At 39.2% G+C, this 113,749-nt stretch overlaps 1 protein-coding gene across 3 annotated transcripts; it reads left to right on the top strand.

The window, feature by feature from the left end:
• Positions 1 to 2,732: 2,732 nt before the first annotated feature.
• On the top strand, positions 2,733 to 92,852 carry MBOAT2 (membrane bound O-acyltransferase domain containing 2). Of its 3 annotated transcripts, none has more exons than XM_039331863.1 (13): positions 2,733 to 3,040; positions 38,449 to 38,594; positions 38,908 to 38,985; positions 68,433 to 68,528; positions 70,686 to 70,741; positions 73,347 to 73,401; positions 74,437 to 74,620; positions 83,758 to 83,950; positions 85,515 to 85,618; positions 87,222 to 87,286; positions 89,315 to 89,447; positions 90,810 to 90,961; positions 91,566 to 92,852. In XM_039331863.1, the coding sequence occupies exons 1-13, from the start codon at positions 2,969 to 2,971 to the stop codon at positions 91,789 to 91,791; spliced, it is 1,560 nt and encodes a 519-aa protein (XP_039187797.1). In that variant the 5' UTR covers positions 2,733 to 2,968; the 3' UTR covers positions 91,792 to 92,852. The 3 variants fall into 3 exon arrangements, with proteins under 3 accessions (XP_039187797.1, XP_039187798.1, XP_039187799.1); XM_039331864.1 differs by lacking the exon at positions 2,733 to 3,040 and adding an exon at positions 6,380 to 6,394; XM_039331865.1 differs by lacking the exon at positions 2,733 to 3,040 and adding an exon at positions 36,312 to 36,326.
• Positions 92,853 to 113,749: the final 20,897 nt, after the last annotated feature.

Below are 113,749 nucleotides of genomic sequence, written 5' to 3'. Positions count from 1 at the left end.
AAGATGCACTAAAGCTGTGCCATGAAGGCTTACTGAGTTCTGGAGGATCCAAACTGGCCTATAAAAAAGACCAAATGAAGAATAGAAAAGAAACATGATAAGGCAAAGCATTACATGGCCAGTACATTAAAAAATAGCAGACAAAGCAGATAGCAAGGCAATGGCTAAGAGCAGGAAAATTGAAGAAAGAGACTGAGGGGCTAATTCTGGCTGCACAAGACCAAGCCTTAAGAAGAAATGTATACAAAGTCAGAATTGAGAAGACAACAAATGCTGTTTCTGCAAAGAAGCTCAAGAAACAGTAGACTATCTGGTTAGCTACCACAATAAGAACATACCACAAGAAGAACATATAAACTGACTACAAGCAACAGCAGTACAAAGTAGCAACAATGGTGCATTGAAAGATCTGCAAGAAATACCATTTGCCTGCAAGCAAGAACTGGTGGGACTACAAAATAGACACAGTAATAGAAAATGAAGAAGCTAAAAATGCTCTAGGACAGGGCTTTTCAACCAGTGGTACAGGTACCACCTGTGGTATATTGGCATCTGGCAGGTAGTACGCGACCATCCTAGAAAAGTGGTAGCATGGGAGAGGAATCAGCTGAACCTGTGGCAGCACCGCACAAACCTGAGTGAGAGATGGCTGGAGCTGCAGGGCTGTCAGGGCTCAGCGGAAGCGCCAGGATCAGTGCCACTTTCCAGCTAATTGGTGCTTCTTCGGGGCTGTCAGGGCTCAGTGGAAGCACCAGGATCAGTGCCAGGGTCCAGCTGGAGCTCGGTGCTGATCCTGGTGCTTCTGCTGAGCCCTGAAGAATCAGCTGGAATGTCGCAGCATTCAGATGCTTGGCAACTGATTCATATTTATGATGGTCACAGTGTCCCATGTGAAGTGACCAAAACCTGCTGCAGCCACTCAGCAAATGGGGGGAATAAAAACCAAACACCCCCCACCCCCACTGCCAATCCTCAACAGAAATGCTCACAACAATGAAAACCTTGGACAAAAGGAAGAGCACCGCCAGGCGGGCAGGCAGGCAGGCAGGTGTCTTGCTCGGCTGTGGCTTGGGGGGGCACTTTTGTCAGTGCCATTGTAACTTCGAACAGTCACTAAGCGAATTGTTGTAAGTCGAGGACTACCTGTACTTTATCACTTTTTTCCTGTTTTTTGGGGTCAAGTTTTTGACACCTTGCTGGTGGTACTCGGATGTTGCCATATCCTAAAAGTGGTACAATGGGTGAAAAGATTGAAAAGCCCTGCTCTAGGACTTTAGAATTCAAACAGAAAAGCACCTGTCACCTAACATCCCAGACTTAACAATTGTCAAGAAAGACCAAAAAAATCTGGATAGTGGCATTGCAGTACCCGGAGATAACAGAAGAGAAAGAACTGGAGAAAATTACAAAATATGAAGACTTGCAAATAGAAGTCCAATGATTATTGCAAAAGAAAGCAAAGATGCTACCAATGATAATAGGTGTCTTGAGTGCAATCCCAAAACATTACACAATCACCATCAGTCATGTGCAAAAGACAGCTTTACTTGCAACAGCTTGTTGTTGCTCAGTCGCTAAGCTGTCTGACTCTTCACAGCCCCATGGACCATAGCATGCCAAACACGTGTCTTCCACTGTCTTCATTTCATACACAAGGGTGGCTGAGCTTTGAGAGTTGAACTATCACCCAGTTTGCTCTAATTCATTTCATTGAGTTGATGACACCATCTAACCATCTCACCCTCTGCCATCTCCTTCTTTTTACCTTCAGTCTTTCCCAACATCAGGGTCTTTTCCAGTGAGTCCTCTCTTCCTCATTTAGGTGGCTACAGTATTTGACCTTTACCTCCAGTTTCTGCCCTTCCAAAGAACAATCAGGGTTGATTTCCTTTAGGCTTGACTGATTTGATTTCCTTGCAGTCCAAGGGACTCTCAAGAGTCTTCTCCAACACCACAAGTCAAAATTTGGCACTCAGCCTTTCTTCTGGTCCAGCTCTAATAGCCATCCCTTACTAATGGGAAAACTATAGCTTTGATTATAGATGATACCTTTAACACTGTCAAATAAGAACATCTGTCTATCTGAGGTCCTTGGGAAGGACTTGATAGGCGGATATAAATGACAACTTTAGGCTTAGCATCTGGCTGACTGTGCGATGATAGTATTATTATTAGTAGTAGTAATAGTAATAATAACAACAACAATAATAATCCCAGCCATCCTTGTATATGAATTAGCCACTGCTCCACCTCCCATAATTGTTTCCTTCTATATCCACATATTATCAGCGGGGACATTCCCGTTTAAATAGTATATTCCCCCCCCCCCCGTTCCTTAAACAGGCGCTGCTTCCCTCCCAGCTGGGGAGCCTCCCATTCAATCTGTGCTATTCCAAAGTGGGCGAGGGTGGGACGCCTCAGCCAAGCGCGCCTGAGCCGCCTCCGCAAGCAGCGGCAGTGGCCGCGTCTTGCGGAGGAAGGCGCCGAGCCCAAGGCTGCCTTATTCTACCTCGGCTATCCGGCCATTGGGCGCCTTCCCCCCCCCCGCTTCCCCCATCACGCAACACCAGAGTAGCGCCAGTATTGAGCCCAGGGACTGTCACTTAGCAGCCGCCGGGCTCCGCCTCGGTCAGGGGAGGGGCGATCGATCGGTCCCGCCTCTTCTCGATCGCTTGGGGCCGGAGCTGCCTCGGGATTGGTCAAGGAAGCCGTCACTTGCCTGGGCGAGTTTTGCTGCCCTCTTCTTGTCACGCCGCCGCCGCCGCCGCCGCTGCCACTCGGGGTTGGGGCGTTTTTTCACGTTGCCGCTGCCCTTCTCCGGCTGCTGCTGCTGCCGCTGCTCTTGATGTTCTGAGGCAGAAGGGAGGGGAGCGGTGGCGGCCGCTGGACCTTCTCCTTTTTCCTCTCTCGCTCTTCTATCATCTTGGCTTGGCCCCAGGCTTGGGGAGGGGGGAGCGCCTTCTCCGCCATGGCCACCAGCACCACAGGCTCCACGCTGCTGCAGCCGCTCAGCAACGCCATTCGGCTACCCATAGACCAGGTGAGGAGCCCCGGCGCGCGCAGGGAAGCAGCCCCTCTTAAAAAAAGGGGGGGGGGCGAGCCGGCCCGAAGGATGGAGCTCCCTCCCTCGGCCCCACCGCCTCGACCCATCCCCCTCGCGATCTCCAAGCCTTTCCTGCCTTCCGCTCCCCCGCTGTCTCACAGTTGCACCCCACGTTGCATCCATCCCGAAGTAGCAGCCTTGCTAAATTCATCGACGGGTATAGGTGTTGGTTGCAAAGCTCTTCCTTTTCTGGGCCGAACTGCACGGAGGTCTGGTGTGGTGTATGGATGAGGAGGTCGTGATTTATGGGCGCATTCGTCCTTTTGTATGTGGAGTCATGTTCCCTTGCTTGCTTGCCTGCCATTCAACCCTTTCCCCCGTGATTAAATAGATGTCATGGGTAACCTGACTTGTTTGCTCAGATACGTAGAAAGTGTGGAAGTTAAAATGCCGACTTCAGTCTTTGAAGACAGGTAATTAAAACAGATTTTAAAACTGGATGCTTGGAACCCAAAGTCTTCACTTTGTATTTTTAGTAGTGAGACATTCAGGCTCCTTTAAAACCTGTCCTGTTGATCCTCTTGAGGGTTAGGATTTCATAGGTATCAGTTTGGCCTTAAGTAATTGTAGCACTTTTCATTGCCTGGCTGTGTGAGAAAGATTGGGATGCTAGATACTTGCAGAGCTTTCAACAATTTGCGGTTAATAAATGGACAATGTTGTATGAATAGTACATACTTATTGTGTATCTTTAAATAACTGCAATGTATTCTGATGTTCACAGAGAATAGGAAAAGATGCAAATGCTAGGTGGCTGTAAAGTTCATAAATGTTACAAGTTAGCTATCTCCCAGAAACAGGCACACAAATCAAATTTCTACCTCCTCCGGATAGTTAAAATTCACAGCAAAATTCGTATGCATTTTAATTACATTTATGTCCTACTGAAAGTGGTACATTTTGTCACACAGTGAGAAACGATAGCTGTGAAAATCTTACAGTTTTAAACTTCTTTAGGTTTTCCATTGTATTAAAAAATGTTTACAGGGAGCTAATATGGATGTGATCTTACTAAGGAAAAGTAAATAGAAAATTATCTTTCTTTTCACCCCAAACTGTTTCTGATAACAAGTATTTATCAATATAAAGAACATTTTAAAGAAAGCCACTGACATTAAAGAACAAGAAAAGGAACATGTAGTGAAATAACTCAATTTGTGGCAATATTTTCTGAGTAGTATTTATATGATTAAAACAAAATTCCTATAATGTGATTTGAATAAAGTGGGACTGAATCACTTTTACATTCAGCTGCCATTTTATTTACAGGTAAATAGCTAGATCACTGGCTTCTTACAAAAAAAAATATTTTTGAAAGAATGAAATCTCCAGTATATGACTTGGAAAAAAATCACATTGTGTATACATAAGGGAATGTTTCTGATAGTAGCAAATATCTCTAGCTGGGGTGTAGGAAAAGGGTGGAGATTCATTCTCTGAACTTGTGGGTTGGTTTCCCACAAGGGAATGTTGCTGAGGGATGCTATGAAATATTAGGATGTTTAAATTCCATTATTTCATTGGAAAGTAGTTTTACAGAGATCAGGGGAGCCACAAACTCCTTAGCTTGGATGAATGTAATGCATTGTATGTTTTTTTTATATTGAAAAAGTTTGAGCAACTTTTTTCCTGCACGCTTAACTTGAGTTTGGTTGCTTCTGCATAGTTTAGATTTTCTCCACACTACTAATGGAGCTGGTATTCAGACAGTTGGCTATGTCTTGTGAAAAACATTTCATACTTTACAGGAACATTCAGTGTAATTGTATTAGCATTTTATCCCTGATATCAGTATGGATGTTACTAATATTTGTCTGCTGAGCGTTCAGGAGTATATATTATTCATATACCTATGTTATTGCTATTTCTTATAACAAAACAGTTGTGGAAAATAAAATTCTCTGTAGTAAGGACTGAGCTTGTAATTTGTTGCAGAAATACCACCGTTCGTTTACAGTAGGACCAACAGATCTGGTTTGCAAACATTTGGATGACCACTAGATGGCAGGTGGGAGTTAGAATTTTTATATCTCTTTGCTACCATCTAGGGCTCCTCATCTAGATTTTTGCTGCCTAGATCAGGGGTCCCCAACCTATGGTCTGCGGCCTGGTACTGGACTGTGGCCTCTTGGCCACCAGGCTGTGGGAATAGCTGGCGAGCTTCCCCATTTGTAGTGCCACTGTGGGGGCGCTAGCAGCCCCATTTGTGCATGCATGGCGCTAGCACCACCACCAGCATCACGTGGGCATTAGCGGCCTGCTTGTGCGTGCATGCAGGCGCCAGCATGCTGCTACAGGTGCGCGCAACTTATTTGGGCAGGCTCACACTAGCGCCGCTGCCGTTTGTGCACCCATTTGTGCATGCATTTGCGGGCCGTGTGCATGCACATTTCCCTGCTCCTCCCTTTCCTTCCGGGCTGCCAAGCTGGAAAGGTTGGAGAGCTCTGGCCTAGATCAAGTAACCCTACTTATGCAGTATTTTCTGTCAACATCGACAGAATTACATTTTGTGATAAATATATTAAAATACTTTCTAAAATTTTCTTATGGTGGACCAATGTATGATAATTCTTCATCTCCAGTGACTGTTGAAATATAAATAACAGTTATGATACTGAGTACAATATTTAAACTGTCCAAAATAGACAACTTTATTTACTGTCCAAGAATTTGTTTAAAACTTTCATTAGAGAAGTCTCAGCAAGTCTTGAGTTGAACCTACATTTGTGACGCTTCTCTGCACATAACATACCTGATGTGCACTTCCACATGTCACTATAAATCAGTGGTTCTCAACCTTTCTAGTGCCGCGACCCCATAATACAGTTCCCCATGTTGTGGTGACCCCCAACCACTTATACATCACTGGGTGCCAGGGGCATGGCCAAAGAAAAGGGGGAAAAAATGGCGGACAGCCTTGTTTGGCGACCCCCGTGAAATGGTCGTTCGACCCCAAATGGGGTCCCGACCCACAGGTTGAGAACCACTGCTATAAATAGAATTTTCTTAGGGCTATTTTTCAAATGTTATTTATTTATTTATATCATCTATGTACCCCATTTGGACATTTTCATGTACTGAATCCTTTAATTCCGATACATTATTTTATCGGCATCCTTGGCTATCTTTGGGGCCAATTTTAATAGGCAATTGGGCAATAGCATCCCTTCTTCCTGATTTTGCATACATATGATTTGTTATTTCTTCATGTCCTAAACTTGTTACCTTGAATTCCTGCTTCCTTTATATCTTTATTTCTCCATTGTTTTAAGCAGCAGCAGCAACAACAAGGTAAAGATTTAAAGGACAAATAATTTTATTTTAACTTAAGCTGTCTCTTCCATTAACTGATTTTGGGGAATAGTTAATCATGCTCAAACCAATTATGAACAGCTAATAAAGATTTATATTGCCATGATTAAGATGGCAGTGAGTCTATAGTTAGTAATAACTGAGGGGATATGGCATGGACTGAATTTTGTTCATTTTGAAGCTGCAAAGAGTGAATCAAAATCAAAGAGTAGATGGAATGACTTGCAGTGCTATATAGAGGGCAGTCCAGAAAGAACTTAATAATTTTTGGAGTGGCATGGAGAAGAATGAGTAGTGATGTCTTACTTTTACAGTATCTTTGATATAAAGCCCAGTGATTTCTTTCTCATTTGCTAAAAAAAGTCCTCCAGTTCACTTGAAGTATACTTCTCCTTTTTGCAATTTGTTTGATATCTAAAATTGCAATGAAGGGCTTGTCTCTGACTTTAAAATAGAAGCTGAACATCTGATTTGATTCTTTTTTTTCTGGTTTGAAGGATATATGCTAAGCATACTTTGTCATTTTGGGCTACAAAATAAGCTATGCTCTGCTTAGCATTAATATGCTAACTTAATATTATATAGTACTGTCTCAGTATTATAATTCAAGTTCTTTGTTAGGCTAACAATTATCTTACAAGTTAAATCAAATTTTGCTCAGGGTATATAGAATTGTCACTACTTTGATCACCACTGTAGATGGTCTACATTGGAAACCTGAAGAAGGTGCAGTTTTATTACCTTTGGATTTACTGGCAGATTTTAATCTTGATGGCCACAGCTTCTTTCTGGTCAACCTGCAGAATTAAGTTTTGGAACATTATATTTTGAGTGCACAAGCTTTTTCTACTGGACTGTGGTTAGAAAGAGAGATTGTCTGTTTGGCATCGTGGTTTGTTTGCCTTATGGGCTATTTTATCTTCTGTATTTTGTATCCCCAAACCTTTTGACATATTTAATATTTTGAGAGTATGTTGTGGGTACACTAAGAAAAAGTTGCTGTAGTATGTTTGCCCATTTGCAAAATCGTTATAAACCTGTGCAGGTTTTTAAGATTTACAGGAGAAGCAGGCATGTGGGAAAAAAGGATGTTAACTTAAATTGCTTACACATAATGGGACTGTTTGGAGTTCTGGTTAATTGCTTACTCTTATTACTTTCTGAAAAAGTGCCAAGTTGCATCTTTTTAATGTATCCTCTAAATGGTAATTGGTTTAATGTTTTTAATATATTTCATTGCTGTACTATGTGGCTATTTGAATTGATTACATTATTTTAACAGTACTCAGAAAAGTGATATAGAATTATTTTCATTGTATAAAATAAATCTGCAAGAAAGGTGGGAAACTAAGAAAGTATCTTATCTTAACTGAGCAAGAAATTCTGAAACTGCAGTTACCACATGAGAAAGATAAGCACAGAATCATGTGAGTGATTAACTTTTTTAAAGATAAAGTATACTTTGGAGTACTATCTTAATTAAGTTCTATTTCTATTGTAATCTGGCTATAGCCATGGAGAAAGCTTAACTCTTCATTAAGAATATGCTTATTAGTGATTTTCCTTATGAAACTGTAGACAACAGAAATAGGCAGCAATAATACAGTGTTTTCTCCATTCTTGCTGAAGTGTGTTCAAAAGGCAGAGAGTTCATGGATAGACTATGATACATGCTTATCAGTGATATAGTTTTTCAACATTGTAAAAGATACTTGTTAACTGGTTTCTAGATCTATTCCATTACTGTTTTTTTTCCTGTGTGCTTTCAAATCAGTCTTGACCCTGGGCAAGTTCCTGCATTTTTTAATGACACTTTTAAAAGTGGTTTGCCATTGCCATCTTCCTAGAGCTGAGACAGTAACCAGCTCAAAGTCGCCAGCTGTTTTTGTTTGTTTTTTGGCCTAAGGCACAATTCTTATACACAATCGCTTGGTTTGTAGCCTGGTGCCTTAACACTACACTAAACTGTCTCTCTCTTTATCATGTACTGTAATATTTCTTGTTCAGTGTGTAGACTAATATTATAGATGCAACTCAGTAGGATTTTTCCCCTGAAGAATGAAAAAAGACATTAAGAATCTAACCTAGTGACCTATGTGTCAGATAAGTTGTTTGTTATTAATCGTGAAACATCCCAACTATCTTCAGGGACAATTCGAGAAATTCCAATTTTTATTATCACCTGTCATGTCTTTGTTGTATGAAGAACTTCTTTGTTCCAAGGGTCAGTAGGTCCATGTTTTTGACTTTGTTTGGTCTGACCCCCATGACTGCAGCAAGCAAAAGTATCTTCTGGCATTGCTGTTTTTTTGTTGCCACAGAAATGGGTTGTTCTGATGGACAAGAGGTTTCCTACAGCTGCTGATCTCGTGATGGCAGACAAAAATCATTATTACAGATTCTAGATATCAGGACAAGGACAATTTAAATCTTCCATCTCGAACTGGGAATAAGTTTTGAATTTAGTTTGTGAAGACAAGAAGAGTTCTAAGTCAAAACTGCCTACAGCTATAAAAGTGAGCTGCGAGGAATAATCAGGTGTAATAGAATCACTTACTGTGTTTTTGGCTGTAGGGAATAAATATATTCAGTCTAAGAAAAGGATTACGTTATTTACACTAAAATGAGCAGGTGTAAAAAGAATTATTAGCTTCACTGTAAAGGAATGCTTAATAATAATAAGCATTCCTTTTATAATGTATACATAACATAGGTTACCACATAAATTTGATATTGTTTTATTTTGCATTGAAACAAATTACGTGAAACATATACTTTCATTTCCTATGAAGGTGCATATTCTCCTATTCGGTGCTCATATAGCAGCTTTACCCTTCACCTGCTATAGCACTAATGGTACACCAGAAGAAAATGTGTGAGAAATGAGCAAATTTTAGCAATAGAATTTTAGTATAATAAGACTAATTTGCATTGTTTGTTAGCAGGAGCAATTTAACATGACTCCTGGTTAACTTGTGAATGTCAGCCTTTTGAATCAGCATGGCTGATATTGCAGAAATAATCTACTTAGATGTTTCTGTTACAAACTGGGTTCTTTCTGATTTAAATAATAGTAATACAGGATTGCTCTAAGGTCTAATACTAATAGAATATATGAGAACACTGCTTTGTCCTTTGACTGAGATTATTGCTCAAACGTATACCAAGAATCTGGTCAACTAACAATCAGCACTAAATTGGTAAAAGATAGGGTTTAACGGAATGCAAAGGGGACTGGACTTGGACTGTTTGTGGGAACCTAATGACTCTAGGCTGAGTCCTCTCTTGGCTCTGCCTTCTCTTCTCCTACATGCTAATTGCCAAGTACCCTAATTTTGATAACCTGATCATGAGGACGCTGCAACAGTTGTACAAAATGAGGACCAGTTATAAATCCTTTTCTCAGTGCTGTTGTAACTTTGAATGGTCACTAAACAAATGGTTGTAAGTCAAGAACTACTTGTGTTTCCCCGAAAATAAGACTGGGTCTTATTATTTATTTATTTATTGCCTCCAAAAGAGGCACCAGGTCTTATTTTTGGGGGATGTTTTACTCACCTCTGGCACCAACAACCCAGCCCAGCCAGTCTACTTCTTCTGGGGCCGAAGGAGCAGCTTCTTTCTGCAGCTGCATTCCGGCCTGCATTTTGCAGTCAGGCCTTTCTGGAAGGCCTACGCAGCCGAGAACCGAGCTATGAATTCAATCCATAGCTTGTTCCTCGGCTGCATAGGTCTTGCAAAACCGAGCTATGGATTGAATCCATCGCTCGGTTCTTGGCTGCACAGGCCTTCCGGCAAGTCCTGTGACTGAGAAATGCAGGCCTGGTTGCAGAAGACCCTGCAGAAGAAGTGGGCTGGCGAGGAGAGGCCTGGCTGCAAGGTAAGTGGGTGCAGGGTGCGTGGGACAGCTCTACCCCCCACCCCAAACCTAGCTTGATTTATAAGTGTGTGCCTTGCTTATTTTTGGGGTAGGCCTTGTTTTCAGGGAAACACGGTACCTGTTGTTACATTCTGTTTACTTCAAATAACTTCTAACGCTGTGGAAAAATATATAAATATTTTGGTTTTAGAAGTAGATGTTTGGGGAACAAAGTGATGAGAATTTATACACTATCTGGATGAATGGAGAGCTAGTGGCTGAATTTAGACTGGGATCAAGGAAACCTTTGGGTGATGGGCAATCTTAGAATGTTGAGAGTGCATTGTAGATGCTGACACAAAATGGCTGTGGTGAAGGAGCTTATACACAAGACGTATACATAAGCTTATACATAAGATACTTGTGTCATAATGGGCAGCCACAAGATCAGCTTATGAAGGAAGAAAAAAACTATTGATAAAGAATTAATATGCAATTATTCAGTGAGGAAAAAAATTATTTGATCCCCTGCTGATTTTGTACGTTTGTACAATGGCAAAGAAATGATCGGTTTATAATTTTAATGGTAGGTTTATTTTAATAGTGCGAGACAGAAAAACAACAAAAAAATGCATTTCAAAAAAGTTATAAATTGAATTTGCATTTTAATGAGTGAAATAAGTATTTGATCCCCTATCAATCAGCAAGATTTCTGGTTCCTAGCTGTCTTTTATACAGGTAACAAGCTGAGATTAGGAGCACTCTCTTAAAGAGAGTGCTCCTAATCAGCTTGTTACCTGTATAAAAGACACCTTCCACAGAAGCAATCAATTAATCGTATTCCAAACTCTCCATCATGGCCAAGACCAAAGAGCTGTCCAAGGATGCCAGGGACAAGATTGTAGACCTACACAAGGCTGGAATGGGCTACAAGACTATCGTCAAGCAGCTTGGTGAGAAGATGACAACAGTTGGTGCGATTATTCGCAAATGGAAGAAACACAAAATAACTGTCAACCTCCCTTGGTCAGGGGCTCCATGCAAAATCTCACCTCATGGAGTTTCAATGATCATGAGAAAGTCAGGAATCAGCCCAGAACTACACAGGAGGATCTTGTCAATGATCTCAAGGCAGCTGGGACCATAGTAACCAAGAAAACAATTGGTAACACACTACGCCGTGAAGGACTAATATCTTGCAGCACCTGCAAGGTCCCATTGCTCAAGAAAACAGAAGTACAGGCCCGTCTGAAGTTTGCCAATGAACATCTGAATGATTCAGAGGAGAACTGGATGAAAGTATTGTGGTCAGATGAGACCAAAATTGAGCTCTTTCTTAAAATGCTGTTTTGATTTAGTTTTAATAGTTGAGTATGGGGTATAGATTTATTGCAATGCAAAATATTTAAAGGAAATAAAATCAATATTTCAGAGCTCCCCAATCTTTCCAGATTGGCATCCCAGAGGGAAAGGGAGGAGCAGGGAAGTGTGTGTGCACCCGTGCATGCACAAAAGGGCACAAGTGGGCCATGTGTACTCACTGCACGTAGCTTGTGCCTGCACACATGAAGAAATGGAGCCGCTAGCACCTGCCCGGCAGCACTAGCGTGAGTGGGGAGGGTGCATGCACACATGAGCCTAGTAGCCAGCCATTCTCGTGGCCCAGTGGCCAATAGGCCACGGACTGGTACTGGGCTGTGGCCCAGAGGTTGGGGACCCCCTGCAATATGTTCTATCATTTTTTTCCCAAGTCTACACAAAGCAAAATCTATCATATTATTATTATTATTGCTTCTTATAAATATATAAGAAGCTGTGTATTTTGTACTTTCACTTGAATAAGACAATACTTCGTTTTTGTTTTTTTAATAGTAATTTTATTGAAAATTACAACTATAATGATAAAAACTATAATTTATTTAAAAAACAAATTTTAAAAATTAAAAAGAAGGTATAGAAAAAAGCAAATTCTGACTGCAGTTGGGACCAGAAATCTGGTCATAAGTCATTACAGTTGTAAATTGAAACACGCATATGCTGGAAGTGGGGTGCGGGTTTTTTTTTTTTTGCTACAATTGTTAAGTGTAGTGGTCGTTAAGCTAATCCATTCATTTGAATGGCTTTTTTTTTTTTTTTGCCAGAAACCAGATCCAGATCACTATGTTGGTTTATTATTTGTATATATATCCCTTTTACTTACTAAGACATCAGTCAGGTTTTTTTGTATGCCCAGTTTAATATCTTTTTCTTGGAGCTTGTCATTTTTTAATTCACTTTCAGGTCAGTCTTAATCTTGCCCTGTAAAACCTGTTTCTCTTCCAAAGCATCTTTTAAACACAGCCTATCCATAGAGGCAGACACTCTTAAAATTAACTTCAGGGCCCATTGTTCAAAACTATTCTGGAATATGTCTGATGTTAAAATATTTTGCTCCAATGTGTACCAGTTTAAGTGAAATTTAAGTGTTCTTCTCCTTTAAGTGTAGTTTTTAGTTACTTCTGGTTCCTTGTATTGTCCAACCTTCAAAGTCCTGTCCTATGATTTTTTTTTTTAAGAATTAAAGACAAAAGTACTTTCCCACAGGAAGGGTTCTTATAATTCGGTGGACCCCATGATACAATGGGAGTAATGCAAAAAACAAAAGAAGAAGGATTCTTATAATTCATACCTAAATTTTATACCTTTAGTTTGTAAAAAAAATTCAACATTTTATACCTTTAGCTTGTAAAAAATCAGTATTTTGTTCACCTTTTGGCCCTTTATTCCAGGTTTTTATTTTAAGTCGTTGAACTTGTATTAAGTTTCTTTCACTAAGGATTGAAGGAACCCTCACTTTGCTGCAAAATACATTGACCCATAGGTTCCTAATAGCTGAAAAGCGATTAACAAGCAATTTCTAAAAGTGTTTAGAAAAGGAAGTATACCAAACCACCATCCTTAACAGTGCCAGTAGTGGTTGGAGCAAGACAAGACGGCTATTTCCTTGCTTCCCAGAGCTCTAAACCCACCAGAGACTGTTTTCTTGTGGACTCCTTTCAGTGAGCAACTATATGGAGCACATGTGGGCAATCTCAAGTTCACTCCTTGTCTGGAGAGGAATTACAGAATATTTGCTGGTTTTTCCTGCTACAGTGGGGTTGTCTAAACCAAAGCTTTTCAACCAGTGGTATGGGTACCACCTATGGTACAGTGGCACCTGGCAGGTGGTACGCGACCATCCTAGAAAAGTGGTAGTGGGGGAGGGGAATGAGCTGAACCGGTGGCAGCACTGCACAAGCCTGAGCAAGAGATGGCTGGAGCTGCAGGGCTGTCAGGGCTCAGCGGAAACGCCAGGATCAGCACCAGGCTCCAGCTGGAGCTCGGTGCTGATCCTGGTGCTTCTGCTGAGTCCAGAAGAAGCGCCGATCAGCTGGAAAGCAGCACTGATCCTGGCACTTCTGCTGAGCCCAGAAGAAGCACCGATCAGCTGGAATGTTGCAGCATCTTCAGGGTCTTTTGATTTACATTCAGATGCTTGGCAACTGATTCATATTTATGACGGTCACAGTGTTCCAGGGTCATGTGAAGTGATCAAAACCTGCTGCAACCACCCAGTAGACGGGGGTGGGGGAATAAAAACCAAATAACCCCCCACCCCACCCCCACTGCCAATCCTCAACAGAAATGCTCACAACAATGAAAACCTCGGACAGGAGGAAGAGCGTAGCCGGGCGGGCAGGCAGATGTCTTCCTCTGCTGTAACTTGGGGGCACTTTTTCAGTGCCATTGTAACTTCGAACAATCACTAAGCAAACTGATGTAAGTCAAGGACTACCTGTACTTTATCACTTTTTTCCTTTTGGGGGGGGTCATCAAGTTTTTGACACCTTGCTAGGTGACTGGTGGTACTTGGATGTTGCCATATCCTAAAAGTGGTACAATGGGTGAAAAGGTTGAAAAGCCCTGGTCTAAAAGTAGAGGTGTCTTCAGTTCACCTGTGTGTGTGTGTGTGTGTGTATGTGTGAGTCTGTGTATATCACCTATATATGAATTTCTGAGATTTTTAAGGATTCAATGGCAAAATATATCTCAGTGTTTTGTGTTTATGGCTCTTCATCTTTTCCCCTCCAGTTTTAAAAGGCAGACTTTGAATTAATAAGTTAGTTTTATATTGTGAACAAAAAAAATCACCATATGGTTTTTAAAACCAACAGCTGAATCAAATGTTATAAATGCTGACTACTAAGAAAACTTAGCATTGACATTATTTAAAACATGTTTTTATGTACAAACACAACTCACCATTATATTTCTAATGAAATAGCATCACTAAATTTTAATGGTAGTTTACGTTTTTGTTGTTGTTGAACTGAGGCGTCTCATTTTAGAGAACTCAGAAGGGAGAAATGTCTCTGATCCTGCTTCTAGAGTTGGGAGTGTTTAATTTAGGTTATTTGAGTGCTTAAAATGGGTTCTGTTGGGAATGTATAAATATGTATTCTACTCCTCTCTCCATATTTTTGAATGAAATATGGATTACAGCAAGCTATGCAAGGTAAGAACAGTTAATTTCATGTTCAAGTTTGCAATTAGTGCAGTGTAGTGTAAAAATATAATTTTTTAAAAGGGGAGAGACAAGGTATTTGAAGATCATTTTTGCAGATGACATATTGAATTTCTACTTGGTCTAATGCTAGGTTAATACACTTACTTGATTGTGATATCTGCTTCCTTGGCTTTCATTAAATATAATTACAGCCATTTTTACCCATTCTGTAAGCTAGGCGATTTCACTGCTGATGGCTACCATACTCCATCTAATTTCTTTACTGATTTTCAGAAATATTCTGATGAGGAAATCATCAAATTCTAGAGCTGTTGGCACTGGGACCAAATTTAAGTGAGCCATGATGGCACAGTTATTAGAATGCAGCATTGCAGGCCAACTCTGCCAACTGCCAGGAGTTTGATCCTGACTGGCTCAAGGTTGACTCAGCCTTCCCTCCTTCCGAGGTTGGTAAAATGAGGACTCGGATTGTTGGTGGCAATGTGCTGACTCTGTAAACTGCTTAGAGAGGGCTGTAAATATGATAAGTATATAAGTATATAAGTCCAAATGCTATTGCTGTTTAAGTAAGGACAGAATTATGTCCATATTTGAAGGATTCTGTGGAAGAATTTAGCAGGCTCCAAAGTTATTAAAGTAATTTATGAATGTATGTGACCATTTTTTAAAATCTTCCAATAACTATGATTTTTGTAAAAACAATAAAAAGTATTTGTAAGAATCGTAACTTAGGAGGACAGACATGATTTATTCATTTATTTGTTCATTTTTATCTTTGTGATCTGATGGACATCATTGATTGATTATCAATCAGCATTAAATTGGGTCTAAACTATAAAGTCTTCTGTTGACCTATTTTTGATTGTCTTCAATTTTTCTAAATTTCTGGGTTTTTTCCAATGTCTCTTTCTATCATGTTATGTGTTCAGAATATTTCAGTTTTAGCTTCATTATTAGTGCTTCCAGAATCTAGTGTTGAGATCTGTTCTTCTTGCTGCCCTAGGTATTCTTAGTCAATTTTCTGTAGCACTGCAATTCAAAGGGCAATTTTTTTTCAGCAGTTTTGATGCTTCAGCTTTCACTGGCTTTGGTTACAACTGGGAAGAGCAATTATAGAATCTTAGCCTTATGATAGGCTTATTTAATTGTGTTTAAAAGTAGGCACTTCCAACATATAAATGGTAGGCTGATTATAGAAATAAATATCTTAAGAAAATACTGTGTATTGTCTAAATTCTTAGGCAGAGATTGGGTACAAATAGCATGGTATTTTATGCCAGTTGATTAAAACTTACAAGTCATCCAAAGTTTGGTATGTGGCAAATTGTCTGAATTGGAGGCAATTAGATTTCTTTTGAAAATTCTGCTTATTGCTAGAGAGTATTGCTCTCAGTCCCTTATCTCTCTCAGATCAGCTGTGTGAAGAGAAATAACATTTTTGTCATGTTCCTGTATGACTTGGCAGAGATGGCCTTCAATTTTGCTTGAATAGATCTGTATTGGACACCAAATTTGCATGTCGACATTTTCAGGTGTTTACACCATCAACTGCAATTTTTGATAATATTGGGACTTCAAGATTACTGTCTTAATCTGTTGGTTTTAGAAATCAAAATATGTGATATAATTATACAACAAAACGCAATAAAATGCTTTTATTACAGCGAAATAAACACATGAACAAATTGCTAAGCAAGAACACCTACATACTGAAGAGTAAGAAAACTGTAAAATAATATGAAGTATTATATATTATTTACTCAAACAGAAGGAAATTGCATCTTAAAATGAGGGCAATAAAGTGTGAAATATGCCGCCCTAGTCTCTTTAGGATAGTGCCACTTTGAGAACTGTGTGATTTTAATCAGTAAATTAATAAAGTGTAGATAACAACAGTTTGACTTACTTTATTCAACAGTGAGCATTTGTTTTCTATGGGCAGGGCTGTACTTTCTAATAAAATTGTTGTTTGGCATACCAAGAGCAGCAGGTGATAGGTGGCAAATAAGAAAGGATGGAATTTCCCTTTTTGGGGTGGGAAAGATTATTTTTTAAAATAAATTTAAAGCTTTCAAAGTGAGAGCTCATCAACTGTACTGTGTTTTGTTTTCTGCCTTGCCCCAAATCAGCAGGAAATCGTGCTGTTGTTATTTGTGCTTCTGAATGTTGGCAGCATGTTCCTCAGAGGCCACAAAAAAGGTTTTAAAGGCTACTCTACAGGTAACCCTTCATGACTACAACAGGAGCTGGACTCTCAGAAGCCTTCCAGATGATTGTGAGAATGATTCCTGCTCTTGTGGTGCTTTGAAAGCCTCCTTTGGAGGTTGCCTTCTCAGATGGAGGCTTCTGAAGGGCCACAAAAGCAAGGCACCGTTCTCACAGTCCTTCGGAAGGCAAGAAGGAGGTTTTCCGAATGATGGGGAGAATGCAGCCTCTATGCAGAAGCTGCATGTCAGCAGCTGCAGAGAAAGAGTGAGGTTTAGTGGGACACTTTGTGGGCACTGGTGGGCTTGTAACTGGCTGTGGCCTCCTGGACGGGGAGAAGGCTGGGCTGGGGTAGCTTTGCATGTACTGGTGGGCCGGGTGTTGTGGAGGAGAGATAGGTGGATGGGGAAACTTGCAGTAGCGGTTGTAAGGGTAGATGGACTGCAAGCACCTGAGTTCATCACGTGACGACAGAGATGCTGTGATGGCTGAACAGATAGTTGTCAAGCCCTCCCGGGCTCGACACACAAAAGATCAAGTTGGGAGAGGTCATTACAAAATCGAGAAATTACTAGATTCACGGTATCGACGGGGTCGGTTACAATACTTAGTACTGTGGAAGGGATACCCAATGTCGGAGGCATCATGGGTGAGGGAGGCAGACATTGATGCTCCTCGAGTAGTACACAGATACCACCGTAAATATCCCCAAAAGCCAGGGGGAGGGGAGATGTACCCCCAACCCCAATACCAACCTAACTATATGTTTTGCCTACTTCCAGGAAGATTCCTGGTAGGGGGGCTGCCTGTCAAGCCCTCCCGGGCTCAACACCCAAAAGAGGGGGGGACAGCCTGGTGACGGAGGAGAACCAGCACAGGATCTAAACAGCTCACCGTTTTAGAAGACAGAGTGAGCCACAGATCCTCCGGCGGCTGTTCTGAACGCTGGAGCAGCAAAGGGACGATTCCAGACACCATTAGATGCCACACATACGCAGATACGCTGCCACGCCTGCGCAGAAGAAGGACGAGCTGCCGAACAGCTGACGAGTGGCAAGCTGGTGCACAGCTGATGGGCGGTAGCCGGCAATTAGGCTTAATAGTCAAGGGCATCCCAGAAAAGCCTCAGGGGTGGATGAGGTTTCTCTGATTGCTGCAGAGTGTTGGTTGGGAGACGAGAGGGCGGGGTTGTAGGTTGTTAGGCAGAGATGTAATGGGTGTGTGGCTTAGGATTAATTGGTGAAGGGTGGGGTAGTAATTGGTGAAGGGTGGGGTAGTAATTATAAAAGTGTATTTAAACAGAGCTGGGAGGCACTTGCTCCCAGCGCAAACTTTGTAAAGCATAGAACCTGATTGCTAAGGTCTGTGTGAACGTCATCGCTTTACCTCAAGTAAACTGGAGTTTGTTGGACAAAGGTGTTCCTGTTTCTTCCTTTTCCTGCAAGGGTCCGGTAGGAAAGCTGACAATAGTCCTCAACCTACAGCAGTTCATTTAGTGACTGTTCAAAGTTGACAACAGCACTGGAAAGAAAAGACTTATGACAGTTTTTCACAGTTATGACCTCAGGATTATGTGATCAAAATTCAGACGCTTGGCAACTGGTTCATACTTATGACGGTTGCTGTGTGTCCCAAGGTCATGTGATCCCTTTTTGCGACCTTTAGACAAGCAAAATTAATAGGGAAGCCATATTCATTTAACAACCAGGTTACTAACTTAATGAACTGCTGTGATTCACTTAACAGCTATGCCAAGAAAGTTCATGAAATGGGGCGAAACTCACTTAACAAATGTCTCATTTAACAACAGAAATGTAGGGCTCAATTGTGGTCATAAGTCAAGGATTACCTGCACTTAGGGCATGGATCATAAATCTCTTTATTCGGCACTGTTGTAATTTTGAATGGTCTCTGAAACAATGGTCACTAAGTGAGGACTACCTGCATGAGGCTTACCGACCTCTGGTTGACTGTCACACTTTTGAAATGGGTTACTTAAATGTCTTATGAATGGCAGCATCTGGTTTTGATCAATGTGTATCTTTAGTCTGCTTCTGCAAGAAATTCCACAAGGAGAATTTTCTTGTCAGCGGAAACCATTGTAATATTTTGAAATAGTCTCTCTTTTTGTGTTGGGATGATCACACGTATGGGAAGAAATAGAAGTGGAAAATATTTGGGCAATCCTAGAATAGTCTTATTGATCTAGACCAGGGGTGTCAAACTGCTGGCCCGCGGGCCGGTTTCATGATACCGGAGTTGCGCCCACCCCATTGCTGGCAATGGCGAAAAAGCTCCGATACGTTGTGCGACGTCACATGATGTCGCGAGTTTGACATGTCTGATCTAGACCTTGGCCTGTAATTCAAAAGAAGACTGTTATAATTCCACTCTCTTCAGTGTTTCAAGGATTCTGTTTCAGAATTCCATAGCCAATAAAGCAGAGAGATTGGTTTCGTGTTTATGTAATTAATATAAAGCGACTCCAAATTCCAACCCCTGGTGATTTTTTTTAAATAGCTCCTTCATGTTCAAGCTTTGCTTTCTCTTCTGAACTTCTTTTCCCTTTCTGTAAACAAGCAACCTTGGGTTGGCACGGCAAATCAAATTATAAAGAACTAATTCTCATTTTTATAAGAAATGTAGTCCAGTGGCTGTTTTCAGATTTATCAACGGTTGAAGCCTGCACTGTTTTCACGAAACAAAATAAAACTTGTCTCTTTTATACAGAAAAAGCTTGAAAAAATAAGCCAGAATCTTGCCACCTTTAATTGCCTAAATATAGTTTTTTTTATCTGAAAGTAGAATATTTGGTGAAATTATTATGTTAAATCCTTTATCTTTATTCAAATTAAGATCACTACCAGAGTTCACTGCTAGGCTTGCTCTTTGACTTAACCATTTAACATATTACTACAAAATAAGTCAGACAAAGTGTAGGAATGAGTTCACATGCTGTTTAATACCAGTGATGGCTTGGTGTGAGATTTATTTTCTATCATTCATTCATTCATTCATTCATTCATGTCCTGCCTGATTTCACTTGAATGCATGTTTGGAATGGTGAGCAACTCATGGAAAGGCAGGATATAAACCTAACAAATCAATTTTTGAAATAATTCTGGGGTAAGGCCTTCCTAATTTACAAAAGAGTTAACAATGAAGGGAAGGACATATTTGAAAATAAAGTATTAGTATACCAGAATTGTTTTTAAGTAGGTCTCCCTATTTCCAAAAATACCCCACTGTGCTCTAAGGAAGCTAGCAGTTTTCTTTATGGCTGGCCCCTTGTAGTATACCAAAAGAGGTATCAGCAGGTATTTTGGCAACCTTAGGCAACTTGTTGGGAATTCTAACATTAAACCAAATCCCTTTTTAACAACCCTCTTAGGTTGCAAAATAAATTGAATGTGATTTCAAACTTCTGCCAATCTCCTTCCATTTGCTTATTTGCATCTTGAGTTCCCTCTTTGGGTGGTGTTTGAAAAGTCCAGGGGAACAACTGTGGTTGAAAAATTGTCTCCAAATGGATAACTTAGCATCCTCTCCTGTGTCTATTTTCCCCCCTATTGCTCCAAACTTTTGTTCTCTTCTGTAAGATAAAGAAAATGGTTAAAGATTTCAAGTGTTCCCACGATTTTGTAACTCATCCTTTAATGATGATGATGACGATGGCCATTAAAAGAACACTAACATTTCATGTAGCTCTCAACTTACAATCACAATTGAGCCCTAAATTTCTGTTTTGTCTGATTTTACGATCTTTTTTTGCCACAGTTGTTAAGCAAAACACAGCAGTTGTTAAGTGAATCATTCATTATTAAGCTCCCCCCCCCATTGACTTGGCTTATTGGAAGCTGGCTGGGAAAGTTACAAATGGTGGTTACATGACCCTGGGACAGCGCAAGTGTCATGAATACATGCCAGTTGCCAAGCACCCAAATTTTGATGATGTGACCATGAGGATGCTACAACAGTCGTTAAGTGTGAAAAACTTAACATCATGTCACTTTTTTCAGTGCCATTGTAAATTTGAACAGCCGCTAAATGAATGGTTGCAAGTCATGGATTACCTGTACCTAGTTGACCTTGACTGTTTTGTCTTGCTGGCAGGGTTTTTTATTTTCTAAAAATTTGCTTCACTCAACGATATTGTATAGAAAGGCAGGATATATATTGAAATTATAAATTTAAAAAATTAAAATAATGAAAAATCCAGTGTTGAAATATTTTGCAGAGTGTAGTTACCTTATCCTTTAATGCAAAATGAAGATTGCATTTGGAGGCAGGTTTAGCTTTCTTTCAAAAGAAATTCAGCTTGGATTTCTTTTGTCACCACCCACCTTTCTTCAAGAGATGGGAGGGAAAAAAAATCCACCCTGTTTGCCTTAGTAACCATTCACCAGATGAGAAAAGTACATATTTCTCCATAGGTTTGGCCCATTCTTGTTTATACAGCGATTAGGTAGGTATTCATCAAGGCTTTACATGGCTATTCATGTCTGAATCATAGCCTTAACAATGGCCCTTTCTAATGCTAGATAAAATATGACAGGGTTCTTCCCTTTGAAAAAAGATACTGCAATTAGCTTGTATTCTTTTTTACAGTGTGATTTATCTCCTTAGATAGAACTGTAACAAAATTGGGTCAAATTCTACCCTAATGTCCCACATTAGTAACTTAAATCTGTAATGGGAAAAGCATCTGACATGTACCCGCTGAGATTTTGAAGACCATTTTAATTGTTGTAAATTGAAAAACTAAAATAAGTCAGCATTCTGTACACAACACGTACAAAAGTAATGCAGGATGGAGGATTTTTAATCAATGCTTTTAAAAACTTGAAAACTGTTTATATGTATAAGTAAAAAAAAAATTAGGTAGCATGGTAATTTCTTTACTTTTACATTGGTAACGGCATTTACAAATAGTGTTCAAAGTGACTTTACATCTTATTCCTTGGGGTGTAAAGTACTAACCCCAAACTTTATCTAAGCAATGAACTGTGTAGATTTCTCACTATCTCCTTGATAAATATTTAGTCTGTTGCTGTTTCTTTTGTAAATGTTTGCATGTATGTGAGAAAATGAGGAAGAGAGTGAACTAGTTTGTGTGAGCCTCTGAAATTTCGGCAGGAGCGGAATCAAAATACATGTATTGAACTTCTTAGTTTGATAACACTTTTGAATTGCCAGACCACTGTTTCATCATTATGTTACTTTTGCCAGTAATTTGCAAAAAATGAAGCTACATTTAAACCTGATTTGAAAAGAGTCATACAAGAATCGAATTCAGTAATTACAGAGTTTAGAATTATATAAAGCATTCCATTAGGCATGTTCAGGTACTCCTCATTTAGTGATTGTCTCATTTTAGTGACTGTTCATAGTTACAATGTAACGAAAAAATAACCTTAGAACCAATCCTTGCATTTAAAACCTTTGCAGGTCTGTAAAGCAAAGGAAAGCTGAAGTAGTTTTTTAGAATAAACCCAGGTAACTTATCTAACCATGAACTTTATTGAGAATAATAAGTCTCAGTCTAAGCAAACTTTCAGGACGGCTGTGAGAATTCAGATGAAGAAGGGCACTGTAAATTAAGTATTTCTGTAAATACTATTGAATTGCACAATAACCCAGGCTGCCGTTTGCTTAAGTATAATTATTGAATAAATGATAATTGGGTGAGCTCATGCAAGACATTAAACCATATTACATGTACAATTAATGGAGTTTGCACAACATGCTAGTAGCTACAACAAAGCAAATCACTATAAGTACAATATATTTTTTATTTTATTCATTTTTCCCTATCTTTATTACTTTATAAGTAACTCAAGATGACAAACATGAATAGTACACCTTCTTCCTCCAATTTTCCCCACAACAACAATCCTGTGAATTGGGTTGGGTTGGGTTAAGAGAGAGTGATTGATGTAAAGTCAGCCAGCAGGCTTTTAGTCTAATCATTATGGAAAAGAGTAGTTTATGTTCTTGACATTTTCCTCATCTTAAGCATTAAATAGAACTTTTGTTGCGGATAGTTGTACAGTCACTTCCAGCTCTTTGTGACCCAGTGTTTTTAATTTTGCTTGGACTGTTTATTAGTAATTGATTCTCCGTGACCTTCTAAGCTTCTGCTTGTATCATCCATGATACAAGCCATCTAGCCATCTTGTGTTATATTGTGCTTTTTGTCTATTGCCTTCCATTTTTCTACACATTTGGGGTCTTCTCTAATGACACTTGCTGTGCCATTATGTGCCCAAAATACTTAAACATTAGTTTCATTGTTAGTGCTCCCAGTGAGTAGTGTACGGTACGTGTGAATATAAGTGTGTGTGTGTTTATAAGCACTTAAAACCAAATTGAAAGTTTGCCTCAGAATCACAACTTTAGGTGGCTAGAGTTTTACTTCATCTTGTACTCAATCCTTTGTTCTTGCAGTCAAAGATATTCACAATATTTTTTTAGCACCACAATTCAGAGGCTGTCATTACCATATATTACAGCTAGGAAAACTATGACAATGTCAGTATATGTCTTTGTATATACCTTTAACATTTTGTCTAGATCAGGGGTGGGAACCTTGGCTCTTTTATGACTTGTGGACTTCAACTCCCAGAATTCCTGAGCCGGCTGGCTCAGGAATTCTGGGAGTTGAAGTCCACAAGTCATAAAAGAGCCAAGGTTGCCTACCCCTGGCTCTAGATCTATCATAGTCTTTCTCCCAAGTAGCACGCATATTGTTATATAATGGATATGTCATCCTACCTGTGAAATGTTGAACCTAGAACGTTAGCATCCATTATTAGTCTTTTTTCCCCCATCTATAGATAGTCCTTGCACTTACGACCATTCTTTCAGCAACTATTCAAAGTCACAGTGGTGCTGAATGAAAGGAGTTACAACTGATCTCTGAAGCTACAGCTGTTGCAGGGCTCCCATGATCAAAATTCAATTGCTTGGCAGCTTGCCCATACTTGGGGACACTTGGTGCTTCAACTCCCAACACCTAATCTACCTGGGATGGCAGAGTGCAGGGTGACTGTGGAGTGTAGGGCAACTGTGGCTGGGACTAGGCTGGGGTGTTTATGGCTTCCCAGTGCACCCAGTGGCCCCTTCTCACTGCACTGCTGGGCTAGGTGGGGCTGGGTTTTACACTATTGCTAGCAGCCACAGAGCTGCAGTGCCCCAAGTAGCCCCTTTGCACTTCCCGAGACATGGTGGCTTTGTGCTGCACTGTTGGGGCTTCCTATGGTTTGGTGACTTTGTGCTGTCTTCTGTGGTTTCCGGTGCTGCATTGCTGGGCCAGCATTGGCGGCAGCAGCTTCTTGCAGTCTTAGAGCTGTGATGTGCCAAGAAATCCCCGAGCTGCAGCATATTCTTTCCCTAGCTTCCCTGAGCTTGTGATACACTGCAGCATCCCTCCCAACATGTGTGTATCCTATTTTGGGTTTCCCCCACTGCCTGTGGCGCCCCTGTGCTCCTTACTGGGAACTCCGTTCTCCTCTTCCCACTTAACGATCCTTGATTCTGGAATTATAATATGGTAAAGGAAGCCCTGTGTAGCTTAGTGAAGAAATTCTGGTCCGAGTTGTGGCTAAGAACTGCCTATATTGGCATTGGGTTGGCGTTAGCTTTCGTACATCTTTTTTTAAAAAAAACATATTGAGCAGACCAGCTTTTCTTCTTTCCCTTCAGCAAGAGCTTATGTAGGACTTCCCTGTTGTCAGTTATCAAATTGGTATAAACAGCTTATTTGTTTTGATGTTTTTCTCAATAATCTTTCTTCTATTCCAGCAATTTCATGATATGTATATATAAATGAAATAATTTATACAACTTGGTACACTCTCTTTTTCCAATTTTGAACTATTTAGTTGCACCATATTCTATTTTGATTGTTGCTTCCACATTTATCAATTGGCAGATGTGATGGTGTAATCTACTCATGTTTTTGAGGGTTATCTACAGTCAGAAGCCTTCCTATAATCAATGAAGCAAAAATGGATGACTTTTTGGAACTCTTGCCTTTTCTACTGTCTACTGGATATTAGCAGTGTTATCTGTGTCTTTTTTGAATCCATTGTTCACAACTGGCAGTTCTCTTTCCGTATATAGTCGAGGTCAGGAATACAAAATCTTGAGCAGTATCTCTCTAGTACAGGGATTCTCAACCTTGGCAACTTTAAGACTTGTGGACTTCAACTCCCAGAATTCCTCAGCCAGCTTTGCTGGCTGAAGAATTCTGGGAGTTGAAGTCCACAAGTCTTAAAGTTGCCAAGGTTGAGAATCCCTGCTCTAGTATATGAGATATGTGCAATTCTTCAATACATTTAACATTCTTTAGTGCTGCCTTTTTTGGTATTGGAATACAAATTGATGTTTTTCAGGTTCTTGGCCACTGTAGCCTTTTACATATCTGATTATAAACTGCATGTATCACTTTAACTGCATCATTTTTTAAGCTTTTTTTTAATGAAATGTAGCTTTGTTAGCAACATTTTCTAAGGACTTAACTTGGTTGCAATTTATTTTTTCAGAATGACTAGTTCTAGTTCAGTGATCAAACATATATATTTGACTGATTTGGGGAACCTTCTGTTCTTTGTTTCTTCCTTCTCCAGTAATTGAACAATATAAATTATTAATAAATAAATTAATTCTATAATCAAATACTTAAATAACAATTACATAAGTCTTCTGTCCTCATTTGATAGCTGATAGGATAGCTGATTATATTCTCATTGTCCTGGCGCTAAATGTACTTTTAGTTTTTCTACAATTTACTACTTCCAGGTAGATCATATTTAGTCTATGTTTGTGGCTTGCTTGATAAGAGTGACCCAAAATATATACTGTACTTTCAACAGTATTGTTCACAATGTTATTGGGATATAAGTTTCTTTACCAGTATGAAATAAAGATTCATGAAAAGGAAATTGAAATGAAATTGACATATATGAACAGGGGGTTAATTGTTAACTTTCTTTACCAGTATGAAATAAAGATTCATGAAAAGGAAATTGAAATGAAATTGACATATATGAACAGGGGGTTAATAGTTAACTTCTTAAGTGAAGAAATTAGCTCCTACAATATTATATTGTAGGTCACCTTAAAGAAAAACAGGGACCCTCTCCTTTTAAACCAGGAACAGAGGTCCAAGGTCCCTTCCAGTGTTGTTGTTGTTGTTGTTGTTATTGAGGACAAATACCTGTTTTTGTCTGTAAACATTAACCTTTTTCCCTTGAGAATTTGTTAGGTCGAAGTTTATGAATCAAGTGTCTTCAAATGCTTTTCTTGTTCAACTTGTTACTGCTATTTTCTTTTCCATTCATTTTAGAAATGAAACCTGTCATAATTTAAAAAAAAAAAAACCTCTACCAACAGGTTCTTTGTATCCATTTAATTTTAGGGAGAAAATTAAGAATACTTTTAGTTAGATTTAAAATAATTCAAGTTTATTTCTTTTGTGTGTCTTTTTATGTATTTTAAAAGTCAGTGTAGTGATTATGAATGGTTTATAGTCCACTGTTTACATCAGTTCTAAGTAACATTGAAAATCATAATAGCTTGCATTAAAAATACCGAATGGAATGTTTCCCCCTGTATTTACTGGCTTGGAAATTTGCATCAGAAATCCCTTTCTGGATGCCCTTGATTAATATAAAGGCAAATTGTTACAAAAAAGAAGTCCTTCTCAGCTGTTGCTACCTGATTATAAAATAGTCTTAAAGAAGTTTTCTAAGTATATGTTTATGTTTTGTGTTTAATATATTATAGGTTTAAATACTTTAATGAGGCACTTTAATGATGACCACAGGGATTTAATCCTTTAATTTCAGTGAGAGAATTAAGATAAGGGGCTATGAACTACGGTAGTCCTTCAATCAGCAGAAAATTGTACCAACTTAAAATTTGCTATTGTCTAAAAATTCCTCTAAAAAACGTTTTGACAATTTTTTTACACATCTGTCCCCCCCCCAAAAGCAAGGAGGCTGTGGCCTATTTTTTTTTATATGTATATGGACTATTTATAAAGAATAAAAAGTTAAAATTAAAGTGAATAGTCTTGCTTTGCAGCAATGAACTATATTGAAGGGAATAAGACAAGGGTATCCTGTCTCTCCCTATTTATTTTTATCAGCATTAGAACCATTGGCAATCCAAATATGTCAAGAAAATAAAATTCCATCAGAAAATAAAATTCCATCAGTGAAATTAACTGCACAAGACCATGAATTGGAATTAATTGCTACTGATATTGTACTAACAATTGGTCAACCTATAGTCTCCTTAACCATGCTGATAGAATATATAAAACAATATGGTTGGTGTCATGTTTAAGAAAGGAAAAACTCAGGGTCGATATGGAACTTTGCAGGATGAAAATAACGTTTATATCAATTAATAGGCTTTAATATTACTATAAAAAGATAAAAAAACTAGGAGTTTTTCTTGACAAAAAGGAACAAAGATCTCTTCAAAAATATTCATTCATCAACCTGTCAACACTTAACAACAGATATTTCTTGATGGAAGAAATTAAACCTCTCTTGATTCAGAATTGGAGTGGGAAAAATGAATATTTCATTAAACTAGATTTCTATTTTAGAAATTTATATCTTTATTGAAAAGAAGGTATTCAGTGAAGTACTAAATTAATACATGGTATAATAAAAGGTCAACTATTACATTCAGGAATGTAGAATTCAAAAGAATGAGATGGGTTAGCAGTTCTAAGTTTCAGATTTTATTGTCGTGCTAGCTGCTTAAAATAGATTTCAGAACGATTTATATTTCCTTCACATCTATGGAAGGGGCACGACTCCATATTGGAGTTGATACACATAAAATTAAGCAATTTTCAAGAGATCTTAAAATATTAGGTATTTTAAGGAGAATGCTGTGGCTAAAACACCGGCAAGCTGATACCTAGGCTAAGTGGCGGCTAGCGACCGCCCCTTACTCAAGCAACGGTCTGTTTGGGGAGGCCTTGGACCCCTATCTTGTAGAGAACAAAGACAAGCGGAAGGTCATGGCACACTTGAACAAAAGGTCAGACAAACGTACCACACCTTACTTTCGTAGGCAGTCCTTTCGCCAACCGACAACCACGCCTATCAGTCAGGCACCCAAGCCATTCACTCCCAGGCAGAACAAACCGTACGGCCGCCCCTACGACAGACCGGGGTTCCAGCCCAGACAACAAAACCAGTCGAGACGACCCTTTCGTGGAACGGGTCGTCCGTACCGGAAGACAAAATGACTCCTACATAGACCTACCCATTGGAGGAAGACTAGCTCACTTCTTCCACCAGTGGGAGCAGACCTCCACGGACAACTGGGTACTACAAACCATCCAGTCCGGGCTGTCCCTGGAGTTCCTGGTCACACCCCCAGACTGACTCATCAACTGCTCGGTCTCCAGGAACCCCACCAAACGCAAACTCATGCAGGAGGCCATCCAACACCTGTTGGACATTCAAGCCATAGAACCGGTCCCAGCGGAATACAGAGGCAGAGGATTTTACTCCATCCTCTTCGTGGTTCCAAAGACTTCAGGAGGATGGAGGGCAATCCTGGACCTAAAAAACCTCAACCGCTACATCACATACAAAAAATTCAAGATGCAATCCCTTCAGTCCATCCTGGGAAGCATCAGAGAAGGAGACTTCCTGGCATCGATAGACCTCACGGAAGCCTACCTTCACATCCCCATCCACCCAAACCACCGCCGGTTCCTACGTTTCTGTTACGGGGGAAAACACTTCCAATACAGAGCTCTCCCCTTCGGTCTATCTTCGGCACCCAGGGTATTTACCAAGATACTAGCAGTGGTAGCCGCCAAACAGAGAAAAATCCCAATACGCGTCCAATGTTACCTAGACGACATACTAATCCAAGCAACATCCCTACAGACAACTCAGGCGGACGTAAGGACCGTCATTCGCGTCCTCCAATTACACGGATTCTCAGTAAACTTTCAGAAGAGCCAGACAGTTCCCTCGTCCAGGCTGCTGCATCTGGGGGCCACGATAGACACAACCAACTGTATGGTCTATCTCTCCCAAGACGGGTGGCCGGCATCAGGGAACTGGCTCGCTGGGTTCACAGGCAACGTTCAGTTCCGATACTAACACTTTCCCAATTATTGGGCAAGATGGTATCGGCCATAGCCATTGTACCCTGGGCCAGGCTCCACCTACGGGAACTACAGTGGTTTCTGCTCCCTTACCAACGGCAGAACACCAGCGCATCCAACCACCTAGTCAGGGTCATGGCACAAATCCGCAGGGTGCTACGCTGGTGGTGCTCTTGGGCCGTGACCAAGGGGTCACCCTTCAAGGAACCAGTCAGAGTTACCATCACTACAGACGCCAGTCTGTATGGTTGGGGAGCCCATCTGGACTCCCAGTTTGTACAGGGACGTTGGTCCGCCACTGATCTGAGAAACAACATCAACTGGCTAGAACTCAGGGCTATCCACCTAGCCTTGCAACAATTCAAAGACAGAATCAGAGGCCACCATGTTCTAGTCCTAACAGACAATGTAGCAGCCAAGGCGCACATCAATCGGCAGGGGGGGACCAGATCAAAAACCCTGATGACAGAGGCACGACTCCTATTCAGCTGGGTAGAGCCCAATTTGAAGTCACTAAAAGCGGAACACATCGGGGGTCAACAACCAGCAAGCGGACTTCCTAAGCCGCACCACAGTGGACCCTTCGGAGTGGGGGCTACACCCGAACTTGTTCCTAGACATCTCCCGCAAGTTCGGGTACCCGATCCTCGATCTGTTCGCATCATCAGACAATGCCCAGCTCCCCAGATTTTACTCTCGTTACTTCAACCCGCGAGCAGAGGGGACGGACGCTCTGAGAACTCAGTGGCCTCAGGGTCTGCTTTATGCCTTTCCCCCACTACCACTCATACCGGCGGTCATCCGCAAGCTGATTCAGGAGCGGGCAGAAGTGATCCTAGTAGCACCATATTGGCCACAGAGACCCTGGTTCGCCGACCTGATGAACCTGTCTCAGTCGCCCCCATGGAACATTCCCCCTCATCAAGTGTCCCTACACCAGGGAACCATCAGTCACCCGGAACCCCAATGGTTACAACTGACCGCCTGGCACTTGAGCGCCAGATAATGGCACAGGAACTATTCTCTCCCGGGGCCATTACCATAATTCAAGCTTCACGCTGTCCGGCAACAAACCGCATTTATGACTCCACTTGGAAAAATTTTTGCCTTTGGTGCAGGGAACGGCAGTTTGACTTACACAAACTCTACATCCCTCAGATAGTAGATTACCTCTTGGAGGGACTAGACAGAGGCCTCGCCCCCGCGACCATCCGCAGGCAAGTGGCGGCCTTGTCCACCCTCCTCACCTGCACGGATTCGGTTCCCTTAGCTCACCACCCCAGGATCCGCGCCTTTATCAAGGGCGCCTATAACACCAGACCTCCAGTAATTCACAGGTACCCGTCCTGGGAACTACCGCGAGTCCTTCACGCACTCACTCGGTCACCATTTGAACCATTGGCGACCGTTTCCTTGCGACACCTGTCGCTAAAGGTGGCGTTCCTGATTGCCATCACATCGGCCAGACGAATTTCAGAACTGGCCGCACTGTCAGTCAGAAACGACCTATGCATTTTCCACAAGGACAGGGTGGTCCTTAGGTTAGATCCTTCCTTCATACCGAAGGTGAATTCACTCTTTCACAGGACACAGGAAGTAATTCTCCCAAACTTCTGTCCAAATCCAACACATGACCGGGAGCGGCAGTGGCATACATTGGACGTCCGCAGAGCCTTGCAGCGTTATATAAAGCGTACAGAACCCTTCCGCAAATCGGAGGCCCTATTTGTGTCCTTCCAAGCGGGCACCTTGGGGCGGAAAGTTTCCGCGGGCACCATTGGAAGGTGGATCCGAAGCTGTATCGCAGAAGCTTACAATGTATCATCCCTGCCGCCCCCAAGTCATCTCACGGCCCATTCCACCCGAAGCGCTGCAACTTCGGCGGCATGGGCTACCCAGGCGTCAATCGAGGAAGTTTGCAGGGCCGCGACATGGTCCTCGCCTTCCCCGTTTATACGACACTACAAGATAGACCGCTTTGCATCGGCGGACGCCTCCTTTGGTAGGAGGGTCCTCCAGCAAGTTGTCTCAGAGATCAATCTACCGGCCTTATCTGTTTCCCACCCCTTGGGACAGTGAGGCTTTGGTACGTCCCATCCGTGGATTATCCATCTCCTGTACTGGAGAAGGGGCGTTGGTCTTACCTGAACGCCTTTTCTCAGTACGGAGATGGATAATCCACACCCACCCCAAGGCCAGCAGGCCGCTAGTAGGGAGCTGAGAGCCAATACCTCATCAATCATCAGCCAATTCGCCCTCGTTAAGAATGGACTCCACAGGAAATGGGGGCATGTCAAGTTTTGGCTACTTGGTCTCAAGAGCAGGCAGACAGAGAAAACCCATCCGTGGATTATCCATCTCCGTACTGAGAAAAGGCGTTCAGGTAAGACCAACGCCCCTTTTTTTGACAAAAAGGAACAAAGATCTCTTCAAAAATATTCATTCATCAACCTGTCAACACTTAACAACAGATATTTCTTGATGGAAGAAATTAAACCTCTCTTGATTCAGAATTGGAGTGGGAAAAATGAATATTTCATTAAACTAGATTTCTATTTTAGAAATTTATATCTTTATTGAAAAGAAGGTATTCAGTGAAGTACTAAATTAATACATGGTATAATAAAAGGTCAACTATTACATTCAGGAATGTAGAATTCAAAAGAATGAGATGGGTTAGCAGTTCTAAGTTTCAGATTTTATTGTCGTGCTAGCTGCTTAAAATAGATTTCAGAACGATTTATATTTCCTTCACATCTATGGAAGGGGCACGACTCCATATTGGAGTTGATACACATAAAATTAAGCAATTTTCAAGAGATCTTAAAATATTAGGTAACTCAATGGAAAGTCAGTAATTTGTTTAGAGTACAAGACTTTATTATTAACAGGAAAAATTAAGATCTTTCAAGTCTCTTGCTACTCTTCCATATTAATTGGTTTAAATACCTCCAAATACATAAGCCGCACAGCAACAAAGGAATTACAGAAACAAAATTAATCAAACAAATTGAGTAATTTGATAGAATTTTAAAAAATTATAATTTATAATTCATAACACTGAATATTTGTAAGGCATAATTTATAATCTGCTAGGGAAGTGTAACTCAGAACAAAGATTGTTTGATGAAATTATATATTTGTGAGGAAAGTTTATATTCCATCATTATATCATGAGGATTTATGTTTAAATTTGACCAGTTGTAATGGTATCTGGGAAAGACTTTGGAAGAATGAACAAAGAGAACTGTCAAGGGAACAGCTGGCTAAGAAGCAATGTAGCCCACAGATGGATATTGAATGGGGCAAGAGACTCAGGAGAGACCCTCCCTCTGTAAAGAAACCTGGAGGGAAGGGGGTAAGGATGGTATTTTCAGACTTGAAAGATTCTGTCAGTTTAGTTCTACGATTAAGTAGAATTAGCCCAGGGGTAGGCAATCTTGTCTCTTTTATGACTCTTGGACTTCAACTCCCAGAATTCCTGAGCCAGCCATTCTGGCTCAGGAATTCTGGGAGTTGAAGTCCACAAGTCATAAAAGAGCCAAGGTTGCCTACCCCTGAATTAGCCCATCTGGTTGTGATTTCTGTCAGGTTTACCCTGAAAGGCCAACAGATATAAACTATATATATATATTACAGTATTTTCTTAATGTATTGTTAATTATCTACAATTTGTATTTTCTCCTCTTAATTATATAATTTTTCCCTCAAATATTTCAATAGAAATATGTTTAGAATAGAAATTTGTAATGAAGTTTCATAGTCCTTTAAATTTTTAATGATGCCTAGACAAGAGTCTTATTTACATGTGTGATTATTTTAGATGGTTATCTGAGCTGGCTCTCTACTCCAGTTTTATTATTTACTTATTTTTAATCATCAAAATCATGTTTGCTATCTCTTTTTCAGTATTCTCTTTGGTCTGTATTTGTACAGGTAGTCCTCACCTTACAACAGTTCATTTAGTGACTATTTGAAGTTACAACGGCACTGAAAAAAGTGACTGATGATGTTTTTCACCCTTATGGCCGTTGCAGCATCCCCATGGTCACGTGATTAAAATTCAGACACTTGGCAGCTGGCTCATATTTATGATGGTTGCAGTGTCCTGGGATTAAGTGATCACCTTTTGTTATCTTCTGACATGTCAAGTCAATGTGAAAGCCAGATTCACAACTGCAGTGATTCACTTAACAACTGTGGCAATAAAGGTCGAAAATGGGGCAAAACTCACTTAACAAATGTCTCACTTAGCAACAGAAATTTGGGCTATAAGTCGAGGACTATATTAGTATTATATATTTTATTGTTATAAATTGTAATATCTAGCAAGAAACAGTGAATAAATAAAACTTGCTGCCCTAACCATGGGCATCTACTCCTTACAGAAAAATGCTGCTAAATGGTGCTTGCCTTATTTTCTGTGCACAGGACAACTTAAGGAAAAGGCTTGAGGGATTCATCAAACTTTCCCTTCCACAAATGTCACCAGCAAGTGGAAAACATCCACCAATCACTTTCTTAACTGGGTTGTGAATGACCGGGAGACAAGTTTTGAGAAAGGGCTATACAACACCTGTCAGTTGTTTTCTGGCTACTTTGAAAGAGGGGAATATTCATTGGTGGGATTCAGCCAGTTTGCACCAGTTCGGCAGAACCGGTAGCTAATTTTTTGTTCCCCAGGCCCAGAATAGATTTCCGAAAGCGGCATCCACACAGAGAAATAGATTTCCGAAAGCGGCATCCACACATATTTGAATCTCACCACTGGGAATATTGCTCTTTTGAAAGAGTACTTAACTTGGGTTGGGGCTTCTTTTGAACATTGCTTTAGTTTCCTTGCATAGGTCTTCCAGCCCCCTCTCTCTTCAAAACTAGCCTAAAACAGTTGATGGACACTGGGGAGTGGGTTGTTGCATAATCAGATAACAAAGTGCCTCTTTCCTGCTTCATCCTGCACCTCTTCCTCTTCCTCCTCTACTGATCTTCCACTCTTTGGGCTGATATAGATCCAGGACCTGTAGATCCTGGAGGACAGGGGAGAGGAGAACTGGTTTGAAAGATCCAACAGTCTTGTGCTTCCTAAACCCAACTGGCCATAGAAGGAAAGGCTCAGAGTTTGGAAGGCACTGAAGTGGCTAGGGGCCCTGGATTGGTTCTGCTCCCTTAGAATCATCTGATGAAATAATGGATAAATAGCAGGTGAAATGTCAGGATATACCCAAGTATCTCTCTTTTTAAAAAGGGGAGGGACAGAAATGTTGCTTTACAGCAGTGTTTCTCAACTTTGATAATTTTAAGGCATGTGGACTTCAGCTTCCAGAATTCCACAGCCAGCTTTGCTGGCTGTGGAATTCTGGGAGTTAAAGTTCACATGCCTTAAAATTGTCAAGGTTGAGAAACACTGCTTTACAGTGAATTTCAGAGCATAAGGATCAGCAAGTTCTTAGATTCCGACTTTTCAAAACTAAGTGCCAATAAAAGGAGTACTGTTCTGTAAGTTGACACCCTTTCCAAAAGGGGATCTTTTCATTATGTCTTTTACTATCTGCTATTTCTAATCCTCTTCCCTTTCTTTGTGACAAGCTCTCCAAGATTTTCTCTGCAATACAAATGGGGCACTTGTAACTTTCCATGTATTGCTGAACTACAATTTTCAGAATCCTTCCTCATCGGCATGTTTTTCAGTAACATATAGGTCACAGGTTCTTCACTCAACTCTCACTTAAAAGCATTTCTACTCTGCTTTCACTTTACACTTTTACTTAAAGCATCTTGTGTTCTCAAGTAATATTTTCTTTCAGTTTCACTGGTCTTCCAGATGCATTATTTAGTGTACCTAATAGGATTTTTGCCTCTTCTGTAGGTTTTCATCTTTGCTCTGCATCTTTCACTGATATGAGACATGCATACAGACACAATATACTGTACTGGGGACTATTTTATGTCAAAGGAATGAAAAAAACCCTTAAATTCTTCTAGGGGAGGATTAATTGTAGGCAACTAGAAATGAACCTGAGTCTAAGAAGTGTTGGTTCTTTTCTTATAATATGTGTTTATTAGAACAAATAATACTTTTTTGTCTGGCACGGTGATACTGTAAAAAAAAGTGCAAATGGAAATTTGAAACAGTCATTTAATTTTAAAAAGCTATGACCTCAGGTTTATCACAGGCTTTCTAAATCATTCTTTGCTTTTATATAAAGCTAAACTTTATTGGTAGCATATTGGGTGAGATGAAGTTTATCAGTTGTAGCACAATCTAACGCATGGTATATTTTACAAATCTTAAGAGCTTACTCTTAGTTTTGATCATTAGAAGAGTGGGGCGTCTCAGTTTTAATGTGGATTCTTGTTACTTTAAGAATTAGTTGGGTCTCTTGTAAGTCACAGTGTCTTTGAATAGCAGCTTACATTATAGTATTACAGTGAGGTTGAGCCAGCGTTAGTGTTCAAAGCTTTGCACAAACTGGTTTCAAAAGCCTTCCTTAGTTTGGAAAGTAGGGAATTCCCATCCCACCCCCATCCTGGATAATTCTGTAAAGAAGACACAGTAAGAAGCATTGTGTCTTAAATAACTTAATAGCCACAAATTCTAGATGTAAGATTGTTTGTTCAGACGCTGCACTTGGTAATGGTGCAACCAAGTGAAACGGCGTTGGGATGCTGAACAGCTTCCCTTACTTTCTGTAGGTGGACATAAGAGAAAAAGTGGCTTGGATAGAATTATCTGGGAAATATTCCATTCAGTACACAGATTCTTAAGCCTTGGCAAATCTTCTACCATGCTGTGCCAAAGGTGACTATGGATCTACCCTGATTCTTTTTGAGATTCGCAGCCTAATTTGCTCTATTTACATGTTTTAAACAAACACCCAAAAAGAAAAGGGGAAACGTCTACATTACTTTATAGCTCGGCAGGGATGAGCCAGAGATCTGAGAGAGGATGAAACTTGTTTTGGGGATAGACTTGAAAGTGACAAATGGATATAACTAGCTTGCCGAAATAACATTAATGAGGGGGGGGTGTGAAATGGGATTTGGATCCAAATTCTTTTTCTTCTCCCTCTCTATCCAAGGATATTTCCTCTGTGACTGAGCTTGTTTCTAACTTCGGAGCCTGGCTTGGCACAATGTCCGTTGGACAGCAGTGAGTAGATAAAGCCATTCCTTCATTCTGTCCCCACCCTTGCACGTATAAATAAGTGCCAATATCAATACTGCACTGAAACAGTGCTTTGGTGTTACTTTGTATATGCTCAAGGCTTGGGCAGTTTTCTTCAAGTAGCCTTTCCCTCAGGCCTGTTTGCTATCTTGGGTGGGCCTTCTTTGGATTCCTTTGTTTACACTTCCCTTTTTAAATTAGTAATAGTAATAGTGATAAATTAGTGACAGGTGGCCCTTGACTTATGACTACAACTAGAATTTCCATTGCTAAGAAAGCAGCTGTTACATGAAGTCATACCCAATTTTGCGATCAGTTTTGCCATTGTTATTAAGTGACTCACTGCAGTAGATAAGTGCAGAGGTCCCCAACCTTTTGGGCACCAGGGACCGGTTCCATGGAGAGAGATTTTTCCACGGACTGGAGGGTGCGCCATTTTGTGTGCTACCTGCATCCCGTGGATGGGGCTTTGCTTGTTTGTGCGGACCAGTTGCTGGCATGTTGCGGCCCAGTACTGGGCCACAGACCGGGGATTGGGGACCCCTAGATAAGTGAATCAGATGGGTGTTAAGCAAATCCAGTTTCCCCCATTGACTTTGTTTCTTGGAAGCTGACTGGGAAGGTTGCAAATGGTGATCACATGATCTCAGGCTACTGCAACATAACAGACTGCCAAATGCCCAAATTTTGATCACGCCATTGTGGAGATGTTGCAACAGTTGTAAGTTTGAAACCCGGTCAAAAGTCACTTTTTTCAATGTGGTTATACTTCATAAGGTCACTAAACAAATGATTGTAAGTCAAAGACTACCTGTATTTAGAAATGACACAACTCACAAAACATCTGACTATTTACAATAATTAACAGTTAAAACATAAATCAAATACAACAAAGCTAAAAAAGCAATAATCACATAAGGAAAAAAAATCCTATTTACCTAAACATCAAATGGCAAACTATAGGACATGTGCTGCCATTTCATTGTACACTGATGGCATCTGTGGTAAACAAATTTCTAAATGGAATCATGGTTTTAAACAAACATTCAGGATAAATCAGATGCTTCATGACATGAGCACGCTGCACATTCTTGGCACAATATTTTATTGTCTGTATATTTTTAATCCATTTATATCGCTGCCCAACCTGCAACAGCAATTTCGGGTATGCTAACAGAATTTGAAAACTAAGGATACAAAATAAACATTATAAAGAAACACAGCCAAGGACAATAACAACCAACAGTAAGTTGACAGCTCCTGACAGGTTCAACTCACTAGTTATCCAAGCTTTTAAGGCTTTCTGAAAAGCCAGAAGGCCAGTTGAAATTCGATACTGCATTTGATGTAATAAAAAGGAATTAAGCTCCCTTTGGTTTTTCTTGACCTTATTTCTAAGATCGCTGTGCAACTTCTGTATTTTCCCATTTCTACTAAGTCAGAAATGAGCATCTGGTCCTATATGCACTTTCCAAATTTCTTTGGAGTTCCCTTTGCACGGAATCACAATGCATGCGATTAATAAATAGGCCCTTACTTTGCATTTTTATCTATGGCAGCTATGCTTTAAAGGTTGTTCTCCCTTTTGATACTGTGGTTTAAAAAATTTTAATACTTGAGACTGAGAAAAGGCTGCAGCACCAATGTCTTCAGGTATTAGCTATCTGCTTTGGGACTTGTTCTGAGAAAGGAATCCATCTTAACTCGACCATAACTCTTTTTAGCCTTTCTAAAAGCTATAGTTGCCATTGCCCTATCTACAGAATACAAGGTTCTCAAATAAATTTTTAATACTATTTTTTAAGAATGCAGACAGTTCCCCTGCCATCTCTTTCATTGAAGCAGCTCATCCTCTTTACTCTCCAAATACAGCAAAGATTTGCTTTTTTTTCTGTGTGTATGAACAATAACGCAAATTGGGGATTGATTTATTTTTTTAAAAAAACACCAGATTTGGAATTTTTATTGTGAAAGTGTGAGTTAAAAGTTTTTTTAAAAAAGTTTGCCACTGTTGGTTTTGTTTGTTTGTTGCATAAACAGAAAATCAACTTCAACATACAATTATATGAATATTAATGTTTTTAATAATCATTGTCTCTTCTTGCAGGTCAATTTTGTAGTGTGCCAACTGTTTGCCTTGCTGGCTGCTGTGTGGTTTCGAACTTACCTTCATTCAAGCAAAACTAGTCCATTCATAAGGCATGTTGTTGCCACACTCTTGGGCCTTTATCTTGCACTTTTTTGTTTTGGATGGTAAGTAGCTCGATTTTTCATTTCAGTGCTTTTATTTCCTAGAATTAATGTTAGAGTGCTGGATTTTATTTCCAAAACATTAGTGTATTCTTAAAAGAAAGGGATCACGACAGGACCCGTTTATTAAACTTGGATACAATGGGTGACAATGGCTTTAGAGTAATTTTGATGTCTCTGAAATTCTAATTTAATTCTAATGATAACAATTTATCAACAAAGGAGCAGATCAGGGCAGTGTTTTATTTCTCTCTATTATTTAAAACTGAATTGGTACCTGGATTAATAAGCCATTATCATAATATTTCCTTCCTAGGTATGCCTTACATTTTGTTATACAAAGTGGAATTTCATACTATATCATGATCGTTATAGGAGTGGAAAATATGCACAAGTGAGTATTGAGCCATTCATATATCCTTAAGTGAAGTGATATGAATTGCAAGTGACTGGGATTTTAGGTGAAAAGTTATATATGTTATGAAGTAAATGAGTCCTATCCTAGTGTACTCCATATCTTTAATTTTGAGCACAATGTACATTGTCTTATGAGTATTTTAGAATCACTTCCGTGCCTAGATTCACCTTCAGGTGTCTTGTTTATGTAGAAAAGTATCATCCATCTTATCTGCTGTTTAAAATGCCAGAAGCTTATCACACTTACTGTTTGCAGTTGGAAACCCTGGAGGGATGCTGTTATTCTCTGTACCGAGTTGCTAACATGTTTTCATTGCTTCATCGTCAGTGTTCTGACTTCACATTCTTAGTCCCTCTTAAGTACAAAAATCTGTAACAAGATAGCCCAGAAATTTGAGTTTTGATTCATCAGTTTTAAAAAAAGAAAAAAGCACAGTACTTATATCCACAAATAAGCATAACTTGCATGTTTTGTTTCGCGTCTGGGAGTCTCCTGGTTGTCTCTTCATCGCTAGTTGCCTAGTACATGCTTCCTGTTGCCCCTTTGTCTTCTTAATCTGAATTACTATAATATCTATCATTATGTGCAGTGTACGTTTATTATGTGTCTGATAAAACAGAAATCAAGGCAAATCACAACTGCATTTATAAGCTTTAGTTCTCAGCTATGGCTCTTCTTGAGTTATAGATGTTAAACCGGATGGAGGTCTATAGTTGTGCCATAGAACAGGGCTTTTCAACCTTTTCACCCATTGTACCACATTTAGGATATGGCAACATCCGAGTAACCACCCGTCGCCTAGCAAAGTGTCAAAAACGTGATGACCCCCCCCCAAAAAAGGAAAAAAGTGATAAAGTACAGGCAGTCCTCGACTTACAACAGCTCGCTTAGTGACTGTTTGAAGTTACAATGGTACTGAACAAAGTGCCCCCCAAGCCACAGCCGAGCAAGACACCTGCCTGCCTGCCCAGTAGCGTTCTTCCTCCTTTTCATTGTTGTGAGCATTTCTGTTGAGGATTGACAGTGGGGGTGGAGTAGGAGTGTGTGTTTGGTATTTATTCCCGTCTGCTGGGTGGTTACAGCAGGTTTTGGTCACTTCACATGACCCTGGGACACTGTGACCGCCATAAATATGAATCAGTTGCCAAGCATCTGAATGTAAATTACAAGACCCTGGAGATGCTGCAACATTCCAGCTGATCGGTGCTTCTTCTGGGCTCAGCAGAAGTGCCAGGATCAGTGCTGCTTTCCAGCTGATTGGTGCTTCTTCAGGGCTCAGCAGAAGCGCCAGGATCAGCGCCGAGCTCCAGCTGGAGCCTGGCGCTGATCCTGGCATTTCCACTGAGCCCTGACAGCCCCAAAGGAGTTCCGATCAGCTGGAAAGCGGCACTGATCCTGGCGCTTCCGCTGACCCCTGACAGCCCTGCAGCTCCAGCCATCTCTCGCTCAGACTTGTGCGGTGCTGCCACCGGTTCAGCTCATTCCCCTCCCCCGCTACTTTTCTAGGATGGTCGCGTACCACCTGCCAGGTGCCAATGTACCACAGATAGTACCCATACCACTGGTTGAAAAGCCCTGCCATAGAATATGCCACATTCAAACCTATGTGATACAGTTATCATAGTATGTTGTAAAATGTTGAACCTGGCCCATGTATACATTTTATTCCCATCTTGGTGTGAAAATGTGACATTTTTGTGAATTGTGGTAAAAATTAGTTGCGCAACACAGACTCCCTTGGGAAGCCAGTCCTTCATTGACTGGTGAAATTGTAAGCAGTGGTTTAAAAAAAAATTAAGATTTTTATGGGCTATTAAAGGCCTGAAGAGCCTTCTCGACTTCTTCAGCCTTTTTTTTTTTTTTTTTTTTGTTCTGAATATGATAAGACTTCACCTCCTGAAATTCCCCAGTTATTCTGGGCTGGTATTGAAAAAATTTTAATCCCAATATATTTGGAAAGCATCTGATGGGGGGGGGGGAATTATGGCCTTTGGTAAAAGTACTGACAATATTAGTTCAACCTCAAATTAAGATGTTCAGTACAGTACCTAAACGTTGGCATATAGAATTTATGTAGCAGAAGAAATCTAGTGATTTTGTGTGTGTGTGTGTGTGTGTGTTTGTAATTATGGTAGCAGAATTATAATAACCTCATTTCATCTGTATAATTAAGTACCAATTAAGTATAGTACAAGATCAACATTGTGTTTAGGATCATGTTACTACATGAACTGGTACTATAATGTGTAGGTTTTTGCCTCCTACACCAGTGGTTCTCAACCTGTGGGTCGGGACCCCATTTGGGGTCGAACAACCATTTCACGGGGGTTGCCAAACAACGCAGTCCACCATTTTTTTCCCCTTTTCCTTAGCTGTGCTACTCCCTTTTATTTTATTGGCTTTTGAAAGCCAACAGAATTAGACTCTCTTGAATAGAGTCTAATTCTATTGGCTTTCAAAAGCCAATAGGAATTGTCCAGGCTGTCTCTGCCCTGCTGAGCCTGCCAAAAGTCCCATTCTGCAAACGGTGCTGCACCAGTTGAGTAGTCCTCTACTTACGACCGGTTGAGTAGTCCTCGACTTATGACCGGTTGGGGGTCGCGGCATTAAAAAGGTTGAGAACCACTGTCCTACACTATGCTTGAATGTAAGCTATTTTGGTTCTGAAAAGCTGTTGTAAGCAATTCTGAGGCACATTTTCCTATGGGACATTATGGAATCCTTAGGAAGAGCAGCAGCAAAGTGAAATCGATACACCTGTATAGCAGCTCCTGAGTTATGTGGCAGCAAACAGGTCTGAGAACGAGAACCCCACCACACCCCCACGTGCTACTGAATTCTTATCTCTTTTTTTTTATCCTTCATTTTAATTTGCCAGAGAACCTGAATACAAACATCAGAGCTGAGATAAACCACTGCCTTCATTAAAACACTTTGTAAGAGGGATGGTCTAATAACCAACTGAATTATTATTGCAGTTCAGAAAAAAAAAAGCCCTTGTGGAAATGTTGACAGTTGTAAGAATTTTTGTTTGTTCCTAATAATATTATCATGTTGCTTTTTTGTTTGTAATTGGGAAACCTAGTTGCTTGTATTTCTTGTTCTGTATGTCTAAAAAAAGTGAAGAGTAATATTCGTCAATCAATCAATCAGTCACGCTTATCACGATATATCTTCTGGGTTTTTAGTTCCTGCTTGAAGAGCAGGTGTCGGCTGTGGCTAGGAAGGGCTGTGCAGAATTGGTGTCTTTTTTTCTAGATCAGGAGGCCCTTCAGACAGTCACTCATAACCATAGTCCTCTTCAGGCTTGACTACTGCAATGCTCTTTATGTGGGGCTGTCCTTTAAGACCATCTGGAAGCTTCAACTGGTCCAGAATGTCGCAGCGTGAAAGTAATGGGCATGGCTTGGTATGCCTATGTAACACCTCTGCTTTGCAAGCTGCACTGGTTACCAGTTTGGCTTTGGGTGTGATTCAAGGTGTTGGTTGTTACCTATAAAGCCCTACATAGCATAGCCATATAGGGTCTGGTTGCTTGAGCGACTGCCTATCTCCCATATCTGCCAATCCTGTAGGGTTGGTGCTCTCTGGGCTTCTTAGATTAAACAATGCCATTGATCGGGATCCCAGAAGCACCTCTTCTCTGTAGCATATCCTGCTCTTTGGAATGATGTTGCCTCTAAGACCTAGATTGCTCTCTCTCTCTTTCTTTCTCTGCTGTTGTTCAGAAGAACATTAAACTTCTGGGTCTTCATCCACACTCTGCTGGTAAGGGAAAAGTCAGACCCCTCACTGCATTGCACTTGCCATCTTTTATCTTTTATTAATTTTATTCTCATTTATTCATTTGATTGTTGAGAGCTGCCGAAAGTCTTTGAGACTTAGGCATCACGAATAAAAATTTAATGCATTGTTATAGCTGCTGTTGTTATTATGGTTGGTCGCACAGTCAGCCAAATGTTTAGTGTGGATTTGGCATTTTTATCCAGTTGTTTAGTCCTTCCCAAGCACCTGGGATAGCAGGTATGGTAATAGGATGTAAGCTATTCCAAGTACAACTGACTTTTGCCATTGACTGATGGTGCTTTTGTCAATGTAATTTTTAGTATATTAATTGTGTTTATAATCTTTTGTCATTTTCTGTTCTTTCTTATTTTCTAAATTGGTTCCCATAACAATAACCCATGAGATAAGTGGGGTGAAAAGAAAATGCCTGCCCCCAAATCATCTAGTGAGCTGTGTGGTTGTGCGGGATTTCAGCCTGTGTGTCTCAGACAAGAGCAGGCTTGCGGAACTCTAAAGCACAATTCCCCAACCTTTCGGGATAGGTGGCCCGGAATGAGGGGGGGAGGGGAAAAAGAAGGGATGGTTTGTGTGTGTGGGGGGGTGAATGCATATGCATGTGTGCACACAAACACCTGTAGCTCACAAGTGGGGCTGTGAGTGCCCACAACGCTCATGTGAGTGGGGCTGCGAATGCCTGCGATGCTGTTGGTGATGCTCTCACTAGTGGGGCTGTGTTTGCATGCCTGCATACACGCACACACTGGCCAGCCACTCATATGGCCCAGTGGCCAATAGGCCTGGTAGTGGACTGCAACCCACAGGTTGGGGACACCTGCTCTAAAGGAGGAAAAAGGCGACAAAGGAAGAGCAGTTCCTTGGCAGTAGCATTGGCAGTGGCAGTGTCTGTGATGCTTGGAGATGTTGGTGTTGCTTGGCAGATATCTTTTGAGGTGGGAGGTGCTCTGAAAACCTGGGCAGAAATAACATATTCTTCCTGGTGGTGGCAATAATTGGCAGTAATGGATTGCTTATTTTTTCAGAACGTGCCATCGGGATGCATAAGGTTGTTTGACAAACTGCATATTGTGCAGGTCTGGACTATAGCACCAGAGGTTGTGTGGCACTTTGCATTCCTGAGTACTTTGGAAATGTAACTGATAGTAGGATTGCATTGCTAGTATTTCTTGGTTTAGCAAGAGCACATTTAGGGATATGAATGAATTCATTTTTTTTACATAGTCTACTTCTTCTTTCATACTGCTTTCTGAGAAGGAAAAATGAACTAATGGGTCATGTCAGGCAAGAGGCCAGATCCACAGGGGGAAGTCCAATTAAACTTGATTTATTACTAATCATGCCTATGCACAGAAATCTTCTCAACTAAGAGTTAGCACCTGCTTGGGGTTAGATAAGGGTCAGCAGAATTCAAGAGGGGGTTGGAGTTAGTTCGCTTGTGGCTACGTAGGTATTTTAGGCTAATCCCTCTTTTAACCCTGCCCCAGGTTCTGCCATTCCTTCTCTACAGGTAACTTCCTTCTTCCTGCAAAAAAAAAAAAAAAGTACATTAAGCAGAAATGTTTTATTAACCAAGAGAAGGACAGTTACAATTTTTTGCAGTCTGGACAGGCCCATTGAAACCAGTAGGGCTTATAGTAGCCTAGTTTATGCCCAATTAACTTTATTTATTTATTTATTTATGAGACTTATATACCGCTTTAAGTGCAAGCACTCTCTAAGCAGTGTACACCAGTAAGCAATGTATATATATTTTACATTGCCCCCAACAATCTGGGCCCTCATTTTACCTACCTCGGAAGGATGGAAGGCTGAGTCAACCTTGAGCCGGTGAGATTTGAACCGCTGACCTGCTGAACACAGTCAGCTAAAGTGGCCTGCAGTACTGCACTCTAACTGCTGCGCCACCTCAGTGGTTTTAGTTCTAAGTATGACTGTCTATATCCAACCCACAATAAATATGTTAATGAAATTTTCTAAATATACGCTGTTGCTATTTCCTCCTGGCTTTTGTGTTTCAGTTATTAAGTTGGTTATTATACAGAAAATCTGCATAGAACAAAATAAGGTCAAATTGGAAATATAATTTCAGGTTGTTTGTATAATTGTCTGGAGCAAATTATTTAATATTTCCTTGGGAGATTTTTGCTTAAATAGGGTGATTGCATTATTAAATATAACCAGCTTAGTAATTTATATTCTACCTTGTTCAAATTTATTATTTTCAGTTCAGCTGCCTTGTCCATCTTGTTTCTGATTTTTTAAAAAAATTGACACTGCTGAACAGGTTCACAGCGTCTAAATTGAACCAATGTACTTTATGACCTTCAGCCAGCACCAGCATACAGGAAGAATAAATATAAACTTAAAACAATGGGAGACAGATACACTGAGTGTGTATCAATATGCTTGCTCTAGTTGGTGGGATGCGGGTCACAGTGTTTTGGCTTGTAAGATGGTCTCTAGATTATTTATTCTAGCTTGCATGCATGTGAGCATGCTTGGGGTAAGCTGGATTTTGGTTGTGTTAAAACTGACCATTGCTATCTTACCAGCAGAGTAATGCTCCATATGATTAGGGCATGACTGATACAATAGATTCTACCTTCTATGTCTCACTAAAAAGTATTATTGTACATGAAAAACCAGAAAACCAGTAATAATGAGTAGTGGAGGCCAGTATCGGCAAATCTCTTCTCTCACACCAGTTCCGTAGAAAACTGAATTTTGGAATGGAGAGAGACTAAATGATAAAAGTGTGTAAAAATACAGATCCTGCATGAAAAAATTTTACAAGATAGATTATTCTCCCAACAGAATGAGAAAAAAAAAACTAGACAAAGAAATAGGATGCGGAATCCTTTTTGAAAATGATGAAAAGGAATCATATTATAGATTGCCACAAAAAGTGCACACATGGAAAGTATGAAGAAGTCCCATCTATTTTAAATACATTTGGTGATGCCATGTCGTTGACCAATAATGTTGGGTAGAAAGTATAAGGCAATAAGAAATGTTTTTTTTTAAATTAAGATTTTTTAAAAAAAGAGCAAAATGGAGTGAATGACTAAAATATACATTATTTGCAAAACAACAACAACAACTAGATGAATTTTTATAAGTTGTTAATGGAATGTTTGGAGGTGCAATGGCTCAGTGGTTAAAGATGCTGAGCTTAGAAAGCTGACAGCCTGGATTCAAGTTCTGAGTAACATGTGATGGGGTGATTCCCGTTGCTTGCCCCAGCTCCTGCCCACCTAGGAGTTTGAAAGCATGCAAATGCAAGTAGATTAATAGGTGCCACTTCGGTGGGAAGGTAACAGTCTTCCATGAGCCTTGTTGTTTTCTAGCCACATGACCACAGAAATGTCTTCAGACAATGCTGGCTCCCTTGGCTTAGAAACTGAGATGAGCACTGCCCCCTAGTGTTGAACATGATGGACAGGGGGAACCTTTAATGGAATGTTTATTAAAAATGGGAAATGGGTGAAGAAATATTAAAACATACAACTGCTAGCAGGAATGTAATGGGTATGTGGTCTGTCACCTTATTTGATGATTAATTACATCAGGAGAAACATAAAAGTACATTGAATGTAATGGGAATTTAATGAAATTTTTGTAGCTAATCAAAAAGACTGGTTCTACAAGGAAGTACTGAATGAAAGTGTATTAAATAAAAAGTGAGTGACTAGTATGAAAAATTTATTTGAGGTGGTGTGGTCATATAGCACAAATAATTGAGGATAAAATTGCAAAACATACATCAAAGAATGAATGGGTTGAGAGGAAGAAAATCACTAAGAAAGTTTTGATTGGATTAGTTGATGAAACCTCAAAAAGAGAGAGAGAGAGAGAGATGTTTAAAGAACAAAAGGCAGTGTAGGAAGGCATGTACAAACATGCTGGAAGGAAGCGTGATATCGACGGCTAGACTGATAATGAGAGATTGTATATTAAATGGTGTTGGTATAAATTAGAATTAGCCCACCCTTTCCTTTCCTCGTACTTAAATTTTTTTGGCTTTTATTTTTTTGCTTCTGAAAGGGAATTACATGATTGGTATTTTTATTACACATACTGTAAATGCAGATGAAAAATGTGAGAATTTCTTTTCACACTTATAAAAAGACTTGCAATTCTGAAAACAATACTCTTCCACCTTCACAATAGAAAATGGACAAGAATTTTATCTCCAGAAATTGTTATATATGTGTCTGCCTCATTTGAAAGTAAAGTACTTGCTTGAATTCTTGTTCTGTAACCTTAACCTCCCTTGTAATGACTGTGTGTGTGTATGCGCGCGCACACACACACACACACACACACACACACACATGCACATGCCCTTTCAAGTTAGTCATGTCTCCTGCCAACTTGCCTGGATTAGTCTCGGCATTTTTCTTGGCAAGCTTTTCAGAAGTGGATTTCCATTGCCTTCTTGTTAGGACTTAGAGTGGCCCAAAATCACCCAGGTGGTTTTGTGCCTAAGGAGACTCACTAGAACTCATAGTTTCTCAGCTTCTAGCCTGGTAACTACTGCACCAAATCTGGCTCTTTATTAAATATTACCGATCAATAATATTGAATCAACTATTTCTAGCCAGGACTGATTGGAGATAGTGTGACTAATTCCAGTGAGACTTTATCTACAAGGGAGGCAAAAGGGCTTCAAATTCTTAGACTTAGAGCATTGGAATTTATCCTCTTTCTATGCTGTGGAGTGCTGAGCTGGTCTCTAATGCCCTCTAATAATATAAGAATTGAGTGAACCTGTGCCAGAATTGGGTAAATGCTCGGTTTAGCCATTTGACTCAAGCAATCAACCAGATGACTTATGTGACCTCAGTCTTTTCATTTCGTGCCTCATAAATATGTCAGATGTCCAGAAAAATTCAAAGTATTCATTGTTCAAAAAGATGGAAGTTTATGTATATTTTAAAATTTTTCTCAGATTGCTCTTGGGTGAAATTTATACTTGGATTTTTGATAAAGCTGCCAAATGGCCATTCTAAATTTAGAAAATAATCCTATTTTGGATAGTTATGCCAATGTTTTGCTTAAATTTACATCTGCCTTTGATAACTCTGCCAGAATGGCAATATCTACTGATGAAATACACTTATAAAGTACGGACATTTATTGTTGATTTCCAATTTTTTTGCTTGGAACGGAGTGTAATGAACTGGTTTCATTTGACCAATTTAAAGAGAGAGTAGCTAATGAATTGTGAGATGAATTGGTGTGACACGATACTCCAATCATTAAAAAATTAAATCAGTACTTGACTGTAGATGGAAAACTAGAAGAATTTTGTTTTTATTTATTTATGAAATTTATCCAGTGCCTCAGTCTTGGTGAACTCCAGACAAAGTACACATTCAGATTATAATAAAACAGTAATAACAATAAAGCAAAAATTAACAGTGATAAAACAGTTACAGAAACATTCTGACATACATGCCTTGACATACAAGCTGTGTTGGAAAGGCCAGATCTTTATAGGTTTCTGCAAGGCTAAGTTGCTAAGTTCTGCTAAGTTGTTCCAGAGGAGGAGAGCCTCCACAGAGAATATCCACCATTGTCCTTCAGCTTTTGGGATTTTACATTAGCTGAATTTTCTGGATAGTCCCAGGTGAAACTCCATCAAAAACAGATCACTGTAACCAATGTAAGAAATGACAAAAGCACAAAAGACTGTCTTCAAGGAGGAATCAGTCCCGACGGATCCCTAGCTTTGAAGCATGCGCTCTCTGAGAAGCATAACCCCATCAAAAATCGATATTGATAACCCCTTGGAATCAGAAGACTTTTGAATCAGCAGTCCTTCCATCTTGCTTGGGTTGAGTCTGAATCTGTTTCTCCTCATTCAGACAGTCTCCAGGCATTGGGTTTTAACTGCCCATTTGGCCTAGGGTGGAGATGTGTAATTGGATATAATTAGCATATCAAATGTATTTGACCGTGAACCAGTAACCCTCCTAGCAACTTCCTGGAGATGTCAAACAGAATTGGGAAGAAGAAGAATCCCTGTGGTACCTCTTAATGGAGTGCCTGACCCTTACCCCTACAACTACCAACTGGATCTCATGATACAATTCCCATCCCTTGGTGGCATTCTTGGAATCTAGGACATATTATGGTTGACAACAATGAAGGCTTTTGACAGTTCAGCAGCACCATAGTGGTGTGTTTCTGTCATTTAAACTCCTCCAGTCATCAATCATGAGTGTGATTGGTATAGTTACTGTTTCATATACAGAACTGAATCAAGATTGCTGTAAGTCCAGATAATCTTACACTCTATATCAGGGTGTCAAACTGCTGGCCCACAGGCCGGATGCATCACGATGAAACTGCGCCCACCCCATTGCCGGCAATGGGAAAAAAGTCACGATACGTCGTGACACGTCACGTGATGTCATGAGTTTCACACCCCTGCTCTATATTGTATCTCGCCACTTTTTCAACGACCTTCCTCCAAAAGAGGGAGGCTTGAGATGGAAGAGTAGTTCTCTAGTACTGTTGGATCCACGGCTGGCTTCTTGAAGAATAGAGGAACCAGTTCCTTCTTCAAAGCAGTTGGAGCAGCTCCCTCTTTCAAAGTGGCATTGACTGCCATCTGGAACCATCTCATCTCTTGGCTTGTGGAACAAGTTCCGTTATTATTTGGGGGAAATATTAGGATTCAGTTTTTTGTAGATTTAGTTTGGCAAGTAAACAAGAATTCAATGAGAAAGAATTTTTTGTGGCTTTTTTCTTTTACTGTTCAGTTTCCATAGTGGCTTTTATTTCATTTGTGCTGTGAAATGTTTTGATTGCAAATGAATTCTAGGTTATATGTATGCTTTTAAAACAACAGTTCTGTGAGATAAATCAGACTCTAAATAGACAGGATTAAGGCATGTAGGGAAAAAGTGGAAACCTACATTCTTGCTCATAATAATCATGGTGTATGAAGTTGTTTGTGAAATGAAATTGGGAGTTATTTGTGAAAGTCGCTCTGTGTGTAATGAACAGACTTGACAGTTCTTTGAAATATTGACTCATTATCTGAGATAATCTTTGCTGAGAAGGGTTCATGTGTTTAGAAACACACATGATAGTTACTGAGATGAAAGTTGTAGATAGTTCTTAAAATATTGTTTTGCATGATACATTATGCTTGGGACTAGCTTAACGAAACAAGTGTGAATCATCCGGTTAATACAATACCTACAAATATGGTAATGGAATAGAATTGCACTAGCATGAATTTTCAGAAGATCTCAATTGTGGAAGAAAGGAAAAAAATGTAATGTGTAATATGACATAAAAACATGGCATTTAATAAATATAACCTCTAGAAAACTTTATTCCTAAAATTTGGTTTAGACATTATGTTAATTCTTGCCTTTTAAAATATCTTAGATTTGAACACTGATGTTTTATATGCCCTCATCATTCCAAATTAATCAGAAAAGAGTCCATTAAGAGCTACCAAATACAATAGTGTATTGAAATTTAACCTCATCGAATATCTCATAAATTAATTTCTTTTATCTCTTCATCTCCTCTCAGAAATTCCTTTGCAAGTTTAACACTTTCCTTCAGTTTTAATACAGATAGTTCTTGACTTACAGCCATTCATTTAGAGACTGTTCAAAGTTACAACAGCAGTGAAAAAAAGGACTTTACACCACAGTCCTTGCGTTTACCAACTTTTGCAGCATTTCTGCAGTGAAGTGATCAGAATGTGGGTGCGCGACAACCAGCATGTATTTAGGATAATTGCAGCGTCCCAGGATCATGTGATCACCATTTGTGATCTTCCCAGCTGACTCCCAACATTCAAAGTCAATAGAGGAAGCTGGATTTGCTTAACAACTGTGTGATACACTTCACAAGTGCAGTGAAACACTTAACAACCATGGCAAAAAGGGCGGTAAAATTGGGTGACACTCAAAATTTAACAACTGCCTTGCTTAATGATGGAAATTCTGACCCACATTTTGGTCATAAATTGAATTCTACCTGCACTATGCAGTTGCTTATTACTTTCTCTAAAAATATCACAAAAATTCTCTTCTCATATCTTATCTAATAACAAATCTTTAAAGTCTCATTATTCAGTTGAATATGAAAAAAAAAATCATTCAAAACTGCTAAGGGAAAAAAAATCATACACATTTTAACCTTGGTGGAATAAGCCAAGTTTATAAATCTGCTTTTTACTTTTAAAAGTCTGGGTATTTATTCTTCTGCAGTAGTGTTCCAGAAGCTGATTTCTTTTCATTCTTTCTTTATCTTTTCTCAGGAACTCCTTTGTGAGTATAACACACTTTTGTAAGTGCCAAGTGAGAAAGTTGTCCAAGTCACTCTTCTGACTCATTATTTTTAGTTATAAAACATCCAGCAGCTTCATTTGTAAAGCCCGGAGAGCATCTTTGTCAATATCATTCCTGTATCCTATCAATTTTAAATACGTATCCAAAACAGCCTGATTTTCTGTTGTTTTCTATGTCCTCTGTTGAATCCATTTTCAATAAAAAGTTTTGAGTAAATTATTGATAAATATCCTTGAATTCTTCCGGATTTGACAGTTTTCTCTATTTTGTATTAGTGGGTTTTCTTTCATTATAATCTTAAATTCTTTCTGGTTTCCTCTAGTAACCAGCTTTCAAGGTCTTCCCTGACCATGATTTTCTCTAATCTGCAACATTTTCCCAGGGAAATTTTTTTTCCACTTAAATTCAAAATCTTCATGTATTTTTAATAGGATTTTGAAAGCACAGGCATTATTCTTATTAATTCATAATCTTATTTCCAGTTAATCTGGCCTCTTAATCCATTTAGATTTTTTCTAAAATTAATGTTTTAGTTAGTGTTTTGCTACTTATTTCCAAATAACAAAGTTTTTCTATAAGTTCTGAAATTTAATGAACCCTCTTCCACTGAGGATTGGAAGAAATAGCCCTATGTAATTGTCCTTCTGAATGTTCTTAATATCCAAACATCAGTCAATCAGTGTCTCTTTGAAGTGTGGCTTGGTTAAACCCAAATCTTCAGCTCCCAGTGTTCTAAAACCCTCCAGAAACTGTTGTTTTACAATCTTGTTGTGGGAAGCATCTATGGGAAGCATTATGGTTGATCCTAAGTCCTCAATCAAGAAAGGAGTTTGGGGAGCCAATTCATTCACTGGCTTATTTTACCCACCCAGTTGTCAGTTCCGTTTGCTCAGAGACGATGCTTCCCTGGAAGACTGACTAATTTGAGACTGCGGTGATATTTCAAGCAGTTATTTTAAGAGCTGTGGCAAGATTGTAGCATTATTGATATAAAAAATAATTCCAGCTCACCCAGCTCTACATCTCCTAACCCGAAATAATTCCAGGTCTGAATTTAGTTTTGTCTCGGCCACTGCTGGTAGGCAGTGTGATCCTTGATGGGAATGTCTTCTGTCCTATTTTACTCATTATTGTTATATTTTTGGCTTGAAATCTTCAAAAGAGTTCAGGGAATGGAAGTTTGGCTCAAATTACCATAACAGAATAAATAAATGACAGCTGTGTCAATCCCTCGCAAAACCAAGAAAGAACATTTCCAAAAGTAATAATGAAATGCTCTTTATTTGTAGAAATGGCTCTACATTTCCTAAATGTATCAGCTTTTTTCCCCCACAGAGAGTGTGAGTTCATTATCTTTTTTGTTTCGGTTTCTTTCTATCTTTTCCCACCTCTTCTTTCCCCATTGCATTTTGTGGGAGCATACACTGAGAAAAGTTGCAAAAGGAAGCAATGCTTGGAAACTCGCTTTAAAATTCACGTCTAATAATAAAACTGTTTTTTTTACAAGGTAACCTGAAATATTTTCCATGTGGAGAGTATGACGATATTTGATTAAGAGCTATGCTTTTTCCTTACCCAGAAATAAACAATATAAAAATATTTGAAGATGTACAGATAATTTGAAATGGTCCTTAAAATGTACACATTATCTGAAAAAGAGAATGTCGACCAGAGGACATCAAAGAGAAATAAAATGTAATGTTATATTCTGTTCATATTTTTAAAACTGCTTTAAGAACTTCTTTAATATGGACGGCACTAACTGATTCAGTACCTTCAAAAAGCATATTTAGAAGTGGTGTTCTAAGTACATTCTCTGCATTTCCTCTGTTACAACCAATGATCTGTTTGGCTGCTTCCTTTAATGTTACAGAAGCTTTCAAAGTATGAGCCAGCTGTTTTATGTGCTGCCATCCTGAGGCCAAACTGCGGACGTGTTGAAACACATGGAAATGAAAGATGAGAGCAGGCTGGGATGGAATGAAGAGTCCATCGCGTGTGTAAACATAGATTGATATCTGATATTTTTTCAATGAGAGAATTCCAAACCACTATTTGCACAAACAAATAGTGGAACCCAGTATAGCATCACTAAAGAAGTGGGCTTTAGTCTGTACAAGTTTATCCTGGAATATGTTAGTTAACTTTCATATTTATTGTGGTTTGATTTTTCCCCACGCATCAATGACGTTTTTCTCCCAATTTAACTGTATTTCAGAAGTAAAATTGACTGACAATTTTCTAATGTGTTAAATTCTCTTTACCTTCTCAGCTGTTTATTGCTCAGAGATGCCCCTCCCTAAAGTTGAGACAACAGTCAAAGAGAGATCCTCAACTTGACAAAGATAGTGTTATCTTCTTTGTTGCATCAGCTGTGCTGCTAATAGAGAAAATATATGCATATACATACATGTGTATGTGTGTGTGTAATTATTAATGATAATATCTATTAATTATTTTGGAGTGCAGAATCTCTGGCAGATCCCTGGTATGATAAAGATGCCCCGATCAGCCACAAAATTATATTTTTGGATTATAGTGGCAATGCCTGTTGGTTTAGTTTCATTTTTTTCTTTTAACCAACTTGCTGATGGCAAGTCTTAAAGTTGCCAAGGTTGAGAACCCCTGCTGTAGGCTATCTAAGGTTCCTCTACCTTGTTGGAAACTTACTTTCTGCTAGTAAACCAGTATTCTTCAGTGCTCTTGTTTTTGGTTTCTCCTCATTCCTTGCCTTGCAAATAGACCTTTATCTAATAAAGCCCAGACTGGACATCTGGATCCATGCTGTTGGATCTGCTTTTCTTGGTTGTATTTAAGCTACAGCTATGAGGTAAGAGATGCTTTCTCTGCAGAGCATTCTCTAATTAAGTTACATCATTCAGCTCTAGGAATACTGTCAACTGATTGATTTATGGCCAGGCTAATAACTGTTCACTGGAAACTTGTTAATTGCTTGTGTTTTCTGCCTCTCAGATTAGTGCAGGAGGCTTGGTTATCTCTGAGATAATTTGGATAGGCGTGCTACAGTTAACAGGAGCTAACATGCTGTTGTCTCAAGTCTAGAATCCTTCCAATCTGTGATTCTCTTCTGATGTTACTCTACCTTTTTTTTGTCTTTTTTTTTTTAAGTAAAGTGATGATATAAAGATATCTCATAATACCAGGGCTTTTTTTGTCATAGAACTCTCAGAACGGAGTTCCGGCACCTTTTTTGGATGGAACCTTATAGGGTAGGCAAGGCGGGTTGTACGACATGTGTGAGTTCCAGCACCTTTTTTTTTAAAAAAAAAAAAAAAGCACTGCATAATACTGTAAATGTACGGGAAAAGAGCATTTTGTACAACAGCTAACTGTTCTGTCCCAGCCTATAGCCGTCCTTGTTAAAGGCACAAGGACCAAACCCCTGTTAATAAAATAGGCTGGAGACTTTAAAACAAAACAAACCCTTTTTAATATGGGTGACAAACCTGCCAAATAGTCCAAAACACAAACAGCAAAACTCAGTCCAAATGCAGGAAATAGTCCACAGGAAACACGATGCAAACAGAAGAGTAATCACAAGCAAGACGAACAGACCAGGATTGAAAGAAGTACTTTGCAGACGGTTGCCTCCAGCAACCAGCACCGCCCACACCTCCTCTTTTTATACAGCAGTCCCAAGCGTTGCCTCTCAGTGCCTTCTCCTTTTACTCTGGAGTTGCCGTATTGACTGTTGCTGATTTACTCTCACTAATTGACGACGTGTGCGTGCATCCATTAGCATGTCCATCAGGTGTGAGTCCTCCTAGTCTAACTCATTCTCCTCACATAGTTGAGCTTCATCAGGAACACGACTGGAGGGCCCAGGCTCCGCATCAAACCATGAGTCCTGTAATTCATCAGAGCCTCCCTCTGCCCCTGATAGCCCTTCAAATGCCTCTTCCACCTCGTCCTCAGATTCCTCAGACTCAGCTGTTGGGACCACAGGCTGGCACGGAATCACAACACTAACAAGTATTTTCTAATTTGGGGTTTTAATACTGGCTTGAATCGGTATTCATTTTTATAATAAATACATTTACCCTATCCATATGAATAAAAAAAGGAATTCAAGTGGGCCAACTCAATGAAGTGGTCAGATCATTCCGGTGCAAAGCCCGGAATGTGCACCGCACACAAAAACCCCTTTCAGCATTCAGATTGAACTAGTATGGCTGCTGCATTGTAGCAAGTGAATGGAGCCCTTTTGCATAAGGTACAATTGTGTACAATTTTAAGATAGCCACAGTTCTGTCAACAAAGGATGTTCTTTCTCTCCTTTTTTTTTCCTTTTCATTTTATTCTTAAATAATCTGGACTGTGGTAATTTCTCAGAGGTATGATCACTGAGGAACAGCTATTCATGCTATTGTTTTATTGCTGGAATAGTTTACTATAAACAAGGACTGTAATTAATGCAGCTTATTAATAACTATTATAAGCTACCATTATAAGCATTATATTGGTAGTGCAAAAATTTATATTTTTTTTATGGAAAGCACACGTCCATCTTAATTTTCATAGCAGAATCTCTAGTAAAGGAATTTTAATCATTGTGTAAAGTTCTGTGCACCCAATTATTATACATACAGGAAGTCCACTAGGTGATGCGGTCGTAAAGCATGATGTCACATGACTGTATCATCTAGTGACAGTAATCCCAGCAGTCCTGGTAGTTGTAAGCCAGATACTAGGAGTCCTAGGCAAGTAAGCCAGCAGACAAGAGCTTATATGGGTGGGTGAATGCCACCAGTGGGAGCCACTGAGTGTGGGCGGGCTGTAAGGACTGTGGACCGATTGGCAGGAGCCACTATGGAGTGTGGGCAGGCTAGGGTGTGCTATGGAGGATGACAGCTCCGGGATCCCATAGTCTGAAACAGGGCTGCTCTGAAGAAAAACCAACATCCACTCTTTCATCCATACCAAATAGCAAACTGAAAAATACAATTTCAAATCGGGCAAAGTCGATCTTCCTTTTTTCTTTCGCATCTTCTGACACCTTAGATTTAATTCATGGATTTTTCCCTTGCCATATAAACAGTTTTAGATATATCATTTTGCCACTCCTTAAATGGTGTATCAGTCTGAAACATAAGCATTACTCTTGGCAAAACATTCATTTTTATCACACAAATTCTTCACAACAATGACAATTGTAATTTTTAAAGATTTTTTTAAAATCTCATCTTTATTATTCTGTTTCCTTGACTCAGATGCAGGGTAAATGGCCAGGTCTTCAGTGCCTTAAGAAAGGCTAATAGGCCATCCAAATCTCCAGGGACAAACTGGCAAGTGTGGCCATTGAGAAGGCATGATTCCAGGGTTCAATAAGATGACATTGTTTGATAGAAAGGACATAGAGCTTGCCCTCTCTACTGCTGTGGATCTCTGGAGTAGCAGAGACTATGGGAGAAAAGTAGCCTCACAAATAGTCTGGCCCTATGACATGTAGAGCCTTGTAAAGAGCCGTCGTGGTGCAGTGGTTAGAATGCAATATTGCAGGCCAATTCTGCTGACTGCCATGAGTTCAATTCTCACCGGCTCAAGGTTGACTGAGCCTTCCATCCTTCCGAGGTGGGTAAAATGAGGATCCAGATTGTTGGGAGCAATTATGCTGACTCTGTAAACCGCTTAAAAAGGGCTGTAAAGCACTGTGGAGTGGTATACAAGTCTAAGTGCTATTGCTATATGTAATGACTGTACATCAGGATGGGCAATCCATGTACTGTTGTTACTCCTCATCATCCAATTTGTGGCTGCTCAAATTGTATTGACAAAATGTAAGGTTAAATCTCATTGGTGCAATTGGAGGGTATTTTACCTGTTTGCTGGAAGGTCAAGGATAGACAATGGAGCTGTTTGCCTCATAGAAATTTTCTGCTTTAATTTTGAACTTCATCTACCCTCCAGTAAACCTAGGGGGAAAAAACCTGAAAAAAAAACAATTGTCCTCATTGTGAAATTGTCAAAATGTTGTGTAACAATTTTCTAGAAGCTCAGAGGTCAAAATGTAATTCCTAACTTCTCACATATTATTTTTATGTATAGCATTAGAGGTCATGTTATTAACAATTATTATTATTACTTATTAACAATTTCTATAGGAAACAATAAATGAGCCTAAAACAGCAAGGAAAATTTGCGAAGCTATAAAAAAATTAAAATAAGGAAAATGCCTGAACTAGATGGTATACCAGCTTCTTATTATAAACATTTTAATGATGAGCTACTACAACCATTGCTATACATGATGAACTCTATTTTACAGACTAGAAAGATACAGGATAGTTGGATAGAGGCCAATATATCATTAATACCTAAAGAAGGTCAAGATTTGACCTCATCAAAAAATTATTACCCAGTATCATTATTAAAGAATGAGTCACTGTAACAGAACCTCTGTGTGCATCTGTGTCCAAAGATTCAAAGCTGGTTGGTTAAAGCTCCAATTATGTTTGCAATATTTTGATAACAACTAAAAAAAAGTGTCCTCACTCTCAGGCAATAAAGCTGATACTAGCCTATATTATCCACATTGCATGGTGCGTTTATCAAGAATGTCAAATTTGAAATCTCATTAGAACAGTTTTTTTTCAGTTTTATAAATAAATATTGCCTGATAATAGCAATTCCTTTTTCATGTTATTCAGTAGATTTCACAAATTAATATTTTCATGTATTTCTAAAACTACATACGCTTTAAAAGATTCGCTTATTTACTGATTTTTTATGCTGTCAAATCACGACAATATAACATGATTCCCAGTTTATAATAATAAAGTAGAACATGACACAATACAGAAAAATAAAATAATTAAAACTGCCATCATCCAAGAAAACAAAGATAAGTCAGTGATGGCAGGCCTTTTAGGCTTGGCATGTCAAAAATGTGGAAAATGCCTAACTTGACTCAGCTGGTATGTCTCCACACCACCACCACACAAGAAAAAGGAAAAACAATTTTCTATCTCCCCTTCCACATCTAGGCCACTCTGAGGCTGGACCTGAATTAGAGGCCTGGTGCTCAACTTCAGCCCTAGCACTCCCACCGGTACTTAATAAGGCCGCTTTATGCTGTTCCTCAAGATGCATGAGTCTTGAGCAACTTCACAATTGCCCCCGTGGCCTAGCACTCCCCAGGACCTGCTTCACACTGCTTATCTTCAGGAGGTGTTCTCTTTCTGCTCCAGGTCAGATGAAGCTTTATTCTTAAAGCAGCTTTGAAGAATGTTCTTCCGTGGCCTCAACAGTCTCTGAAAACCATGGAAAAGTACACCCCATTCTTGTGTGAATGGTGGAGACCGCAGGAGAGCACACATTCTCATGCAGCCTCTAAAAATTGTACAAGAATGGGGCATGCTTTCAAGGGTTGCTACTGTTGGGTTGATGAACGCTGGCATGTTATCCAAAACATCATGCTGTGTCACCATAGGTTTGCCACCGGTGGCCTAGGTACACCATCCAGGGAACTATTAACACAAGTAGTCTTAAATAGCAAAGGGCCTATGGAACAGTTCAGTTTTTACTGCTTTGCAGATCACTGTTAAAGTATATAGAAATAAAAACCAAATAAATATATGAATATGCCATTTTAGCCTCTGAGGAAGGCTACTTGATAAAGTGAGAGTGGTAACCAAGATATACTCTTTTGAGTCTCCATTTTGCTCTTTCATATAAGGATAGATAACCTCATCTCCTGAGATGAGTACACTGGACATGATCGTTCTATCTGGAGGTGGTGGTCCTGAAGGCAAATTATACAGGGCTTTCAAGCTTGGAACTAACACTTTAACCCAGTGATTCTCATCCTTTTGTTCGCCATGGGCCCCCTTTTAATACCTGTTGTGGACCATGGACCATGGACACGGCCACAGACCACCAAGACTTACCTCAAGATTTAAATCATAACATTTTTTCAAGGCTTCATGCACCCCTTGTGATGACATAACAGCCTCCCAGGTGTCTGCGGACCACAGGTTGAGAGCCATTGCTTTACTCTATACTTGAGAACCTACTAGCCACCAATGCAACATTAATGTAACACATCTGAAGTTGATCTCACTCACCAGTATGCATGAAGCAGCATTAGTATTAGTTGTAATTTCTGAGAAGTCCTCAGAGTTCATTACATATAGAGCTGGTTACAGAAGTCTATCCCGGTAATCATAAGGGCATAAATTAATATCACCATGTCACATCAGGGCTGACATGGCTGTAGCTGTCACAGAGGTTGAAGCTTGGCTGCAGCCTCCAGATAGCAATAGCCATAAGTCCAGGAAGGCATTTCAGTCACAGACGTACTCTTTCAGGGGGAAAGCCACCATCCATTATTGCAATTGTTACATACAGGAAACGAAGTCATTTGGGGGGCAAATAAGTCCATTTTGTTAGGATTTCATTTCAGCTTGTTTTCTTCTACCTGGCCCCTCCCAGTTTTCAGGCCCCATATTAAGACTTTCATAGCACCTCCAGCTTGGCCCAGGTAGTAATACACAATATCATTAGAATGCTGATGGCATCTCACCAATGATACCTAGTAGCAACAGGTTCATTGAGGGCCACTTTGGTGTAGCAGTTAATGTCCTTGATTAGAGACCATGAGCTGCATTTGTTCTTTAGGTATGAAAGCTGGCTGGGTAATTTTAGGCCAAATATTCACTTTCAATCTCCCTGTCTATGGAGAGTCTCACTCATCCAGACCATGGTTGTCCCAAAGGTGCTTTTTCAGGAGGCAACTGGACTTTCTTGTTTTTCTTTGAAGACGTTTTGCTTCTTCACCTTTGACTGGATGGTGGGGAATGGAAGGATTTATACTCCTTGCAGGCAGCTGGTCATTTGCATTCTTTTAGAGTCGTTGAGGCCTCTTGGAGGTTTAGCTGTGTCCTCAGGGTCACCTGAGTAGTGCAAATGGGTGTGGAGCCTCCTCAGTCTGCTCCACCTGACAATTGTTGTTGGGAAAATAGGCAGGGGTATTATGTTTACTACCTAGAGTTGTACAAATTAAGGTAGGGTATAAATTAAATAATAATATAAAATGTATATGTGGAAATGTAGGAAGAAAAATGATCATGCCTTGTGGGACTCACCACGGAAATCTCTTTCCCTATTGATTGGACTTTCCTGCTCAGGAAAGGGTACAATTAATGTAAAATAGTGCTTCCTGACCTTCAGGGACACCAACTTGATCAACCACACCAACTCAAGAAGGTCAGAAAGAGTGCATTCCCTTCATCCAGGTCCCGACAGAACTCATCTAGGCCAAAATTTCATGCCTGAGCCTTAACCCTGATGGAAAAGGATACGGATAAACTCTTTTTTATGGGCATTTTGCAGCAGAAGCTACACCATGAACAACGTTCTCTAAAAGGGTGAGGTTGGAGATAGGGTGATAGCTGTCCAAATAATTCAATCCAGGGAAGTCTTCTTCAAACGAAGACACACCAACGTCTTAAAATCATCAGGCATATTTCCTTTCCCCAAACAGGCATTGGTCATTTGCTGGACCCAACCACTCACACCTTCCTGAGCTATCTGAGGAGGGCCATGGATCTAGACAGCAGATGATAGAGCCATGCTGGAGAGTGTCCTGGTGCTTGATCAGAGCCCACAAGCTGAACAGCATTCCAGATAACAATGTAAGACACTGCCCAGCCACACTTCAAGACTGCAGTCACTAGAACTTTGCAGATATCAGCTTTGCAGGTAGTCCTCGATTTACAACCGCAATTGGGACCAAAATTTTGGTTGCTAAGCAGTGTGATCATTGAGCAAGCCATCACACGGACCGGGCCCAATTTTTTTACAACCATTTTACCATGATTGTTAAGCAAATCATCACAGTTGTTAAGTGAATCATGTGGTCATTAAATAATGCAGTCGTTAAGTGAATCCAGCTTCCCCAATTGACTTTGCTTGTCAGCAAGCTGGTTGGGAAAGGCACAAATCACAATCACGTGTTCACAAGATGTTGCCAATGTCATAAATGTGAGCTGGATGCCAAATGCCCAAATTGCAATTTGACAGAGGGGGGTGTGTGGTGACGGTTGTAACTTTGAGGATGGGCCATATGTTACTTTTTCCAAGGCTGCCATAACTTCAAACTGTCATTAAATAGTTGCACATTGAGGGGTATCTGTATCAGCAAAATGTACAAAAGCATCCAAGCATAGTTCCTACTTATCCTTCCCAAGAAGGGTCCAATTAACTGTAGACAAAGTTGTCCTTATTACTGCAGTGTAGGCTGAAATGTGAGCTCTTCGTTTAGTATTATTTGTGTATCTTTATTTTTGTGATGCTCACTGCTGGAGAAGAATCGGGTGAAGAAAATGGAAATTTGTTGTGCATATGTTTGATTATAACGACACATTCTATGAACCCCAAGCCTTAATACATTACATTGTTCTTGTAATTTATCTGCCAAGAATATAAGAATGAGGGGTTTGTTGGGTTTTTGTTTTTTTTTGTATTGGAGTGATTAAAAACAGTGGAAATGGCTCCTTTCCATTTTGGTTTAATTATACAGAATGTGAATTTGAGTGATGAACGTCTTACTTTTTTGGCAGAATACTTGGTTAAAATAAAGTGGTGTACTATGATTAATTTTAGTTGCATGCTGTTTTATTGAAATTGTTTCAGATTGTATGATATCATTTGAAATGTGCTTTTGCTATTCGCATGCAAAATTTATAAAGCATATAGTCCAATACATGCATGAAAGCACTATTTTTAAGTGATCTGTGCTTATTTGTTCTAGTCTGGCATGCTAAATCCTGAGATGACAGTAATGTGCATTAGAGTGCATAATATCTAAATCTTAGTCCTTTCCATTTGTATCTGAGATGTTGCAGTTGTGGACTGAAATAATATCTAATTGCACTTATGTATCTTCATGCTTCTTTATTTGCCTTGCAAATATATTATGCAGTGTATGTGTAGGGGAAATTTCTACTTTATGAATTACTTTAATAACAGAGGCCAGAATACTCATCAGTATAAGAATAGAGTGAGTTAATTTCGATACTGGAGCTTCCATCGCAAATCTAAAAATGGACCTTATGTAGGTTTTTGTAAACAAAGTATACATGTAATCCACGAGGTTAGATATAGTACTGTAATGAAGGTGGAAGTAGAAATACAGTGATTTTATTAATAATGTAGAGATTGTACATTAGAATAATAGTTACTATGCAATGTTTCTATTCCTGTTATCTTCTCTTGTCCTTGGTTCACACAGCGTTCTTTGACTGAAAGTACAATATCCCTTTTTGTTGTCGTCAACATTCCTTTCCTTTCCAAGCACTTTTATGCTTGTGCTAGCATTTTTATTGCTTCTCTAAAGGTCCTAGGCAAAGCAACTGCAGGGTGGGGAACTGATCTGCTTAGCCTAGCTAGCTCCATTTTCTTTTTTTTACTTCACATCTATTGAAGTAACATGGGAACCCCTGCTGATTTTAGCCAAGCAAAGCATATTTCAATAAACAGTGGTACACAGATTTATTATGCAGCAACTTCAGTCTGCAAGGATTCAGGTTTCCCACAATTGAAAAGTGGTGACTGATAATAAATTAATGTATTAGTTTTTTTAATTTGATGCAGGAACCTTTTTTTCCCCAAAAAACTTTTTAGGAGGATTTTGTTTTTGCTAGTACAGTAGTTCTGAATATCACTGATTTTGGTTGCTTGAATATATTCTATCCTATTTTTTTTTCTTTAGGAGTTTAACTAAGTCTTGTCTCAACAGCAAAAGGTCATGCTAGACAGATAGTGGCAAATATCCCTTTAGAATATAACCTGTTAAAAGATTTGGATAGATATATCCAAATATTGTCCATATATTACATTTTTACTTTAGATTTTCCTCCTGGGAATGCAGAGTAGTTAGTGCACATGGGTAGCTCCCCTTGATTTTTATCCTTACAAGAACCACACTTCAATATAGTGAATGAGCTAATCATCCAGTTTGCTCATGGCCAAAGCAGTGTTTCACATTGAGAGCGGGCAACTAAATTTCATTTCTGATGTGTGCCATTGTGCCCACAGTATAAAAATGACAATAAAGGTTATCTTATCTCTTATCTTATTAAGGTGTCCTTGAGCAGGCTACTTTGGAGCTCTTCGTACATCTTCTGAAATAGAGTAGTAGCCTTAGCCCTAAGACATCAGATTTTTTAACAGACCTTTCCTTACTCTTCTGATTATATTTGAGATCTTCTAATAAACTCCCTTCTAAAAAGGAAAATGTTGAAATGTTGTTTTGTGATTTATGGCTTCTGAATCTGGAATTACTTTATCAAGCCCTTCAACGCTGTTGTGAGAAGGATAAAAATGCATCAGAAATTGTTTCAGGGTTTTTGCTTGTTTATTTGTTTGCGAGTTAATTCTCCTAGGAAGACAAATTTTAGGAGGATTGGGATGCCATTAGTGGTGTATTATTTGTGTGACCTTATCCAGATTCAAACCAAAGTCCAATCTCTTTCATCCTAATTCTTATATGTATCTGTCTTCAGTGGCAATTAATTATTTTATTACTCTCATCTCTCATCTCATTACTCTCATTTACTAACTGAAATAGTCTTAGCTTAATTTCATATAAATTTAATCTTAAATCTGTCTCTCTCTGTCTCTCTCTCTCTCTCTGTCTCTCTCTCTCTCTGTGTGTGTGTGTGTGTGTGAGAGAGAGAGAGAGAGAGAGAGAGAGAGAGAGAGAGAGAGAGAGAGAGAGAACCATATTATGCTTCCTTGCTTATCTATGGGTTTTCTTCTTTTGTGGGAAGAAAATCATGTATATATACATGTTTAGAAGTTCAAGACCCTGGCTGATCTGACAATTGAAAAATCTCTTGTATCATGGCTGAACTATCCTTTGATTTTTCTTCTTCCAGCTACATTACAGTTTTCAATACAAAAGGAAATCTAACAGCAATAAATAAAATCCTATGTTTTCATCAGTCTAGCACTGATGATGTTACCTAGTTAGGGTAATGAAACGTCTGCAAGAAAACAAGCAAGCTCAGAGAACACCAAGGACTCCTCATTTCAACCCTGAGCTACAAATATTCTCCTTCATTCTCCTTTTTGTTTTTTTATCTTGATAAGCATTAATTGCCCTTTGTTATGGGCTTCTCAGAACCTGAGAAAATGGATAATAGTTTGGGAAACATTATTAGCCTGTAACACCTAAACATTATTCCATTATCAGTAAAATTGTTAGCCATCTCCCCATCTGTTAAATGTGGTTAGCAAGAGAAATAAGCAGGCATAGTCCTGGCCAATTCTGCAATAAATTGCGTGCTAAAACATAAACTTCCAGTTTTTGAGTTTTTTGTAACTTGTGTTTTTTCTTTCAATAAATACAATTAAAGAAGACTTTTTGAAAATCTTTGTTGTTCTTGCCATGCTGCTCCACATATCCTAACTGTATTAGCTTCATCAAGTAGACCAGCGGTTCTCAACTTACGGGTCGCGACCCCATTTGGGGTCGATCGACCATTTTTATGGGGTCGCCAAAGAAGGCGATCCGCCATTTTCTCCTCTCAGGGGGCGCCGCCGAGCATGTGCGCCGCACATGGGGGTGCCGCCGCACATGCGTGCCGTGCATGGGGGCAGCGCCCCCATGCGCACGGCGCCGCATATGCGCAGAACGTTTGTGTGATGGGGGTCGCCGTCACACAAACGTTGAGAACCACTGAAGTAGACCATAGGAAGGCTAAAACTATTTTTATTGAAATTGGCTCAAATAACAGAGTCTTGTAAGGCTGATTGTGTTATACTTGCTTCCTTTCTTATGTGAATTAAGGAGTGCCTGTCTGGAACTCTTCTGCTTATTGTGAATTTAAGATACTTTTTCCCTTCTTGCTTTGCTGATGGATGTTTTCTATCTCTGTCAAGATCCTTGTTTTATGGAGTGAGAGATAGGACAATTACACCCATCTCTTAATTATTTTTCTGGTGATTAAAAGGTAAAATATGTATGGAGTCCTAGGGATGATCTTGGAGAAACTATGCAGAGATGATTTCAGCAACATCTGTACAAACATGCTTTAAGCCTATAAAATAAAGAAAATATTAGGGAGAAAATCACCTCCTTGGATGTAAGAGGGAGGGAAGGAAAAAAACAATCTTTCAAGTTACTATTACTACAGCCTATAACAATAAAGTATACTTCCAGTCAAACCTCTGGAGTCAATTTCATTGTCTGGCCTACAACAAAGATCTCACAAAATGAAACAAATAAAAAATGCATTCTCTTAGCCATGTAGCTTAAGCTATGTGGCTAGAGGATTCCAGCCTTTTTCTTAGATACACAGCAATCTCATAAGAGAGAAATAAAATCCAATTTACTGCAAGAAAAGAAGAGAAAAAATACAAGTCATGAATGCATATATTTAGCATGGGAAAAAGGAGAATAAAAAAATATCTAAACAAGATGAAATGGTGTTGCCTTGATCAGGATCAGCCATCAGAAAACCTATCAGAAAATGTAAGACAAAGATCACAAGATGGTGCCTGCTGCTCTAGGTCAAAAGAAATTGGTTTTAAAGAGATGGGAATGGGATTTAAATTACAAGAGATTTGTACAGCTATAGATAGTCCTCATTTATTGACTGCCACTATGTCACTGATCAACATGGCCATAAAGTGAAAATCATGTGACTGTGCCCAACTTGATATCACTTTGTCAGTTCCAGCGGTTTTAGTTGTTAAGCAAATCACTCTGAGTGATTAAGTGTCACGTCATGTGACTTGTGACTTCCTGTGGGCTACCCTATTGACTTTGCTTGTCAGAAGGTTGCAAAATATGATCACATGATCTTGGGACACAACAATGGTCATAAATATGAACCAGTTATAAAGCATCTGAATTTTGATCACATGACCCTGGGGATGCTGAAAGGGTTGTAACTGTGAAAAACGGTCATAAGTTACTTTTTTCAGTGCTGTTGTAACTTTGAACAGTCACTAAATGAACTGCTGTAAGTCAAGGACTACCTGTATATCTCTTCAGAAAACAACCGCTTTTTCCAAACAATGGTTCTTTTGCGTAATTTACTTAAATTTTCGCTAGTAGTTTAGGGAGACTCCACTTCATTCAGAGGCTGCTGAACAGATGGTCAGCCTCCATTCCTGACCAGGCTTGCTCCAGGCTTGTCCTCTAGTTCTGTACATTAGTCTCACTTATGGAGATGGATTGACTGTCTGGCATGATGCTTGTCGCTGTGAAGATCAGAATTTGGAGCCTGCTCAGTTACAACAGAAATCTTTTAGTTACTGAGATGAGGAAAATGGATGCTTTTGCTCCCTCCATTTTAATTAAATGATTTGTGCTTCTGTTTCCCATTTCTGACAATACCCCTGGGGAAGTACAGCAGAACTAAATGCTGAGGAATAAGATGTATATGGACTGAATGTACAAATGTAGGGGAAATGTCAGTTGATTTCTGTACAGTTAAAACAACTTAAATGGGTGGTTATTCAGTCATTGTCATTTGGTCATGGTAACAAAATAACATAAAAGGCATAAGTCTTATTGAGAGGTGATTCAGAGAGTCCTAACTTGTATAGCTAGTTCTCAACTTTACAACCACAATTGAGCCCAAAATTCTTTTTTTTGGGGTGTGTGTGTGTGTGTGTGTGTGTGTGTGTGTGTGTATCAGCTATACAAGTAAAAATATGACTCCTGGGTATGTTCATGTTAAAATCAATAAATAGTCGATCACCAAGAGAATAAAAATATAAAAATATAAAAGATTTTATTTACTGAACCTAGCTTTCGTCAAGAGCTCTTGACATCATCAGGGTGAAAACGACTACCGTTTACACCCTGATGATGTCAAGAGCTCTTGACGAAAGCTAGGTTCAGTAAATAAAATCTTTTATATTTTTATTCTCTTGGTGATCAACTATTTATTGATTTTAATATATATATATATGTATATGTATATGTACTATTAAAACAGTGATCACCAAGAGAATGCTTTAAGAGAATAAAATTTAATTAATCAACCAAGCTTTCGTCAAAATACATTTGACATTGTCAGGGTTAAAAAGCAAGTATAGGGAGTAGACTTATATACCGTTATCAAGTGTCCCGTTATCAAGTATCTGCTTCCGGCTCTTAGAGCGCGTCATAGGCCCCAGCTGTTTAGAATGTAACCCAAGCATGTCTCCTTTAATACACATTCTTTTGTTCCTAGCTCGCATTCCCTCACACACCACTCGATCGGTAGCTTTGGGATTAAGTGGATTCAGGACTAAGGTCTTCCCCCCTCCCCCATGTGCAGCTCCTCTATCACCCTGCATACGATCGCATCTAAGGGGTGAGGGTGGGGGGGGTTGGATTTACTCCAGTATCCCCCTGAGTCACAAATTCACCTTGGTCCTGCCCATTCATCCCTTGGGGATGCATTACAGATTCTTCTCCCCCCCCCATATTATTCTCCTTTCTGTCTTCCTTCCCATGCACCATACTGAGGGGTCTGCTGTCTGTTCCAACCACCCTCCTCCCGCACATGCTCAAAGCATTCTTTGCTGTCATCTCATTGGGAGCGCTCCATTGTTCAGTCCGTTGTTGGTGGGTGTCACCTTCCTTCACCCCCAACTCCTGATCGTCACCTTTCTCAGGGTTCTTCTGCCTTGATCGTAGCTGTTGTTTAGTTACCAGACCTCGTGTCAAATGCACTGCAGGGGGGTGTCTTCTTTCATTTAGCCATGACCGAGTCACCATTGCATGCCTAACAATCCCATTGGGGGGAGGGGGTAGCTCATCTTCATCACCTTCCTCCAACTCCTATGACACGCGCCTATGACGCGCTCTAAGAGCCGCTCTAAGAGCGGGAAGCAAATACTTGATAATGGGACGCTTGATAACGGTATATAAGTCTACTCCCTATACTTGCTTTTTAACTCTGACGATGTCAAATGTATTTTGACGAAAGCTTGGTTGATTAATTAAATTTTATTCTCTTAAATCATTCTCTTGGTGATCACTGTTTTAATAGTATGGATATTCCCAAGAGTCATATTTTTACTTTTATTTTTAATGTGTGTGTGTGTGTGTGTGTGTGTGTGTGTGTGTGTGTGTGTGTGTGTGTAAATAAAAGGAATAGAAATGTGAACCAATTGACAGTATGAGCACATTTGGGAAAATACTGTGCTTATGACACAAGGTCTCAGATTATATTATTCTTTCAAACACTTACCCTAAAAATAAATTAAATTTATGTTAATGCCTATAGGCTGTGTGAGAGATAACTCAATGACTTTTTTTTTCTTTTCCAGATATTGTTTTGTTTTTGCTTTGGGATACCTCACTGTGTGCCAAATTTCTAGAGTTTATATATTTGACTATGGACAATATTCTGCTGATTTTTCGGGGTAAGAATAACTATTTTCAGTAATCGCAATTATTTCTGTAGCTAGATGTAGTTAAGTCTGAATTAAGTATAATTTACTTAAGATTTCATAGATGTCTGAAAATTTCAGAATTTTTAAAAATCAGCATGTGTTCATTTACAGCTCTTTACCTGTTTACTTATTGCAACAGAAGATTATGAGGTAATATAACTCAAGGATGTGAATATGGGAAAATGTGTGTGTGTGTATATACACACACACACACACACACATATGATGAAGGCTGCCCTATCACAATTTTCTATCTAGCTCCTTCATAACTATATAGCTCAGAATAGAACTATATCTGATATAGGATGTTTGTGAAAATAATTTCTCTATGGGCTAAAAGTCCATCCAGGGGATCCAGCTGATAACTGATGCTGGATGGACAGGAGGAATTCTGATCAAACCACATGTGTCATGTCCTGATTAAAATGTACAGGCAGTTCTTGACTTATGACCACAGTTTAAAATAGAATTTTGGTCGTAAGTCTTTGTGGTCTTAAATTGAATCACCATATGACCAAACTCAATTTTACAACTGTTTTTATGATGGTCATTAAGCATGTCATCGTAATCATTAAATGAATTGCATTGTAAGTCTGAATCCAGCTGATCCAGTGGGTGGGTTTTTTGCCATTTTTGCTAGAAAATGGCAAAACATTCACAAAACACTATCTCACATGAGTGCAGAATGCTGCAACTGGTCATAAATGTGAGCTGCTTGCCAAGCACCCAAAATGCAATGATGTAACTGGGGGGATAGTGTAGCAGTCATAACCCTGAGGATGAGTTTAAGTAACTTTTTTTCAAGTCAGTCATAACTTCAAATATTTGTTAAGCGATCGATCATAAGTCCAGGACTACCTGTACCTTATTGCATCTGGCAAAACAGAGACTTTAAAAACCTTTATATGCTTCTGGAAACATCCAGTGCAATCGTGAATATTGAGAGACTTCCTTTCTGCAGTTCATTTTTCCTTCCTTCCCTTCTTTTAAAAACTTGGTTTTGTATTTGAGTTCACAAATTAATCTTTTTTGTACTGGGGAAGTGTATGAAAGCTAATAAATCTTGCCTGTTTTCCTACAATTCTCTTGGAACAAGACACCAAAGTTACTTTTAGAAGAAATTGTTTATATTGGAAACATGTGTGTTGAGTTATGTAATTGGGAATCAGCATTCTCTAAGGCAGTGTTTCCCAAACTTGACAATTTTAAGGCATGAGGACTTCAACTCCCAGAATTCCACAGCCAGCAACGCTGGCTGTGGAATTCTGGGAGTTGAAGTCCACATGCCTTAAAATTGTCAAGTTTGGGAAACACTGCTCTAAGGTACTACTGAATTTCTATCACATTGCTTTCTCTGGTATTGCCATTATGTATGTGTCTAAAAGAAAATCTTCTGTGTGATGCAGAAATGGCAAAGTACTCCCTGCGGACTGATGTTTCAATTTTTCAAGGTTATTTATGTTCTAATATTTATGGAGCAAACGTATGTGTAATTGAAATCAAGCTCAATTTTACTGGCCCATTATTTACAGGGGACAGTGCTATTTTTTTCTGTTATCTCTCTGTCTGCTTAATGTACTGTATTATTCCTGTTTGACATTTTATTATTTTGGGAATGCTTTTTTGAAAAAAAAAAAATACGATTAGAAAATTTGGCAAAATCTTTAGATTTTAAATCTAAAACATGTGTCAAAGGGACATGTCACATGGTGGGGAATGGTGCATATGCATGTAGCTGAATGCTTACATAATGAGAACAAGCATGTCTGAAAGTCAAGCTTCTCTTTCTCCTCTCCTTTTTGTGCCTGAAGGAAAGGGCTTAAAATGTCCTGTTTTTAATTTGTGATGCATTTTGTCCTCAAATCAGGATATCCCCATTTTGAAACGTCATTTGACATTTGGTTGACAATAAAATAATGCTTTGTGACAAAGGAAGGATGGAAGCTTCTTCCTTTATGGAGGGAGGAATAATTGAGCTGAAATGTGTTCATTTTCTGAACAGGCTCGGTGACTTCTCAAGCAAATCAGCTATAAACCTTTTTGAAAATATATCATTTTCCGTCAGTGTAAATGACTCATAACTATTCGAAATCTAAATTTCCTCTCCTCTCTCCATCTTTGTTACAGCCCAATGATGATAATTACACAGAAAATTACAAGTTTGGCGTACGAAATTCATGATGGTAAGATTTGGGGGTGAGAAAAGACTTCCTTCTTTAAATTTTTAACACAAATTGGGGAGGAGAATTTTTTTTTTTTAAATTTGCAGGTAGAACAATGCATTCTGGCCAGTTTTCCTTTTAACCTTGCAATGTTGAAAAATCCCTTATTTTCTATCCATATACCAGATATTCAATCAGTTGAAGAGATGGTATATTTTTTCTTACAAAGCCAGTGGAATTTTATTAACAAAACTGATATTTATAATGATTTCATTAAACAAATATTTCCATTTAGTTTTTTGCTTTCCTGTATAATTATTAATTTTCAAAATGGGCAAATTGTATTGCTGTATTAATTTATTAAATCAATAATGCCGACTTTTTTTCGATTTAACATTCAAGGGAAATTTACATCTCAAATGTCTATAGAATTTAAAAGCATTGTAGATGAAAATAAAAGTAAGCCACAAGTTGGAAAAAATAAGTACCGTAAATGCCGGCGTATAAGACGACTTCCGCGAGCACTGAAATCGGCGCCAAAGACGGGGGTCGTCTTATACGCCGAGTCGTCTTATACGCCAGAAATACTGGTAGTTTCCGGCGTATAAGACGACGTTCTAGGAATGCGGCCCAACTATAAAGACGGGGGTCGTCTTATACGCCGGGTTGCCTAATACGCCGGCATATACGGTAGTAAAAATTGTGTAGAGTTATGAACATACTATGAGTCCAAATAAATAACTATACTTAGCTATTTAGTTTTGAGAACTGAAGATCTAAAAAGATATTGCTTTTAGACCAGGAAAGTTACTTGGCTTTATTTGTAAATAATCAGAGATAATGGCTGCATTAGAATATAACATTAATCATGGTTCACATTATGTTGGCAGGCCATTGTAGGCCTCATGATTGCATCCTCCCTCCCTCCCTCCCTCCCTCCCTCCCTGAAATATTAGAGGCAGCAATGTCAGTCTTCCAAGTTGCAATTAACATTAAATAAGTGGATTTCTTATAGTAGATTTCTTAAAGCTTATGCAGAAACCTTAAGAATTTGGGGATCTTTAACAGGAAGTTCCTGTGCTCTCATGAAATCTGAATCATTTCATCCAAATAGTTTTTCGGATTTCCACAGCTGTATAATAGTGTAATCTCTTGCCATTTAAAGCTATTAATTACTGCAAAAATCTGGACAATCATTAGATAGTAGCAGTTAGTAGTCATCTAATACTATACTCTCATGTCGGAAGCACCAAAGCTTTTCTGCAGTGAAAGGATTAACCAATGAGATAACCATTGCCTGGGGTTCGCCCAACGGGAGGCTCCTTTCATGTCCCCATTAATGAGCCCACTGAAGTGGTACCTATTTATCTACTTGTGTTTGCATGCTTTCAAACTGCTAGGTGAGCAGCAGCTGGAGTGAATGACAGGAGCTCACTCTGACTTTGAACGTTGGCTTACAAATTGTCAAACAAGCGTCCTAATCATAGGAACCATTGCGCTCCAGTCATCTGATTATACAGAGCCATATATGTTGGCTCTACTCACTTTTTTAGATCAATCTCAGTTTACTTTTTCAATTGTATGCAGTTGTTTCACCTTCTGTTCAACTGTGCCTGATTCTTGGAAACTGCCTGGACAGGTCCTGCAGTTTTTTTCACAAGTTTTTTCAAAATGATTTTCCATTGACTCCTTCTTAGGGCTGAGAGAAAGTGACTGGCCCAAGATCACCCAGCTGGCTTTGCTTACGGTGACAGTAGAACTTAGCCTCCTGTTTTTAGCTTGATGCCTTAACCACTACACCAAACTGGCTGTCATGCTTTATGTTATAACATGTTTAAAATTACATATGATTAGTTGAGGTGAGACAGCAACGTAAACTAGGAGTTTGAGATTGCTTTGTTTCAGTTAATTATTTATCATAGTCTTTCTGATCCAAAAGTACAAGAAATGGCACTTTTGCATGATATTTTGACTTAGCCTAGCTTGTCATTTTAAAACAGATTATGGAAGCAATCATGGTTCAGACTGAGTCTTGGCTATGATCTGTAGCAGTGGCATGTTCTGATTAGCTTGCTTGAATTGAACATGAAAGCAAGGAATAATGGCAATCTTTTAAATAGTATTTAGACCTTGAAGAAAATAGCCTGATGATTCAGTGGCTTCTGCACACGGACAGAATGGCTTTTTTCCTCTATAGTGAATCAAAATTCTGAACCCTCAAAATCATCTGGATGTAATAATCTGATTAGAAAATCTAGACTCATAACTCTGTTCCAATCTATGCCCATCCTAGCTTAAGCACAAAGGGGATTAGAATGCTAGCAAAGTGTCCTCTCAAATCTCTGCTAGCATCGGTTGCTCTATTGTTTGGCCTCAGATTGCAATTACTTCTCTTCATGACTGCCCTGCAAAAAAAAGAAAGAAAGAAAGAAAGAAAGAGGGAGGGAGGGAGGGAGGGAGGGAGGGAGGGAGAGAGAGAGAGAGAGAGAGAGAGAGAGAGAGAGAGAGAGAGAGAGAGAGAGAGAGAGAGAGAGAGAGAGAGAGAGAGAACTATCCTAACTCAAATGTGACTGTGGTTCTTGCAGCAACCCAATGGGTTACCTTTTTCTTTCTTGCTCATGCACAGGAATGTTCCGAAAAGAGGAAGAACTGTCGCCCTCACAGCAATGCTTAGCCGTGAGGTAAGTACTTCTCTATTTTAGTGTCAACGGCTGCCTCAGATTCCATCTGTCAGTCAGCCTTTCAGCAGCTTTGCAGGAGTTAGAGGCATTAGATTCTGTGCATTTGAGTGCTTTTCATCTTTTTTCAATAATTCGAAGAAAGCTACGGTAAGTGCTTTAGGCAAAACTAAACAAAGCAGCATAAAAGCAAACTAAAATATATTATTAGTGTGCTACAATTAGTCATCAATTGAGACCAGAATTTTTGTTGTTAAGCAAGGCAGTTGTTAAGCAGATCACTGCTGTTTTTAAGGGAATCACATGGTTGTTAAGCAAATCTAATTTCCCTTGACTCTGCTTGTTGTGAGCAGGCTGGGAAGGTTGCAAATGTCGATAACATAACCCTGGGGCACTGCAAGCATCGTAAATACATGCCATTTTGATTATATGAGTGTGGGGATGCTTTGACAGTTAAAAGAGAAAGGACCGGTTGTAAATCACTTTTCTGGTGCCATTGTAACTTCAAATGGTCACTAAATCAATGGTTGTAAGTCAAGGACTACCTGTATTAACACTGAAGAAAGATCAATTTGCATTTTGTTGTTGGAGTCTGGCTTCCATGTCCCTGTTTTATTGAAGTAAATTTCTGGTGGCATGCTACTGAATTAGTCTGACTTCCTGGATTTTCTCCATTAACGAGAAATCAGATTGCCTAATGAATCACGTCCCATACTGTGTCTATTATATCCAAGGAGGAAAAACTGTCACTTCAAATTGGTGAACCATAACTGCCATTGGCTAAAACTGATTAAGATTGTTTTATTCAGCGATCTTTATGAGAGCCACATAAAGATTGATCTTTTGAGTGTTACAGGACCCTTAATAAACAATAATCAACTAGTTTTGAATCCCAATTTTTTTATCTACAAAGTTTACTGTCAGCTAGACAGTTCATCTATAACCAATCATTATACAATATTAATATTATTTTGTAGTAGTGTTCTTGTTACTAAAATAGACATAAAATCTCACCAGTTGCTTGTCTTTGAATTACAGACACATGCCAAGTCTACTGGAATATTTAAGTTACAACTGTAATTTCATGGGTATCCTGGCAGGCCCATTATGCTCTTATAAAGACTATATTACATTTATTGAAGGCAGATCATATCAACTGACACAGTCGGAAGCAAATGGGAAAGAAGAAATAAAATATGAACAAACGGACCCCTCCCCAAATGTAAGATCTATTGTTATTGCAACGGTGCTGTTGTGTTTGCGTGGGAAGTCTACTTTGCATTCTGCATTTTTCATAGGCATAACTCTGAAACTGTATCTGGATAATTTTTATAAATGGCATAGTTCTCTCTTCAATAATCAAGCATCTAAAGATCAATATTCTCCATAGATACTTACTTTTGGATCTTGTGGGCTATAGAAAACTTGGGACTTGTGTTTATATCATCCCACGTACTGCCATCAAAATTATCAGTAAAAATCAATGCAAGTTTTTTTTATTTCACTAATGTTTGCTGGTATTTGATTTCCATACAATAAGCATTGCCTTAATTTTGTAGACTTTTTGTTTCCTGGTAGTCTTTCTAAGACATCTTCGATATCTCATTGAACTGTAACTAAATTTTAAAACAAGAACTGAAAGATATTACAGAGTTTAATTTAAAAATCACTCTCTGATATAAAATATAAACAATAGATGTCTTATTTATTTGTTCTTCATTTAATTATTAATTAAGAGGGCTGGGCAACATTTCAGATTCAAAGGCAGAAATGTGATTTGAAGTGCACATGGATGCTTATGCATTATCTGCCAGGAACTTCTTAAAGATCTTGATTTTTTTTTTCTGGGCTCAGATGGCTGTCTTTTTCAGCTTCCCAGAGGGAGGGGGGGAATAATATCTTGAATTGTTCCCATCATCTGAAACATCATTTGAAGTTATGATGGACCCTCCAAAAAGGTACTAGCAACCTGGATTCAATATTCTGAAGGAAGGAACCCCTCTGTGGTCATATGATCATATTTTGAGCACTTGGGAACTGACCGGCATTTAAGGCTGTTTAGAACATCCCGTGATCATGTGACCACAATTTATGACATTTCTTGCTGGAAACTACTGTTTACTTCCTGTTTCTGGAAGTAAAAAATGCCCACTGCAGACAGTGGGTTCATTTAAGAAATATGGATTTGCAGAATGTCCATTGTGATTCACTTAATGACCACCACAGAGAAATGTGTCAAAATTGAGTCAGTCTCATGATGACTCAGTTGATCACAGTTTATGATGACTCAGTTGACCACAGTTTATAAACTCTGTAATTCTAGGCTCAATTACAGTTGTAAATCAAGGACTATCTGCATTTGAATCAAAAGCTTGTCTCCTCTGACTTTCTCCTCTCCAGTTAGCATTTATAAATTTGACTTGGTTTTCTTAGTTGAAGTCTTTGCTCTACGTCTCCTTTGCTTTTATGGAGACCTTCCATTGGGATTTCTCTCAGAAAGAGAAGATTCTGGATTTAGCCTTGGATGCTTCCTTACAAGATGAGAGCACAACCACTTCTTTAGATATAGTTTTTTAAAAAAAATAAAAATAAAACAAGAGTCCTTTCATCACCTTCTTTCTGCCCCCCCCCTTCTAGGTTCTCATGGTGTTGAGCAACTTCTTCTCAAATCCACCTGTATGCTTTCCAGCTTTCCCCCTTCTTCTTTCTTCTCTCAGGTTCTTTTCTAGCCACTTTGGGCCATTTCTGAAGGCTAGTCTGGCTTATTTAGTTTCTGTTAGCTGCATACTTTTGTTAGTAATATCAGGCAATATTAAGGGATTCCCGTTCCATTATTTTTTTAGTCAAGGATGAGGAGAAGTTGTTTTATAGTGATGTGCAAACACGGGTTTAATAATCGCTGATAAATATAAATGTCAGTTGTATTAATTTTCAGAACTATAAACTGCTAAACCTTCTGCAATTGTTGGTAAACATTTCCTCATACACTGTAAGGTTTGCAATGGTTACAGGCATTAGATGCACATCTGCTTCATTGCTTTAAGCTGAAGTATACAATCATTTTATAGAACAAATAGCTAATCATAACGCTGAATATCTATTACGTTAAACAAAAATGTATGTTCTCAAGTAAAAAGCAATTAATTAAAAGTAGTTTCATATACCGTATATTCCGGCGTATAAGGCGACCCGGTGTATAAGACGACCCCCGTCTTCGGTGCCGAGTCGCATGCCTAGAAAGTCGTCTTATACGCCGGAAACTACCGTTATTTCCGGCGTATAAGACAACTCGACGTATAAGACAACCCCTGACTTCGGCGCCGATTTTAACGCTTGCGAAAGTCATCTTATATGCCGGAAAGTATGGTAGCAGCATTTCATTTTAAGCAAGAATCTCATGCATGTAGATATATAATAAATATTATTTGTAATGTCTTAAAAGCTATAATTCTGGGACTTGTGTCCAAGGCATTAAGTTTACTGTGCGACAGTTTTTTATATTTAAAAAAAATATCTTGTGTTGCAGGCCCTTACAATGATAAATCCAACCCAGTCTCTGCTATTTTAAGAAAATGCTTTATTTTAACAATTACTAATATTTTTTTAAAAAAAACTTAATGAAATATTAATCAAAATTAATTGGTGTTTTGAAGAAGATAACAGTTTATTTTAGCATAATGGGTGTAACTGATTACTCTGTGCACAAATCTTTCAGTACCTGACTTGAATGATAAAGGAAACTTATTTTTTCCCAAAAAAATTGCAGTTTACATGTTCTAATGCAATCATATTTACTTGTAATTAAATAACTCTTGACTAAATGATCAGTGCATTTATTCCAAATAAATGATGCATAGAATTGCAATATTCTACAGTTGTAGAACTGAAGCACTATTTTATATTTTATTTTATTTTAATTAACTGGTACAACCACCCATTTCATAAGCACTTATGGAATAGAGTGGCTGATAGAATTTAAGATATGGATGCAAAATAATAATTGATAAAATAATAAAAGCCAAAATGTTTTGGATGCTATTTTTCTGCATGTTATTTTAAGTTGTTTTGTTAAAGTTTAGATGGGATTTTCATTTTGATTTCATAGGGTTCTATTTTTCTTTATACATTCAAATAATTTTTCTGATAAAACAATTTTTAATTGCTTCTTTTTTTGACTTACAATTCCTCCCTCATTTGGTTGATCCTGATTTGGGGCAATAAAAATATCTTTCCCTCTTCCCTTCATTCCTTGGGAAAGTTTGCACCTTTCCCAACAGAGAGGATTTAAACAACAAGAATAATTTTCCAAACTGTTACTAATGCATTCCATGGATGTTGAGTCACAAAGTGTCACTATACTCTACTGTGAACCAGAGTATCCACATATGATTGTTCACTATCTTTTCATGGCATTAAGATTCTATTTTCATCTTTTCTACAGCCAATATCAAACAAATTGGTTGGCTGCTTTCTTACTTATATTAAAAATGGAGATGATGGTATGTTGGTTTTACTTATTGACAAATACCAGTTTCAACTCACAGAAGCCAAAAAACATAGGAACGTTAGAACATCATTCCCAGGTTCAACTTCAAATATAAAAATTGTTTTTTATTCCTAATATAAACAAATATTGATAAATGGGTGATGTTTACTTCCTCTCTATAAAGACTTACTACAAAATTCTGATGTATAAATAAGCGCATCTATCAGTGAAGATCTATAAATAACACTACTTCAAAATGTGATTTAATTACTCAGGACAGGTAAGTTTTTTTTTCCATTGTACTGCTTATCTGCTTAACATATTTTGTTGTTTATGCCGCATTAGCTTTCTGACATTAAACAAAACCGCGTGTGCTCTTGACATGTCACATATTCCCCATATGGTATTAAGAGAAACCTGGCTGTCTTTTATAGCGTATTATGTGCTTTGGGGAAACACTTAGAATGGTGCAGCTCTTGATTTTCCACACTTTTCTCTTTGCAACTTGCAGTTTTATATGGTTATATACAGTAAATGTTTCACTTCTGCCTTGTATTGCTGAAATGCTTGTTTAAAGTAGGGTGGGGTATTTTTTTTGCTGGATTCTCATACTGGTTTAAAAAACAAAGAATACAGTGAGAAATTTTTAGATTAAGTTTAAATTTCTTGCACGATGGGGATCAGCAAAGGTGAAGCTCTAGTTGAAAAAACGGTGTTCTGCCTAATCCAATAAGCTTCCTTTTTTTTTGTTTGAATTTCATTTCTGTAACATAAAATTAACAAATGCCCCTTTTCCTTTTGTTAGGTGCATGATACAAGTTTAAAATAACACTGTCTATTTGCTAATTGCATGTTAACTGAACCTAGCCAACATTTTAAAGTGATTTATTTAATATCTCACTCCTATTATACCTTTTTACAAGCTATCATTTGTTGGTGCTCAAAGTGGTGTCAACTGTCTGAAATTATTGTCTATCTTCGTAAGTTTCTTCTTCTTACAGCTTTCAGCTATTCTTATATTCCTGTGTTCCTATGGAACAAATCCCTTTTGCTTCTGGCTTCTTAGAAATATTTTTGGCTCTTGAATCCTTGCAGTTTAATCATCAGTATTTAACGAATCCAAGCACAACAATCTTTATTGCACTTGGAAGATTTTACTGAACTAATGGCATTTTCTGAGGAGGCAACCAAGCATTGAAATGGTTTAATTAAAACATTATTTAATTAATTCAGTCATTAAAAGCTTGAGTTAAAGTCCAGCGAGCTGGGGCTTAGTTAGCATATTACTGCTGATTTCAGTGAGATGCAAAATTTTAGGCACCTGATGTAAACACATCACTTAATTAATTTCTAGAAGAAGAAATACTGTAATGCAGATACCACATAGTACAATAGTTTTCCCCAACTTGGTGCCCTCCAGCTGTATTGAACTTACAATCCCTATAATTCCAAACTAGGAAAATGAATTAGGAGAATTTTCAAAATATTTGGAGAGTGCATTACATTGATTTTACGTACTATGAATAATGTTATTACTTCATTTATTTAGACTATGATAGGAGCCAACAACTTAAGTGGAAGTTCTTGAATTAGAACTCGGCAATATTTTAGTTCTTAGCATAGTCAAGAATTTACTTTCAAAATTAAACTAGACAAAAAAAAACCCTTCCAAATAAATAGTTTATTACTGAATATTGACATGCTTAGTTGAAATAATGGCATATTAGAAATAAGATATTTGATACGTTCGTTATTGTGTTCATCACTATTATTCATCTTATTTACAAAGAAAATGAAATAACTACTTGCCCAGGACCTTATGGATGAGTTCAGCAGGGACTAAAAACAGGTTTCTTGTATCCTGTTGCCAAATATACTCTGTATACCCTTCATTTTTGTAATCAAAAGATAACAGTACTTGACACAGAAAAGAAAAAGGGAGTAGATCTCTTATGTTCAATTAAAAATGAAAACAAGCCAACTGCAAATGTATATTATTTATTTATTTTACAATATTTAATGGCCCCTTCCTCCAGGCTCTGGGTAGGGTACTAGAGAGTCAAAATTAAAATTTAACGCACAGCACAATCTTAAAATAATGGCATCAATAAACAGTAAAGAAACTTGATCACAGTTGCCCATAAATAAATCAGCTGACGAGCCAAATGGATGCTGGAACAAGCTTTTTTGGCTTGTTTGGGAAATGCTGGTAGTGTTGGGAACGTCTGTCTCTCTTGGAGAAGAGTATTCCATAGAACGGGAACTGCTACAGAAAGTTTGTGCTCAATCCGCATCTCATGTGCCTCACAGAGGGGATTTGCAATAGACCCTCTGTAAATAACCAGACTGGACAGCCAGTCTGGTAAATACAACCCAACGCCCTGACTTAAAGGACTTGAATAACCAGCACTTTTGACTGGATCTGGAAATCTAGTAGCCAATGCAGCACTATAAAGATATGAGTTATTCTCACATGTCAGGAGTATCTAATCAGAATTATGACTGCATGTTTTGTGCCATCTGTAGTTTTTACTCATGATCCAAGTCTTACCCCCAGAGGGAGCTCATTTCACAATATGAGGACCACCATTAAAAAAAACCCATCTCTTGGTTGGGAACCTACAGCATCCTAACCAAAATGAGAAAATTGGACATATTAATTCTACCAGAAGGTAAACTACTTCCATATTTTAAAAGGGTAAGATGGAAAGTCTATCTAGAGCTCTCTTTTCTGAAGCAGAATGTAAATTCAGTGAATGAAAAGATACGTGGATATCAGCTCTAGGGTTTCTCATGGGAAGACCAGTTAGAGTTACAAAAGTAAGCTTTAATAAGTAGAGCTTAATAAGTAGAGTTTTTCTATGAACTATTGTTCTTAAATTAAAACAATGTAGACAATCTTTTATTGTTCTATGAGATTACTCACCTAAAGCAAATATCTTTTTAGAGCAGACGGGTATATTTTTAATGTATGATATGATACAGCATACTAAATATAATGATACATTTTTATAACTAATTTAAAATTTCTAACAAATGGATTAACATAATGATTCAATACTGTAATCTGAAAAATTATTTCTTGTATGTGTGTTATATACTGTATATGGGCATCTATTAGCTTACTATATTGCTATAATTATTACTTGTAGTTGTTTGCTGATCCAATATTTTAATTGAAGAAAATATATTGGATATATAGAGGCAAAACTTCTTTAAGTGGAATGTATATTTAGAATCTGAGGGGAGGGTGATGTTAAGTCAGCAGAAATTACAGTAGAGAAATTACAGAACTGCTTTGCTTTGTTAAACATATCAAAACAAACATTAACAAAATATGCATTCTATATAGCTTGCTAATAAAACTTATCTTCTAAATGAACCTTGCTTGTTTACCTAAATTACCTTCTTGCATTTTTGTTGCCATGAATACTGTTTTATAAATTAAGGCTCACAATCTTGACTTCTCATAAATTAACTGAAGTATCCTCTGGGGTCAATTATTAATTTGAATCATCTCTCTGATAAAATAGCTTCTGTTCAAAATAGATTTCTTAACCCCCAAATAAAATTTTGTTCTTTTCTTAAAATTTTCTTTCTATGCATAATGTTGAATTTTATTACCTATTTATAAATCCTTTCAGTTATGTCATAGTTTCATATATTTGCAGTTGGCCCTTTTATTATCTTTGTTGAATTTACCAGTAAAAATGGAACAGCATATTTTATAATTGTTTCTGCTTAAACACTGCAATTCTTAATACTTCAGACCTAGAAATAAAAAGCCTTACTAACAAAATAGAGTATGTTTTTATCAATATCCCCTAGTTTTGACACATACAATACTTACAGTTTAAATAGTGAGTGGGTGAAGGCAAATAACAATTTAATAACATGGAATTTAAATGCAGAGCTAATTTGATATCCTATTTAACTTAAATGTATTAAAATTCTAAAATACTATTTCATTTCCCTTTGTGACTAATAAATATATATAAATGATATATTAATGCATGGCCTTTATGATTTTATTGTCTTCTTATAATTAGTCTTACATGTTATAGTAAAGTTTATGATTGTGTGAAATTTTGAAAGAAGCAAATGTACAAATGAGAAGGACATCTGCGGATTGATTTTTAAGAAAGTGAGAGAGAAAAGCAAAACCTGAGCCTTGTCATAAAACAATTTCTTTATACTACTTTAAAAAGTCTAATGCATTTTGATAGAATTTTTTTCAGAGGCAGAGAAGTGAGGTTTTCTTTCCAAAGTATGTCTTATTCTGTTGCCTCTGAAAAAGATTCTCTGCTGAAATTTATTTGGCTTCTTAGACTAAGGCAGGGGTTGCCTACTAAGGATTCTCAGCATTTCAATAAATATCATTTTCAGGTTTTGTTTTTATCTCCCTGTTGGGATTTGTTGTTTTTTGTTTCTTTCTTAAATTGCTTTCTTTGCAGTTATATAGCCAAGCTGCATAACCTTCTCTTAATATATTTCAAATACATAGAATCTGAGAGCGTATTGCAAGCTGCTAATTAAACATATTGAGATTGCAACTTTATGTGTACATACAGTATTTAGCATTAAATCAGACTAAGCAATTGAGATTTATTTTTGATAAGATATGCATAAATTTGCATCATGCTGTTTGCACAGGACAAGGAGATAAAACCGTATATAGTAATTAACCAAATCACAACCTACATAGACATGCAGAAATATCAACAATAACAAAATTAACTAGTGTAGCAAGAGTAAAAAATAATAACAATAAAGAACCAGTGTCAGGATGCTAATAAAATTCCAGAAAGCTTTAAGAGTTAAAGTTATACTTTTAGCATACTTACATTCAGTTGTCAAGAAATATTTTTAAAGCACTATTATATTTACCAAACAATTGCACATCATGTTGATTGATATATCTATAGGCCATACTTGATTTTTAAATTTTATCCTGTGGTTATATGGATTGAATGCTAATATATGGTCACATAATTCCAAATTAAATGGGTTAAAATGATTACCTATTGCTGATATATAATGGACTATAAATTATTTTCTGTATCATATGCATAGCTCAGAACTTTTTTTTTTTAAAGGTATAAGGTAGTCTTGTAAAAGGTTGAAGAATATAATCTCTGGTTGCATGTTATGCAGCTTTATGTTTTATGATATGATTAAGGAATATGCAAAACTAATCAATTTCAACAACAGAATGCCCCATTCCCTAATAGGTCAGTTTTATGCATCCCTAATATGTACAAGAAATCCAAAATGGCCTCTAAAAACAGACTCCTGCGTTAAGACTAGAAATAATAATAATTTAAAAAAATCCCAAAGCAAACAACCTCCTCATTAATCATGGCAATTATGATGCTAAAGATTATATTTATTTCCAACTTCCTTGGTGCCAGGTTTTTAAATATGTGCTTATCTAGAAGAGAGCTAAGGAAGCTATATTATTTCTATTAGCACACAGTTGAGTGCCATGTCTTCCAAAGGATTAGGCCCTGTTTCTCCTGTTCTCTTTCCTTTGACACTCTTGCAAGTCAGTAAATTTTTTTTTTTCCTTTTTAGCCAATTAGTTCACCCTCCCTGTCTTAATTTGATATTGGAAAGGTAGGGTTTAAAGCAGAGGTGGGGAACTATGGCCCCTTTTATGACTTGTGGACTTCAACTGCCAGACTTCCTGAGCCAGCGTGGAGTTGAAGTCCACATGTCATAAAAGGGCCATCATTACCCACCCCTGAAAGTCTATTTTATTTTAATCATGCAAGAGCAATACACTTCATATGTTAAATCAGTTATAAATAAATATTTTTGAAAGATTTCTGTATAAAGGATGCTCACAATGTCTTATATCTTGCATGTTTCAGATAGCCGTGGGGCAGAAACTTGTAGTGTGTGGACTATCCTTATTATTTCATATGACTGTTAGCAAAACTTTCCCTGTAGAATACAACATTGATGACCAATTCAGAGCAACCGCATCATTTCCTACAAAGATTATCTACCTATACCTGTCACTAATGGCTGCCAGGCCGAAGTATTATTTTGCATGGACTTTGGGTAAGAAGTTTGGGAGTGTTCCTTTTAAAGTTTTATAACAGAATGCTGAAAGAATTAGTTTAATAGTTTGCCCCCTTGTGGGGCAAGGAAGAACTATATTCAAAGGAATTCTTACACTGTAGAAGCATTAGTTTTTTTAATGGAGAATAAAGTGTTTTATTGGTGTTTTGAGCTCAGATTTAAACATACAAGTATGATTTGTGATAGTGTGGTAGCTAAGCAGAATATCTTAGGGAAAGATTGCTCATGATACCATTCATTCTTTATGTTGATTGCTTGGATACCTTTGATGGAAATGATGATTTCCATTTTAATCTCGGTGTAACCCAATAATTAATTGTTAATGAAATATTAAAAGTTGTATTTGTTTTGTTTAAATTTAATCCAAAAATGTTTACTTAAGTTGTTTTGATAATCTTAATTTATAGCATTTAAATAGACTGCAGGAAATTCTTTATAGCTGACTTTGAAATCCATTTTTAAACCACTTTGTGGAATGGCAAATGAGTCAAAGGCTATAATAGATCATATTTAAGTTCAACACTGGTGGATCTTGCTGCTGTCCTCAGCTATCTGTATCTTAATCTGATCCCCCCCTTATTATCTTTAAATCAATGTTGTGCTCATAATTTTGGAAAATGGCAATAGATTTTCGGTATAATTCTTGAAATAAAAGAGCTGCTGGATTATATATATATATATTAAAAAGAGGATTAACTTTTATTATTTTTAATTATTTAACAATTAATTTAAATTTCAAATCAATTTTAATAAATATATTTTTTAATATAATTATATATATTTGCAGTAGGGCCATTAGGACTCAGAAGCATCATAGCAGGCATTCTAAATAACTACCATAGTTGAATGAGACCTGTTGTATTTGTACTTAGGGTAGTAAAACATAGAAAGAAACAAAAAACTATGCTACCCTATTATTGGGTAAACATTGGTGATTATTTATTTAAAGGGTATTTTCTCTTTTTAAAAATCCAGTGGTCATATGAATCATATGATTTAACACTTTCAATTATCGTAACTTCTAGGAAAAGAATTTTTAATAGTTTTACAATTTACTTTTAATATGAAATATTGCCAACATCCATATTGTACTGAGAAGCCTATAAAACAGGGGTTCCAAACCCCGGTCCGTGAACTGACACTGCGGCATGCAAATAAGTAGTGGGGGATGCAGTCAACATTTGAAACCACGCCCCTTCTGGTTCACGGAAAAACCTCTCTCCACGGAACCAGTCCCTGGTGCTCAAAATGTTTGGGGGGGGCACTGATATAAAATATATAAGTGTGGATTCTAATCTGGCTTTAGATTTAGGAAAATAAACAATTGTATTATTTTTAAAACATTAAATTTGAAATGTACTTTTTAATAATTTGTGTTATATATTGTAGAAATAGTGAGAAATTGAGTTTTGCTGGTATTTGATGTTTAGTGATAGCTTCGACAGTAGTTGCAAGATATACTTTTTTAAAGTTCTGTGTGAAAAGAAATGCTATCATATGTAATATTTTTATAGCTTTCTACAATTCCTGACTTTTTTTGCAGCAGAGGCAATTAATAATGCAGCTGGATTTGGCTTTAGAGGCTATGATAAAAATGGAGTCCCACACTGGGATTTGATTTCAAATCTACGAATTCTACATATAGAGGTTAGTTCATCACTTTCCAAATGGGGATATTATTTACATACTATGTATAGTATTGCTTTGTTGTAATATGTTACAGTAATAAAATGAACTTAATATGAGCAAGAAAATTCTCCCTTTACTGTATGTGCACACTTGCTATTATTGTTTCAAGCTGCTTCTAATCTGTTGGAGACAGATGTTAAATTAATGTATAGACTTCTCAGGAGTTAGTAATAGTCAAGATCATGTCCTACCACAAGTCACATTCTCTAGCCTTTATTCATTGTTTTCTCAACTGTATATTTCACCTTCCTACACTAGATAAGATTTCATAATAATGATGATGATGATGATGATAAAGTTGGAAGGGACCTTGGAGGTGATCTAGTCCAACCCCCTACTCAGGCAGGTAACCCTATACCATTTCAGACAAATGGCTATCCAGTCTCTTCTTAAAAACTTCCAGTGTTGGAGCATTTACCACTTCTGGAGGCAGGTTGTTCCACTGGTTAATTGTTCTGTCAGGAAGTTTCTCCTTAGTTCTAAGTTGCTTCTCTCCTTGGTTAGTTTCCATCCATTGCTTCTTGTCCTGCCTCCAGGCGCCTTGGAAAATAGCTTGACTCCCACTTTGTGGCAGCCCCTGAGATATTGGAACACTGCTATCATGTCCCCTCTCGTCCTTCTCTTCATTAAACTAGACATACCCAATTCCAGCAGCCTTTCCTTATATGTTTTAGCCTCCAGTCCCCTAATCATCTTGGTTGCTCTTCTCTGTACTCTTTCTAGAGGCTCAACATCTTTTTTACATTGTGGTGACCAAAACTGATGCAGTATTCCAAGTGTGGCCTTACCAAGGCATTGTAAAGTGGTATTAATACCACTTTAATACCTATAATTACAAACTATATTATATAGAGCAGGGGTATCAAACTGCTGGTCCGTGGGCTGGATGCATTATAGCGAAACCGTGCCCACCCCATTGCCAGCAATGGCAAAAAAGTCGTGACATGTCATGTGACATTGCGAGTTTGACACCCCTAATATAGAGTATACAACATACTGTGTGAATGAATGTGACCTCTTATTGGAAAGAATGCAATACATGTTTGGTTCATAGCCTGATAAAGATATTAAATGTAGCTATGTAGATAGCTATAGAGATAAATTTCTCTATTATTGCTGCATTGTCCCTGGAATACTGGAGAGTTGTTAGAAATAAATAACTAAAAAAATTATCTGCCATAATAAATTGGGATAACTTGATTTAAAATGGGAAGTTGTCCAGTTGCTGAAATTCTTGTTACCAAATCCCTTTCCTATTAGTGCAGGAGTGTCAAACTGGCAGCCCATGGGCCGGATGCATCACGCACAGGCTACGCCCACCCTGGCTCTGCAGAGGCAAAAAACGTCGCGGTACATCACGATACGTCATGTGACGTGATCGAGTTTGACACCCATGTATTAGTAAATCTTGCTAAAGAATACTCTGTGAGAATATTGTTTTAAAAAACCGATTTAAGGCAGTTGCCAAAGACCCTGAAGTAAATTATGTTGCCCATCTCATTGGGATATAGAGTTTATATTTGCTTTTCTGAAATAATACAATGTTGCATTTATATTACAGTTTTCAACGAGTTTCAAGATGTTTCTTGATAACTGGAATATTCAGACAGCACTTTGGCTCAAAAGGTACATTGGTTGGTTGGTTGGGTTGGTTGGTTGGTTGGTTGGTTGGTTGGTTGGTTGGTTGGTTGGTTGATGTACATCCCATTGTAATCAAAAGTACTCTCAGAAGCTGATATAGAATATTAACTATTATTCTGTTGCTGATAATTCAGTATTACCAAGTTATCCCAAAAGATTTGGGGATAATAGTGTTAATAATAAAGGTTTACCCTGAATCTATTCTGTTTGCTTATCCATTGTCCTTTTCCTTTGCTTCTGGAAGACTAAGGCTGGTATATGGCTATAAATCAGAGCTGGAATCTCTAGAAATCCCTCAGAATCTAGCTCCCTTTGGGTCCCAGTTCTCTAATCACAAAGTTGCTAGAATTGGTGTAACAGTATGCCATTTTCAGGAAGCACATTTTGCCAGATTCCTTGGTTTTGGAAGTTCTGCATTGGAATAATGGTCTTAGACCCTAAATGCATAGTAGAAATGTTTTATTTCTCTTCCAGCATTCTGCAATTTTTGTATCCAAGAATTTATTAATGGTCAAGGAACCTTCCTAACAATGTAGGGTAAATATATGGTCTTGACTGAGGCAATTCCTCTTCCAGCAGTCTCAGCATCTCATTCTATCTTGCTCGTCAAGACCACCTGACTTTCTGGGGTGGTGTTTCGGCAGTGGACAAGAGACAAATGGGGAGAAATTCTGAATTTTGCTTACCTTATCATCTAGGACAGGCATGTCAAACTCACGACGTCTTGTGATGTTGCGCGACGTATCACAACTTTTTCCCCATTGCTGGCAATGGGGTGGGCGCAGTTTCAGTATGATGCATCCAGTCCGCAGGCTGGCAGTTTGACATGCCTGATTCTAGGACATTATTTAGTCGTGATGATATAGTTTACTACTGATTGTTATTCTCTTAGTATTATATCTATATGCTACTAAAACTCTTGTCATGAGCTTTAACTGGGCAAAACGATCCAGTTTCTGAACCAAGGCAATTTGGATGGGCCATCTTACAGAATGTGTCTAAAATAGGAGGAGAAAAGTGTCTTGGATGTGTTTGCTGCCCTGGGTTTTGTAAAAATAATAAAAACAGGATGCAAATTAAATATATATAGTATATAAATAAAAAATCTGGGACCAATGACTCCTGAGAGAAGGAAATTTGGGGAAGTTTATTGCTGTTTTGATGTTGCTCTGCACTTCTTGAGCATTCCCATACAGTGTTTCCACTCCGTATGCTCCCCCCCCCCCGCATGTTTTCCCAGATCTCTGCAGCACCTATAAAGCATTCCCAAGCACCCTCCCTAATTGGCATCAAACAGCAGTCTCAAGCAGCATCTCTGGCATACATCTGCACATGCTTCTCAAACCGGCAGCACTCTTGTGCACCCCACATACCATTCCTGATCCGCACTCCTGCACATTCCTGCACTCCCTGCCCCACCTAGAAGCAGCCATTTGCCAGTATTTTGGCCTTGGACTTGCAAGTTTCTGATGGCCTCCAGACTTTCTCTCTGCAAGCTTCCCACAAGCACAGTAAATGCAGGAATTGGAGGGAGGGGAAGGAAGGAAGGAAGGAAGGAAGGAAGGAAGGAAGGAAGGAAGGAAGGAAGGAAGGAAGGAAGGAAGGAAGGAAGATTTCTGATGCTTCTTGTCAGCTTCTCACAAGGAAATTCAGTGGGGAAGCTGACAGGAAGTCAGTAGTTGCTTCCACTCCCACTGCTTTTTTGCCCACCCATGGTCATTCCGTTTCTCTATTTAGGTGAGCAAATATTTCTGAAAAGATGACACATTGGGGCATGGATTGTCTAGTTAACTTTAAATTTCCAATGATTTTTATTTTATGGAAAAATCACTTCTTAAAGACCATTTTATACTTTGAATGATAACTCAGTCTGTTTCTTAATAATTTGTAAATTTGGCAGGATTGATTGTCTTGAATGCAGCTTGGAACTTTCAAGGATTTCTTTAAAATACGTTATTTTTGGCAGGCCTTAGTGTTGCAAAAATGCTTTATTATTATATTTTTTATTTTCAGAGTATGCTATGAGCGAGCCTCTTTCAGTCCAACAATACAAACCTTTATCTTATCAGCCATTTGGCATGGGGTATATCCTGGATATTATTTAACTTTCTTAACAGGGGTGCTAATGACACTTGCAGCACGAACGGTACGTATCCCTTATTTACCAGTTAAAAAGTAGTTGTGCTCTTTTTTTTAATTAGTTGTATGAATTCAACACTTATTAGTGTTTACTTTAAAATTTTTAGATTAGTTATTTATAAAAACAATAAGAAGCCCTACTTTATAATAAAAAAGACTTTTGAAAATCATTAAATTGCTTTATGGCATTACACGTAGTCCTCAACTTATGACCACAACTGAGCCCAAAATTTCTGTTGTTAAGTGAGACATTTGTTAAATGAGTTTTGCCCCATTTTATGGCCTTTCTTGCCCCAGTTGTTAAGTGAATAACTGCAGTTGATAAGTTAGTGACCCGGTTACTAAGTGAATCTGGCTTCCCCATTGATTTTGCTTGTCAAAAGGTTGCAAAAGGTCATCACGTGACCTTGGGACACAGCAACGGTGATAAGTATGAGTCAGTTGCCAAGCATCCAAATGTTGATCACATGATCATGAGGATGCTACAAAGATCGTAAGTATGAAAAACAGTCATAAGTCACTTTTTTCAGTGCTGTTGTAACTTTGAATGGTCCCTAAATGAACTGTTGTAAGTTGAGGACTACCTATACTTGATTATTTACATATTCAATTTATAGGGCTATCACAGATGTAACTCTAGGCAGTTAACATCAAGTTAAATAAAGATATCAAATGAACTAACAACACTTTGTGCCTAAAGCTCTTCATGCATCTGTCTGATTAATTCCTTAATAATGACTTCATGCCTCAGGGCAGAAAAAGATCTTCAATATCTTACACATAGACCAGTAAGATTGGGACTAACTGAATGTTGAAGGCTATGCTGTTCCACAGGACAGGCATAATGACAGAGACTGTTTGCAAATATGATGGTAACAATAAACAAACAATTTCCCAACCAAATTTTTTATACTTTCAACAAGTTTCTACTTTTCATATGTGTTTATTGGTCTGTCCATTTTATTTTGTTTCTGCATTATTTTACAAAAAAAATTTCCATATACAAATGGTAACACATATTTTAAGCATACTTTTTTAAGAAATTATTTTTTAAGTATTAGTTCTCAAACCCCATATTTAAAAAGCATTGTGGTAATTTTTTTGAGTTGAAAATGCAGCACAGATTTCAGAGAAGTATTCAATCTCAAGATTAGTTATGATTTAATCCACATATTGTACAGGAAGGATTTATTAGGTCAGTTTATATTGAAATTTACAAACATTGTGTCTCTCAAGTAATTTGGCTGAGGTAATGTTGTCTTTTTATTTAGCTGCCTTTAGATGTAGCTTTTTGTAAGATCTATCTAGATATTACCTGTTCTATAAAAAAGTTTACTTACTAATTAAATGTATCTCTCTTTAAATTTAGATTAGAAAGAACATTAGAAATTATTTTCTTGATTCTCCAGCCATTAAGTTATGTTATGATATCATGACATGGATCACAACTCAAATAGCAATAAGTTACACAGTTGTGCCATTTGTACTCCTTTCTATAAAACCCTCCTACATATTTTACAGGTAAGCTGATCCTTTGTCCTTTTTTAAAAATGCCACTTTAAATGGAAGAGAAGCTATTTGCACGTGCCGACAGTTGAGAAAGCGATACTGTAATCCATTTTTCAATTTCAATGGCTAGAATTTTATGTGATGTTTGGTGGCTGATTGAGATTTAGGAAATTAACATAAAATCACAGATTTCCTTTAAATAAAACGAACATACAAACAAATAAAATGGAACACTGTGGAAAAACTGAAAAAACACTAGAGGAATAAGTACTTTCAAAAACTCTATAAGGGATTTCCAATGAGCAAGTTCAGTCCTCTGAACCACATATTTTCCCTCTGTTCCATTTGTATATTATAACCACATGATGGTGTTCCTGGCATTAGAAAATGGCTAGGCTTTCTCAGTTTTGACAGGGGAGAAGGATAATAAGCTATATATTATCTTCAGGACTTAAACTACAATCTGAGATAGCCAAATAATTTCTACACACACACACACACACAGAGAGAGGGGGGGGGGTTTGCCTTGTACTGCTAGTTTTCTGATAAGTAGATATAGAAGTGTTGAAATATCATGTAATGATCAAAGCTCTTGCTTTCTGTCTCTTTGCATTAGTTCCTGGTATTTCTCCCTCCATATTGCCTGCATTTTAGTGCTGATGTTTCCAATGAAAAGAACTCAAATACAAAATAAAGAGCAAGAAAGCATCCAGTCTTCATGGTCCAAACAGCAAGAAGAAGGAAAGGAAAAAAGAATTACGGGATATAATAGTTATTCTGTGGCAAATAGCTTCAATCAAAGAAGAGAAATCACATCCAGAAATACAGCAACAAAACAATGATTACAGATGCTATAGATGCTATATTTTATATTTTCAAGACCATTTATAGCACCTTTTAAAAAGGGGGTTATATTTGTCTGAAAGGATGGTTAGTAAGAAAAGAATGCTATATCTCTAGGGAATATACTAGTAAGATGAAAGCAAAGCTAATTAACCACTCCTGTGCCATATTCCTGTGGATCACGCCTTATATGGAAATATTACGATTATTTCAGTGGGCACTCAAGACCAACTACGTACGTCATCAGCGTGCCACTATGCTGAATGTACATTGTAAATCCCTAGGAACTTATGGGGGGTGGGAAATGGTTGTATCAATCTGGAATACCAGAAGGAAAAAATCTTGCATTGCCTTAAACCCTCTATCTACTGAAAAGTAATGTTTCTAAATAGTATTTTCATGTTTAGTATATTATATTTAAAGTATCACTCAAAAATAAGCTTTGGATTCTGAGGGACAAAATGAGAAATGGAAGCAGAAAACCCCACTGCCTGAAGTCAAAAGAACGAACTGCAATAAGCACCTCACTGTCTGGAGGGTTTTCTTAGTATATCAGGTTTGTACAATAGAGAATGAAAAGCATTGCTAATATTAAATCATAGTTGGTTTCCCTGATTAAAAACAGTGGTTAAAGGAAAGCCCTCTGAAAACTTTTTTTAAATATTAAAAGTCATCCTTTCTAGAGCCAAATGTTTTGATTTAATTTTGCTCTTTAGGATGAGTACATTCTGCAGCAACCTTCACAAAATATACATGGAATTCCTATTAAAGCTGCAGCTTCCCAATAAAAATTCTAATCCTATAGAAATAATTTCACAGGGCATCACTAGTAAAGGTGGATCAGTTATAGAATTAGTGTGAAAAGGTGCTTAAGATGGCCTCTTTATCTTATGGTTATAATTCAGTTTATATTAAACAAAGAGTGCAATTGTTAAATTGGTACTGTCTAGTTGAACACCGTAAACCCTGTAACACCAGAATATCTGTGGTTTAGAAAAAAATTAAAGCAGGATGTAATATATGGGGATCATAGTGTAACATTTGATAAAACTTTCCCAACCAATTCTTTGTTTCATAATTTTACCTTGAAAATATATTAAGGGAATTGATAAATGATTAGTTCCTGTTGAGCCCTGTGGGCCCGACATTCACAGGTAGGCGGGGACTCGCACACCGCACCGCCGCCTCCCCTTCGCCTTCCTCACTGGTCAGAACCGCTGCCAGACCTCCCAGCTGACGGGCGTGGGTCCGGGGGTCACCAACTGACGGGCGCAGGAGTTCAGTGCCGCAGCGGCCTCCCGGCCACTCACTTCCTCAACTTGACAGTAAGTTAGCGCTTTTCTCCAGCAGGATGGCTGTAGAGTCCAATGGATAGGTTCTATGACAGCCTTCCTGCCCGGCAGACTGGGTAAAAACTTTGGCCACACCCTTCCTTTGGGCGTGACCCCAGTTTTTGACTCAGTCTCGAAGCCAGTTAGCAGTCAAAAAAATTTGCTCCTGAAAAATTCAACTAAATTCAGCCTTAGATAAGACTCTTCCCCTCTCTGTAAGATCTAAATTAGCCAGTACTCGCAGAGAATCCACCTACAACTACTGGCTCGGGGCTCCGAGCTGGTGACGGATCTCCGTTCCCTGATCGATCGACGGAGTGGTGAGAGTATCCCCAGGGTCTATAGGCCCTACCCAGGGGGATCGAGCTGATTTTCTTCGGAGCACTCGCCGCGTTCCGGTTCGCCCCAAATCAGCTGAAGGGCGCAAGAGATAGGAGCCCGATCGGCCGTCAGAGCCGCCGCGCCGCTTGCCCCAATCAGCTGAAGGGCGCAGACTTCAAAGCCCGAAAGGCCGCCGGAGCCGCCTTTCATCTAACGACGTTACAGGGAGGCAAGATAAATAAGACACAGGCCTTCCCTTCGTCGGCTCCGCGACCCTCCCTGTTACTTCAGGATACCCACGGGGTTCCGGGGGGGGTGCCCAGCGCAGGATTCGCGCCTTTCTGGGCCTCTGGGAAAATTACCTCAGCCGTTAGTTCGCCATTTTGAGCCTCGTGGCTCCACTGTCACTTAACTGTTGGAAGGCGTGGCCTTCGGTTGGACGCCATTTTGGCTGTTAGAGTTCAATCCTCCATTTTAGGTGGTTCTACCATCCGGAGTTTTACCTTATAGATTATATAACTTTAAAAAAAAAGAGTTTAATTAAATAAACAAGTAGATATAGAAATAAGAAAGAAGGAAAGAGAGGGGAAGAAAGAGTGAACTCACCTTCTTACAACTCGTGGTCTGTCATCCCAGCCACATATTGGGGAAAATATTTTCACTTCTACAAGTGCCCCTCTATTAGGTCTGGACATCCCGGTCCATTGACTTTGGTGGAAAGGAGTGAGGAGAATTTGAACTCTGGATAACTGTTCCTTACTGTGGCCTTTAGTCACTGGCCTACAGGTTCCTTTCTGTCCAAGGAGCCTGTCTGTCCGGCCATTGTTTTCTGTGCAGAAGAGGGCTTGTAGGCCCCAATTATCTGCAACTGATCTGCGTAAGTTTTTTTCCCCACTCCAGGTATTGCCTACTCGGGGTACCTGGCCACAATGGCAGACAATGTCTCGTGTTCAGCTATGAAGATCCCCCAATTGCCCCCCCACAACAACAGCAAAAACGCAGATCCTCTGAGTCCGAGGTGGAGGGGAAGAAGAAGGCTAAAACAACGCACCTTACCCAAAGGGGACCATCCAAAACAGCTGAGCGAGAGGCCTTGAGGAGACATTTGGCTCTAGAAAGACAATTTGCCAGGGCCCAGAAAACCAGTTCCAATGGGACAAACGTGGTTTCCCTTGTCCCATTGGTGGCGCCCACTACAGAACCAACTCCCCAGGAAGTTCTCAGAACGTGGTCTCCTCTGGGGGAAACCGAACAGTTAGATTCCTCCCACTCCTCTTCACCTGCAACTTCACCAGACCATACTCCCACTGTAGCTGCATCTAATGACGGAGCTCAGGAGGACATAAGGTCGGCCCAATGCCAGGCATTCATGCAGGATGCCTTCTCCCAGTTTATGGCTTCTAAGGGACAAGTAGCCTTTCGACCATCCCTTAAGGGACGAAACAAGGCTCCAGCTACTAACACTTCTGAGACTTCCTTTCAGATAGGAGAGGGAGAATCACTAGATCTAGACATGACGGACATGCCCCTTTCAGAGGATGAGGGAACCGTCCCTGAGCAGACAACGAGCTCTGGCCTCTTTGATCCAGCGCTTCTCAAATCACTTCTGATAAAGGCAGTCTCTACGGTCAATTTGACCTCAGTCCAAGAGGAGAATCCGTCCACAAGCAAGGAGGCAAACCCTCTCTTTGCCAAAAAATTCCCGCAGGACAAATACATCCCTTGTCCGGAGGTTTTCTGCACCACGGTGGAGGAACAATGGTTCTCCCTAGCAGCTCCACCTGCTCCCAATAGCGTGGAAAGGAAACTATTCAATGTTTCTCCCTCCTTTTCGGGCATGCTAGATGCCCCTGCAGTAGATAGTCCCCTGATCTCATTATTTTCTACCTCTGCGATTCCAGGAAACATGGCGGAGGCCTTGAAACCAGAGGACAAGAAATTTGAACATTCCCTCCGTCGTTCCCACATGGCCGCAGCTTGGGCGGCCAAGGCAGCAACATCATCATCCTTCGCAAGGGCCTGCATCATGTGGCTGCGGGAGTTGCAAACCACTGTACCTCCAGATCAGGTCAGAGCGCACCAAACTTTGGCCAAGATACTGGCCGCCTCACAATTTATGGCTGACGCCTCACTGCACGCAACCAAGTATGCGGCAAGATCTATTGCGGCCACAGTGGCCTCTCGTAGACTACTGTGGCTCAAAAATTGGAAGACAGATCTGAAGGCCAAGTGGCGTCTTTCGACGTCCAAGTACAGTGGGTCATCATTATTTGGATCCATCCTGGATCCATATGTAAGCGAGAGCAGGGATAAGAGAAAAATTCTAGTCCATCCATCAAAGAAATTAGACAGAAGAAGCAGTCAGGAGTTCCGGAGGCAAAGTTTCCGCCCAAGCAACTCCTGGGACTGGAGACAGCCCTTTCGATCAGGGCAATCCTGGGACTGGCCTAGAGGCTCACGATCCTTCTACTCGAGGCAGGATCGTCCCCAGGATCGCCAAAACATGGGAGCCAGAGGCCAGTTCCAGTCCAGACGTCCCTTTAGAGGATCGGGAGGCCGATCCTTTAAACGCGCCAAGTGACGCCAGGCAGGACACTCCCATAGGGGGTCGGTTAGGCAATTTCATCGAAGTCTGGGAGCAGACCACTACCGACGTCTGGGTCTTGGAGACGATCAGGCATGGCCTGACCTTAGACTTTTGTTCTCCCCCACCAAACCGGTTCATCAGATATCCCATCTCCAGAAAGGCACACAAGGCAAGGTTGGTTACCTCGGCCATCGCACACCACCTGTCAATTCAGGCCATAGAGAAGGTACCAAAAGGAGAGGAAGGAAGAGGATTTTATTCCATCCTCTTTGTGATCCCAAAGACATCAGGAGGGTGGAGAGCAATATTGGACCTAAAGGGCCTGAATTATTACGTGAATTACAGGAGGTTCAAGATGCAATCCTTGAAATCCATCCTAGCCAGTGTCAGGAAGGGCGACCTCCTGTCCTCAATAGATCTCACGGAGGCGTACCTGCATATCCCCATCCATCCCAGATACCGGAAATTTCTCAGATTTACCTACGCGGGCCGGCATTACCAATACAGGGCCCTACCCTTCGGTCTATCCTCAGCCCCAAGGGTATTTACCAAAATTCTAGCAGTAATAGCGGCCCATCTCAGGCTGATGCCGGTGCGCGTACAGTTTTATCTGGACGACATCTTGATTCAGTCCAGCTCGCAGGAGCAGGCAAAAATAGACCTCCAGACCACAATCCGAATCCTACAAGGGCACGGATTCTCGGTCAATATAGACAAGAGCCATCTCACCCCCTCAAGGAAACTGCAGCACCTAGGCGCGGTGATAGACTCGTCCCAGTGCAGGGTATACCTTTCCCAGGAGCGTCAGACCAGCATCTCCAAGCTAGTTCACCAAGTTCAGAGAAACAGGAGAGTACCTCTGATACAGCTCTCGAAGCTCCTGGGAAAGATGATATCTTGCATGGGCATTGTTCCATGGGCAAGACTCCACTCAAGGGAGTTGCAGTGGTTCCTCCTTCCCTACCAGAGGAGGAACCTCAGTACCTCCAACAGGAAGGTCTTGGTACCAGAACATGTACTGAGATCACTGAATTGGTGGATATCTCCCATGATACTCAAGGGGAGTATATTCAGGGAGCCGAACAGGATTATGCTCACGACAGATGCGAGCCTATTCGGATGGGGGGCCCATCTGGGAACCCAGATAGCGCAGGGCCAGTGGGATCAGAAGGATCTTTCTCACAGCATCAATTGGCTGGAGCTTCGGGCCATTCACCTGGCTCTACGTCAATTCTCTCACCTAGTAACGAGAAGACACGTTCTCGTTCTAACAGACAACGTAGCAGCCAAGGCCCATGTCAACAAGGAGGGAGGAACACGATCCGCAGAACTAATGCAGGAGGCATCAGCTCTGGCTCGGTGGGCAGAAACCAATGTGAGCTCCATCAGAGTGGAACACATCTCAGGGGAGACGAATCTCCAGGCAGACTTCCTGAGCAGAGCCAAGGTGGACCAGTCGGAATGGCGACTGGATACGGCTCTGTTCGAGGAGATCTCCCGGAGGTTCGGACAGACGCATCTGGACCTATTTGCCACTCTGAAGAACACACAACTCCCCAGGTTCTTCTCCAGATTCCCGACTCCGGGATCGGAGGGAACGGACGCTCTCAGGTGTCGGTGGCCGGCGCAACTCCTGTACGCCTTTCCACCGCTGCCATTAATACCGGCAACCATACGCAAGTTGATCCTGAAAGGTGCAGAGGTAATCTTGATTGCTCCACATTGGCCACGGCGCCCGTGGTTTGCCGACCTCATGGACCTTTCGATATCACCCCCATGGAGGATTCCCCTGGACCGAGTAATTCTCAGTCAGGGCAAGCTTTTGCATCCAGATCCGCAGTGGCTACAACTAGCTGTTTGACATTTGAGCGGCAAAGTTTAGCCAAGCAATCCTCCTCAGGGGTGATATCGATCATACAAGCATCAAGAAGACTTTCCACAAACAGGATCTACAATGCTACATGGAAAGGTTTTTGCAGGTGGTGCGTCCCTCTTCACCTAGATCCAACCGTAGTATCTATTCCCAACATCCTAGATAACCTATTGGAGGGACTTAATAAGGGCCTATCAGTCAACACTATTCGTAGGCAGGTATCGGCCCTCTCAACTGTACTTTCCTGTGACAACTTAACCTCCCTGGTGCAACATCCAGCGATTAGCGCTTTTTTAAAAGGGGCGGCCAACACCAAACCTCCTGTTATACACAGGTACCCGTCTTGGAACTTGCCCAAAGTTCTTCAAGCCTTGACATCAGCACCATTTGAGCCTCTGGATTCATGTTCTCTTCATCACCTATCGCTGAAGGTAGCCTTTCTAGTGGCTATTACTTCAGCAAGGAGAATTTCGGAACTAGCAGCACTGTCAGTGAGGAAGGACCTTTGTACCTTCTTCAAGGATAAGGTCGTTCTTAGACCAGACCCTGCTTTCATTCCAAAGGTAAACAGCATCTTCCACAGATCTCAGGAACTGATTCTTCCTGATTTCTGCCCAAAACCCAGACATAGGCTAGAGCATAGATGGCACAAGCTGGACGTGCGTAGAGCGCTGTGTTTCTATGTGAAGCGCACTTCGTCCTTCCGTAAGACGGAAGCATTATTTGTTTCCTTCCAACCATCAACTATGGGAAAGAAGGTGTCATCTTCTACCATAGGTAGGTGGATTAGATCCTGTATAGCCCAAGCCTACGTCTCGCAGGCACTTCCAGTGCCCACACATGTGACTGCCCACTCAACACGCAGCGCAGCCACATCTGCTGCGTGGTCCACACAAGCATCGGTGGAAGAGATTTGCAAGGCCGCAACTTGGTCTTCTCCCTCCGTATTCATTAGACATTACCGTTTAGACTCCTTTGCCGCAGCTGATGCTGCCTTTGGCAGAAGAGTGCTACAGCAAGTTGTATCTGCTCAGGATTCAGTGGCCTAGACACTCCCTCCCATGGGGACATGTGGGCTTTGGTATGTCCCATCCATTGGACTCTACAGCCATCCTGCTGGAGAAGGGGCGTTGTCTTACCTGAACGCCTTTTCTCAGCAGGATGATGTAGAGTCCAAGCCCCCCCAGGTATCAAGTCTAGGCAGGTATTGGACAAGGAGCTACCATATCAATTCCAACAAACGTTTCTCGCCTCAGTCAAAACTGGGGTCACGCCCAAAGGAAGGGTGTGGCCAAAGTTTTTACCCAGTCTGCCGGGCAGGAAGGCTGTCATAGAACCCATCCATTGGACTCTACATCATCCTGCTGAGAAAAGGCGTTCAGGTAAGACAACGCCCCTTTCATATAAGCTGGTGCCGCCAACACTGTCACCGCGTTTGCTGCTCCCCGGGGCTTCTGCACAGTTTGATATTGCTCTGCAATACAGGCAGCTTTCTTCCACATATCCAGCTTCACCAGTATCGCGTTATTCTAAATTTCAGCCAAGGTCTGGTCCTGTTTGGCCAGGATATTGTCACACTTATTGAGGGCTTTGTGGAGTTTCCCAGCACTTGTGCTGTGACATGCTCCTTCGGCTGACTGGAACAGCTCTCTAAGATTCAGCAGCTCCGAATGGAGCAGCTTTACATTCTTTTGACCTTCTAGTTTTCGGTCTAAATCAGCAGCAATGGGCCTGGCTGAAGTTGGAGGCTCCAGCATTTTTCGATACTTAAGCAGTTCTTTGGTAAATACATTCAGCTCTGCCTGGCACTTCTCTAGTGAATCTTTCATCTGCAATTTTTGCTGCACAGATGCGATTCGTTTGGATCTACGTAAAGTTTCTTCCATATTTTGTCTCTTGCCTGCTTTGGAGTCTTGTTGTTTTGCCTCCTGCAGGGCAGCTTCCAACTCTTTTATCTTGTCATCCCGACTCCCCATTTCTTCCAGATAGTAGTCTGTCAGTGACTCATTTCAAATTATTCAGTTTGTCTTCATAAGGCTCCTGTAACAACTCCTTTTGAGAATCCAGATGGTCACTGCTCCACTGCTATCTCTGTTGTAGGCACACCATCATCTCATTGCAGATTTCATTACAGAAGACGCACCTCCAGCTGAAACATCTGACGCTCCAGCAGCTCTTGCACAGTTTCTACTATATGCCCAAGTTCCCCCTTATCATATGCAGTGACATCTGTTTCACCTTTGTTGTGTTCATCAGATTCTGTTTCTTCATCCAAAACAGACACAGAGCCCTTACTAGTTTGAATGCTGTGTTCCTTGATGAGTGGATAGACAAAAGCCCCACCTTTGTAGGAACCTGGATAATCTGGCTGGCAATGGCAGAGAACTTAGCCACATGGAGGGTCTTGTTATATGAGGAAGCACATGGCTGGAGAGTTGCGTGGGCAGCCACGGTATCCCCCTGGGAGCGGCCTGCTAGAGCCTCCGCTGAGTGGGCCAGCCCTCCTGCAAACTGTGTCCGACCCATCGTGACCCCATGGACAATGTCCAACGATATGGTAGGAGGGTGGTTATCGTCACCTACGCCTGGGAGTTGGTCCCCAGCCACCAATCCAGGGGTGCGAAGCCAGGCAGGGGGTCAGCTGAGCCGTCCGCTGGGACGCGCAACCACTCAGGCGACTCTTCTTGCCTTCCAGGTGGAGCCTAGTAGAGCCAGAATGTGAAAAGGTGGCAACGTCCTGGTTGGCTGTTTTTGAACTCCGCATGCTGGATGGTGGCTTGCGGGCTGGGGGTGGGGCTTGTGCATGAAGAGGCTATGTAAAGCGCTGGGAACCTGCATGGATTAAACAGCCGTTTGTCAACTGTACCTGCTTGCTGGCTCTTTCCTGGGCACCTAGGAGGACATCTTGACAGTTACTTTCTGATGAAGATTTACAGTTGGTAAAGAAATTATATGCTAAAGGGCTATAACTTTCATTTGCTTGCTTGTGTATCTGTTAGATTTTTTTTTTTTACTGAATGGAAAAGATGTTATCCTTAAAATACACAGAAAATGACCCACAGAAAGAAATGAAAAATGGCATTTGGTTATTATTAAAATAAGCTGATTTTTCATTCCTATTTTGTTTTAAAACCTAAATGTTATATGTCACATGTCCAAATATTTAATGAACCCAGAAAGAGAGAAATAGCTCCTGGCTATTGTCAGGAACCTAGGAAAGAAATTTCAGTAGGAAATGTCAAGTTATTGTAAATTTGACCTTCCAATCTGTCTTTCAATGAAAAATAAGTGTAGGCTGTGCTTCTTGTTTGGGGTGTTCATTTTGTTCTGAAATCTTCCTTCTAGAGAGAACTACAGACAGATGTGTTTTGCAGGAGGAAACAAATGATGTGAGTTAATAATTTCCCTAGCAAATGGAGTGTTCATTTGGAGAGCAGGTAATTGAATATTAAAAAAGGGTTTTCATGATGGTGAAAATTATCATTAACATTAGGAAAAATAGGCTTACTGTATCTCCTGACGTAATCACAAACATTCATTTGGTTTATTCCAGAATGTGGATGAAGCAACATGCAAGTAGGCTTATTGTGATTTTTGTGCCAAATTATTTCTCCCCTCCCCCCCCCTCAAATTTAGATATATAATGGAAGCTCCAGCTTCATTATACAGCTCCATAAGAAGTCTTCTTTATGCAGAAATCTGTACTGTATGACATCAGGAAGAAACTATGTTGGGTACATGAAATGAAGCTTGTTAATACAGCCTGCAGTGATACCTTGCTATAACCGTTTTCTTTAAGGGCTGGACATGTCTGCCCTGCTGTTCAGTTAACATTATATTAAAGATACCCATGGCTATTCATTGGAAAGAGGAAGATATAAATATATTTTGGTGCATTCATTGCAATGGTATATCTGTTATCTGTACAAAAAATGTCAACATCAGTAGAGGTAGCTCCTATTTACTGAAGATTAGTTTTCCTTATCTGCAGCCCTGTTCATTGCTGTTTCAAGAGAATCTACTTTTTAGATACCAGATGAATAGCATTTCTCTCTCTCCTTCCTCTGTCCCTCCTTCTCTTTCACACATATATTCAGTTTCAGAATTTACAAGGAAACTCACTTCCAGTGTATGAAAAAGGAACTATTTATTTTACTCATAGAAATCAGTGGAAACTATTGAAAACTGGAAAAACCTGCCTTGTCCACTTTTCACCTGTTCCTATATGTCTAGCCAAGTTTAATCTTTTGGGAATGAATAACAAGTTCCATAGGGACTTTAGAAATCTAATACTTGCACATTTCTTGAAAGGTACTGGTTATTTTCCCAAAAGATATTTATTTTTCATTTATTATTTGAGAACTTCAGTACAGGTAGTCCTCGACTTACAACAGCTTATTCTAATCAAAAGTTTCAGTGGCACTGAAAAAAAGTGACTTAATGATCATTTTCCACACTTATAACCATTGCAGGATCCCTGTCATCATGTGATCAAAATTTGGATGCTTGGCACTGGTTCATATTTATGATGGTTGCAGTGTCCTGGGGTCATGTGATCACTTAACTCACTTAACAAATGTCTCACTTAGCAACATGAATTTTGGGCTCAATTGTGGTTACAAGTCAAGGACTACCTGTATATGAGTTTTTATCCTTGCCCACAAAGGAAATTCCTTTTTTCCAGACTCACATTTTGAAAACTATAATTAGAGCTATGCAAAGCACTGGCATTACATAACATATTAGTAATGGTGGAATACCTTTTGCTGGTGCATCAGAGGAGCTGTGTCCTTTGCAAAGTTCATGCAGCTGCTTTGAAAGCTGTCCCCAGTTGTTTCCATAGAGAGGGAGAGAGAGAGACACACACACAACCACTGGGACCCGCAAGGAAGGTATGTGGCTGCTTTAGTACCGTATAGTACTTCCAACAGAGGTGCTTCATTTGCACAAACATGCTTTGAAGTCAGTACTGTAGTTTAAATGCTCAATCTTAACTATAGCATAAAGTGTTTTACATAAACTGGGGGCCAACCTGTGAAAATCCTCTCTTGGTTCCTTGAGATTCTATCAGCAAATCCTGCAGCATAATGGCTGATATTCAGCAGTGCGGTTTTTGAAAATACAGAGCAGAAACAAAAGGACTCTGGGATGCAAACCTCTTCAAACCTCCAAACGCAAAATCACATTACAAAAATGTGCCCATTTTGCAATTAAACATTAACAACATGACTTCGTTAAAGGATATTAGATGGAAATAATAACATTTTTGATTTGAAAAGATCTTCCAGTTAGAAGACTCCAATGCAGAAAAATATCTAACCCATGACTTTAGAAAAAGAGGACTATGGATACTGGTTCACCCAGTGTTGTTCTACACACACACACACACATTAAAACAGCCTGCTGTGTGAAAGGAAAATGAAAAGAGAATTTTACAAGGCAAAACCTTTTATTTTAGCCAAAGTTCAATTATGAAATATGTTTGCATCCTCCCATAGTAATTCCTATGTGTTCCTGAAAACCTCCACTAGAAAACCAATCTCAAAGGCCTGGGAAGTAGCACAGCAAGCAAGAAACCTCTCGGTGTGCAAATTTTCATAAACCTGGATATTTGTAATAATTGTATTAATTATTTTTCTATCGTATGTGATTTCCATTCTGGGCCAACTTGAGAATACTGGAAGCTTGTATTGCCCTTTGTCTTTAACAGGTTTCAATCTTATTGTCTCATCTTTTTCTTTTTTTAATTTTTTTTTTTTATAGCATTGATTCAAGCTGAGTCCCTGGGATAATTGTCTAGGTCACTGTAGCACTTTGATAGGCAGCTCCATTCATGTTGGCTTTTCTGTTTCCATTGCACATACTTGTAAAATCTGTCCCTCTTATCGCAGAAGTCTCAAACATTGTTTAAAACAGTGCATGTCATAATGGCACCCGACTCTTCAGAAGGTTTTGTTAAGAGAACCATTTCACTTGATTTGTTTTTCTTTTCAGTTTGTCCTACTATATATAATTTCATGTCCTTTTGCTTTTCCATTGGTTATTGATTCTGCTATCTGATTATTTCCTGCTATCTATGGTCTTAACAATGGCAAAAAGATGTCTAATGGTATATAAAAATACTATGGAAACTATATGTTTGCTAGCTCTGCAAGAATATTCTACAGGTAATGAATGGAAACCAGCAACACCATAGACATAACACAGTTACTAATGTTAATATAAATGTTAATCAGTGCAAAAATATGAATGTGGAATTCAGTTCACATTTGGATACACATTAAACTTTTCTCAGTTGAATATGGAAACAGTTACATACTGTTCCCTTCCAGTATCTGCTTTTTAAGAGGAAAATATGCTTCAGAAGTGGATAGTTGTAGCATTTCCTCAAATTGCCTTCCCAAATCAAAATATAAAGACCTTATCCATGGATTTCATTTTTATTATTCCAATCTCTCTATATTTTTTAAAAATTGTTATTTTTCAACAGATCCATACAATTAGGTCTTTGGTGTATGGTAATTTAAGATACCACTGTATTAGTTTACACTGTGATGTGATATTTTAATAATTACTTATTTCTAGTTTTGTCTTGGAGATGCTACAATTATGTAGCATACTGCTGTTTTAAGGGTGTTTTTAACTTACCTATAAATGTTTTTCTAATTTGCGAATTTAAAATCTGATTAAACAATAGCAAAAAAGGTCGATTGTTTTCTCTATATCATAATTGTTAATTATTATATTAATCTAAATATAACGCTTTACAAATAAGCTGTAATGTCCAAGTGATAAGTCACTGGAAAATAGCAAGAAATCTCCTAATTTCTATTCTGCAGAATTACAGGTAGTCCTTGGCTTACAATAGTTCATTTAGTGACCATTCAAAGTTACAACAGCAGTGAAAAAAGTGACTTATGACCGTTTCTCACAATTATGACTTTGCAGCATCCCCATGATCATGTGATTAAAATTCAAATGCTTGGCAACTGGTTCATATTTATGACTGTTGCTGTGTCCCAAGGTCATTTGATCATCTTTTGTGACCTTCTTATAAGCAAATGTGGAAGCCAGATTCATTTAACAACTGGGCTACTAACTTATCAGCTGCACTGATTCACTTAGCAACTGAGGCAAGAAAGGTCATAAAGCGGGGCAAAACTCACTTAACAAATGCCTCACTTAACAACAGAAATTTTGGGCTCTAAAATGGTCGTAAGTCAAGGACTACCTGTGTATAGTGAATTGTGCCCCCCAAATAAAAAAAAAATGACGTGATTTCCGTAAAAAATAGTTGTGAAATACAAATGGATAATTCACATTTGGGATTTAATAAATAATACATTAATCTGGTTCTCACCGAGACACCAGATTTATAGCTCTAAGTGTTATATCCTGATGTGCGGATGAAAAAGAATATATTGTGAAAAAGGTTAGCATTTAAGCCTGATAGTGTTTTCATACAGATTGTCCTTTCAAATTGAATGGTCTCTTTCCAGAATAATCCAAATGGGAAGGGGTAATCTTATGCTTGATAATAGCAAGTAACAGAGCTGCACAACAGATATTCAAGATATTTTGGAAAAATCATTTAAAAAACTAGGGCTGAAAACTGAAAATTTGTCCAAAGCACTTTTAATAAAAATAAAAAATATGTCTCTTGATAAAGATTTAACAAAATAATGCACGGCAATTTGCTTTTTTGAAGCCAATGTCATTGGGCACGCACTTGATAGTTGAACCTACAATCTTGCTTCCTCAACCTTGATGATTTTCATGATGTGTAGATCCCATTTTAATGCTGTTGGCAAATGTTATTTCCTCAAGATAAGTGGTAGAGGTAAGAGCCCCAGCTGCAATTTCTGAAAGGGACCTCGAACAACAGGTGTTTTTTGTTTTGCTCCTAGGTATATTCTTCTACATTTAAGTTAAAATTTGGAAAGCTGTGATGGTCCACTATTCTCATTCTCTGCCATGACATCATGGGTTGATTTTGGAGTGGTCGCAATTCTCTGCTTAGCTTGCATTTAGTTGTACAGCTAAATTGCAAGATGGAGAAAGATTCTGGGCATCTTACTAACATTTCTTCTGGATTATTAAATTGCTGAAGTAAACACATCATTGTGCCTTATTACCTGTTCATTGGGCTTCTCCAAAGCACCAGAGAGCAGGACAAGAAACAATGGATGGAAACTAATGAAGGAGAGAAGCAACCTAGAAATAAGGAGAAATTTCCTGACAGTAAGAACAATTAATCAGTGGAATGACTTGCCTCTGCAAGTTGTGGTTGCTCCATCCCTGGAGGTTTTTAAGAAGAGGTTGGACAGCCATTTCCTTGGAATGGTGTACGGCATGGGTGTCAAACTGCTGACCTGCAGGCCAGATGCGTCATGAAACCACGCCACCCCTTTGCCGGCAATGGGGAAAAAGTTCCAATACGTTGCGTGACGTCAAGTGATGTTGCGAGTTTGACATGTCTGGTGTTGGGTCTCTTGCTTGACCAAGCAGGTTGGAGTAGAAAACCTCCAAGATCACTTCCAACTCTGTTATTTTGATATGAACCTTTTTCTTGCGACAATGAGATAAGGACAAGGATCAGTTTTGGTCACCATGATGTAAAAAAGATGTTGAGACTCCAGAAAGAGTACAGAGAAGAGCAACAAAGATGATTAGGGGACTGGAGGCTAAAGCATATAAGGAACGGTTGCTGGAATTGGGTATGTCTAGTTTAACGAAGAGAAGGACGAGGGGGGACATGATAGCAGTATTCCAATATCTCAGGGGCTGCCACAAAGAAGAGGGAGTCAAGCTATTCTCCAAAGGACCTGAAGGCAGGACAAGAAGCAACAGATGGAAACTAATCAAGGAGAGAAGCAACCTAGAACTAAGGAGAAATTTCCTGACAGCTAGAACAATTAATCAGTGGAACAACCTTCCTCTAGAAGTTGTGAATGCTCCAACACTGGAAGTTTTTAAAAAGAGACTGGACAGCCATTTGTCCGAAATGGTATAGGGTTTCTGAGCAGGGGGTTGGACTAGATGACCTCCAAGTTCCCTTCCAACTTTATTATTGTTGTTGTTGTTATTATTATTATTGTTATTATTATTATAGCACATTTCTGTACTTCCCATTGATCAGCTAGCAGGACCATTGAGCATTGTGAGATGGCAAGCATCTTCCACTCTCTCTGACCCATGGAGATATTTATGTTCTCTGTTGAGGAAAGATAGGGATAGGAAAAAAGGGGAAGCAGAAAGGTGACATATCTGCATCAGAGGTTGACCCAAAACTGTGTGGCTAGTCTAGTGATGGATTAAAATAGTCTAAAATACATATTCTTAACAGTTCTATTCTCAATCTTGATTTCCCCCCAAAGCAGTGAAAAAGTAGGGAAATTCACATGGCTGGTTACAATACAGGTAGTCCTCTAATTACAACAGTTTGCTTAGTGACCATTCAATATTACAACAGCACTGAAAAAAGAGATTTATGACGCATTTTTCACATGATCGTTGCAGCATTCCCATGGTCATGTGATCAAAGTTCAGCCACTTGGCAACTGACTCATGACGGTTGCAGCATCCTGGGGTCACGTGATCACCTTTTGCAATCTTCTGACTAGCAAAGTCAATGGGGAAGCTGGATTCACTTAACAACTGTGGCAAGAAAGGTCGTAAAATGGGGCAAAAATAAAATGTTTCACTTAGCAACAGAAATTTGGGGCTAAATTGTGGCTGTAAATCAAGGACTACCTGTATATGACACATCTTAACTTAATCTTAGTCTTGGAAGGGGGAGAAGATGTAGTTAAGTTGAAAATTGTGAGCTTCAAAATAAGATTTTCTATCTGTACTCTAAAAATAGGATCTACACCTGCAATTTTTCTTTTCCTAGGGGCAGCAATTAATATCTCACAATTCTGCCATGCCCCTTTCTCTGCCTGCTGGAACTATGCTAAGCATGGCTCCCCTTCACCATTCCTATAACTGGTGTGCATACTGGCCATAGGGATCATTTTGTCACTTTGAAAAGAGCTCACTTCAACTCAGATTTAAAAAAAAAACTGCTTTGGTCCAGAGCTCAGTTTGAGCTTAGAGTTGTACTATTGCATAGTACAGGAAAAACATACAGAAGTAACATTTCTTTTCCCAATAAAATGAGACGCAACATTTAGAAACAGACAATTTTGAAGAGTTTGACCAGTTTCCTATTTTGGAAATACAAATAAAGAAATTTTGGAACTAGCATCCTTTAAACTCTGATTGTTTAACCAAAAATGCCCATAATCTTATTTTGGGGCAGAATTTGATGACTATGGAGGCATATTTGCAGATTCTATGGAAATATTAGATTTTAGATAAGATTAAAAAAATTGTTTTGCAAAAGTTCTTAAAAATAGAAAATTGTAAACAGATTAATTCACCTGTCCTAGTAAGTAAATTGGTTAAACTGAATGGAGAAATTAACCAGCCCCCTTAATCCTCCAACCAGCCTTGCCAGACACTATCTAGATTGGCAAATTGTATTTCAATGAGAAATTTTCATTCCTATAATCTTCCTAAGCATTACTGGGAAGGGGATGGGATACTATAGTACTCTTTGCTCTTACTCTTGCTTACTCTTTAATTACCCATTGAGAGAAATGGATCTAAGGATTTGGTTGACTAGGCATAACTACATTTGCTGGAGAATTCATCCTTTGAGTTGAGAACATTTTCTTAGAATATGCTAATGTTTTATAGACAGTAATTTGGAAATTTCAATTTCAGCAGTCCTTAAAAACATTGTGTATGATATTTAGGAATTAAATCATATTACAGACAGTAAGGTTGCTGAAGTTCGATCAAGGATTTTATACAATATGCAAAGCCAAGACTCAAATTACTTGGTGGTTCTAGGTTAAGAACTGAAATTAATAGCCTAAGCTTCTTTACTTACTTAACCTTCTCGACAATCCTGCTCCAAACAAAACAGCATTTTTTTTGTCCACTCAGGAGATGCCTCTGGGGCCATAAAAGGGGTCCAAATAGTTACATGCAAGCTACACTTTTCACTTCCTTGCATTACTGCATACTTGCCTTGTTTATTTAAGTATATCTTTATCTCTAGAATCTACATAAAGGTCTCATGCAATGCAATGTAATTTAAAGTTCTTGTTAGTTGTGTTGCATATACATATTCTGTATGATTAAAAGGCAGATTTTAATCACTTCCAAAATTATCTCAAATTGTTGTTCTGCCTCTACTTTTGTTTTAAAGGTGCCCTTAGTCTACTGATACCTTCTGAACTGCAGTTACATCCATCTATTTTAAAACCTCAACAAACATGTCTCAAAAAATCCTGTAATACTTATTTATTTATTTATTTATTTATTTATTTATTTTCAAATATTTATATGCCGCCCAATCCCAAAGGACTCAGGGCGGCGTACAAAGTTAAAACAATCATAAAACAATAAAATAATACAGTCATACCGCGAGTCCGATCATATCCCGGCCCCCTGGGGACATCAGCCCCAGGCCTGCCGGAACAGGAGAGTTTTAACAGCTTTCTTAAAGGCCGGCAGGGTGGGAGTAGTTCGAACCTCGGGGGGAAGTTGATTCCACCAGGTCGGAGCCACCACAGAAAAGGCCCTTCCCGAGGGCCTGCCAGCCAACATTGTCTGGCCAACGGGACCTGAAGGAGGCCCAATCTATGGGACCTCACCGGTCTCTGGGAGCTGTGCGGCAGAATGCGGTCCTGTAAGTAACCTGGCCCTATGCCATGAAGGGCTTTGAAGGTAATAACCAACACCTTGAATTGCGTCCGGAGACCCACAGGAAGCCAGTGCAGCTCGCGGAGGATAGGTGACACGTGGGCGTACCTTGGCGCGCCCACAATCGCTCTCGCGGCTGCGTTCTGAACCAACTGCAGCCTCCGAACGCCCTTCAAGGGTAGCCCCATGTAGAGCGCGTTATAGTAATCCAGTCTTGAGGTGACAAGGGCATGAGTGACTGTGAGTAAAGCCTCCCGGTCCAAATAAGGCCGCAACTGGTGCACTAAGCGAACCTGTGCAAAGGTCCCCCTGGCCACAGCCGATAGATGTTGTTCCAGATTTAGCTGTGAGTCCAGGAGGACACCCAAGTTGCGTGCCTGCACTGAGGGAGGTAAATTTGCCCCCCCCCAGGACTAAAGATGGACCATCCAGTTTGCTTGCCTGTGTTACTGTGTTTGCTTGCCTGAAACTGTGGCTATGCATGTCATGTAGTTTGCATTCTTATTTAGCTATGGCAAATGACTGCAAGCTATTTGGCAAATAGTTTGTGTCAATCAGCATCAATTCCTCTAAAACACATGTTTATGGGGATTTTGCAAAACCCTTGAAAAGGAGATTAATATCAGTGAGCCAAATTTTCTGCCATGTTTACTAATACCAGTGTAAGAAAATTGAGGAAGGTAATTAACCAGTCTTAAATATTTAAATATTTTCATATTACTGTACTAATAAAATTAGCATGGGAAGAATTAGGCTTATGTAATTTAGCAACACTGATTTGATTTAAAAGTCAGACTCATTCAGATGTGTATAAAATTCTGATGCCATTTAAGGACAAAAATCTACTTTCTGTAGAGGAAGACTTGGAGAAGCTTGTGGTGCATTCATATAACATGCTTGTTTAGAGTTAATTGAACCATGCTTTAAATAATGCTGAGTCAAACTCCTAACCCCGTTGCTGCTTGTTAATAGTAGTCTGCTGTATGATTTGTTTGTTTATATCCTTTATTATTTTTACAAATGTATCCAACACACTTTCCTCCTCCCATTTTCCTCACAACAACAACCCTGTGAGGTGTGTTGGGCTGAGAGAGAAGGACTGGCCCTAAGTTACCCAACTGTTTTTTAGCCTCTTGTTTTCTAGCCTTATGTCTTAACCACTAGACCAAACTGGCTGTTTGTCTTTTTCTAGGATTTGAATCTAGCCTCAAAAGACTTTTTTCATTGCTAGAGTTTAAATTAGATCTTTGTATATTTGATTCTATAAAAAAATGAAGTAATTCTTAGTTTTACAGTTAGCATTTCAGATGACTCACAGGGATTATTAGTAAGTGACATACTGTATACTCTTGGTCCTGCAGCCAGCTTCTGATGGTAGCAGTTAACCTTACCCTTCTTTTAACTTGTTTATAAAGTCAGGTTTCTTTCAAGGTGAGCTCATCTCCTGGGAACTTACCAAACACTCCTATGTAAGCTTCTTGGCAACAGCATGGGAAATATAGTAGTAATTCAACCTGCTTATTTGGGGGACCTTTTTCAACTTTTCAGACTAACCTACAGCTTTGAGATTTCTTGGTAATCATCCATCCAACTACTAACCAAGTTTGACACTGCTTAGCTTTTTGAAATCAGCCAAGTAAAATGTTATAGATCAGTGATGGCGAACCTTTTAGAGTCCGAGTGCCCAAACTGCAACGCAAAACTCACTTATGCATCGTCGGGTGCCGGGTGGGTGTGGCCCATTGGGTGGGTGTGGCCCATTGGGTGGGTGTGGCCCATTGGGTGGGTGTGGCCCATTGGGTGGGCGTGGCTACAGTGGTAATGGCAGACTGGGTGGGACTAAAAAGTTCAATCAATCAATTTCAACTTTGCAAGATCTTTTTTTTCCCCGCGAGAAGTTGAAATTGACTAATTGATTGAACCTTTTTTTTTTTTTGCACACGGCGGCGGAGGCCTAAAGCGAAAAGATTTTATAAAACCCAGCTGAAGGCCTAGGACTGGGCAATGGCACGCGTGTCCACAGAGATGACTCCGGGTGCCACCTCTGGCACCCATGCCATAGGTTCGCCACCACTGTTATAGATAATAGATTTCTGGCTTAAAAAAAATGCTTTGTCCAATCTCCATCTAGATGAATAGTTCTCCACGCAACAGAAGTATTCCAGGAAAGTTCTCTGATAATATGTTTGTAGGACATGCTTAATCACATCTGATAAAAACCATGTTAAGTATTTAGTCAGTTGCCTGGGTTAAGTGATCCTCCAAATGGAGGACCATTGCAGATTTCCTAAGTAGCAATGGCTATAGTCAGATCTCAATTTTTGTGGTCCTTTATTGTAATTTTTATACAATTTAAAATCTTGCAGTGATTTTTTAATTCTTTATGTGCCCACAGGATATGGAACAAACAGGAAAAAGGAAGATTTAGTGGCAATAATCTCATTTATAATCATTCTATTCTTCCATGTCAAGCTACAAAGTAGCTTGCCCCAGTGTGTTCTATAACCCAATTGCTGTAGTGTTCTGTGTACATTGATGTGGAGGGACCTGGCCCATAGAATCTCCATGAATCGGACATGACTGAATGGATAACATCATGAATATTGTCTTTGTACATTATACAAAACCAGAAACCCAGAAGCCTGTTAAGTCCACCAACTGCAGGAAACAGTGATCAATAAATGCAACTTCATTGTTTGCCCACAGATTAGGCTCAAATACAGTGGAGTTGAATGAATTAAATAGCTTGTACCTCAGTCTCTTGTGGGAACTCAGCCCTGCTAGGAGAATCATTGTTTTACTATGATTTGTTTAGGCAAAACATGTTAATGTGTTGTGTTAACCTGCATTTAGAGTTTAAAGCTGTGAACTCAGCTCTTCCACCTAAAGGCCAGACAGAAGTTTTTCAAAATAATACTTGTTTCTGAATGGACTCAATTTGGACTGGTGGTTAAGGTTAGAAATTGGGAGACACTGAGTTCTTGTCTCAACCTAGGTACAAAGATAGGTAGGTGATTTTGGACTAGTAAATTCCTCTCAACCCTAAGAAGCAGGCAAGGACAAACCACTTCTGAAAAACCTTGACAAAAAGCTGAAGGGATTCATCCAGTCACCAGGAATCAAAAACTGACTCAATTATGCATACACTCTTTCCTGGATTTGGATGTCTCCAAAGTTGAACTTCAGATGAGTTATGTTATGTTACTGTTGGACAAAACTATGATTACAGTGTTTTGACTCAAGAAATAAATTCTTATGACATGTCTGTTAATTTTACTGATGCTTATGTTGAGGCAAGTGACATACTATAGACCAGAGGTCCCCAACTTTTTGAGCACCAGGGACCGATTCCATGTGTTGTCTATGCTACATCAGGTGATTTACTAGAATATTGATCTCAGCAACTGGACTATCCCAGCCTTTATTCCAGAAGAGGATGACAAGCGGATATGAATGCCAGCTGGACCCACTGATATTCACTGAGGCAAGGCTACTGTGTGGAAAAGCAGCATGGAAAATTATCTAAAAGTTGCATTTGGAGCAATACCTATCTTGAATCACCAGGACAGCTGAAGGCAAGTTAGCAAGGTAATTAATTTTTCAAAGTTTGAACTGAGTGTACATAGGACTTCAGGCTTATACAGTATATGATTCTTGGGAAAAAGGGACGTCTTATGCACTAGCTGAGTTCTCAGCTCATATTCCTGTAATCATCCTTCACAAACTACCGATCACATTATGAAAACCCAGTAATGCAGTTAATGGTTTCAAAAAAGTTTCCAATTACATGATAAAGCATGTTAGGTAAGCCTGAGCAGTACTGGACTACCAAATTCTTTGTATCCTGCTGAATCTTTAACAGCATGCATTTAAACCTAAGCATTCTACACATTGTTGAAAACCTGCATGCTCATATTTAAAACGTGTCAGTGGAGATTCTCAATCATCCAGGTCATGATTGTCCCGAAAGGCAACTGGCCTTTCTTGGTGTTTTCTTCGAAAACGTTTCGCTTCTCATTCAAGAAGCGAAACTTTTCAAACAAAACACCAAGAACGGCCAGTCGCACATATTTGAAACAGATGCTATT

This window comes from Crotalus tigris, unplaced genomic scaffold (assembly GCF_016545835.1).
Source record: "Crotalus tigris isolate CLP2741 ecotype Arizona unplaced genomic scaffold, ASM1654583v1 scf7180000024439.5362192, whole genome shotgun sequence".
NCBI classification, from domain to species: Eukaryota; Metazoa; Chordata; class Lepidosauria; order Squamata; family Viperidae; genus Crotalus; species Crotalus tigris.
The sequence above is the reverse complement of the archived record's forward strand: the minus strand, read 5'-3'. Positions and strand labels throughout refer to the sequence as shown.

What these genes read in the sequence shown, in the direction of transcription:
- MBOAT2 (XM_039331863.1), top strand. Translation starts at nt 2,969, where the DNA reads ATGGCCACCAGCACCACAGGCTCCACGCTGCTGCAGCCGCTCAGCAAC. An exon ending in GGAGTGGAAAATATGCACAA is followed by an intron (nt 38,986 to 68,432) that starts GTGAGTATTGAG and finishes TTTCTTTTCCAG; the next exon opens with ATATTGTTTTGTTTTTGCTT. An exon ending in TTATTTTGCATGGACTTTGG is followed by an intron (nt 83,951 to 85,514) that starts GTAAGAAGTTTG and finishes CTTTTTTTGCAG; the next exon opens with CAGAGGCAATTAATAATGCA.